The sequence below is a fragment of the Amblyraja radiata genome, chromosome 21 (genome assembly GCF_010909765.2).
Source record: "Amblyraja radiata isolate CabotCenter1 chromosome 21, sAmbRad1.1.pri, whole genome shotgun sequence".
Classification (NCBI taxonomy): domain Eukaryota; kingdom Metazoa; phylum Chordata; class Chondrichthyes; order Rajiformes; family Rajidae; genus Amblyraja; species Amblyraja radiata.
The window spans coordinates 30579471-30723649 of record NC_045976.1 but is presented as its reverse complement, the minus strand read 5'-3'; the positions used below and the strand labels follow the sequence as shown (position 1 = coordinate 30723649).

Sequence of the window (144179 nt, the reverse complement as noted above, 5' to 3'; positions counted from 1 at the left end):
CTGAACACTAATGCCCCTGTCCCACTTAGGAAACCTGAACGGTAACCTCTGGAGACTTTGCGCCCCACCCAAGGTTTCCGTGCGGTTCCCGGAGGTTTTTGTCAGTCTCACTACCTGCATCCTCTACCTGCAACCTCCGGCAACCACCTGCAACCTCCGGGAACCGCACGGAAACCTTGGGTGGGGCGCAAAGTCTCCAGAGGTTTCCGTTCAGGTTTAGGAATGGAAACTGTAGAAAGTGTTTATGGTCCCATTATGTGTTTATGGTATTAGAGTCTAATGAATATTATCAACAGGAACAATTAATATGTAACGTTCAGACAAATACTTCAACAAAAACATTATTGACCCAGAACACCTCACTCATTCCTCTACTCACTCTGGTCTGTTTCCTCTCCGTTTACAATCACGATTGGAAGATCCCCATCCGTCACTGACTCGGGAAAGTTTATAATCCATTTGTATGGAGCTGGTTCAATTTAGCATCTTGGCCACTATTCAACAAGGAACTGGAGTGAAGTCTGCTCAGAAGGAGCATGGAAGGATGGAGAGATCATGGACTGCTGGATGCTTGTTGCATTTACAGGCGCAGATGAGTGAGATCCCTGCAGGAACATGATGTGGGAAGGAATCCACAGGATCTCCAGTGGGGTGGGACTGATGGGCCAAATGGTCCTTTCTTTCTCTGGATTTTCCCTTGTTCCCCAAACACTTCATACTCTGAAGGCAGAGCAAGTGGTCTCTTGGACCCATTGTACTTTCAGCTTCATCGTCAACCTCTGGTAGAATCATAGAATAATACAAATCTACCCAGAAGGAGGCCATTTGCCCTGTAACCACACAAGATGTAACACCTGTCCCTAAACTTCCTAACTCAGTTCCATCCCGGAACTTCAGCAACCCTTCCAGGTAAATCAGAGATTAATATTCATATCCTACAATCTTGTCAATTGTATTTAGTGCTTGTGATGTGGCCCCCTTTACATCGGCAAGTTAAGAATAGACTAGGTGACTGTCTCAGCTAAACACACACCAACCATTTGAATACCCCTTCTCATTCATATACCCACATTTCTGTCCTTGGCGTCTAACAAACCCAATGCCATGAACAATGAATTCTCCAACTTTCAACTAATACCCACCTTCCCCTCCTCGCCCCTTCTTTCATAACTGGGAAAGAGAGAGCTGGGAATGGCAGCAGGATATGCCCACCTTCACTGTGAAACTTGACACTAATGATGAAAGTAAGCATGCAGGTACAGCAAGCACTGAAGAAAGCAAATGGTATGTTGTCCTTCTTAATAAGAGTAGTTGAGTATTGGAGCAAAGAGGTCCTTCTGCAGTTGTATAGGGCCCTACTAAGACCACACCTGGAGTATTGTGTGCAGTTTTGGTCCCCTAATTTGAGGAAGGACATTCTTGCTATTGAGGGAGTGCAGCATGGGTTTACAAGGTTAATTCCTGGGATGACGGGACTGTCATATGCTGAGAGAATGGAGCCGCTGGCTTGTGTTCTCTGGAGTTTAGAAGGATGAGAGGGCATCTTATTGAAACATATAAGATTATTAAGGGTTTGGACACGCTAGAGGCAGGAAACATGTTCCCGATGTTGGGGGAGTCTAGAACCAGGGGCACTGAATAAGGGGGAAGCCATTTAGAATGGAGACAAGGAAACACTTTTTCTCACACAGCATTGTGAGTCTGTGGAACTCTCTGCCTCAGAGGGCGGTTCTCTGAATACTTTCAAAAGAGAGCTAGATAGGGCTCTTAAAGAGAGCAGAGTCAGGAGATATGGTGAGGAGGCAGGAATGGGATATTGATTTGGGGATGATCAGCCATGATCACATTGAATGGCGGCACTGGCTCGAAGGGCCGAATAGCCTATTCCTGCACCTATTGTCTATTGTCTATTGTCCCTCTCAACCTAATGCTTCTACAGTTCTTCCACCATCTCCCACCACTTTGCTCCTTTCCCCTCCCATCCCTCCTGTGTGCTCCTCTCCCATCCCCTAGTCCCATGTTACTTTTATCATCATTCCTCTTCCACCGTATCCCTCCCTCTGGCTTTACATTTCACTCCTTCTCTTCTTTCTTTATCTGAGACCATCTGCCAATCACACCCTATCACATCTATCCACCTATCACTTGCCAGACATTTCCCCATGTCCGTCTCTCTTTTCCAGCTTTCTCCCCCGACTACAATCAGTCTGCACAAGGGTCCCATCCCGAACGTTGTCTGTCTGTTTCCTCCACAGGTGTTGCCCAAGTTTCTCCACCGCTTTCTGTTTTGTTCAAAGGTAAGTTCAAAAGGTAAATGTGTATAAAATGTGGGGTTAGAAAGGATAAAGAGAGAGAAGAGATACCAGGAGGGACAGCATTTGTCATGAACAGGACATGGTGGGAGGAAGTGTCCTGAACTACGGCACTCAGAGGGCGAGTCTCTGAGGTTTCAAGGAACAGACTGTGACTGTCATCTTTGCTACGTGTTGTTTCTTTGTATTGGATGCAACTTATATCATAAATCTTCTCCATGTAACCAATAGACCTGTACCCACAGTGATTGTTGTGGTCACAGACAAGTCTCCTGAATTAGGTTACAATGATTGTGTAAATGTTATACTTGGAGCGTACTGTAGGATAATGGGAGGTTGTGCTGTTTGATGGGAGAAATAGCAAAACAGAACATTTCACATGGTGAGAAGCTAGTAAATGTTGGTGTGTGGAGGGGTGCAGGCGTGTTGGTTCACCAGATGTAGAAAGTTAATCTGCAGCTGGAACATGCAATTATGAAGCCTGGTACTGGGATGGTGTCAACACTTGGCTTGTATGAGAAGAGAAACTTCCCTTTGCAGAAGGAGAATCTTCTAGATGTTCTCACTCAGAGGGGTGTGCATTGTCAGAATATACATGATGTTACTGTTCGTTTAAGATTTATTTTTAGACATACACACTGAAAACAGGACCATCGGCTCACTGACTCTACACTGACCATCAATATCCATTCACAATTGTTCCATGTTATCCCATTTTCTCATCCACTGACTGCAAATGATTTACGATTAACCTGCATATTCGCACAACTTTGGGATGTGAGAAGAAGCAGGAGCACGCGGAGGAAACGCACGTGATCACAGGGAGATTGTCCAAACTCATCACATACTGCTGCTGAGGTCAGGATCAAATGCAGGTGTGTGGCAGTGTGAGGACTGTGCTGCCAATATCGTATTCTGTGGGGAGTCCAGAGGTCATAGCATCAGAATTAAAGAATGTTCCTTTAGGAAGGAGATGAGGAAGAATTTCTTTAGTGAGAGTGTGGTGTATCTGTGAGATTCATTGCCACAGAAAGCTGTGGAGGTCAAGTCCATGGATATTTTTGAGGCAGAGATAGATAGATTCTTGATTAGTATGGGTGCCAGGTGTTATGGGGTGAAGGCAGTCGAATGAGGTTGTGAAGGAAAGATAGATCAGCCATGATTGAATGACAGAGTTGACTTGATGGGCAAAATGGCCTAATTCTGCTCCTATCACTTATGAACTCATGAAATTAGTGGTCACATGGATCAGCTAGTGAGTGTATTCAGTCAGTCTGAAGAATGGTCTTGACCATAAAAGTCCGACATTCCTTCGATCCAGAGATGCTGCTTGAAGTGTCAGAGACTCACCTCCTCAGTCTGGGAGCTGGAACATTTCAGTGCAGCCCCCAGTGCACCAACTGTGGTTCTACACAGTGCTGGGGGAGTGTGCAGGGCAGGGGGATTACTCTTGGATTGTTCTCAAGGGCTGGCACAGGCACAGAGGGGTGACTGACCTCCTTCTGCACTACCCACTTCGATGGTTGAACAGCACGTCCAGGAAAGGCCCAGTGTGGGGAGATACACACTCACCCTGCTTTATGTTCAACACATGAGAGCCACAACTCCTGGTGTATCCATCACTACACCAGAGGACATGTTCCAGCTGAACCACTCCCAGCATTTTCTGGATGAAGAGTGTATCAGTGTCCTCCAGGACTGAGACTGACAATGCCCAGGTGCGACCTCCTTGGCAGGTGAACAGTGAAGTATCATTAACCCCAGAGGATGGGACTGATTAAGGGGCCACAGGGTCCGGGGGAATGTGTAGGCAAGGGGAGAGAAATGGCTAACTGACGGAAAAGGGAATCAGGATAAAAGAACCAATTTTTGATTGGGATGAATGGACTGAATTAGAGTCATAGTCATAGAGTGAATCAGTGTGGAAACAGGCCCATCGGCCCAACTTGCCCACACTGACCAACATGTCCCAGCTACACTAGTCCCACCTGCCTGCGCTTGTTCCATATCCCTACAAATCTGTCCCATCCATGTACCTGTCTAACTGTTTCTTAAATGTTGGGATAGTCCCAGCCTCAACTACCTCCTCTGGTAGATTGTTCCATACACCTTTGTGTGAAAAAGTTACCCCTCAGTTTTCCATTAAATCAAAAACTGAGTGACTTGAGACAAATTTGTTGATGACATATAGATGTGGGTTGGCATCATTGAGGAGGATCAGTATGGCGACAAATACTCTCTTGAACATCTACAGGTGTATGTTGGGCATGGGGCGGTACAGCGGTAGTGTTGCTGAGTTACAGTGCTTGCAGCGCCAGAGACCCAGGTTCGATCCCGACTACCGCTGCTTGTCTGTACGGAGATTGTACGTTCTCCACGTGACTGCGTTGGCTTTCTCTGAGATCTTCGGTTTCCTCCAATGCTGCAAAAATATACAGGCTGTAATTAACTTGGTATAAGTGTAAATTGGACAGTGTGGGTAGAATACTGTTAATGTGCGGGGATCGCTGGGCGATGTGGTGTCAGTGGGCCGAAGGGCCTGTTTCCCTGCAAAATTAAACTAAACTAGTTATGAGTATTGTGTTAAAGCCTTGTTATGCTGCTGCAAGCCATTGTTCCGTTGTCGGTACATAAGACAATTAAACGCTCTTGAATCTTTATTTGGAAGGAAGAATTAAAAGTAAAATATCACTTAAACAGAGTGAAAGAACTGAATGTTTAAGAAGGAACTGCAGATGGTGGAAAATCGAAGGCAGACAAAAATGCTGGAGAAACTCAGCGGGTGAGGCAGCATCTATGGAGCGAAGGAAATAGGCAACATTTCGGTCTGAAACCCTTCTTCAGACCGAATGTTGAACCAACTATGAGATTAGAGAGTGGAGGACATGAACCACAGAGTAACATGCTGATACTGAAAGCAATTGGGAAGCTGATGAGATGTTGGCCTTTATTGTGATGGGGGGTAGTGTGTGTGTAGACATGTTACACTTCATCAGGGTGCTGGTCAATGAGCACCTGAAGTCCGTAGACAGATTTTAATTTGTCTTTTGAAAACGATAATTTTCCTTTATTCATACAAGGTACGTGGACTTTGCAGGTTGAGCTAGAATTTAGTTGCCCAACCAGAAGATTTCTGGATCCAGTTCGTCTTCTGCAGCTCACCCACAGGACTGTGAAAGCTCTCTCCCTGCAACTATTCCACTAACTCCCCATGTATCCTCTCCACAGCCTTTATTTCTCTCTCTGGTGCGGTGTCCGGGAATCGACGAACCAAGATTAGTTGATCAAGTGCTTGATTCAGTGGCTTTTGACTGAAACTAGACTAGGGGGAAAGTTTAGAATGAGCTATTTATACAAGTGTTGGTGAGGTCAGTGTTGACCCGGCTACATCCCCAAATCCCACACCTCATTAATCTTCTCTAAACAATGTAGCACCTCCTCCTTCTTGATATTAAACTGCACAAGCGTATCAGTATACCCCACACTGTTCTCCAGGACATTCTCCTTGGTTAATATTGGTGCAAACTCCTCATTTAGTTATTCACTTACATCTTCTAATTCCAAGCATTAAGTTCCCCCTTTATCCAAGTTTGGTCCTGCCTTCTTCTTAGTTACCCCCTTGTTTTTTAATGTAGGTCTAAAATGTAATGAAACAGGAAGCAAGAGTGAGTGGAGTGAATATACCAAGTGGGTGAGAGTGGTGCAATGTTGACTTTCTCCCACCATCTATCTGATTTATAAACATACATCAGTGGTTTTCTTACAGATGCGCTGAGGAATTTCTGGTCCCAGTTCATCTTCTGCATCCCACCCACAGGACTGTGAAAGCTCTCTCCCTGCAACTATTCCACTAACTCCCCATGTATCCTCTCCACAGTCTTTATTTCTCACCCAGGTGCGGTGTCCGGGACCCGACACACCAGGTGCGCATCATTGTGTAAAGTCTGTGCTGCCTTCTCCTCAGCGCAGCGCTGAGTGCAGAGGTGGGGAGGAAGCAACAGTGGGACAGGAAGGTGTCGTGGTTTAGAGACTTAAAGTTGGATAAGATGACACAGACACAGAGAATTCTTCAAGAAGACGAAAGCCTTTATTTGCAAACAAAACAGCTGGAACATTCAGAGATTACAGATCACCTGTCTGTTCTCTAACTGCTCTCCGATTCACAGAAACGAATAGCTTTTTCAGTTCTTTAGCCCTATCTCTGCTTGTTTATATTTCATGCTGTACTCCTTTGCATCAATCTGTCTTCAGTTCTAATATTTTCTGCCTCGCCACCATTAAATCCCGACCTTGGTTAAATCTTATTAAACTTACATTTCCCGTCCATATCTTTTCCTCTTTCACCACCCTTAAATTCCAACTGTTACTCTAAACTCCCAGCTGCGTTTACTTTGCTACCCTTATGTTTTAGCTACAGCCAAGGTTTTAGCTACAGCCAAGGTTACACACACCATATTATAATGTTACATATTAGTTTGTAAGTTTAGTACAAAGATACAAATGTATTTATTAAGAATACAGATACACTACACAAAAGTAAAATTAAGCTTAAGTAAAAGTAAATAACTTGTTTAGCGCCTTGATTACTAGATAAATGTTAAGTGCTGCAAAACTAACAATCACGTGAGTCTGAGTACAATAAGCTGATTACGTAAAATGGCTGACTTCTGCTGTGTATGATAGACGTCTTAATTAAGTCTTCTATAACCTCCATATAACTCCCCCATTTGAGACTCCGAGTCTCATCAGACAAAGAAAACCACACACACGTGGCCCAGGTCTAATCACCCATAGAGCCCTAAAATGTAGACTCGTGTAGTGTAGTGTTCTTTCTCTGGCTCCCTGAGAAACTGGCCAAAAACCCACCCCCATTACGTGAGGCAGGAAAAAAGACACAGCTTCCCTCACAGACTTCATTTAGCATTTTCCAAACACTTCTTCGCCATCGTAGTAGTATTCTATCACCGAGGTCCACTTTCCTTTAGGACCAGATTCGTCTGCACCCGTTATCATTGGCAGTTGTTTCACAGTATCTTTCACCAGGAGGGACTTAATACAGGGGAAAACACAGCACAACATTATTGCAATTAGTACGTATGAAGATGAAGCATTGTTCTCCAAACAAGACACATACACCCCTTATTCTGACCTTATTTACACCAGTCTCACAGTCACTAATAAAACTCACATTATCTTAACCATATAACAATTACAGCAATGAAACAGGCCAACTCAGCCCTTCTAGTTCGTGCCGAACACTTACTCTCACTTAGTCCCATCTACCTGCACTCAGACCATAATCCTTCATTCCTTTCCTGTCCATATACCTATCCAATTTATTTTTAAATGATAAAATCTAACCTGCCTCCACCACTTCCATTGGAAGCTCATTCCACACAGCTACCACTCTCTGAGTAAAGAAGTTCTCCCTCATGTTACCCCTAAACTTCTGTCCCTTAATTCTCAAATCATGCCCTCTTGTTTGAATCTTCCCTACTCTCATCGGAAAAAAAGCTTATCCACGTCAACTCTGTCTATCCCTCTCATCATTTTAAAGACCTCTATCAAGTCCCCCCCTAACCTTCTGCGCTCCAAAGAATAAAGACCTAACTTGTTCAACCTTTCTCTGTATCTTAGTTGCTGAAACTCAGGCAACATTCTAGTGAATCTCCTCTGTACTCTCTCTATTTGCTGACATCTTTCCTATAATTTGGCAACCAAAATTGTACACCATACTCCAGAATTGGCCTCACAAATGCCTTGTCCAATTTTAACATTACTTCCCAACTTCTATTCTCAATGCTCTGAATTATAAAGGCCAACACACCAAAACTTTCTTTACCACCCTATCTACATGAGATTCCACCTTCAGGGAACTATGCACAGTTATTCCTAGATCCCTCTGTTCAACGGCATTCCTCAATTTGCTACCATTTACCATGTACGTCCTATTTTGATTTGTCCTTCCAAGATGTAGCACCTCACACTTATCAACATTAAACCTATCTGCCATCTTTCAGCCCACTCTTCCAAATGACCTAAATCTCTCTGTAGACTTTGAAAATCTACTTCATTATTCACAATACCACCTATCTTAGTATCATCTGCATACTTATTAATCCAATTTACCACACCATCATCCAGATCATTGATGTACATGACAAACAACAGTGGACCCAACACAGATCCCTGAGGTACCCCTCTAGTCACTGACCTCCAACCTGACAAACAGCCATCCACCATTACTCTCTGGCATCTCCCATACAGCCACTGTTTAATCCATCTTGCTACTCCTTACTGAACCTTCTTAACCAACCTTACCTCCTTATTGAACCTTCTTAACCAACCTCCCATGTGGAACCTTGTCAAAGGCCTTACTGAAGTTAATCTAGCCAACATCCACCACTTTACTCTCATCAATTTCCCTAATAACCTCTTCAAGAAATTCAAGATTAGTCAAACATGACCTTCCAGTCACAAATCCATGTTAATTCTTCCTAATCCGATCCTATTTATCCAGATTCTTATATATATTATCTTTAAGTGTCCTTCCATAAATTTGCCCACCACTGATGTCAAACAACGTTCTTGTTAGAACTCTGCTCTTCTCTCACTTCTTTGTCCTCCTGTTCACTTACCTGTGCTATTATCTATTCGTACCTGCAGGATAGCCCTCATGTAAAGATTGAAATGGTACCAGGTAGATCAACCTTTTACCTGAACATCGGTGGGTGGTTCGGAAAGATCATACATACACCTAGTCTCCAGGTTTAAAGGGCCCTTCCTCCTTGTCCGCCTCCAACAGCTTTTACTTTGGCTGTACATAAATAGACTTGTATATCATAATTAACTGTTGCATATATTTCTTAAATTCTATATCTAACTTTTCCAAACTCAGTCCCTTGTAGGGACCTCTCCATTGTGCCACCTGCATAGGTTGGCCAGTAGACATCTCATGTGGTGTTATGTGGGTTATTCGGTTAGTTTGCATGCAACATCTCTTCAGTGCCAATGGCAGGGCATCGATCCAATTCAACTTTGTAATTACACAAATCTTATTTATATTAACCTTCAATATTCCATTTATTGTTTACACCATGCCTGTGACTGCAGGTGTTACACACCCAAATCTGTGTTTTACTCTAAGGGCCTGTATCGCCAACTTGACTACTCCCTGAATGAAAACAATCCGTTGTCAAAGCTGATTTCTGTAGGTCTACCAAACCTCTTAATTACCTTATTTATCATAAATGACACTACAGTGCTCATACCTAAATCTATTCAAACTTACCCTAGACGTAACAACAGCTTATCATCCTCCAGATGCTGTTCTGGCTGCTTTGTCAGCACTTTAATTTCCCTTCTTATGTGCTTGGCATTTAATGACAGCTAGTGCCCCTGACTTCAATATTGCTTTCATCAGGTCTAACTTTACTGCTACCTTTTCATGTGATCTCCGTTGCTTTTCTCAAAGCCTTTCTATTTCCCTACTTCTCCAAACATGTGACAGATTCCATGAACATATGCTTAGTCGGTATAAAGTTCATGTTTCTCACTTTCCCTCATGTCACATGCTGCTCTCAAAGCCTTAATTTCTGCCAACTGAGTTAAGCAAGATTACAGGCTTCCAATTTAATTACCTTAAAGTCTAATTCATCCTTATACACCATTTCAAACCTTACATACTTGCTATTATGATCCCTTTAAAAATAAACATTCAGAAACAAAACCTTTTTGTCTCCATCATTCAAAAGCTCTAACTGTAAAACATTCTTTAAGCTTGTTTGTCCTTCTTCCTTCATTATCTTTCTTAATGACGTCACAATTTCAACATATTTTCCAATCTAGTCTGAACTATATCCTGCCTTTCCCAAGGTCATCATCCTCTGTCCTACTTTCTGAGATTTTTAAACTTACAATGTCTCTCTCTCTCACATTGCTTCTCACTTGTGGAACAAACGAACAAATCATCCACATCCACATCATCAAATACTTTCTAAGGGTACACCTTCCAACTCTGCCTTTATCATCTGATTAAAACATGGGGCTAGTATTCAAAACCCTACCTCTTCCTAGCCTTTCTTGACATCCTCCTTTAAATCCCTCCCTCCCTTGGGGGCCCCAGTCCTGTTAGGGCTTATATCCGGATTAATTTCACTCCATATAGGACATTTTGAGGAAACGCTCCCCCAAAGACATTTATTATTGGCATGTAATTCTCTGGCCCCTGCTTGGTTTTGTCATCGGACCCACTTTGTGTCAGTGCTTCACTTATTTCAGTCTTTTCAACCAGGTCTGTTGTTATTGACAACATTGTCTTTCTTTTTTCACGCTCTTTCTTTCTGAGCTCTTCAAGTTACATTTGCATCATTTTTCTCTTCAGCTCTTCCTGTTGGTTTACGTCTTCTTCCTATCTTTCTGATATTTCTCGACCGCAGAGACCAACTGATCGCTGAATCGGGGGTGGGAAATAAATGACAATCCCACCACCTCCTCCAATCTAGGCTTGACTTTAGGAGGAATGACATCCACCACAGTGGTTCAGAATATAGTGTTCATTAACTGGTTGCCTTCTATTTCTTGTTCATTTTCAACTCTCCACCTTTTCAGCTGGTTTTCCAGATAGGCTGCTGGATCATTTGCCTCTCCTAGTGGATCTCCCCTTTATTCCTTGGTGTTCACCTTAAGTGGGTAACATTGTCTGAGGGCCTGCCATACCCTCTGCCTGACTGTGTCAAACAGCATGCCATTGTTTATTACATTGTTCACAGCATTTTTATTCCAGCCATCTTCAGTAGTTCTGTCAGTTTAGTGGTTCCTATCACTTTCACCAACAGTGCCTTCAAATCTCCCATAGCCAATAATCGTCCCACGTTCTCCTCCTCCAAAGCCATAATCCATTTCCTCCCCCATCAGGGATATAGGGTGGGGTATTTTTTAGCCCTCTCAGTTTATGGGTGCCCCAAGAGATAATCTGTGTCTGTCCTGCTCTTTTCTTTTTTAAAGCAGTCTCATCAATTTATCCCTATGCTTCCCACTTTAATCCTTTCTGGTGTGCCTTCTTTCTTATTCTAAACTCAATTTCTTGCTTCTCAAATATTCTAGCCTCCTTGCAAATTCATTCAACTTTCTTTTTAAATCTTCCACTGACTCCTCCTGCTTTATTACTTTCACATCTGTCATTTCCTACTTCTGTTATCTCCTAACTGCCTCTCTCTCCTTTCTTTCTAAACTGCCTAAGTGTATCTAATTCCTTTCCTTTCTGCTTTTCCCACGTTTCCAACTTATCTGTGGCTGTATAATTCATAATTAACACTTTCATCTTGTCACACATTTACCTTAAAAGTGCCTCCCTTAGGTCACTTCCTCAAATCTCAGCAAATTCTTAAAATCTCAGCAAACAATCATTACCCTTCTCCAACCAGAATGTTTACCATAAAACAACAAACCATAAAAGCTGGTCATGTTTCAGCAATTAACATATTTCCAATTATTTCAATCCATTCTCACCACTATTTTAAATGTCCAATTCCTAGCACTAGTAACAATTTTCCAAATTAACTTTACTGAAATTAAATCTAAAAGAAACATCAGAAAAAAGCAAGCAACCTACATTTTCCAACTTCCCCTTTTAGGTTACGAGGATACAAAGAGTTAATCGTTACCGAACAGCTGTTCGTAACCTTCCCCCATTGCTTACAACTTCTTAAAGGAACATACACCTACCCTTACAATGTGGTCTACAACAAACAAAAGAATTATCACATATATGAACTTCCTCATTCATTCAAAACCGTTTTTAACACACAAATCACATTCGTTCCATTCTTACTTCAAAGAAATTATGCAATTTTCTACATGGATTAAAGTTTCAAAATGAACATTTATATAATTCTTATCTCCTTTTAATTTAAAGTAGGATGGCCTAATCCCCTATCAGTCAGGTTCCTGAGTGCTGTGATTGGACATTGATTCAGATCGTGATTACTAGACTCACCGTCACTCAAACTCTAACCACACCCCACTAAGATCACAACCAATCAAAATCCTAGTCACTCAACATCTGACCACACGCCACTCCCATTAATTTCCAGACAAAGGAAACACATTTTTTTTCTGATCTCTCAGCTGAAAGAATGCTGCAAGCTTATCTCCACAAACAGTTAAGACACTCAGTCCTTAAACCATACACTGTTATTATTGCTATTCTACTTTCTGCTATTCTACAAATTAGGTGGCCACCTTTGTCCTGTTGTCCTTAAGAGTCACATTAGGGGATGGGAAGGCCCTGGGCTATTTGTCTTTTAATTAATGGTCTCTTACCGACCCTGCTCGCTGCGCCAATTTTGTCGTGGTTTTGAGACGTAAAGTTGGATAAGGTGACGCAGACACAGACAATTCTTCAAGAAGACGAAAGCCTTTATTTGCAAACAAAACAGCTGGAACACTCAGAGATTACAGATCACCTGTCTGTTCTCTAACTGCTCTCCGATTCACAGAAACGAGTAGCATTTATTTCAGTTCTTTAGCCCTATCTCTGCTTCTTTATCTTTCATGCTGTACTCCTTTGCATCAATCTGTCTTCAGTTCTAATATTTTCTGCCTCGCCACCATTAAATCCCGACCTTGGTTAAATCTTATTAAACTTACATTTCCCGTCCATATCTTTTCCTCTTTCACCACCCTTAAATTCCAACTGTTACTGTAATCTCCCAGCTGCGTCTATTTTGCTACCCTTATGTTTTAGCTACAGCCAAGGTTTTAGCTACAGCCAAGGTTACACACACCATATTATAATGTTACATATAATGTTAGAAGAGATTAATTAAGACGGGGAAAATAGACTATGAAAGGAATTTAGCAAACAACATAAAAACTAATAGTAAGAGTTTTTATAGCTATATAAAAAGAAAAAGGGTGGCTAAGGTGAACGTTGGTCCATTGGAGGGTGAGACTGGAGAGTTGTTGGTGGGGAACATGGAAATGGCAAAGGCATTAAACGAGTATTTTGTATCAGTCTTCACCATAGAAGACACAAAAAATATTCCAACGTTGGATAAACAGGGGGCGGTAGGAATGGAGGAGCTAAATACTATTAAGATCACCAAGGAGGTGGTATTAGGGAAATTAATGAGACTGAAGGAGGATAAATCCCCTGGGCCTGATGGATTACATCCAAGGGTCTTGAGGGAGATAGCGGTGGGGATTGTGGATGCATTGGTGATAATTTTCCAAAACTCCCTGGAGGCAGGAACGGTCCCAGTGGATTGGAAAATGGCCAATGTAACACCTATATTTAAAAAAGGAAGTAAACAGAAAGCGGGTAACTATAGACCGGTTAGTCTAACATCGGTGGTGGGTAAAATGTTAGAGACAATTATTAAAGAAACACTAACGGGGCACTTGGATAAACATGACTTCATCGGAAAGAACCAGCATGGTTTTGTGAAGGGGAAGTCCTGTTTAACGAATTTGCTCGAATTCTTTGAGGAAGTAACAACCCGGGTGGATAAAGGGGAACCGGTGGATGTGGTATACTTGGACTTCCAAAAGGCTTTTGACAAGGTGCCACATAAGAGACTATTGCTAAAAATAAAAAATTATGGAATTGGGGGTAATATATTAGCATGGGTAGAGGATTGGCTAACAAATAGGAAGCAGAGAGTGGGGATAAATGGTTCATACTCGGGATGGCAACCGGTAACTAGCGGGGTTCCGCAAGGGTCGGTGCTGGGACCCCAGTTGTTCACAATTTATATAAATGATTTGGAGGAGGGAACCAAGTGTAATATATCAAAATTTGCGGACGATACAAAAATGGGAGGAAAAGTAGGGGATGAGGAGGATAGGAAGAGTCTGCAAAAGGATATAGATAAGCTAGGTGAGTGGGCAACAACTTGGCAGATGAAGTTTAATACTAATAAATGTGAAGTCATTCACTTTGGGAAAAAAAATGATAGGGCAAGTTATTTTCTAAATGAGGAGGAGCTGCGTTGTAATGCAACGCAAAGGGATCTAGGGGTATTAGTACATGAATCACTAAAAGTTAGTATGCAGGTGCAGCAAGCAATCAGGAAGGCCAATGGAGTTTTGGCCTTTATTGCTAGGGGGATTGAGTATAAAAACACGGAGGTCTTGCTGCAGCTGTACACAGTATTAGTGAGACCACATTTGGAATACTGTGTACAGTTCTGGGGTCCATACTTAAGAAAGGATGTACTAGCCCTGGAGGCAGTGCAGCGAAGGTTTACAAGATTAATTCCTGCAATGAGGGGATTGACATATGAGGAAAGGTTAAGTAGGCTGGAACTCTACTCTTTGGAGTTTAGAAGAATGAGAGGCGATCTCATTGAAACATATAAGATCGTGAGGGGCCTTGATCGGGTGGATGCACCGAGGATGTTCCCAATGATCGGGGAAACTAGAACTAGGGGACATAGTTGCAGAATAAGGGGGGGCTCTTTTAAAACTGAGATGAGGAAGAACTTCTTCACCCAGAGGGTGGTTAATTTATGGAATTCACTGCCCCAGGGAGCAGTGGAAGCAGAAACTTTAAATATATTTAAGACTAAAATAGATGTTTTTTTAGCTGCCAAGGGGATAAGGGGCTACGGGGAGAGGGCAGGGATATGGACCTAGGTATGGTTAGTATAGTAAGACCTGAGTGATCTCCTGGACAAGTGTCGATCGCCTAGATTGGGGTCGGAGAGGAATTTCCCGGATTTTTTTCCCGAATTGGACCTGGGTTTTTATCCGGTTTTTTGCCTCCCCCAGGAGATCACGAGGTTTTTGGGGTGGAGAGGGGTGATAGCGGTATAAAGGGGAGGGTAGTGTCTTGTGTTCTGTGTCTTGTGTCTACTGTTTGTGGGTAAGTGTGTCTGTTTAGTGTTCAGCCATGAGCGAGTGGCGGTGCGGGCTCGACGGACCTGGTGGTCTACTCTCGCACCTACTTTCTATGTTTCTATGTTTCTATGTTTTATAAGTTTAGTACAAAGATACAAATGTATTTATTAAGAATACAGATACACTACACAAAAGTAAAATTAAGCTTAAGTAAAAGTAAATAACTTGTTTAGCGCCTTGATTACTAGATAAATGTTAAGTGCTGCAAAACTAACAATCACGTGAGTCTGAGTACAATAAGCTGATTACGTAAAATGGCTGACATCTACTGTGTATGATAGACGTCTTAATTAAGTCTTCTATAACTTTTATAAAGGCTGCAAGAAACTGGACACACACAGCACCAAACACACAGCTCATGATGCAGTTCTCTTTATTATTGGCTGAGAAGCTCAGTGAGTACAGTCACCACAGACAGTGAGAGCGGCTACAAAGAAATCAAAGCACTGGATCCACTGCTGGAAAGGATGAGTGGATCATTCTGGAGTCTTCTAACCGGAATAGAGACTATAGGAACAAATAAAACCAAATTTTATCTTGCAGTTGGAATCATTCCAAGTAAATCCACCTAGAAGAAGTGAAAAATAATTTAGCATTTGTTCGTCCACGAGCAAAATGCTGCAGATGCAGAAAATCTGGAATAAATCTTGAAAATACTTTGGAACATTTGTGGTGAGCAGATAGGAATGTACTTGTTGGAAATCTCTGTGCATCTCTCCACAGACGCTGCCTGATCTGCTGAGTGTTTCCAGCATTTTCTGTTTTCTATCTGGTCTAAATGTTTCATCTATTTGAGTCAGAGTCTGTGAGCCATTCATGTTCCCTGATCGGTGAGTTTGCCGTGTAAATAAAGGGAGTCACTTCCTGTAGAGGTGCCATGTGCAGCCAGAGTGTGTGTTGCTGAAACCTGAAGCCCCCAATATTCACGGGGGTTTGGACTGTCCCAGACTGAAGTGTCTGGGCTCACTCTGGGCTGGAACTCCCTGTGTGGGCTGGACAACACACCTGTGCAGTCAGAGATAAACCCAGCCCTCCCCATTCCAGGGACCTCACACAATGGGAGCAGAGTCTGGAATCTCTGGAGCTGGAACTTCTGCAACTGATGTCATGTCTAAATCTGGGGATTTTACACCAGTGCACATTCCAATATCTGTAGCGTTACACCCAGTGTTTGTAGAATTAGGGTGTTCCCTTGTATGTGGAGCACAGAAACAGACCACTCGGCCCATGGATCCGTGCTACTGTTGCTGCTCCACACCAGCCTCCCCCCTTCCTTGATGGGGTCAGATGCCACTGACCCCATCAACACATCCATCTGTTCCTTTCTCCATCCACCTCTGCCGTAAGTACATCTGTGCTCTCTGCTCCTGAGCTCCACCTACTGTGCACTCAAGGAACAACGAGCTTCATGACTTCTCTGCTCCACTGCCTCGCTGCAGTTTATTGAACAGTCACATGGCTGAGTTTAGTTCTTTCCATTAATGCAGTGTCACTCTGTACCTTCCTCTAACTCCAGCGTTACCCCCTTGTACATTCCTCCTGCACAGTTACACTCAGTGTCTGTTCCCCTGACTCCTGCATTACATCCCATATATCCTCCTTTCACTGCTGGGCAGTCAGTCCAGTTCTGCTGAACACAGGACCCATGGGGTTGGTTCACTCCCTCTGTATAACAGCAGGTCTATTCAGGTAACCTACTGTTCAATATTGTGTCTAAAATTAATGTCTGACAGAATACCACTTCTATCACTGTCGCACTCACAGTGGCAATATTGAGTGTACACACAATCTTCAACACGTCCAGCATTGTTGGGTGGTTGTTGTGCCCATTTATTGTAATGATATGGAAATCCATCAATCCATGTGAAATGATGTACCTGTGGGTATAAATCACTGGTCATTGCTGTTGGAATGCTGAGTAAGCTGCCACATAACAGTACAGGGAGGAGCTGTACCTGAGCTGGAGTGAGAGCAGAATACTAGCAGCCGAGACAAGTAGGGCAGTGGATGGGAGTTTAAACTATGGACTGGTAGGGTGCGGGAATCTCATGGACGTAACATAATCTTTGGGAAAGTGGCAGGATCTGAAAGGAAAGGTCAGAGAAGAGGAGCAATGGTAACTCAGAAAATGAGGAAAAGGTGAACATTGAACAAAACAACAAAGTAGGATCTCCCAGAGAAAGACGGTGAACAATGAAGAAAAGAACTGTAGACCCCTGCAGACCAATGAACACAGAATGCCAAACCCAACAGGAGATGGAGACAGTGAGTTGTAGCACGGAGTCTGTTGTGTGTGTGGAGGAGTGGAACACTGGGCACTTCACCCACTCCCGCGCCCCTCCAACCCACCGGCCCCATTCCTCCATTCAGTGGCTCTTTTGGTGAATTTCACATTTCCTTGCCCTTCAGGGACCAGCCCAGATCAGGAGGACATCTGGAATATTCACTGCCCAGCCAAGAACCCGAGGGCTTTGAATGCGTCTGAAGGTTTAGCTGATCCATTCCTCAAGGGGAGTGAATACCCCAAACAATTACTGACCTCCAGCAGGTTATTTAAATTCAATGATTCACTTCTTACTTCAGAGAGTGTGGAGAAAATGTTTGTACTGAGTGTTACAGGAAATCGCATGTCATGGTTGCAGACAATCTGTTCAAGAGACAACACAGTCAATAACTGGAGAGTTCTGACACATCCACCTTCTTGAGGTATAAAGGTGCTTTGTTTTTACTCAGCTGTTGACATCACATCACACCAAATTCTTAAAAGCATAAGATTATTATCTTATGTTCAATAAAAAAAAGCAAGGGTCATAAAGGTCAGAATCAACCACACAATGACATGAGGAAGTAACGCATGAATAATAATCAACAACAGTTCTCTTGGATTTCGCTTGGCCAAAGCCACAATTTGGAGCAGACCCATTCTCAGACAAACTGGCTTCCAGTTACCTGTGGACATCTGATTAACATTCACCCTATAATTGCCTGGCCATTTGCAATCTCACATTTAGGGAGAAGCCAGAGAAGCTGACGAAGGGAAAGGAAAGTCCCAGTGATGGTGTGAGATGAAGGAGGGTGAGAGGAGGCTCATGTGGAGCAGAAACAGACACATGAACATGTGGGATTTTATTTGTTCACAGGACGTGGTGACAGTGGCCGGACCTGCATTTATTGACATAGAGTCAAACAGGCCCATCAGCCCAATTTGCCCACACCGGCCAACATATCCCAGCTACACTAGTCCCACCTGCCCGTGTTTGGCCTACATCCCCCCACACCTGTCCGTTTTCATGTACCTGTCTAACTTGGGATAGTTTCTGCCTCAACTACCTCTGGCAACTTGTTCCATACACCCACCGGCCTTTGTGTGAAAAAGTTACATCTCAGATTCCTATTACATCTTTTCCCCTTTACCTCAACCTATCATACGTATACCAACGTACACCAGTCATTAAAAGTAGGCATGCAGGTGCAGCAAGCAGTTGAAGAAGGCGAATGGTATGTTATCATTCATAGCAAAAGGATTTGAGTATAGGAGCAGGGAAGTTCTACAGCAGTTGTACAGGGTCTTGGTGAGACCACACCTGGAGTATTGCGTACAGTTTTGGTCTCCTAATCTGAGGAAAGACATTCTTGCCATAGAGGGAGTACAGAGAAGGTTCACCAGACTGATTCCTGGGATGTCAGGACTTTCATATGAAGAAAGACTGGATAGACTCGGTTTATACTCTCTAGAATTTAGGAGATTGAGAGGGGATCTTATAGAAACGTACAAAATTCTTAAGGGGTTGGACAGGCTAGATGCAGGAAGATTGTTCCCGATGTTGGGGAAGTCCAGAGCAAGGGGTCACAGTTTAAGGATAAGGGGGAAATCTTTTAGGAACGAGATGAGGAAATCATTTTTCACACAGAGAGTGGTGAATCTCTGGAATTCTCTGCCACAGAAGGTAGTTGAGGCCAGTTCATTGGCTATATTTAAGAGGGAGTTAGATGTGGCCCTTGTGGCTAAAGGGATCAGGGGGTATAGAGAGAAGGCAGGTACAGGATACTGAGTTGGATGATCAGCCATGATCATATTGAATGGCGGTGCAGGCTCGAAGGGCCGAATGGCCTACTCCTGCACCTATTTTCTATGTTTCTATGTTTCTATGTTTCTATGTCCTCTGGTCCTCAATTCACCTACTCTGGGCAGGATACTATGTGCATCTACATGATCTACTCCTCTTTTTATATATCTCTATAAGATCATCCCTCATCTTCCTGCGCTCCAAGGAATAGAGTCGCTGCCTACTCAACCTCTCCCGATATCTCAGACCTAGTCCTGGCAACATCCTCGTAAATCTTTCTCCAGCAATTTTGTGTATCCTCGTAAATCTTCTCTTTACCCTTTCCAGCTTGACAACATCTTTCCTATTACATGGTGGCCAGAACTGAATCCAATACTCTAAAAGCGGCCTCATCAAAGTCTTATACTACTGCAGCATGACCACGAACGTCTATATTCTGTACTCTGACTGATGAAGGCCAATGTGCTAAAAGCCTTTTTGACCACCCTATCTACCCTGCGACTCCACCTTCAAGGAACCATGCACCTTCACTTTTAGATCCCTCTGCTCTACAACACTCCCCAGAGTGCGACCATTCACTGTGTAGGTCCTACCCATGTTACACGTCCCAAAATGCAACACCTCACACTTCTCTGTATTAAGTTCCAACATCCATTCCTCAGCCCACCTGGCCAAGAGCGGAACTCGCTATCAAAACATGGAGGGGACGGGGGGCACAATTTTTTGGCGGCCGCGCGCGCACGCGCACACTCATGCACACACGCGCGAGGCTTCGGAGGCTCAATCCAACGCTAAATGCAGCTCAACTCTGCCTGTCTCACCGGGTTAACTACAGCCCAGCCTGGATTGTCGGCATACCAGCGCTGCTTTTCCGCACTAGCCATATTTCCCGCAAGTCCAGGCAGGTTCACCTGGCGGGACAGGCACAGTTGAGCTGGGTTTAGGGCTGTTTCTCTGCGCTGGCTGTGGGCCTGGGGGCACAGCTCGCGTTTGACTCCCCTCTGGCCCCCCCGGGTTTTCCGCCCCTGCACCTGGCCAACCGATCAAGATCCTTCCGTGATCATCATCTGACCATTTCAGACGGCAGGTAAGGGTCAACACGTTGATGGATCTCTGCAGTTGTGGTGAGGCCAGACTGGGGAAGGAGGACAGATTTCTTACCCAGAAGAATAATAATGAACCAGATGCGTTTTTATAACAGTCCAGTAGTTTCAGTCTCCATTACTGACCCCATCACTTCTTTCTCCAGAGTGATTACAGTTTATTTACTTGGATCCAAATTCCCCGGTGTCTGGGATGGGATTCAAACTCATGTGCCTGGATCACCGGGATATCACAGAGTAACTTAACCATTACACTGCCGCACCCTGTTACTCTGCTGGGCCTCATGTGTAACTCTATCCCTGAACAACGATGTGACACCAGAGATCCATCAATGTGTTGACTGTAACCTGCCCTCTGAAAAGGGCAGTGGATGGTCAGGGAAGGACAATAAATGCAGGTCTGGCCAGTGTGGTGACGAGTGCAAGTGTGGATGGGTTTCTGGCTGTTTGGGCAGCCAGGGACTGCGGAGAGAGTGACAGCAGTCGGTACAACTCTGGTCACATTACGGTGAAGGAGCATGTGTGTGGCCTGGACATTGGACTGATGGCTGTGGGTCTCTGCTTATGCTGTGTGCTCTGGGGTTTCTCTCACACCACTGTGGTGGTGGTTGTTTAAATCTATGTTTAATCTTTATGTAGTTAAGTATCTTGTTGCTTTTTTGTATGAATGTATGGCAAAATCAAATTTCACTGGACCTCAGTACGTAACAACAACCTTTGAACCAGTAAACCGATGCCCTCTAGTGTTAGCCTTCCCTATGCTCCAAAAATGACTGTGACTAATCCGGAAATGCTCTTGTCAATTATAATTATACAAAGCTTGGTATGACTAGTGGTCATAGCCTCAGAATTACATGCCTTTCCTTTAGGAAGGAGATGGGGAGGAATTTATTTAGTCAGAGGATGGTGAAACTGTAGAATTCTTTGCTAAGTCACTGGATATTTTTAAGGCAGAGATAGATAGATTCTTAATTTATACGGGTGTCAGAAATTATGGGGAGAAGGCAGGGAAATGGGGGTAGCAGGGAGAGATAGATTAGCTATGATTCAATGGCTGAGTAGACGATGGCCTAAATGGCCTAATTCTGCTCCTAACACATATGACCTTATGGATGACAGTATGACAGTATGATGACCAGAACAACATACAATTTCTAGGTGTGATCTTGATGAGGGCTAGAATACCATACAACCTTCTTCATCACATTCTCCACCAATGTCATCTTTAATAGAACATAGAAGAATGCAGCAGAGGAACAAACCTTTCGGTCCATAACATTTGTGCCAAACATGATGGCAAGTTAAACTAATGTCCTGTGTCTACACATGAGCCCTATCTTCCATTCCCTGCATATCCAACTTCCTATCTAAAATGCTCTTCAATGCCAATCTCATATTTACTTCCACTAACACCACTGGCCACCACCCTCTGTGTAAAACCTTGCCTTGCACATCCCCTTTAAACTTTTCCCCTTGACCTTAAAGCTATGTCCTCTCGTCATTTACATTGACACCCGAGGAAAAAGGATTTGACAGTCTACCCTGTCTATGCCTCTCATTATTTTATATATTTTGTTCAGGACTCTACTCAATTTTCAATGCTGCAGAGTAAACAATCCAAGTTTTGCAACCTGTCCTTATAGCTAATACACTGTAATCGAAAGCTAATACCTTCTAATCCTAGGTATTTTCAGGGAACTGTCTATTTGTTCCCTGAGCTCTCTCTGTTGTCCAATAACCAGGGCCTTGTTTCTTCAGTAAAATTACTTTTCCACCTTGGTCACAGACCTGCAATCTGAAAAACTACCCTCCACAGTCACCCCCTGACTTCTTCCACCAAGCTGACTGTAGCCAATTGGCTAGGTCAGCCTGAATCTCATGTGATCCCACCTTTTGGACTAGCCTATGTCATGTTGGACAAGGTGATGGTGGAGAGAAGGTCCAAGTCAACAGGGTCCGCTGCACAAACTAACCATGGAGACAGACAGACTCACGCACGCGCACACACACACACACACATATACACACACAAACACACACACACACTCACTCTCGCACACACACACACTCACACATGCACACTCATGCACACACACACAGAGGATTAGAATAACTTTTTACTTTATTTTAGGGATACAATGTTGAAACAGGTCCTTTGGCCCTCAGAGAAGACACATGAAACTTCAAATAAATGGAGGACAACAGATGCAGCAAGAAGGAGAAGGTGAAGGAAATGAGCATCAGTTGGAGATATAATGGTGCTGAATGGCAATAAATCATCAGGAACTGATGAGCTGCATCCCAAGGTGTGGAGGGTAGTGACCATGAAGATACCAGATACAGTGGAGTGTGTCGCAGGGATAAGACCCATCAGTTTACAAACATCACAGGGCTCGAAATTAGCTGTTGCCCGGGTGCCACTGACCACTCAACGTGCCGCTGGGCAACCTAAATGGCGAGTCATTTTGCCCGGCTTGGCAACTTGGTTTATACCAAAGTTAGACACAAAATACTGGAGTAACTCGGCGGGTCCGGCAGCATCCCTGGAGAAAAGGAACGTGACGTTTTGTGTCGGCGATGGCTGTAATACGTGAGAAAGATGCTAAGTGTGGCGTGACGGAGGGTCGGAGCGAATGACACGGCACAGCAGAGGTGATAGCTCCTTCTCCTCCTCCTCCCGCACCCCGCCCGGCCTGATAATGTCCGCTGCTGCCACTCTGCCAACGGCGCTTCCAAAACAGACCTTTGGAGGTGTCGGTCAGAGGCAGAAGTAGAGTATGGGGGGGGGGGGGGTGAGGATAGAGCACGGTGATTGGAGGAGGGAGACGTGCCAAAACACTCTCGGTAGACCTACACCGCAGCCAGGACCGATCCCGGTCTCCGGCGCTGTAATCGCTGCCGAACCACCACTGGACCATCCCCGTCCCCACCCGAGAGCCCCCCCACCCCCCCCCCCGGGGGGTGGCCAGAGACATCGGGAGTCAGACGGGCGCGGTGCCCCTAGGCCCACAGCCAGCACAGAGAAGCAGCGCTGCTCAACTCTGCCTGTCCCTGTCTGGATTGAGACAGGGCTGGAGGCGAGACAGGCAGTTGAGATGCATTTAGTGCCGGATTGAAGCCTCGCGCATGTGTGTGTGTGTGTGTGTGTGTGTGTGTGTGTGTGTGTGTGTGTGTGTGTGTGTGCCAAGATATTCTGTCCGCGGTCCCCTCCATATTTTGATTGCGATTTCCGTGCTTGACAGGCGTTGTCCGAGGAGCGCTGGCCTTCCTTCCCACCTCCTCTGCCCCTTCCTCTCTCTCTTGTACGCCCCCCTCATCTCCCCTTATCCCCTCCCCTCCTCATCTACTCCCCCCCCCATTTATTCATCCTGCACTGATCTCCCTATCCACCTCGCATTGATTCTCCTGCCACTTCCCATCAATCCTACACTGGTCCCCCAATTCATCCTGTACTGACCCCCCTTCCCATCCATCCTGCACTGCTCCCCCCATCCATCCCCCATTCAACCCCACTGACATCGCCTGCGCTCTCCCCTCACAATTTTACCTACTCCAACCAACACGCACTAATTCCCCTGCCTCAATCCATCCAATCCACACAGATTGCCTTCTCAACACCCCCCCCCCCCCCCCCCCAACACCATCTATCCATCCAGCACTGATTCATACACCCCCCCCCCCCCCCTCCCGACCATATTGTGCTGGAAATGTCTTCAGAGCTAACATTGACTATGTTTGATAACGAAATGCAATCAAATATGTTTTAATTCCCAATGTTATTATTTGTTTTAATCCATAAAGATGGATTAATTAAATTGTGACCACGTGAAACATTAAAACCGCAGTGTTCAATTGTCACTGACACGTTATTACAGAATTTATTTTAACAGCAAATCAATGCTCTATATATGGCGTACTGTAGTTATTTAATGAGCAACATTCACAACTATATGTTGGATTTATCCAGGTTTTACTTCTACAGTCAGTCATATACATCACAAATTTGGTCAGGAAATATTTCAATTGAAATTTTAACGTTAATTCTGAAGTGGGAATGATGGAAAAAGTGTTTATCAACAATTTAAAAAAAATTGTTGCTTACAAACTGGATATCTTCATTGCTGTTCACAACACATACATCTAATCTGAATGTCCGGTAATGTGGCGCCTTGACACCTTTAAATATATTACCAAAAGAACATTTGCTGCATTTATGTCCTTTGGCCATCTCTTGCTAGTTAGTGTAATGTTTAACCTGTCAGATGGGTATAGTCAGTTTTAAAAGCTATTATCATAAAATACCTTTAGAAAATTCCTTGCAACCCGTATATTTTGTTGTGGATAAATTATGTGGGAAGCGAGAGTGTTTCTGTACCAATAGCAATAACGACCCATGCTATGGCCATGTCATAATAATTTTCGGTCCTTCACAGAAAACATGCTTGCATCAATCTGTAGTGTGCATGGTTAAGCATATATGTTATCAAGGTCCAGGATTTATTGACACAGGTTGATCATACGCTGAATAATCCAACCACATTTTTGTTTGGAAGTGGAAAGAAATAATAAAATTGCATTAATTGCAATGTGTAAAAAGAGTTGAGATACCGTATTATAATTTTGCTGCATGTCATTGTGGTATATATCATGTCTTGATTGGTGAATATGTTAGTTTGTGACTTTATGCTTCATTGAGCATAATTCCGACTGGTAACTACGCACTTCATCCGAGCATGCGTCATGCAAGCCATCTTAAATGACCACCTAAACTGTCATTTGGCAACCTAAAAAGCTGCCAAGGTTGCCCGGCTGGCAACAGGGACAAAAAAGTTAAGCGAGAGCCCTGCATCATCAGTGATTTGGATGAAGGGACTGGGAGACGTGCATCAAGACTGCTGCTGACACAAAGCTGGTGTCGGGGAGTTCTGAGGAAGATGCAAAGAGACCTTGAACTAATTTAAAGAAACTGTAGGAATGTGAAGATGGAATAATGAAGTAAAAAAATATGGAATCACCAAATTTTGAATTAAGAATATAAAATTATATTATCATTTTAAATGGCAAGAGATTGGAAACATTTGGAATTGAACAGGACTTGGATGTCCATGCACATTCAATAGTGAAAGTTAATCCGTAGCCTAACATGAAGCTGCAGACAAATAATATGTTCCCCTTTATTGGGTGGAGATTACACCTGGAATATCGGTCACTGGTCTGCACTCCCTGTCTCAAGAAGAATATCCGTGCTATAGAGGGATTGAAATGCTGCTTCACAGATTGATTCCTGAAATGGGGTATTGCTACATTTTAGGAGACATTATGTAAACAGTAGTTATACTCATTAATCTGTCCTAATGAAGATAGTATGTCACTGAAACAAACAAAATTATATCCCAATTTTTAAGTTTCTAGAATATGCAGTTTTTTTTTCCATTTCACAGTGGTGTGTCAGTCTAATTATCAAATCTCCAACCTTTCTCTGTCTCTTTCACTCTCCACCCCCAGGACTCACTCCCCCTGTATCATTGCCAGCACTCTGGCCATCCTCCCTCAAACCTCCATCCTCACCCTCACAGTGGGCAAGTACACTGCACCCGTTGCATTGGACCAGTGCCTGCAGAACCTTCTCCTCTGCATCCCCTGGGTTCCTGACAGAGAGTCACATATCACTCTTCCTGCAACTCTGTTTTCCTGTGAAGCGTCACCGTGGATAAATCTCTATCTCCTGATGTGGAGGAGAGTCTCCAACTCACCTTCCAACTCAGCAGCTCTGAGATGTGTATCCCAGACAAGAGATCTTTCCTACCACATCCCGACTAGTCCCAATGTCCTCAAATTCCCATGTTCCACAGTCCCAACACAATGCCTGTGAATTCATTCCTCACACCAATATATTTCTAAAGCTCCTGGAATCAATGGACCTTACCTGCCACATCACTGGCAAGCAGTGCGGTCAGCACCAAAACCCACACCAGCATCATGTTTCCTTCCTCGAACCTGAAACACAAGAAAACAATTCATCCTTAGTGTCAAGTTTCACAGTGAAGGTGGGCATATCCTGCTGCCGTTCCCACCTCTCTCTCTCCCAGCTCTCTGTGTCGATGAGGTTTCCAATGCTGTTGCATCCGTATATACGTGTAGTTCTGGCATCTTGGAGGCTTTTGGAACCATTGGAATCAAACTCAATTGGCTGCAGCAATCTACATAAAACTGCTGCTGACCAATCACTGACTGACAGATTCGAACAAGATGAACAGGAAGCCACAGAAATGTCTTGTGAGCTCCAAGTGTGACTGTAGAATGTGGCACTGTATCTGAACACTTCATGGTCCCATTATTTGTTTATAATATTAAAGTCAGGTGTCAAGAATGTTTTATTGCCATATGTCCCAGATAGTTCAATTAAATTCTTACTTGCAGCAGCACAATAGAATGGATTTAATGAATATTATCCATTTTGTGTATCACTTGCCCCACACTCCCACCTCATTCCTTCAACTCACTTCTCTTTAGCAGCATCCCAGTCCATCTGTCCATTTCCCTGTATAGATACTACCTGCCTTGCTGAGTTCCTCCACTGCTTTGTTTGCTTCTTCAGAATTCCACAATGTTCTTGATCTCACAACTTGTAGATGATGGGAAGAATTTGGCATCAAAGGTGAATCACTCGCTGAGGTATCCCCAGCCTCTGAGCTGCCCATACGGACGCAGAATCAATACAATACAATACAATACAATACAATACAATACAATACAATACAATACGGTTTTATTCATCACATTACACATAAAGTGCAAGTGAAATGAATTTGCCAGCAGCGGTACAATGATAAAGAACACACAATACACAATAAAAAATGTAACACAAACATCCACCACAGCATTCATCACGGTGGTGGAAGGCACAACATTTGACCAGTCCTTCTCTATTTTCCCCCCGTGCTCCGGACCTCAACCCTCCGCAGCCATCGCTGCGAGCGTCCAGATGTGCAGGCAGGTAAAAATCCAGGTAAGTCCAGAGTCGGCTCTTCCCCACCGGAGACCGCGGCTTTAGGTTGGTGTAGGCCGCAGGCCGGCCGTCGAAAATTTAAAGTTCCTGCCGCAGCCAGAAGCACCGCAGACCGCAAGGCCGGCGGTCGAAGCTCCCCTCCAGGGGTGATGGTAAGTCCACACCGGGTCCGCGGTAGAAGTTGGCCGCGGGCCGGCGGTGGTGGCTTCTCCTTCTCCCGGGTCCCCCACGAGGGATCCCGGGCTGCGGACACCGCGCCAGCTGGAACTCTGCAGACCGCGACTTCAGGCTGCTGCGGGCCAGCGAGACGGAGCGCTGCCCTCCGCCGAGCCCCAGCGAGGGCTCGCCCGCTCCGTGCCGAGAGTCCTCGCTGCGCCCGCCGCTGAAGCCCCGGGTGCGTTACCGGAAAAGGCCGCGCCGATCCTTGCTGTTAGGCCACAGGGGAGGCGACATGGAAAAAGTCGCCTCTCCATGGAGGAGGCGACCGAAACGGTTTCCCCCTTACCCCCCCCCCCCCCACACAAGACACACAGAGAGACATTAAAAACATACTTTAAAACATACTAAAAAAATTTAAAAAGATGAAAAAAGTTAACACGCTACTGACAGGGCGCCGGCTTGCAGCGCCCCCACCGGCAAGTCCTGTAGGTTTTCAAGTCAATGGTGGCCCCCAAGCTGTAAATGGTGGGGGAACTGGTGACATTAATGTAATTGGCTGGTACAGGTAGACCCTCACTTTTAGAGGTGGTCATTGCCTGACAATCATGCGGTGCAAATGCTACTGGCCATTTATTGGCCCAGAACTGAACGTTTTTGCTGGATGAACATTGTTGTGAATGGAACTGAATATTGTGCAATCACCAGGGAACATCCCCACTTCTGACCTTCTGATGGAAGGAAGGTCATTGATGAATCATCTGATGAGGGTTGTATCTGGGACACTGCCCTAAGGAACTCCTGCAGTGATGTTCTGTGGCTGGGGTGTTGAACCACGGCCATCGTACTTTATGTGGGGAATGTATCCAACCATTGACATATTCTCTCCTTGACGATCCTTGTGTCAGAATGACCAGGTCCCCTCGATGCTGCACTCAGTCAAATGCGGCCTTGTTTTCAAGGAGCCTCACTCTGGCCTCACCTCCAGAATGCAGCTCTTTGCTCCGTGTTTGGACCAAGTCTGTGATGCGGTTCAGAGCCGAGTGATCTTGGTGAAACCGACACTGAGCGTGGGCAAGTTGATTATTGGAGGGGAAGTGACACTTGCCCACACTGTGGACAACTCCTGATGATTGGGGGCAGCCTGGTTGTCTGGTCATTCGCTGGACTGGATTTGTCCAGCTTTATTGTGGGGTCCAATTGATGGGCCAATACCTGGTGAAGACTTTGGAGAGAAAGGGATGTTTGGAGACAGGGTGGTTGGAAGGAAGGTCAAGAAATTGTTCTTGATTGGAGGGGTACGTTTTTTCCACATGCTGCTGTTTGATGAAAATGGGAATTGGTCCTGTGTTTGTCCTCTGCAAAAAACTGTGTTTTTTTCAGCACTTAATACTTGAGCACTCACAATGGGGACACATCACAGAGTTAGGAATGTCCAGGAGAGTTTTTATTGTGAATAAACTAATACAAGCCTATTATTAATTAATTGGAAATTCTCACAGATGAAGGAATACCTAAATTAAATGTTGGTTGTACAGCAGGCCAGATACCATCTCCAGAAGAAGAAAGGGGAGTGTAATTACAGGTAGACATACTTTGGGACTGGGAAAAGATAGAGATGAAACAAGTATTACATTTGGGAGAAAGTGGGGTGGAGGGAGGAGAGAGTGAGTGAGACATGGGTGATGGAGAGGGGTGAAAGAATAGGATCATAGTTCGTGACTGGCTATGGTACATCCAGAGGAGGAGTGGTTGGGAAAACAGATATTTATTTTCCTCAACTTCAAGGTGTGTGTCCCTGAAATCGCCGACAATCCTTTCAATACTGAGGTGTGAATGGTTCAGGGTAGGAGCCTGTGGAAAGTGGTAAAGGACAGTTGGCAGTTGTTGATTATGCAGAAGCTGAGCGGTTGCAGTAAAACCACGGCTGATCTCAGATTGTTAAGGAGAGGAGAGTTACATAACATGTTTCTGATTAACAACTTCATTCTGCGGGGAGATTCGTTATTTTCCTTTGTAATTTTGAAATATGATCAATTTAATCTTGTGATGAGTGATTGTTGATAAAGCTGGAAATAACTGCCCAAATTAAATTGCTCAGAAATGCTCATCATGCAATGTTTTAAGATATCACTGTGTGTTTAACCCCTGAAGCATTTAACATGGGAGTAAGGACCTTAGTGGCACCATCTGGTGGCGCCATCGAGTGTGGCAGCTTCGCCAGCAGCTGTCCGTCCTTTCACCCTTTTTGTTATTTTTAGTGTGTCTAAAATTATGTTTTAATGGTTTATTTTTCATGTGGAGGGTGTGGGGAATCATTTCCCAGTCACTTAACTGGGTGGAGATGCGTCTTTTCTCTGAGTCGCATCTTCTTTCCCCACCCACCCCCCATTGCGGCCCACCAACTGGATTGACGCAACAATTGCTGTCGGAGACCGGCCAGGGCTTCAGCAGCGGCACAGCACTGAATTACCACTGCGGAGCAGGACAATGCCTTGCCAGGGATCACCACGTTAGACCTCCGGAGTGTTGGGCCTGCTGAGTTTAACATCGTGGAGCTGTGGCCTGCGGAGCTTCTAGATGCGGGCGAGATGCTGACTTTAACATCGCCGAGGTCTGGGACCCCTTGCCTGAGGTCGCCATTGTTGGATTTCCGTCCAGCTCGGCCTGTGGACTTCGGAAGCCGCGGACACCAGTAGAAAGGGGCCGATTCGGGAACACCAAGCCGCGAGTGTGTTCCGATCCATTCCGACGTTGGAGTTCCAATCATCCTGGCGAGAGGGCCTGAACATGGAGCCATCCATAGCCACTAATGCGGAGGGTTCAAATGCCCCGACCACGGGTTAACAAAGAGGAGGATAACTGAACTTTATTGCCTTCCCTCACAGTGGGAAATATTGATTCTGCTGTGGGGGAGGTTCATGTTAAACTCTATCGTGTATTGTGTTCTTTTTATTTGTTTGGCTGCATGGTAACTCAAATCTCACTGTACCAATTGGTGCATGTGACAATAAATGTAACTTGAACTTGAACTTAGTGGTCAGAGCAGCGATGGCCAGCAAGTTCCATCCAAAGGAGCTTCACTGAAGAGTTGGGTTTTTACAACATTCTGACATCTTCATTTACTGAGATGCTCCCACAATATAACAATGACAGTCTGTGCATTCTGAGCTCCACAGTTCTCTGAGGTAGAAGATGGAGTAAGGGGGAACAAAAGAGATGGATTGCATCTTAACAGGTGGGGGACCAACATTCTGGCAGGCAGGTTTGCCACTGCTACACGGGTGGTTTTAAACTGAATAAGGGGGGTGGGGTGTCAAATGGGATAGTCGAGGACGGAGTTAAAGGGAAAGAGAGTAAAGGAATGGTTAATGACCCCAGAATTAACGGGAAAGAAAGCTCACAAAGGGATAGGAGAGTATGGCCAAGTGTAATAGGGATCGATGTGAAAGGTGAGATGCGTAAGGAATTAAAACTATTGTATGTGAATGCGCGAAGTATAAGAAGTAAAGTAGATGAGCTTGAGGCTCAGTTAGAGGTTGGTAGATATGACATTGTGGGGATTACTGAGATGTTGCTGCAGGAGGATCAGGCCTGGGAACTTAATATTCAGGGTTATACATCCTATAGAAAGGACAAGCAGGTGGGCCAAGGAGGGGTTAGCGCTGCTGGTGAGGAATGGAATTCAGTCCCTTGTGAGGGAAGACATAGGGACTGGCGAGGTAGATTCACTGTGGATTGAGTTGAGGAATTGTAAAAGCAAGAAGACACTAATTGGTGTTATCTACAGACCCCCAAATAGTAGCCCGGATGTAGGGTGTAAGTTGCAGCAGGAGTTAAAACTGGCATGTAACAAAGGTAATGCCACTGTGGTGATGGAAGATTTCAATATGCAGGTAGACTGGGAAAATCAGGTTGGTTCAGGACGCCAAGAAAGAGAGTTTGTAGAATGCCTCCGAGATGGATTCTTAGAGCAGCTAGTAATGGAGCCGACCAGAGAAAAGGCAATTCTGGATTTAGTGTTGTCCAATGAACCAGATATGATAAGAGAACTCGAGGTAAAGGAACTGCTTGGAGGTAGTGATAATAATATGATCTGCAATTTGAGAAAGAGAAGATTAAATTGGAAGTGTCAGTGATGCAGTTGAACAAAGGGGACTATGAAGGCATGAGAGGGGAGCTGGCCAAGTTAGACTGGAAAAGGGATCCTAGCAGGAATGACGGTGGAACAGCAATGGCAGGAATTTCTGGGCATAATCCAGAAGACACAGGATCATTTCATTCCAAAAAGGAAGAAAGATTCTAAGGGGTGTAGCAGGCAATCGTGGCTGACAAGAGAAGTTAGGGATAGAATAAAACTTAAAGAAAAGATGTATAACACAGCAAAGAGTAGCCGGAAGCCGGAGGATTGGGAAACTTTCATAGGACAACAGAAGGAAACAAAACGGGCAATACGGGCTGAAAAGATGAAGTACGAAGGGAAGCTGGCCAGGAATATAAAGAAGGACAGTAAAAGCTTATTTAGATATGTTAAGGGAAAAAAGAGTAGCAAAGTCAAATGTGGGTCCCTTGAAGGCAGACACGGGTGAAATATTTATGGGCAACAAGGAAATGGCAGAAGAGTTGAATAGGTACTTTGGATCTGTCTTTACTAAGGAAGACACAAACAATCTCCCAGATATACTGGAGGACAGAGGATCTAAGGGGGTAGAGGAACTGAAAATTTTTTTCATTAGGCGAGAAATAGTATTGGGTAGGCTAATGGGACTGAAGGATGATAACTCCCCTGGACCTGATGGTCTGCATCCCAGGGTCCTCAGGGAGGTGGCTCTAGAAATAGTGGACACATTGGTGATCATTTTCCAATGTTCAATAGATTCAGGATCAGTTCCTGTGGATTGGAGGATAGCTAATGTTATCCCACTTTTCAAGAAAGGAGCGAGAGAGAAAACGGGGAATTACAGACCAGTTGGCCTGACTTCGGTAGTGGGAAAAATGCTGGAGACAATTATTAAAGAGGTAATAATGGGGCATTTGGATAGCAGTAAAAGGATTAGTCCAAGTCAACATGGATTTATGAAAGGGAAATAATGCTTGACTAATCTTCTGGAATTTTTTGAGGATGTGACAAGTAAAATGGATGAAGGGGTGCCAGTGGATGTAGTGTATCTAGACTTTCAGAAAGCCTTTGATAAGGTCCCGCACGGGAGACTGGTGACTAAAATTAGAGCACATGGTATTGGGGGTAGGGTGTTGATGTGGATAGAAAATTGCTTGGCGGACCGGAAGCAAAGAGTAGGAGTGAATGGGTCCTTTTCAGAATGGCAGGCAGTGGCGAGCGGAGTGCCGCAAGGCTCAGTGTTGGGAATGCAACTGTTTACCATATATATTAATGATTTGGAAGAGGGAATTAGGAGCAACATGAGCAAGTTTGCGGATGACACAAAGCTGGGTGGCAGTGTGAGCTGTGAAGAGGATGTTGGGAGGTTGCAGGGTGACCTGGACAGGTTGAGTGAGTGGGCAGATGCGTGGCAGATGCAGTATAATATAGATAAATGTGAGGTTATCCACTTTGGCGGCAAAAACAAGGGGGCCTTGTCTCAATGGGGTTAGGTTAGGTAAGGGGGAGGTGCAGCGAGACCTAGGTGTCCTTGTACGCCGGTCACTGAAAGTTGGCTTACAGGTCCAGCAGGCAGTGAAGAAAGCTAATGGAATGTTGGCCTTCATAACAAGGGGATTTCAGTATAGGAGGAAAGAGGTTCTTCTGCAGTTGTATAGGGCTCTGGTGAGACCACATCTGGAGTATTGTGTACAGTTTTGGTCTCCTAATTTTAGGAAGGACATCCTTGTGATTGAGGCAGTGCAGTGTAGGTTCAGGAGATTGATTCCTGGGATGGCGGGACTATCATATGAGGAAAGATTGAAAAAACTAGGCTTGTATTCACTGGAGTTTAGAAGGATGAGGGGGTTCTTATAGAAACATATAAAATTATAAAAGGACTGGTCAAGCTAGATGCAGGAAAAATGTTCCCAATGTTGGGCGTGTCCAGAACCAGGAGCCACAGTCTTAGAATAAAGGGGAGGTCATTTAAGACTGAGAAAAATCTTTTTCATCCAGAGAGTTGTGAATTTATGGAATTCCCTGCCACAGAGGGCAGTGGAGGCCAAGTCACTGGATGGATTTAAGAGAGAGTTAAATAAAGCACTAGGGGCTAGTGGAGTCAAGGGATATGGGGAGAAGGCAGGCACGGGTTATTGATAGGGGACAATCAGCCATAAACACAATGAATGGCGGTGCTGGATCGAAGGGCCAAATGGCCTCCTCCTGCACCTATTTTCTATGTTTCTATGTTTCTATTCAGAAGATTCCCAACCCTCTCCACAAGCAAATTTCTCTTCTTCCAAATGCTGAAAGTTGCCCCCACCCCAGTTCTAGACTCTTCAGATTAAGGAAACAGATTCCCATTATCCAAAATGATTGTATCCGACAATAGCCCGATATCCAGAATCTTAGAATTCACGGAGATGTGGAGAAAAATGGAATTAGGACTTGTTGTACGTTAGAGAACTGGAAAGACTTCGAAGCACCCCTGACAGCCAAAGCCATCGTTGAAGAAGGTGAACCAACAAATACAACACCAAGTGATGAAGGGCTTGCAAGTCTACAGACCTCTTCAGCAGGTGATCAAGAAGACACGACGATAATTACCTGTAGTAATACATTTGGGTTGACATATCTGCTTTGAGCTGCCAACCTCATTCAATTTCAATACTATTGCAAAAATGGACACAAAATGCTGGATTAACTCTGCGGGCCAGACAGCATCTTTGGAGAGACAAGACAGACGTGAAGCTCACCGTTTGACCTGTTTTTACAAAAGGGAAAATGGTCAGCTCGACATAGATTACAAGACCTACACCAAACCCAAACCAATTAGGAGCAGTCGAGGGCATTCGATCCAATTTGTGATCCCAGCTACAAAGACAGATGTGTACAGCAATTCGTTCTTCCCACGCACAATTAAAGCATGGAATAATCTCCACCCCACTATAGTTACCCAACCAGATGCATCTAAATTTAAAGTAGCTCTTTTTTTCCCCAATAACCCTTTCTGGCTTAATCCCTCCCTTCACCACCTCCAGTTTAAATTCCATTTGGAATATTTTGGAGGACCAAGAAACCAAGAACTAAGAACCAAGATAAAAGATGCTCCCCTGTGCCAGTCCACAAGGGTGTGTCGGCCGATCCACCGGGACCAGGCTATATCACAGCGCGAGTCCTTTCACTGTTTTTTTAAGTACAGTTGATTTTTATTTTCTCTTTTCCCTGTAATCTCATCCTAGGGGGTGGAGTGAAGTAGTATGTGGAGGTTGTGGGCGCCGTGGCCACGTACCCCGTGAAACACACATGCGCGCTAACCTGTCTGTTACTTCTCCGTCAGTATCGGGATCTGATCAGAGCGGGTCATTTACACGCCGCTCGCTCGGTGTCCACCCACACTCACGTCCATCCACGTCCGTCCACACTTCCCTTCACTTCCCCTTTTGTCCCCTGACTGAATAAACCCGCAGTTTTATACATGTTCTACCTTGGTCATTCTTTGCTCCGAGCACATGTAACAGTTGTATTAGTTAGTGTCACAGTCACAGAGTCACAGATTCGCAGAGTCACAGAGTCATGCAGCATGGGAACAGGCCCTTTGGCCCAACTTGTCATGCTGTTCAGGATGCCGCAACTAAACTAGTCCCATCTGCCTGTGTTTGATCCATTTCCCTCGAAACCTTTGCTATCCATGTACCTGTCCAAATGTTTTCTAATTGTTCTTATAGTGCCTGCCTCACCAACTCTCCTCAGGAATGTTGTTCCATTTATCATCCTCTATGTGAAATGTTTGCCTTTCTGGTTATTAAATCATTCGCCCCTCACCTTAAACATATGTACTCCATTTCTTGATTCCCTGACTCTTGATAAAAGTCTGTGTACATTCATCCTTTCTATTCCTCTCATGTTTTAATACACCTCTATAAGATCTCCCCTCAGCCCCTTGCACTCCATGGAATAAAGTCCAACCCTCCACAACCTTTCCCAATAGCTCAAGTCCCTGAGTCCCGGCAGCAACCTCGTACATCTTCTCTGCACTCTTTCCAGCTTAATGATAGCTTTCCTACAGCAGGGTTATATCCTAGGCTATACTCAATGCCCTGATTGATGAAGGCCAATGAACTGATAGCCCATCTTAACCACACCATTAACTATGACACCACTTTCGGGGAACAATGTACCTGTTATGCCAGCACTCCCCAGGGCTGTACCATTCACTGTAATGGCCGTCCTCTGGTTTAACTTCACAAAATACAACACCTTACATTTTTCTGCATTAAACCTCATTAGCTTTTACTCAGCCCACTTGCTCAGCTAATCAAAATCCTGCTGTAATTTTTGAAAGCCATCATCAGTATCTAAGATATTGCCCACTTTAGTATCATTTGCAAATTTACTAATGATGCTTGTACATTTTCATCCAAATTATTGATGTAAACTGCAAACAGCAATAGGCCCAGCAATGATCGAATATAGGAGCAAAGAGGTCCTTTTGCAGTTGTACAGAGCCCAAGTGAGACCACACCTGGAGTAATATGTGCAATTTTGGTCCCCTAGTTTGAGGAAGGACATTCTTGCTATTGAGGGAGTGCAGCGTAGGTTTACAAAGTTAATTCCTGGGATGACGGGACTGTCATATGCTGAGAGAATGGAGCAGCTGGGCTCGTACACTCTGGAGTTTAGAAGGATGAGAGGATATGTCATTGAAACATATACATTGAAACATATAAGATTGTTAAGGTTTTGGACAATCTAGAGGCAGGAAACGTGTTCCCGATGTTGGGGGAGTCCAGAATCAAGGGCCCCATTTTAAGAATAAGGAGTAAGCCATTTAGAACGATGAGGAAACACTTTTTCTCACAGAGAGTGGTGAGTCTGTGGAATTCTCTGCCTCAGAGGGCGGTAGAGGCAGGTTCTCTGGATGATTTCAAGATGGAGCTAGATAGGGCTCTTAAAATAGCGGAGTCAGAGGATATGGGGAGAAGGCAAGAACGGGGTATTGATTGGGGTTAATCAGCCATGATCACATTGAATGGTGGAGCTTGCTCGAAGGGCCGAATGGCCTACTCCTACACTTAACTGTTTTGGTTTCTGAGGCCCCCTATTCTCTCTCTAGATATACATTTGCCCTTAAAGTACTTATACAATCACTTTGTATTCACTTTAATATTATCTGACCGAGCTATCTCCTGCTGCCTTTTCCCCCCGACTGATATCCTTCTCAGGTAAGCTCCCCAGTCCCCAATGCTCCACCAGGGACAAACTTGATCCCAGCCTCCTATACCTGCACCATGCCTCCTGCTTTTACTGATTAAGGATCCTGATCCATAAATTAATGTTCTGGAGCAATGGATATATAGATAGGACCTTGAAAAAGTTGATAGATGGAGGTTGTTTGTGGGCCAATGAATGTTCAACAGGTTGGAAATTTTTCAAAGTAAGATGTCAAGAGCTCAACATTCTGTCAGAGTGAAGAGCAACTGTCTGCCTGTCGGCAGCGTGTCCGTCTTTTTTCAACTTTTTTTTTTTTTTAGTATGTTTAAAAGTGTGTTTTTAATGTTTCTTTGTGTGTTATGTGTGGGGGGTGGTGTGGGGGGGTAAGGGGGAAACCGTTTCGGCCGCCTCTTCCATGGAGAGGCGATTTTTCCAGGTCGCCTCCCCCGTGGCCTAACAGCAAGGATCGGCGCGGACTTTCCCGGAGACGCGCCCGGAGCTTCAGCGGCGGGCTCAGCGTGGACTCTCGGCGCGGAGCGGGTGAGACCTCGCTGGAGGGGAGCGCTCCGTTACGCTGGCCCGGCAGCTGGCAGCCTGAAGCCGCGCGCGGTCTGCAGAACTCCAGCTGGTGCGGCGTCTACAGCCCGGGATCTCACGTTGGGGACCCGGGGGGAAGAAGAAGCTTCCACCGCCGGCCCGCGGCCATCTTCTACCGCGGGCGTGGTATGGACTTATCATCTCCCCTGGAGGGGAGCTTCGACCGCCGGCCCTGCAGACTGCGGTGCTTCCGGCTGCGGCACGGCAGGTACTTTAAAACTTTGACCGCCGGCCTGCGGCCTACACCAGCCTGAAGCCGCGGTCTCTGGTTGGGAAGAGCCGATCCTGGACTCACCTTGACTTTGACTTTGTCCCTTACCATCTGGACGCCCGCAGCAACGGCTGTGGAGGGTGGAGGTCCCGACCACGGGGGAAAATGGAGGAGGACTGGCCAAGCTCTGTGCCTTCCACCACAGTGATGAATGCTGTGGTGGATGTTTGTGTAAAATTTTTATTGTGATTGTGTTCTTTATTACTGTACCGCTGCTGGCAACCCAAATACCACCGACCTTGGTTGTGTGGCAATTAAATTATATCAATCAATCAAAGCTGGCAGGAGTAGGGGATGGAAAGTGATATTGAGATGGAAAGTGATATTGAGACTTAGAAGAAAAGAAGGCATGGGTCAGGTACAAGCAGCTGGGCTCAAGTGAATCCTTGGAGCAGTATAAGGATGCAGGAATATACTTGAGAAGGAAGTCAGGAGTGGCAATAAAGGGGCCTTTTTCTGGTTGGCTGCCAGTAACTACCAGAGTTCCACTGGGGTCAGTGTTGGGGGCCGCTACTCTTTACGTTGTATATTAATGATTTGAATGAGTGGATTAAAGGTTTTGTGGCCAAGTTTGTAGATGATATGAAAATAGATGGAGGGGCAGGTAATGTAGAGAAGACAGGGATGCTGCAGAAGGACTTCAACAGGTTGGGAGAGTGGGCAGAGAATTGGCAGAAATATATTGTTGCAAAGTGTGGAGTCATGCATTTTGGTCGTAGCAATAAAGGTGTAGACTATTTTCAAAATGGGGAGATAATCCAGATATCGGAGGTGCAAAGGATTCTCAAAATGTTAATCTGCAAGTCGGATCGGTAGTATGGAGGGCAAAGTCATTGCTGGCATATATTTCAAGAGGAATAGATTACAAAAACAGGGATGTAATCCTAAGGCTCTATAAGGTGCTGGTCGGGCCACATTTGGAGCATTGTGAGCAATATTGGACACCATATCTGAGGAAGGGTGTACTGGCTCTGGAGAAGGTCCAGAGGAGGTTTACAAGAATAATCCCAAGAATGAGTGGGTTAACATACGATGAGCATTTTATAGCACTCAGCCTGTACTCGCTGGACTTTAGAAGGATGAATATATTATGTTTATTGTCATTGCACAATACTGTGCAACGAAATTCCATTGCATCTCCTTTGGTTTAAAAAGAACAAACACAACAGCCATTGACTCACATATACACATATCAGTAAAAAAATTAATAAATAGGTATTAAAAATATTTTAAAAGAATATCGCGCATTATCTAGCACCTCAAATTATATTGTGCTTCCCCAGTGTTCAATGAGGGGGGACCTCATTGAAACTTACCATATAGTGAAAGGCTTGGATAGAGTGCATGTGGGAAGGATGTTTCCACTAATGGGACGAGAGTTCATAGCCTCAGAATTAAAGAGCATTCCTTTACGAAGGAGATGAGGAGGATTTTCTTTAGTCAGAGGGTGGTGAATCTGTGGAATTCTATGCCACGCAAGGCTGTGGAGGCCAAGTCAAAGGATTTTTTTAAGGCAGAGGTAGATAGATTCTTGATTAGTATGGGTGTCAGTGGTTGCGTGGTGAAGGCAGGAGAATAGGTTTAGGAGGGAAAGATAGAACTACCATGATTGAATGGCGGTGTAGACTTGATGGGCCGAATGGCCTATTTCTGCACCTAACTCTTATGACCTTTTGACCTTATGATCTGATCAAGGGAGACGGCATGGCCCATCAAATACCAAAGTGAACATCTAATTGTGGAGCCGTAGGAGATGGGTGAGACCGACGATGAATATTTCTCCTCTATGTTTACTCTGGGAAAGACATGATGACTAGGGAACAAGAAAGTTAATGCGGGCCTCTTGATTATAGTATGCATTACAGAAGAGGAGCTGTTAACCATATAACCATATAACCATATAACAATTACAGCCGGAAACAGGCCATCTCGGCCCTACAAGTCCGTGCCGAACAATTATTTTCCCCTAGTCTCATCTGCCTGCACTCAGACCATAATCCTCCATTTCTTTCTCATCCATATACCTATCCAATTTATTTTTAAATGATAACATCAAACCTGCCTCCACCACTTCCACTGGAAGCTCATTCCACACAGCTACCACTCTCTGAGTAAAGAAGTTCCCCCTCATGTTACCCCTAAACTTTTGTCCCTTAAATCAGAAGTCATGTCCTCTTGTTTGAATCTTCCCTGCTCTCAATGGGAAAAGCTTGTCCACGTCAACTCTGTCTATCCCTCTCATCATTTTAACGACTTCTATCAAGTCCCCCCTTAACCTTCAGCGCTCCAGAGAATAAAGACCTAACTTATTCAACCTTTCTCTGTAACTTAGTCGCTGAAACCCAGGCAACATTCTAGTAAATCTCCTCTGTACTCTCTCCATTTTGTTGACATCCTTTCCTATAATTGGGCGACCAAAATTGTACACCATACTCCAGAATTGGTCTCACCAATGCCTTGTACAATTTTAACATTACATCCCAACTTCTATACTCAATGCTCTGATTTATAAAGGCTAGCATACCAAAAGCTTTCTTTACTACCCTATCTATATGAGATTCCATCTTCATGGAACTATGCACAGTCATTCCTAGATCCCTCTGTTCAACTGCATTCCTCAATTCGCTACCATTTACCACGTACGTCATATTTTGATTTGTTCTGCCAAGATGTAGCACCTCACACTTATCAGCATTAAACTCCATCTGCCATCTTTCAGCCCATTCTTCCAAATGGCCTAAATCTCTCTGTAGACTTTGGAAATTTACTTCATTATCCACAACACCCCCTATCTTAGTATCATCTGCATACTTACTAATCCAATTTACCACACCTTCATCCAGATCATTGATGTACATGACAAACAACAGTGGACCCAACACAAATCCCTGAGGCACCCCACTAGTCACCTGCCTCCAACCTGACAAACAGCCATCCACCATTACTCTCTGGCGTCTCCCATTCAGCCACTGTTGAATCCATCTTGCTACTCCTGCATTTATACCCAACAATTGAACCTTCTTAACCAACCTTCCATGAGGAACCTTGTCAAAGGCCTTACTAAAGTCCATATAGACAACATCCACTGCTTTACCCTCATCAATTTCCCTAGTAACCTCTTCAAAAAATTCAAGAAGATTAGTCAAACATGACCTTCCATGAACAAATCAATGTTGACTATTCCTAATCAGACCCTGTTTATCCAGATGCTTATATATATTATCTCTAAGTATCTTTTCCATTAATTTGCCCACCACTGAGGTCAAAATAACAGGTTTATAATTGCTAGGTTTACTCTTAGAACCCCCTTTAAACAATGGAACAACATGCATAGTACGCCAATCCTCGGTCACTATTCCCGTTTCTAATGACATTTGAAATATTTCTGACATAGCCCCTGCTATTTCTACACTAACTTCCCTCAATGTCCTAGGGAATATCCTGTCAGGACCTGGAGACTTATCCACTTTTATATTTTTCAAAAGTGTCAGTACTTCTTTTTCTTTGAATCTCATAGTATCCATAGCTACTCTACTCGTTTCCCTTACCTCACATAATTCAATATCCTTCTCCTTGGTTAATACCGAAGAAAAGAAATTATTTAATATCTCCCCCATCTCTTTTGGCTCTGCAGATAGCTGTCCACTCTGTCTCTCTAATGGACCAATTTTATCCCTCGTTATCCTTTTGCTATTAATATAGCTGTAGAAACCCTTTGGATTTACTTTCACCTTACTTGCCAAAGCAACCTCATATCTTCTTTTAGCTTTTCTAATTTATTTCTTAAGATTCTTTTTACATTCCTTATACTCCTCAAGCACCTCATTTACTCCATGCTGCCTATAATTATTGTAGATCTCTCTCTTTTTCCGAACCAAGTGTCCAATTTCCCTTGAAAACCAGGGCTCTTTCCAATTTTTACTATTTCCTTACAACCGAACAGGGACATAAAGATTCTGTACTCTTAAAATTTCCCCTTTAAATTTCCTGCATTTCTCTTCAACATCCTTCCCATAAAACAAAATGTCCCAATTCACTCCTTTTAATCATTTCGCATCTCATCAAAGTTAGCCTTTCTTCAATCAAAAATCTCAACCCTAGGTCCAGTTCTGACCCTCTCCATAATTATATTGAAATTAATGGTATTGTGATCACTGGACCCGAAGTGCTCCCCAACGCATTCCTCTGCCACCTGACCTGTCTCATTTCCTAACAGGAGGTCCAGCACTGCCCCTCCTCTAGTAGGTACCTTTATGTATTGCAGCAAAAAACTATCCTGCACACATTTTACAAACTCCAAACCATCCAGCCCATTTACAGAATGTGTTTCCCAGTCTATGTGTGGAAAATTGAAATCTCCCACAATCGCTACCTTGTGCTTACTACTAATATCTGCTATCTCCTTACATATTTGCTCTTCCAATTCTCGCTCCCCATTTGGCGGTCTATAATACACCCCTATAAGTGTTGCTACACCTTTCCCACTTCTCAGTTCCACCCAAATAGCCTCCCTAGACAAGCCCTGCAATCTATCCTGCCAAAGCACTGCTGTAATATCTTTCCTGACAAGCAATGCAACACCTCCACCTCTTGCCCCTCCAATTCTTTCACACCTGAAGCAACGAAATCCTGGAATATTTAGTTTCCAATCACAGTCCTCCTGCAACCATGTTTCACTGATCGCCACAACATCATACTTCCAGGTGTCTATCCAGGCTCTAAGCTCATCCACCTTTCTTACAATGCTCCTAGCATTAAAATATGCACATTTAAGAAACCCCCCGCCTCTTATTCTCGGTTTATTTCCTTTTTCTTCTTTCTCCCCTAGATTTTGGGTCCGAGTGCTTCCCCTCTCTGCTTCCTGCCTCACACTCTGTCTACTAGCTTTCTCAATTTGAGTCCCTCCCCCCAACCATTCTAGTTTAAAGTCTCCCCAGTAGTCTTTGCAAATCTCCCCGCCATGATATTGGCCCCCCTCGGGTTCCAGTGCAACCTGTTAAACGTCTTAAAGCACAAATCTCTGGAGCCTGATCCAAGAACAACGTGTGAAGCTACAGAATAAATTACAGTTGCCCTGGCTGATATATATGCATGATCGTTAGCCACTGCTGAAGTCCCACAAGACTGGAGTGTGGCTGATGTTTTGAATTTATTCAAGGAAGGCTCCAAAGATAAGCCGAGGTACTACAATCTAGTAAGAAAACCAGCTGTGGTATGTTTGTTTATGGCATGGATTTATGAGGATGTTGCCTGAACCGGAGGGATTGAGTTTAAAGGGAAAAATGTTTGGGCAGTCTATGGCTTTTTTCCTGAGAGAAAAGAAGATTGAGGTATAATCTTACTAATGATGTGTAAAATAATAAAGGGCATTAATAGGGTAAATGCACACAATCTATTTCCCAGGGTAGGGAAATCAAGACCTAACGGCATTGAGAGAGGTGAGAGGGGAAAGATTTAATTGAAATCGGATGAACAACTATTGCACAAAGAGAATTTAAATATAAAGAATGAATTGCCAGCCAAAATGGTTGTGGCAGATACAAGAACAAATTCAAAAGACATTTGGATCAGAAACCTTAAGTGGGATATGAGGCAAACTCAGACAAATCGATCTAACTTAAGCAGACACTTGGTTGGTGTCGATGAGTTGGGCTGAATATATTGTAATGATTTGGGAGAAATAGCAAAACAAAACTTTTTATGTGGTTAGAAACAATAAATGTTGGTGTGTGGAGAGGTGCAGGCATGTTGGTTTAGAAAGATGATCTGTAGCTGAAACAACCAATGATAAAGTCAAATAGCATGATATCTGTGATTTTAAGAGGACTAGGGGAAGAAAAGCAAAGACATTTCATTGAAATTCCACAGTGTTTCAGTGAGACCACATTTGCAGTTCAGGGTACTGTTTGGCCTCTGTTCCTAAGGCAGTGAATACTTGCCTTGGAGTCACTGCAGCATCGAATCGCCTGTTCGATGTTTGGAATGCGGGATGTGTTTATTGAAGAGGGATTGAGGAAATCGGACTAAACTCAGTGAAACTTAGAGCAAATGTATTAATGATTGAGAGAAGGGATTGAGGGTTGGGTAATGAGAGGCTGTTCCTCATTCTGGTAAATCTAGACTGGGGTGGGGTCATCATTTTGAACTTAGCAGAGATATGTTCTGGTGGAGCGGATTGGGAATATTCAAAATGTTCTACCTCAGAGGACTGTACAGTGTCATTATTATATTGTGGGAGCATCTCAGTAAATGAAGCTGTTGGAATGTTGTAAAAACCCAACTCTTCAGTGAAGCTCCTTTGGATGGAACCTGCTGGTCATCGCTGCTCTGACCACGATGTGACTCCAAACATTCATTAAGGTCCTTACTCCCACATTAGATGCTTCAGGGGTTAAACACACAATGATACCCCAAAACACTGTGTAATGAGCATTTTTGAGCAAATTGCTTTGGGCAGTTATTTACAGCTTTATCAACAATCACTCATCACAAGATTAAATTGATCATATATCAAAATTACAAAGGAAAATAACGAATCTGCCCTCAGAAAGAAGTGTTAATCAGAAACATGTTATGTAACTCTCCTCTCCTCAACAATCTGAGATCAGCCGCGGTTTTACTGCAACCGCTCAGCTTCTGCATAATCAACGACTGCCAACCGTCCTTTACCACTTTCCACAGGCTCCTACCCTGAACCATTCTGATTAAATAATGACCAGCTTGTGTTTTTCTTCGCAAAATAAACTCTCCAGGACATTCCTAAAGCCCAGTCCTAATATCCGACATCCAGAGGACAAACACAGGGCCAGTTCCCTTTTCATCAACCGGCATCGTCCTGTCCTCTCCAAAGTCTTCACCAGGTATTGGCACATTAATTGGATGCCACAATAAAGCTGGACTAATCCAGCCCAGATAAGGCAGAGATTCACTTGCACCTACTCCAACCTCATCTACCATATTCGTCGTTCTCTGTGTGGGCTCCTATATATCGGCGAGACCAAACTCAAACTGGGCGATCATATTGCTGAAACCCTATGCTCGATCCGCCTGAGCCAACATGATCTCCCGGTTGCCAAACATTTAAACTTCCCTTCCCATTCCCATACTGACCTTTCTGTCCTCGGCCTCCTCCACTGTCAGAGTGAGGCAACCTGTGAATTTAAGCTACAGCACCGTATATTTTGCTTGGGCACCTTACAGCCCTGCAGTATGAGCGTTAATTTCTCTCATTTCAAATAACCTTTGCATTCCCTCTTGCCCGACCCCTCCTACACCCTTGCCATCCTCCCAGTTCCACTGTTCGTATCCATCTATCCCTTTATTATCACCTCTTCCACAGCCAACAATGGCAGAGAATTCCACAGATTCGCCACTCTCTGTGTGAAAAATGTTTTTTCTCATCTCGGTCCTAAAAGATTTCCCCCTTATCCTTAAACTGTGACGCTGTGTTCTGGTCTTCCCCAACATCGGGAACAATTTTTCTGCATCTTGTCTGTCCAACCCCTTAAGAATTTTGTAAGTTTCTATAAGATCCCCCCTCAATCTTCTAATTTCTAGCGAGTACAAGCCGAGTTTATCCAGTCTTTCTTCATATGAAAGTCCTGCCATCCCAGGAATCAGTCTGGTGAACCATCTCTGTACTTCTTCACTATGACAAGAATGTATTTCCTCAGATTAGGAGACCAAAACTGTACACAATACTCCAGGTGTGGTCTCACCAATACCCTGTACAACTGCAGTAGAACCTCCCTGCTCCCTGCTGCCATCTGGGTGTACCTTGGCCTAGGGGGGTTTGTATTAAAAATACCTTTTATTAGTTTGGTCACCAGCAGATGTGATCCTATGGACTGTTGTCCTGGTGCCTGCCATAGATAGGCTGACAGCGCACTCCTAGCACAATTTATTTTGCTGTAACTCAGACCTTCATCGTAGTGAAGGCTGGACAGGAACTCCAGCACGTTCGTTATTGTTGCTGTTCTATATGTCGCCCCAGTTCTTGAACAGTACGCTTCCCACTTCCTGATGCTGGAGAGGTACTGTTTCTTGGTGGATTGTCGGTGAGATGCTGTCATCATGTCCATGGTCCTGTTTGATAGTCCCAGGTCCAATAATGGTCTTTTTAAATTCTGCAACCCAACAGATTTATTCTGTCATGCCACGGATGACTCTCGCCTGTGACAGGGTGGACCAACAGATCTGGTCTTCTGGGAATGGTCATGGGTGGTTCAGTGACCATGTTAAGGACCACAGGGAACCATGGCTGTGTAGGCCAGTCGGGTACTACCAAAATACTTGAAGCAGAGTCCATTTGTATTTTGCGTAGGACCCGACTGACGAGGCAGAAGGGGGGAAAAGCATAGAAAAACAATTTCCCCCAATTCAGTGAGAACGCGCCCATAGCTGCTGCCTCAGGGTCTGGTTCCCAAGCGACATATGTTGATAACTGGTGATTCAGTTGGGATGCGAACAGATCGATATCTGATGTTCCATATCGCTTTGTAATTTCAGCAAATACTTTGGGGTCCAACATCCATTCGGTGTTGTCTTCGAATTTTCGTGACCTGGTGTCTGCCACTGGCGCGAGGCTGAGACGGTAACGGTATTCACGTGAGGGCGATCCGGCTCGGGGCTGGAACGATGCTCCGGTGGCTGGGACGGTGTTCTGGCGGCGGTGGCCTGAGTCCGGGGTTCGGCCTCGGGCCAGCGGCTGCGTTAGCAGGACTGGTGGGCGGCAGCTTCGACTACCCCGGGCCGCGGTGTTTGAGCCGCGGGACAGTTGTAACATCGCCCGGTGGGGGATCGCCTCAGCGCAGAGGGAGAAGAGGAGGGAAGAGACTGGAGACCTAAGACTTTTGCCTCCATCACAGTGAGGAGATGTTGGGTGGACTCACTGTGGTGGATGTTAATATGTGTTTATTGTTGTTTTTTATTGTATTGTATTGTATGTATGACTGCTTCAATTTCGTTCAGACTTCGGTCTGAATGACAATAAAGGCTATCTAATCTAATCTAATCTAATTAAATTTACCTGGTAGGTAATTGCTGATAGCCAAATATGTCTGTCGACACACCATTGCCAGATTGTGTTGACCAGATTATCACATGATATCGAGTTTATCCCGCCCATATGGTTAATATAGGCCACCACTGTGGTATTGTCAATTTGCAGGCGGACATGCAAATGGTGCATAGCTGAACAGTAAGCTTTTAGCCCATAAAACGCACCCAACATTTCTAAATAATTTATACCCAGTGTCTGTAGTAGTGATGATTCTTGTATATTCCATCTACCACCCGTACTAGATATAGTGTTAGTTGATCCCCAGCCTTGAGCACTAGCGTCCGTTTGTATCGTGATTGTTGGGTTATTGATAATGATGGGGCTGGAACTATGCCAAAAGTTTACTTTCCACCATTGTAATTCTGATATTGCTTTAGCTGGTAATTTCATGGGTCGATCAAAATGACCTGCATGTTGTTTTAGCGCTTGCACCTTTGCTCTTTGTATGTTTTGGTAATGCAAAGGTCCAAGCTGGGTAGCTGGAAATGCTGCTACTAATTTCCCAATTATTCTTGCCACCTGTCGAATAGTTGGTTGATTGGTAATAGTAAGATTAAACGAGAACTTACCAGTTTGAAGTTTGATCTGTATTTTATGAGGAGTTACGATGAGGGATTACGTGAAGAACCCCCTCAGCGCGCATGCACGGCATATTTCAAAGCAGCGGTGTGGAATCACAGATAGACACAGTTATTGAAATAAACATAGTAAAGAAAAGGAGACATCAGTTATCAGTTTGACCCATATTATTGAGGGTGGGAGCGGAGGGCACGTAATCCCTCATCGTAACTCCTGATAAAATACAGCTCAAACTTCAAACTGGTAAGTTCTCGTTTAATCTTACTATTTTACTTCGGAGTCACGTGAGTGACTACGTGAAGATTTTAAAGCTCTGTGATTTCAAACCGTGTAACAGTTATTACTTCACTCACTGCCGAAGTCCTTGAGGGAGGAAGTGTGTTATCGTAATCAACCAATGAATCTGTTTGTAGAAAAACACAAAGGTATTTGTTAACAATAACAACAAGAATTAAACTGCTCCCCTGGGCTTAAATTAAATATTTGCAGTCTGTAAAATCTTTTCTGCAAATAAAACAGGTTTTGACAACGGCTTGTTATAAAAAGTTCTGAACGTTGTTTCCCTCGACCATCCTGCTGTAGCCAGGATGTGGTCTATCGGCACGTCCATTCTTTCGGCCGTTGATGTGGATGCTGCCCTGGTGGAGTGAGATTCGTACATGTTAGTGTCAATCCCGGCAGCTTTTAGTACCTGCTTGAGCCATCTCGAAATGGTTTGGCTCGTCACCCGAACCATTAGGTTTTTTATGACTGACCCATAAGGCTTTTCACTCCCTCGAATATTTTTGGTTGTGTCTATGTAGGACAGTAGGTGGGTCATGGCACATAACCATGGTTCTGGCGGGTAAGCCCGGAATTCCACGACTGGATTAGGTGTTCTTGGTCTGCTCTGTTTGATCAGTCCCTGGATAATGAAAGAGATCTGGTCTGGAGCTGTGATCATGTTTTCCAGTCACAATAGGTGTAGTGACTGGACCCTCTGTGCAGATACAAGTGCCATCAACATGATTGTTTTGAGCGTAGATTGTTCCAGGTTGAGGGATCTGGCTGGTGGTCATCCCCTGAGGTATGTCAGGACCACACTGACATCCCATATATGGGTGTACCTTGGTCTAGGGGGGTTAGAGTTGTAAATACCCTTCATTAGTTTGACCACCAGCGGGTGGGACCCCATGGCCTGTTGTCCTGTAGCTTGTTTTAAATAGACTGACAGGGCACTTCTAGCTGTGTTGATGGCACTGTAGCTGAGTCCTTCATCGTGGTGAAGGTTCGCCAGGAATTCCAGTACGTTGGTAACTGTAGCGGTTGAGTAGGTGGTCCCTGTATCCAAGCAGTACTTCTCCCACTTTTTGATGCTGGACAAGTACTGTTTTCTTGTGGATGTTCGGAGGGATGTCATGGAGTAATGGGAACCATGGCTGTGTAGGCCAGTCGGGTACTATCAAAATACCTGAGTCCATTTGTATTTTGCGTAGTACACGGCTGATGAGGCAGAAGGGAGGAAATGCATAGAAGAAGAAATTTCCCCAATCCAGCGCGAACGCATCTACCGCTGTTCCTCAGGGTCTGGTTCCCAAGCGACATACATAGGTACCTGGTGATTTAGCCTTGATGCAAATAAGTCGATATCTGGCGTGCCATATTGCTTAATAATCTTTGCAAACACTTTGGGGTTTAACATCCATTCGGTGTTGTCATTAAATTTGCGTGACCTGGTGTCTGCCACTGTATTTAGCTTACCTGGCAGATAAGTTGCTGATAGCCAAATATGTCTTTCGACACACCATTGCCAAATTGTGTTGACCAATTTGTTGCATGATATCGATTTTATGGCGCCCATATGGTTAATGTAGGCCACCACCGTATTAGTGTCTATTTGTAACCGTACATGCATGTGATGCATATTGGATGCATATGCTTTAAAACCATAAAAGGCACCCAACATCTCTAGATAGTTAATGCCCAGTGTAAGTAGTAATGATGACTCTAGGTTAGTCCATCTACCACCTGTGCTGGATATGGAGTTAGATTCAGATTCAGATTCAGAAAACTTTATTGTCTGTCGTAACAGAAAATCTTCTTTGACGTGGCTCAACATACAGACAGGACAATGTACTGATAAGCAGTCATACAACAGATTTCTGCGAGCACACACAGTGTGTATAGATCTTAAAAGCAAATATAAAGATTAAAAACTGTAAAAATAGACAAGATAAAAGTTGTGGATACGTGTAAAGTGACAGTGCGTCAGGGTTAATTTGTCCATTGTTCATTTTTTATTTAAGCTGTTTATGGCAATGGGTATAATGAGTTTTTGTGAATGTTTTTCTTGGATAGGGGGACTTTATATCGGCGGCCTGATGGCAGAAGTTGGAAGGACTTGTGCAGGGGGTGGGTGGGATCCTGTGTAATGAGGTTGGCTTTCCTTTTTACTGCCTGGGTGTGGAGTACTGATAATTGATTTTGAGTTTGGCCAGTTATTTTGCTTGCTTGATTGATGATCCGGGAAAGCTTTGATTTGTCTTTGACAGAGGTGAGTGTGAACCAGGATTAGTCGCTCCCCAGCCTTGAGCACTGGCATCTGTTTGGATAACTAAAGTAGGGTTAATGATGATGATAGGGCTGAAACTATGCCAAACGTTTTCTGCCCACCACTGTAGCTCTGATATTGCTTCAGTGGGTAATTTCATGATACGATCATAATGACCTGCATGTCGTTTTAGTGCCTGTACCTTTGCTCTTTGTAAGTTTTGATAGTGCAAAGGTCCAAATTGTGTAGCCGGAAATGCTGCTATTTTTTCCCCAATTACTCTTGCTACTTGTCGAATAGTTGGTCGTTCGTTGACCATTAAATTGTTGCATGATTGTGCCAATTCAGTTGTTTTGTCTTTTGGCAAAGTTACAGACATGTGGACTGAATTAATTGTAAAGCCCAAGTAGTCCATGGTTGTGGATGGCTTCAACTTAGATTTATCTGGATGTAAGACAAATCCCAGGGTTTCGAACAACTGTTTGGTAGCTGATACAGCTGATATAGCCAATTCCATGGTCTTGTCTACTATTAATATATCATCAAGATATGCCGTGACAATATGTTTTTGTCTTCTTAAAATTGCCAGGGCTGGTTTTAGTATCTTGGTGAATAATCTTGGGCTGATGTTAACCCGTAACGCTTTAAACTGCCATAGTTGCCCCATCCAGGTAAATTTCAGGTGTCTGCGATGATCCTTGTGAATGGGTACTGAATAGTAAGCATCTTTGAGGTCAATGCTTGCCATGAAGTATCCTTTGAAAATTAGTTGTTTGGCAGTAACAAGCGTTTCCATTTTGAAATGTACATACTTAACAAACTCATTTAGTGAAGTTAAGTCAATGATGATGCGACATCCACCATCTCTTTTGGTTTTTGTGAATATATTTGATACAAATTCCAAGTTCATTTTTTGTTTTTTCGATGATACCCTTTGTGATTAGTGTCACCAGTTCAACTTGTCCCTCTCGTTTTTATTTAACTGAGAGGGAAAAGACCCTCTGGGGTGAATGTTGAACTGGTGCCAATTTTTCTAGTATAAATTGTATTTTGTATACACTAATGCTATTGAGTATATACTTGTCACTCGTGATAGACTCCCATGCTCCCTTAAACAGGTGTAATCTCCCCCCTGTTAGTATTCAGCCCCTACTTTCTATATGCTGGTAGGAACCAGACCCACCTACCTCCATGGTTATGGGTATTTCTTCGGTCTCTTCCCAGACCAGCGAGTCTTGCGTGTTGTCTGACGTGGCGGTGATGTTGGGGGGTGGCACATTCTCCATGGGGTCCGATCTGGGCCTTGGTCTAAAAAATACTTCCGGTGATAAATGCGGACCCCGAGCTTTCACCAGTCCCATATGGTAGACGTCGACTGTTGGACGCGATGGGGTGCTGCTGCTTGGGTAATGTTGTTTTCTGTTTGCTCATCCCGGGGCCTGCCCTCATGAGACCGAAAGTCTTAGAGGCCTCTTCCATATCTTTTACTTTTTTCGTGAGGTCTTTGCCAAAGAGCAGTGTGTCTGGCTCAGTGACTGGAGTTTTGCACAACCCCGCGAATTTTGGATTTAGGGCAGGTCTTATGATTTCTTTACGGAGGTTATTTAACTCGAACTGCGTGTTGTACAACAGTGCGAGAGTGTTTTGTTGGTTTGTGGTCATCTCCGTATTGTCCACAGAACGAGCAATGATGTGATGGCTGACGTCAGGAGCCTGAGGATCCGCTGCAGTATCAGCTCCTAGTTCCGAATATTTGTCCCGACATGCCCCCAGATCTCGCTGTTGACAGCCGGCACTTTGAGGGACTCACAATTTTCTGGAGCTGTGTACATTTTTAAGGCCTCATTAACCACCTGCTCCTGTAAGGGCCTGTTGGAGAGGTGTCGATGCTGGCCGCTAGTTTAGGCTCTAATGGCCTTCCTGCACGTGGGGCTGCCATGTAGCGGTCCACCACACCCACAGCTCTTCCTGGTCCTGCACCCCTGGCATACTCCCGACTTCTTCAGCCAGCGTCCCCTCTTCCTGACCAGCCCAGTCCTGGTCACCAAAGCTACCCTCGGGTAAGGAGGAAGCGATGGGCAGTGCACAAAGGCACTGTTGAGGGAATGCTTGAACTCCCCCTGCTAGATCGCCCCTCACGCAGCGCGTCTCGCTGGAGCACCTGCTCCAGGAGCCGCTCTATGCGGCTCAGGTGGTTGTCTCTCCTCCGTGCGGGTGGAGAGACATCCCCGTCCGACAAGTCGGAAGCCACTGGCCAGATGCTTTTTCGGGTGGCTTTACATCCAGCCCGCTGCTCAGGCGCTAGCGGGACTGGGCTCGGCACAGTGTCTGGGATGGCGGAGCGCCAGGTAAGCGGTCCTCCCGCCTGTTGCTGCGCCCAACAGATGGAATGCTCCTCCGTTGGAGTCGAGCGGGGGACAGGTTTGTTCAAGAGACTTTTTGTTCTCTGCCTGTAAAACAAAGCAGAAGGCTCTCCTGTGAAAGAAACCCGACCTCAGTTTACCTACCTGACGGTCTGTCTTTCAATCTGTAGAGGGAGCGCCTGACTCCCGATGCGTCCGCTGTTGCACTGCTGAACGCAATGCCGCGCATGCACGCTGAGCGGGTTCTTCACGTAGTCACTCACGTGACTCCGAAGTAAAATCATTAATTTGTTGCAGGCTTTTGCCAATTCTGCTGTTTTTTTATTTGGCAATGTTACAGACATGTGGACTGAGTTAATTGTGAATCCCAGATAGTCCATAGTTGTGGATGGTGTCAACTTAGATTTATCTGGATGTATAACAAACCCCAGAGTTTTAAACAATTGTATAGTAGCTAATACTGCTGATTTAGCCAATTCCAGGGTTTTGCCCACTATTAAAATGTCATCAAGATATGCCATGACAATATGTTTTTGTTTTCTTAGTATTGCCAAGGCTGGTTTTAATATCTTGGTAAATAATCTTGGGGCTGATGTTATCACATTTGGCAACGCTTTATACTGCCATTGCTGCCCCATATAGTTAAACTTTAGGTATCTACGATGATCCATATGAATGGGTACTGAATAGTATGCATCTTTTAGATCGATGCATGCCATGAAGTATCCTCTGGAAATCAATTGTTTGGCAGTAACAAATGTTTCCATTTTGAAATGTATATACTGGACAAAAGTATTCAGTGTCGTCAAGTCAATGATGACGCGACATCCACCATCTCTCTTAGTTTTTGTAAAGATATTTGATACAAATTCCAAATGGTCATGCTCCGATTTCTCTATGACTCCTTTTGTATGTAATCTCACCAGTTCTGCCTGTCCCTCGCATTTTTCTTTTTGTGAGAGGGTAAACTCCCTGTGGGGTGCATGCTGTTAGTATAGGCCCTGCACCTTTTATGTTCTGAAAGGAACCAGACCCACCTACCTCCATGCTTACTGGTGGAATGTTAATTTCTTGGGTTTCCGGTTCTTCATCGATCGAGGTGTTGCTGTATGGGATTGGCGCATCGTCCATGGGGTCCGCTCTGGGCACTGGCCTAAAAACTACCTCTGGGGATGATATGCGGGCCCCATGCTTTCACCAGCACCATGATGTTGACTCCTGCTGGTGGATGCTTAGGGGTGCTGCCGTCTGGGTTGCTTGGCCTTGCTCGTTCCGAGGCCTGCCCTCATGAGTCCAAGCGCTTTCGACTCCTCATCCAGATCTTTTACCTGTTTCGATAGGTCCTTTCCAAATAGCAGGATTTGAGGTTGTGAGGTCGGAGATTTGCACAAACCTGCAAATTTGGGATTGAGGGCAGGTCTTATGGCCTCTTTCCGCAGGCTATTTATCTCGTACTGTGTGTTACACAGTAGAGCCAGGGTGGCCTGCTGGTTCTTGGTCATTTCGACACGATCCACGGAACGAGCGTATGATGTAATGGCTGACGTCAGGAGCTTCAGACTTTTTTGGAGTTTTATTTCTTGGGTTCGTATGCCCAACCCAATGTACCCCCAGATTTGGCTGTTGACAACCGGTACATTGAGTGAAATGCAATTCTCCGGGGGCGTGTATAATTGCAATGCCTCATTTACTACCTGTTCTTGTAGTGGGTTGAAGGACAGGTAGTCAATACTGGCCGCCAGTTTGGACTGCAACGGCTGTCCCGCTCGCGGTGTTACCCGATAGCGGTTTACCACTCCCAGCAGCTCTTCCTGTACCTGCACCCACAGCATACTGCTATCATCTACAGCCAAAGACCCCTCTTCTTGACCAGCCCAGCCCTGGTCACCAACGCTCCCCTCTGCTGAGGGAGATGCGATGGTCAGTGCTGGATATTGCACTGTTGCGGGTGTGCATGCACTCACTTGGCAGACTTGCCCCATCTCCAGGAGCAAGTCCCGCTGGAGCATTTGCTCCATCAACCTCTCCATGCGGGACAAATGGTCACCTTTGCCGCTCTCGGGCGGTGTGTCTTCCGTGCAGGACTCATCGGAGTCTACCGGCCAGACCGACTTCTGCTTTGCCTTGCCTCCAACCCGCTGCGGTGGTTTGAGCTGAGCAGCTTGCTGTACCCCATTAGTCACTGCCTGTCATTCTGAAAAGGACCCGTGCTACAACTCACTGTCTCCATCTCCTGTTGGGTTTGGCATTCTGTGTTCATTGGTCTGCAGGGGTCTACAGTTCTTTTCTTCATTGTTCACCGACTTTCTCTGGGAGATCCTACTTTGTATTTGTGTGGAATTACCATCTTTTCCTCATTTTCTGAGTTACCATTGCTCCTCTTCTCTGACCTTTACTCTCAGATCCTGTCACATTTCATCCCAAAGATTCTGTTACTTCCATGAGATTTCCCCACCCTGCCAGTCCATAGTTTAAACTCCCATCCACTGCCTTACTTGTCCCGGCTGCTCTTATTCTGCTCTCACTCCAGCTCAGGTACAGCTCCTCCCTGTACTGTTATGTGGCAGCTTACTCAGCATTCCAACAGCAATGACCATTGTTTATACCCACAGGAAGGTCATTACAAATGGATTGATGGATCTGCATACAGATACTCACGCTTTGCTTGTGGGGAACCTAATAACCTTCACAACGAAGATTGTGTGGAAACTAACTTTCGTCGTAAGTGTAACAATGACAGAAATATTGTTTTGTTGGAAGTTGATTTCAGATACTGTATTGAATAAGAGATTACCTCCACAGACCAGCAGTTACACAGAGGGAGTGAACCAACCTCATGGGTTCTGTACTCTGCAGAACTGGACTGACTGCCCAGCAGTGAGAGGAGGATATATGGGATGTAATGCAGGAGTCAGGGGAACAGGACACCGAGTGTAACTGTGCAGGAGGAATGTACAAGGGGGTAACACTGGAGTTAGAGGAAGATACAGTGGTGAATGATTTATAGGGGGATGTCAAGAGGATGTTTCCTCAAGTGTGAACCAGATTTACTGTGTGAATGTGAAATAGCCACCGATAAATCAAGCGAGAAGAGAGAAAATCTTCTTGACTTGGGCGTGGCGGGCAGGTGGGGATCAGGAGCATGTAATCGAAGGCAGAGAGCACAGATGTACTTAAGGGAGAGGTAGATGGAGAAAGGAACAGACGGATGTGTTGATGGGGTCGGATGCAGGGAGGGGGAAGGCTGGAAATACTCAGTGGGTCAGGCAGCATCTGTGGAGAGAGGAACAGGGATACTGTAACAGCTCCCTTAATGAACATTCTGTTTCCTCTCCACTTGCTAAGTGACCAATTGAATATTTCCAGTATTAGTTCAGATTTCTGGAATCTGCAGCATTTTGCTTGTGGACAAACCGGTAAATGCTTTCCTCTTTTCTTGCTTCTAGGTGCGGGATTATGGAATGATAAGTCATGTCGATCACGCAGGCGTTATGTTTGTTCCTACAGACTGTGATTAGAAGACTCCAGAATTATCCCCTCATCCTTTCCAGCAGTGGATCCAATGCTTTGATTTCTTTGTAGCCGCTCTCACTGTCTGTGGTGACTGTACTCACTTAGCTTCTTAGCCAATAATAAAGAGAACTGCATCATGAGCTGTGTGTTTGGTGCTGTGTGAGTCCAGTTTCTCGCAGCCTTCCTGTCCCACTGTTGCTTCCTCCCCACCTCTGCACTCAGTGCTGCGCTGAGGAGAAGGCGGCACAGACTTTACACAATGAACTCTTGTCCTTCGGCCGCACCTGGTGTGTTGGGTCCCGGACACCGCACCTGGGAGAGAAATAAAGGTTGTGGAGAGGATACATGGGGAGTTAGTGGAATAGTTGCAGGGAGAGAGCTTTCACAGTCCTGTGGGTGAGCTGCAGAAGATGAACTGGGACCAGAAATTCCTCAGCACAGGTGTCGGAACATGATGTGAAGGAAGTCAAGCCTTGCCCAACCCGCCAGTCAATGGCCTGAGGGAGAGTGAGAGAGATAGTGGGACTAACTCAACATTACACGGGGAGTATAGTTGGGACAGGGAACGCACCTTTGCGGGGCATCTTGCTGAGAATTATTGCACAGCAGGTGATGTCATCTATCCTCACTGAGTGTGGATGGTGGGTCAGAAAGTTGAGGATCCGAGAGACAAGAGAGGAGATTGTAGGGGCTTTGATGAAGATCTTAGTATCCTCGCTCACCACGGCTGAGGTCTCGGAGGACCAGCGAGTATTCACTATCATCCCATTATTAAAAGGAAGCAGAGATAATCGAGAAGTTTAGAAGATGGTGAGCCTCACACCTGTGGTAGAGAACTATTGGAGGGGATTCTTTGAGATAGGATTTACTCCCATTTGGAAGAGAATGGGATAAAATAATGACCGGTTGTGTTTTTCTTCACAAAATAAACTCTCCAGGACATTCCTAAAGCCCAGTCCTGATATCCGACATCCAGAGGACAAACACAGGACCAGTTCCCTTTTCATTAACCAGCATCGTCACCCGTCCAATCAACAACCATTCCTAGATCCTTCCTTCCATCCACCCTGTCTCCAAACTTCCTTTCCTCTCCAAATTCTTCACCAGGTATTGGCCCATAAATTGGACGCCACAATGAAGCTCGACCAATCCAGTCCAGGTGAGGCAGAGGTCCACTTGTACCTACTCCAACCTCATCTACCATATCCGTTGTTCTCTGTGTGGGCTCCTATATATCGGCGAGACCAAACCCAACTGGGCGATCATTTTGCTGAAACCCTAAGCTCAGTCTGCCTGAGCCGACACGATCTCCCGGTTGCCAAACATTTAAACTTCCCTTCACATTCCCTTACTGACCTTTCTGTCCTGGGCCTCCTCCACTGTCAGAGTGAGGCTACCTGTAAATTCGAGCAACAGCACCGTATATTTCACTTGGGAACTTTACAGCCCAGCGGTATGAACGTTAATTTCTTTCAAATAACCTTTGCTTTTCCCTCTCGCCCGACCCCTCCTACACCCTAACCACCTTACCAGTTCCACTGTTTGTATACATCTATCCCTTTATTATCACCTCTTCCACAGCCAACAATAGACCATTGTGGGCTCCATCTTTCCATAACCATCAGTGCTGTCTCTTATTTGTTTTGAACCTTTTTGTGCCTCTACTTTCTCTCTCCCTTGACTCTCAATCTGAAGAATGGTTTCGACCAAATGCGTTACCTATTCCCTTTCTCCTGAGATGCTTCCTAACCTGCTGAGTTAACCAAGCATGTTGTGTCTATCTCCAGCTAATGACCAGACAATCAGGCTGCTTCCAATCATCAGGAGTTGTCCACAGTGTGCGCAAGTGTCACTTCTCAAGTGATCAAGAAGACACGTAGATAGAAGATGCTCCCCATGTCGGTCCACAAGGGTGTGCACATTGGTCGTTCTTTGCTCCGAGCCTATGTAACAGGGACCAGCGACCACAGTTGTATTAGTTAGAGTCACAGAGTCATGCAGCATGGGAACAGGCCCTTTGTCCCAAACTGTCATGCTGTCCAAGTTGCCACAACTAAAATAGTCCCTCCCCCTGTGTTTGACCCATTTCCCTCAAAACCTTTGCTATCCATGTACCTGTCCAAATGTTTTCTAATTGTTCTTATAGTATCTGTCTCAACAACCTCCTCTGGTATGTCGTTCCATTTATCAACCTCTATGTGAAAAAGTTTCCTTTCAGGTTCCTATTAAATCGTACCCCCTCACCTCAAACATATGTACTCCATTTCTTGTTTCCCCTACTCTGGATAAAAGACTGTGTACATTCATCCTTTCTATTCCCCTCATGGTTTAATACACCTCTATAAGATCTCCCCTCAGCCTCCATGGAATAAAGTCAAATCTTCCTCAACCTTTCCCAATAGCTCAAGTCCCTGAGTCCTGGCTGCAATCTCATACATCTTCTCTGCACTCTTTCCAGCTTGATGATATCCATCCTACAGCAAGTCGTGAAGTCAAGTTTAGTTGTCACATACGCTTACGAGATGTGCACTGAAATGAAAAGTGGCAATGCCTGCGGAATTAGATTAGATTAGATTAGACTTTATTAATCCCCTTATTCAGGGTAAATTCAGATGTCCTTGCAGCACAATAATAAAAATACAACATAGCATTCAAGAAGAAGTTCAACACCAAAACACAAAAACATCCCCCACAGGGAACCCATAGTGCGTTCGGCCGAACGCACTACTCTCTGCAGAGCCTTCTTGTCCTGGGCAGAGCAGTTCCCAAACCAGATTGTGATGTTTCAGAAAAAGATGCTTTCTACAGCCGCTGAGTAGAACTGGAGGATCCTCAGAGAGAAACTGAATTTCCTCAGCTGCCTGAGGTGGTAAAGGCGCTGCCTTGCCTTACTCACCACTGTGGCAGCGAGTTATGTCCATGTCAGACCCTCAGTGATGTGGACTCACAGGTATTTAAAGCAGCCCACTCTATCCACAGTTTCCCCATTCACTTGTGAGTGTACGTCCTCTTCCCGGTAGGCCTACTCATTATTTTCGGTGATCAGGCCCACCACCACAGTGTCATCAGCAAACTAGTCATAACAGGATATAACCAGGGTTATATCTGGGCCATACAATGCCCTGACTGATGAAGGCCAATGAACTGATAGCCCATCTTAAACACACTATCTACTATGACCCCACTTTCAGGGAACAATGTATCTGTTCTGCCAGCACTCCCCAGGGCTGTACCATTCACTGTAACGGCCTTCCCCTGGTTTAACTTCACAAAATACAAAACCTTACACTTATCTGCATTAAACCTCATTAGTTTTTATTCTGCACACTTGCTCAGCTGATCAAAATCCTGCTGTAATTATTGAAAACCATCATCAGTATCTAAGATATTGTCCACTTTCGTATCATTTTCAAACTTACATTTTCATCCAAATTATTGATATAAACAGCAAACAGCAATAGGCCCAGCAATGATCTCTGAGGCACACTCCTAGTCACGGGGCTCCAGTCCTAAAAACAATCTTCCATCATCACCCTCTGCTTCCTTCCATGAAGTCAATTCTCTATCCAATCGGCTAGATCTCCCTGGATCTGACAGGATCTAACCTTCCAGAGCAGCCTACCATGCAGAACCATTACCAAATACCTTGCTGAAATCCATATAGGCAACGTCTATGGCTTTGCCCTCGTCAACCATTTTGGCTACTAGTTCAATAAACTCAATCAGATTTGTGAGACACAATATCACACATACAAAACCAAGCTGTTATACCTAATGCCTGCAGTCTGCCCTTTCACCCTTTTTAATTTTATTTTTTAGTCTTGTTCAAAAACAAAATGTTAGTTGGAGGTCTTTTATGTGGTGGGTGGGGGAGGGGAAGGGGGAAACTTTGTTTCCTAGTCCCTACCTGGTCGGAGAGGTGGCTTCCCTCTGAGCAGCTTCTTCGCCCCGTCCTCGCGGCCTACTATCGAGACTGGAGCGGCGTCTCCCGTCGGGACCGGCCAGGGCTGCAGCTTCGGCGGCGGCGCAGCGCTGCAACACTATCCTGGAGCGGGCGATGCCTTACCGGGTGGCCGTGCGGTAAGCTCCGGAGTGCTGTGACCACCGACTCCAACATCGGAGGAGCTGTGGCTGCGGGCGTCCAGCCGTGGGCGGCACTGGATTTGGAACACCGTGGAGCCTGGGATCGAGATCGCCGGGGTCGGAGCTCCAACCGGCGCGGCCTGAGGACTTCGGGAGCCGCGGTCTCCGGGGAGGGAGCGGCCGCTCCAGACATTTCCAAGCCGCTGAGGAATGTTCACGCCGGAGTTCCAGCTTCACGGCAAGAGGGCCTGAAAACATTGGACTAGCTGCAAGGCTACAAATAGGCCCCGACCTCGGGTGGTCACAGAGGAAGAGGACTAAACTTTCTGGTGCCTTTCCCCACAGTGGGAAATGTTGATTCTGTTGTGGGGGGACGTTTGTGTTGAACTCTATAATGTGTTGTGTCAATTTATCTTGTTTTAATCTTTTTCTATGGATGTACGGAAACTTATTATTTATTTTATGTAAAGCACATTGGTTTCAACGCGAGTTGATTTAAAACCTGCTATATAAATAAAACTTACTTATTTACTTATTAATCATCTTCTATCTATCTAAATCCATATATATCTTATGCCTCGAAATATTCTCCAGTAACTTGCCTACCAAATTATTTTAAGCCCACTGTCTATAGTTCCCAGGGTTTTCCTTGCAGCCCTTCTTTAAAAGTGTTCTCTAAGAACACTATTAGAAGGTAATACACATAAGAAGGAAAAATGTTCCCGATGATGGGAAGTCCAGAACCAGGGGTCACAGATTAAGTATAATGGGTAGGCCATTTAGGACTGATATGAAGAAAACCATTTTCACCCAGAGAGTTATGAATCTGTGGAATTCTCTGCCACAGAAGACAATGGAGGCCAATTCACTGGAGGTATTCAAGAGAGATAGATATAGCTCTGAGGCCTAACAGAATCAAGGGACAAAACAGGAACAGGGTACTGATTTTGGATGATCAGCCATGATCATATTGAATGGTCGAATGCTCGAATGGCTCGAAGGACCGAATGACCTATTCCTGCACCTATTTTCTATGTTACTATGTTTCTGTTTTTATGTTAAATTAAATAGAGACACAACAATAGCCACTCCCCATTTTGCTGACATCTTACCCGTGTCAAATGATGAATCATATATCTCAGCCAAAGCACTAGTAAATTCTTCTCTAGTTTCTCACAATATCTGAGAATAAATCTGATAAGGCCTGGGAAGTTGCTCTACCTTCACATGCCCAAGAATATCCAGAACCTCCTCGATTGTAAAACAGACGGTCCTCAAGGCATCTCCCTTAACCATCGTTCTCCTGTATTTCTGGCTTTCTCCATGGTAAAATGAGAGGAGAAATACACATTGAGGACCTTGAACATTTCCTGCAGCTCCACACAGAGATGAGTGATTTGGTTTCTGAGGGCCCCTATTCTCTCTCAAGATATACATTTGCCCTTAATGTACTTATAAAATAATTTGTATTCACTTTAATATTATCTGACCGAGCTGTCTCCTGCTCCCTTTTTGCCCTCCTGATCTCCTTCTTAAGTAAGCTCCCCAGTCCCAATGCTCCTCCAGGGATAAACTTGATCCCAGCCTCCTATACCTGCATCATGCCTCCTGCTTTTTCCTGATTAAGGAATGGGGCAGTCCTGATCCACAAATTAATGTTCTGGAGCAATGGATATATAGATAGGACCTTGCAAAAGTTGATAGATGCCGGTTGTTTGTGGGCCAATGGATGTTCAACAGGTTCAGAGGCTTTTGAAACTAAGATGTCAAGAGTTCAACATGTGCATGTTCCTGTCAGAGTGAAGAGCAAAGCTGGCAGGAGTAGGGGACATCAGATGAAAAGTGATATTGAGACAGAGAAGAAAATAAGGCATGGGTCAGGTACAAGCAGCTGGGCTCAAGTGAATCCCTAGAGCAGTATAAGGACGCAGGAATATACTTGAGAAGGAAGTCAGGAGGACAAAAAGGAACATGAGATATCATTGTCAAAAAAGACTAAGGCGAATCCAAAGAGATTTTGTAAATATTTAAAGGAAAGTAAGTAATTTAGAGTCCATTATAAAGGATGAGGTTATGAAGTACATCGAAGTTCATGATAAAATAGGCAGATGTCAGCATGATTTTGTGAAGGGGAGATCTTGCTTGATGAAACTGCTGGAATTCTTTGAAGAAGTAATTAGGAGGTCAGACAAAGGAGGGTCAGTGAATGTTGTTTACCTAGATTTTCTGAATACCTTTGATAGCGTGTCACATGTGAGGCTGCTAAGGAAGATGAGAGCCCACATTATCAAAGGGCAGATATTAGCATGGGTATCAGGTTGGCAGGATGGCAGAAGGCAAAGAGTGGCAATAAAGGGGGCTTTTGCTGGTTGGCAGCCAGTTACTACCAGAGTTCCACTGGGGTCAGTGTTGGGGGCCGCTACTCTTCACGTTGTATATTAATGATTTGGATGAGTGGATTAAAGGTTTTGTGGCCAGGTTTCTAGATGATATGAAAATAGATGTGGGGCAGGTAATGTAGAGAAGGCAGGGACACTTCAGAAGGGCTTCAACAGGTTGGGAGAGTTTGTGGAGCCGTAGGAGATGGGTGAGACCGCCGATGAATATTTCTCCTCAATTTTTACTCTGGGAAAGACATGATAACTAGGGAGCCCAAGAAAGTTAATGGGGGCCTCTTGGTTATAGTCTGCATTACAGCAGTGGAGCTGTTAGATGTCTTAAAGCACAAATCTCTGGAGCCTGATCCAAGAACAATGTGGGAAGCTACAGAAAAAATTACAGTTGCCCTGGCTGATATATATGCATGATCGTTAGCCACTGCTGAAGTCCCACAAGACTGGAGTGTGTCTGATGTTTTGTCTTTATTCAAGGAAGGCTCCAAAGATAAGCCTAGGAACTACAACCTAGTAAGAAAACCAGCTGTGGTATGTTTGTTTGTGACATGGATTTATGAGGATGTTGCCTGAACCGGAGGGATTGAGTTTAAAGGGAAAAATGTTTGGGCAGTCTATGGCTTTTTTCCTGAGAGAAAAGAAGATTGAGGTATAATCTTACTGATGATGTGTAAAATAATAAAGGGCATTAATAGGGTGAATGCACACAATCTATTTCCCAGGGTAGGGAAATCAAGACCTTAACGGCATTGAGAGAGGTGAGAGGGGAAAGATTTAATTGGAATCTGATGAGCAACTATTGCACAAAGAGAATTTAAATATAAAAATTGAATTGCCAGCCAAAATGGTTGTGGTAGATACAAGAACAAATTTAAAAGACATTTGGATCGGAAACCTTAAGTGGGATATGAGGCAAACTCAGACAAATCAGTTGGTATCGATGAGTTGTGAGAAATAGCAAAACAGAACATTTTATGTGGTTAGCAACATTATAAATGTTGGAGTGTGGAGAGGTGCAAGCATGTTGGTTTAGAAAGATGATCTGTAGCTGAAACAACCAATGATAAAGTCAAATAACATGATATCTGTATTTTAAGAGGGCTTGGGGAACAAAAGCAAAGACGTCTCAATGAAATTCCACAGTGTTTCAGTGAGACCACATTTGCAGTTCAGGGCACTGTTTTGGCCTCTGTTCCTAAGGCAGTGAATACTTGCCTTGGAGTCACTGCAGCATCGATTCACCTGATGGACGTTTGGAATGAAGGATATGTGTATTGAAGATGGATTGAGGAAATCAGGCTAAACTCAGTGAAACTTAGAGCAAATGTATTAATGATTGAGAGAAGGGATTGAGGGTTGGATAATGAGAGGCTGTTCCTCATTCTGGTAAATCTAGAACAGGGGTGGGGTCATCATGTTTAACTTAGCAGAGATATGTTCTGGTGGAGCGGATTGGGAATATTCAAAATGTTCTACCTCAGAGGACTGTACAGTGTCATTATTATATTGTTGGAGCATCTCAGTAAATGAAGCTGTTGGAATGTTGTAAAAACCTAACTCTTCAGTGAAGCTCCTTTGGATGGATCCTGCTGGTCATCGCTGCTCTGACCACGATGTGACTCCAAACATTCACTAAGGTCCTTACTCCCACATTAAATGCTTCAGGGGTTAAACACACAATGATACCCCCAAAACACTGTGTGATGAGCATTTTTGAGCAAATTGCTTTGGGCAGTTATTTACAGCTTTATCAACAATCACTCATCACAAGATTAAATTGATCATATTTCAAAATTACAAAGGAAAATAACGGTTCTGCCCTCAGAAAGAAGTGTTAATCAGAAACATGTTATGTAACTCTCCTCTCCTCAACAATCTGAGATCAGCCGCGGTTTTACTGCAACCGCTCAGCTTCTGCATAAGACTGCCAACCGTCCTTTACCACTTTCCACAGGCTCCTACCCTGAACCATTCTGATTAAATAATGACCAGCTTGTGATTTTCTTCACAAAATAAACTCTCCAGGACATTCCTAAAGCCCAGTCCTGATATCCGACATCCAGAGGACAAACACAGGACCAGTTCACTTTTCATCAACCGGCATTGTCACCCCTCCAATCAACAACCATTCCTAGAGCCTTCCTTCCATCCACCCTGTCTTCAAACTTCCTTTCCTCTCCAAAGTCTTCACCAGGTATTGGCACATAAATTGGATGCCACAATAAAGCTGGACTAATCCAGCCCAGATGAGGCAGAGATTCACTTGCACCTACTCCAACCTCATCTACCATATTCGTTGTTCTCTGTGTGGGATCCTATATATCGGCGAGACCAAACTCAAACTGGGCGATCATATTGCTGAAACCCTATGCTCGATCCGCCTGAGCCAACATGATCTCCCGGTTGCCAAACATTTAAACTTCCCTTCCCATTCCCATACTGACCTTTCTGTCCTCGGCCTCCTCCACTGTCAGAATGAGGCAACCTGTGAATTTAAGCTACAGCACCGTATATTTTGCTTGGGCACCTTACAGCCCTGCAGTATGAACGTTAATTTCTCTCATTTCAAATAACCTTTGCATTCCCTCTCGCCCGACCCCTCCTACACCCTTGCCATCCTCCCAGTTCCACTGTCCGTATCCATCTATCCCTTTATTATCACCTCTTCCACAGCCAACAATGGCAGAGAATTCCACAGATTCGCCACTCTCTGTGTGAAAAATGTTTTTTCTCATCTCGGTCCTAAAAGATTTCCCCCTTATCCTTAAACTGTGACGCTGTGTTCTGGTCTTCCCCAACATCGGGAACAATTTTTCTGCATCTTGTCTGTCCAACCCCTTAAGAATTTTGTAAGTTTCTATAAGATCCCCCCTCAATCTTCTAATTTCTAGCGAGTACAAGCCGAGTTTATCCAGTCTTTCTTCATATGAAAGTCCTGCCATCCCAGGAATCAGTCTGGTGAACCATCTCTGTACTTCTTCACTATGACAAGAATGTATTTCCTCAGATTAGGAGACCAAAACTGTACACAATACTCCAGGTGTGGTCTCACCAATACCCTGTACACCTGCAGTAGAACCTCCCTGCTCCCTGCTGCCATCTGGGTGTACCTTGGCCTAGGGGGGTTTGTATTAAAAATACCTTTCATTAGTTTGGTCACCAGCAGATGTGATCCTATGGACTGTTGTCCTGGTGCCTGCCATAGATAGGCTGACAGCGCACTCCTAGCACAATTTATTGTGCTGTAACTCAGACTTTCATCGTAGTGAAGGCTGGACAGGAACTCCAGCACGTTCATTATTGTTGCTGTTCTATATGTTGCCCCAGTTCTTGAACAGTATGCTTCCCACTTCCTGATGCTGGAGAGGTACTGTTTCTTGGTGGATTGTCGGTGAGATGCTGTCATCATGTCCATGGTCCTGTTTGATAGTCCCAGGTCCAATAATGGTCTTTTTAAATTCTGCAACCCAACAGATTTATTCTGTCATGCCACAGATGACTCTCGCCTGTGACAGGGTGGACCAACAGATCTGGTCTTCTGGGAATGGTCATGGGTGGTTCAGTGACCATGTTAAGGACCACAGGGAACCATGGCTGTGTAGGCCAGTCGGGTACTACCAAAATACTTGAAGCAGAGTCCATTTGTATTTTGCGTAGAACCCGACTGACGAGGCAGAAGGGGGGAAAAGCATAGAAAAACTATTTCCCCCAATTCAGTGAGAACGCGTCCATAGCTGCTGCCTCAGGGTCTGGTTCCCAAGCGACATATGTTGATAACTGGTGATTCAGTTGGGATGCGAACAGATCGATATCTGGTGTTCCATATCACTTTGTAATTTCAGCAAATACTTTGAGGTTCAACATCCATTCGGTGTTGTCTTCGAATTTTCGTGACCTGGTGTCTGCCACTGCATTAAGCTTACCTGCTAGGTAATTGCTGATAGCCAAATATGTCTGTCGACACACCATTGCCAGATTGTGTTGACCAGATTATCACATGATATCGATTTTATCCCGCCCATATGGTTAATATAGGCCACCACTGTGGTATTGTCAATTTGCAGGCGGACATGCAAATGGTGCATAGCTGAACAGTAAGCTTTTAGCCCATAAAACGCACCCAACATTTCTAAATAATTTATACCCAGTGTCTGTAGTAGTGATGATTCTTGTATATTCCATCTACCACCCGTACTAGATATAGTGTTAGTTGATCCCCAGCCTTGAGCACTAGCGTCCGTTTGTATCGTGATTGTTGGGTTATTGATAATGATGGGGCTGGAACTATGCCAAAAGTTTACTTTCCACCATTGTCATTCTGATATTGCTTTAGCTGGTAATTTCATGGGTCGATCAAAATGACCTGCATGTTGTTTTAGCGCTTGCACCTTTGCTCTTTGTAAGTTTTGGTAATGCAAAGGTCCAAGCTGGGTAGCTGGAAATGCTGCGACTAATTTCCCAATTATTCTTGCCACCTGTCGAATAGTTGGTTGATTGGTAATAGTAAGATTAAACGAGAACTTACCAGTTTGAAGTTTGATCTGTATTTTATGAGGAGTTACGATGAGGGATTACGTGAAGAACCCCCTCAGCGCGCATGCACGGCATACTTCAAAGCAGCGGTGTGGAATCACAGATAGACACAGTTATTGAAATAAACATAGTAAAGTAAAGGAGACATCAGTTTGACCCATATTATTGAGGGTGGGAGCGGAGGGCACGTAATCCCTCATCGTAACTCCTGATAAAATACAGCTCAAACTTCAAACTGGTAAGTTCTCGTTTAATCTTACTATTTTACTTCGGAGTCACGTGAGTGACTACGTGAAGATTTTAAAGCTCTGTGATTTCAAACCGTGTAACAGTTATTACTTCACTCACTGCCGAAGTCCTTGAGGGAGGAAGTGTGTTATCGTAATCAACCAATGAATCTGTTTGTAGAAAAACACAAAGGTATTTGTTAACAATAACAACAAGAATTAAACTGCTCCCCTGGGCTTAAATTAAATATTTGCAGTCTGTAAAATCTTTTCTGCAAATAAAACAGGTTTTGACAACGGCTTGTTATAAAAAGTTCTGAACGTTGTTTCCCTCGACCATCCTGCTGTAGCCAGGATGTGGTCTATCGGCACGTCCATTCTTTCGGCCGTTGATGTGGATGCTGCCCTGGTGGAGTGAGATTCGTACATGTTAGTGTCAATCCCGGCAGCTTTTAGTACCTGCTTGAGCCATCTCGAAATGGTTTGGCTCGTCACCCGAACCATTAGGTTTTTTATGACTGACCCATAAGGCTTTTCACTCCCTCGAATATTTTTGGTTGTGTCTATGTAGGACAGTAGGTGGGTCATGGCACATAACCATGGTTCTGGCGGGTAAGCCCGGAATTCCACGACTGGATTAGGTGTTCTTGGTCTGCTCTGTTTGATCAGTCCCTGGATAATGAAAGAGATCTGGTCTGGAGCTGTGATCATGTTTTCCAGTCACAATAGGTGTAGTGACTGGACCCTCTGTGCAGATACAAGTGCCATCAACATGATTGTTTTGAGCGTAGATTGTTCCAGGTTGAGGGATCTGGCTGGTGGTCATCCCCTGAGGTATGTCAGGACCACACTGACATCCCATATATGGGTGTACCTTGGTCTAGGGGGGTTAGAGTTGTAAATACCCTTCATTAGTTTGACCACCAGCGGGTGGGACCCCATGGCCTGTTGTCCTGTAGCTTGTTTTAAATAGACTGACAGGGCACTTCTAGCTGTGTTGATGGCACTGTAGCTGAGTCCTTCATCGTGGTGAAGGTTCGCCAGGAATTCCAGTACGTTGGTAACTGTAGCGGTTGAGTAGGTGGTCCCTGTATCCAAGCAGTACTTCTCCCACTTTTTGATGCTGGACAAGTACTGTTTTCTTGTGGATGTTCGGAGGGATGTCATGGAGTAATGGGAACCATGGCTGTGTAGGCCAGTCGGGTACTATCAAAATACCTGAGTCCATTTGTATTTTGCGTAGTACACGGCTGATGAGCCAGAAGGGAGGAAATGCATAGAAGAAGAAATTTCCCCAATCCAGCGCGAACGCATCTACCGCTGTTCCTCAGGGTCTGGTTCCCAAGCGACATACATAGGTACCTGGTGATTTAGCCTTGATGCAAATAAGTCGATATCTGGCGTGCCATATTGCTTAATAATCTTTGCAAACACTTTGGGGTTTAACATCCATTCGGTGTTGTCATTAAATTTGCGTGACCTGGTGTCTGCCACTGTATTTAGCTTACCTGGCAGATAAGTTGCTGATAGCCAAATATGTCTTTCGACACACCATTGCCAAATTGTGTTGACCAATTTGTTGCATGATATCGATTTTATGGCGCCCATATGGTTAATGTAGGCCACCACCGTAGTAGTGTCTATTTGTAACCGTACATGCAAGTGATGCATATTGGATGCGTGCGCTTTTAAACCATAAAAGGCCAACATCTCTAGATAGTTAATGCCCAGTGTAAGTAGTAATGATGACTCTAGGTTAGTCCATCTACCACCTGTGCTGGATATGGAGTTAGATTCAGATTCAGATTCAGAAAACTTTATTGTCTGTCGTAACAGAAAATCTTCTTTGACGTGGCTCAACATACAGACAGGACAATGTACTGATAAGCAGTCATACAACAGATTTCTGCGAGCACACACAGTGTGTATAGATCTTAAAAGCAAATATAAAGATTAAAAACTGTAAAAATAGACAAGATAAAAGTTGTGGATACGTGTAAAGTGACAGTGCGTCAGGGTTCATTTGTCCATTGTTCATTTTTTATTTAAGCTGTTTATGGCAATGGGTATGAATGAGTTTTAGTGAATGTTTTTCTTGGATAGGGGGACTTTATATCAGCGGCCTGATGGCAGAAGTTGGAAGGACTTGTGCAGGGGGTGGGTGGGATCCTGTGTAATGAGGTTGGCTTTCCTTTTTACTGCCTCGGTGTAGAGTACTGATAATTGATTTTGAGTTTTGCCAGTTATTTTGCTTGCTTGATTGATGATCCGGGAAAGCTTTGATTTGTCTTTGACAGAGGTGAGTGTGAACCAGGATTAGTCGCTCCCCAGCCTTGAGCACTGGCATCTGTTTGGATAACTAAAGTAGGGTTAATGATGATGATAGGGCTGAAACTATGCCAAACGTTTTCTGCCCACCACTGTAGCTCTGATATTGCTTCAGTGGGTAATTTCATGATACGATCATAATGACCTGCATGTCATTTTAATGCCTGTACCTTTGCTCTTTGTAAGTTTTGATAGTGCAAAGGTCCAAATTGTGTAGCCGGAAATGCTGCTATTTTTTCCCCAATTACTCTTGCTACTTGTCGAATAGTTGGTCGTTCGTTGACCATTAAATTGTTGCATGATTGTGCCAATTCAGTTGTTTTGTCTTTTGGCAAAGTTACAGACATGTGGACTGAATTAATTGTAAAGCCCAAGTAGTCCATGGTTGTGGATGGCTTCAACTTAGATTTTTCTGGATGTAAGACAAATCCCAGGGTTTCGAACAACTGTTTGGTAGCTGATACAGCTGATATAGCCAATTCCATGGTCTTGTCTACTATTAATATATCATCAAGATATGCCGTGACAATATGTTTTTGTCTTCTTAAAATTGCCAGGGCTGGTTTTAGTATCTTGGTGAATAATCTTGGGTTGATGTTAACCCGTAACGCTTTAAACTGCCATAGTTGCCCCATCCAGGTAAATTTCAGGTGTCTGCGATGATCCTTGTGAATGGGTACTGAATAGTAAGCATCTTTGAGGTAAATGCTTGCCATGAAGTATCCTTTGAAAATTAGTTGTTTGGCAGTAACAAGCGTTTCCATTTTGAAATGTACATACTTAACAAACTTATTTAGTGAAGTTAAGTCAATGATGATGCGACATCCACCATCTCTTTTGGTTTTTGTGAATATATTTGATACAAATTCCAAGTTCATTTTTTGTTTTTTCGATGATACCCTTTGTGATTAGTGTCACCAGTTCAACTTGTCCCTCTCGTTTTTATTTAACTGAGAGGGAAAAGACCCTCTGGGGTGAATGTTGAACTGGTGGCAATTTTTCTAGTATAAATTGTATTTTGTATACACTAATGCTATTGAGTATATACTTGTCACTCGTGATAGACTCCCATGCTCCCTTAAACAGGTGTAATCTCCCCCCTGTTAGTATTCAGCCCCTACTTTCTATATGCTGGTAGGAACCAGACCCACCTACCTCCATGGTTATGGATATTTCTTCGGTCTCTTCCCAGACCAGCGAGTCTTGCGCGTTGTCTGACGTGGCGGTGATGTTGGGGGGTGGCACATTCTCCATGGGGTCCGCTCTGGGCCTTGGTCTAAAAAAGACTTCCGGTGATAAATGCGGACCTGCCCTCATGAGACCGAAAGTTTTAGAGGCCTCTTCCATATCTTTTACTTTTTTCGTGAGGTCTTTGCCAAAGAGCAGTGTATCTGGCTCAGTGACTGGAGTTTTGTACAACCCCGCGAATTTTGGATTTAGGGCAGGTCTTATGATTTCTTTACGGAGGTTATTTATCTCGAACTGCGTGTTGTACAACAGTGCAAGAGTGTTTTGTTGGTTTGTGGTCATCTTCGTATTGTCCACAGAACGAGCAATGATGTGATGGCTGACGTCAGGAGCCTGAGGATCCGCTGCAGTATCAGCTCCTGGTTCCGAATATTTGTCCCGACATGCCCCCAGATTTGGCTGTTGACAGCCGGCACTTTGAGGGACTCACAATTTTCTGGAGCTGTGTACATTTTTAAGGCCTCATTAACCACCTGCTCCTGTAGGGGCCTGTTGGAGAGGTGTTGATGCTGGCCGCTAGTTTAGGCTCTAATGGCCTTCCTGCACGTGGGGCTGCCATGTAGCGGCCCACCACACCCAGCAGCTCTTCCTGGTCCTGCACCCCTGGCATACTCCCGACTTCTTCAGCCAGCGTCCCCTCTTCCTGACCAGCCCAGTCCTGGTCACCAAAGCTACCCTCGGGTAAGGAGGAAGCGATGGGCAGTGCACAAAGGCACTGTGGAGGGAATGCCTGAACTCCCCCTGCTAGATCGCCCCTCACGCAGCGCGTCTCGCTGGAGCACCTGCTCCAGGAGCCGCTCTATGCGGCTCAGGTGGCTGTCTCTCCTCCGTGCGGGTGGAGAGACGTCCCCGTCCGACAAGTCGGAAGCCACTGGCCAGATGCTTTTTCGGGTGGCTTTACATCCAGCCCGCTGCTCAGGCGCTAGCGGGACTGGGCTCGGCACAGTGTCTGGGATGGCGGAGCGCCAGGTAAGCGGTCCTCCCGCCTGTTGCTGCGCCCAACAGATGGAATGCTCCTCCGTTGGAGTCGAGCGGGGGACAGGTTTGTTCAAGAGCCTTTTTGTTCTCTGCCTGTAAAACAAAGCAGAAGGCTCTCCTGTGAAAGAAACCCGACCTCAGTTTACCTACCTGACGGTCTGTCTTTCAATCTGTAGAGGGAGCGCCTGACTCCCGATGCGGCCGCTGTTGCACTGCTGAACGCAATGCCGCGCATGCACGCTGAGCGGGTTCTTCACGTAGTCACTCACGTGACTCCGAAGTAAAATCATTAATTTGTTGCAGGCTTTTGCCAATTCTGCTGTTTTTTTATTTGGCAATGTTACAGACATGTGGACTGAGTTAATTGTGAATCCCAGATAGTCCATAGTTGTGGATGGTGTCAACTTAGATTTATCTGGATGTATAACAAACCCCAGAGTTTTAAACAATTGTATAGTAGCTAATACTGCTGATTTAGCCAATTCCAGGGTTTTGCCCACTATTAAAATGTCATCAAGATATGCCATGACAATATGTTTTTGTTTTCTTAGTATTGCCAAGGCTGGTTTTAATATCTTGGTAAATAATCTTGGGGCTGATGTTATCCCATTTGGCAACGCTTTATACTGCCATCGCTGCCCCATCCAGTTAAACTTTAGGTATCTACGATGATCCTTATGAATGGGTACTGAATAGTATGCATCTTTTAGATCGATGCATGCCATGAAGTATCCTCTGGAAATCAATTGTTTGGCAGTAACAAATGTTTCCATTTTGAAATGTATATACTGGACAAAAGTATTCAGTGTCGTCAAGTCAATGATGACGCGACATCCACCATCTCTCTTGGTTTTTGTAAAGATATTTGATACAAATTCCAAAGGGTCATGCGCCGATTTCTCTATGACTCCTTTTGTATGTAATCTCACCAGTTCTGCCTGTCCCTCGCATTTTTCTTTTTGTGAGAGGGTAAACTCCCTGTGGGGTGCATGCTGTTAGTATAGGCCCTGCACCTTTTATGTTCTGAAAGGAACCAGACCCACCTACCTCCATGCTTACTGGTGGAATGTTAGTTTCTTGGGTTTCCGGTTCTTCATCGATCGAGGTGTTGCTGTATGGGATTGGCGCATCGTCCATGGGGTCCGCTCTGGGCCCTGGCCTAAAAACTACCTCTGGGGATGATATGCGGGCCCCATGCTTTCACCAGCACCATGATGTTGACTCCTGCTGGTGGATGCTTAGGGGTGCTGCCGTCTGGGTTGCTTGGCCTTGCTCGTTCCGAGGCCTGCCCTCATGAGTCCAAGCACTTTCGACGTCATCCAGATCTTTTACCTGTTTCGACAGGTCCTTTCCAAATAGCAGGATTTGAGGTTGTGAGGTCGGAGATTTGCACAAACCTGCAAATTTGGGATTGAGGGCAGGTCTTATGGCCTCTTTCCGCAGGCTATTTATCTCGTACTGTGTGTTACACAGTAGAGCCAGGGTGGCCTGCTGGTTCTTGGTCATTTCGACACGATCCACGGAACGAGCGTATGATGTAATGGCTGACGTAAGGAGCTTCAGACTTTTTTGGAGTTTTATTTCTTGGGTTCGTATGCCCAACCCAATGTACCCCCAGATTTGGCTGTTGACAACCGGTACATTGAGTGAAATGCAATTCTCCGGGGGCGTGTATAATTGCAATGCCTCATTTACTACCTGTTCTTGTAGTGGGTTGAAGGACAGGTAGTCAATACTGGCCGCCAGTTTGGACTGCAACGGCTGTCCCGCTCGCGGTGTTACCCGATAGCGGTTTACCACTCCCAGCAGCTCTTCCTGTACCTGCACCCACAGCATACTGCTATCATCTACAGCCAAAGACCCCTCTTCTTGACCAGCCCAGCCCTGGTCACCAACGCTCCCCTCTGCTGAGGGAGATGCGATGGTCAGTGCTGGATATTGCACTGTTGCGGGTGTGCATGCACTCACTTGGCAGACTTGCCCCATCTCCAGGAGCAAGTCCCGCTGGAGCATTTGCTCCATCAACCTCTCCATGCGGGACAAACGGTCACCTTTGCCGCTCTCGGGCGGTGTGTCTTCCGTGCAGGACTCATCGGAGTCTACCGGCCAGACCGACTTCTGCTTTGCCTTGCCTCCAACCCGCTGCGGTGGTTTGAGCTGAGCAGCTTGCTGTACCCCATTAGTCACTGCCTGTCATTCTGAAAAGGACCCATTTGCTCCTACTCTTTGCATTGTGGGCTCCATCTTTCCATACCCATCAGTGCCAGCTCTTATTTGTTTTGAACCTTTTCATACCTCTATTTTCCATCTCCCTTGTCTCTCAATCTGAAGAAAGGTTTCGACCAAATACGTTACCTATTCTTTTTTTCCAGATATGCTTCCTAAACTGCTGAGTTAATCAAGCATTTTGTGTCCATCTCCAGCTAATGACCAGACAATCAAGCTGCTCCCAATCATCAGGAGTTGTCCACAGTGCGGGCAAGTGTCACATACCCTCCAAGATTAAACTTGCCCACGCTCAGTGCTGGTTTCACAAAGATCGCTTGGTTCTGAACCACATCACAGCCTTGGTCCAAACACGGAGCAAAGAGCTGCATTCTGGAAAGACCCATGAAACACCCAGGAAAGAGACTGAAGCACCCCTAACAGATGAAGCCATCGTTCAAGCCGGTGAACCAACAAATACAACACCACGTTGGTGGCATGGCCTATCAAATACCAAAGTGAACATCTATTTGTGGAGCCGTAGGGGATGGGTGAGACCTCCGATGAATATTTCTCCCCTATTTTTACTCTGGGCAAAGACATGATGACTAGGGAGCCCAAGAAAGTCAATGGGGGCCTCTTGGTTATAGTCAGCATTACAGCAGAGGAGCTGTTAGATGTCTTAAAGCACAAATCTCTGGAGCCTGATCCAAGAACAATGTCGGAGCTACAGAAAAACTGTGGAGCTCAGAATGCACAGACTGTCATTATTATATTGTAAGAACGTCTCAGTAAATGTTGTAAAAACCCAACTCTTCAACGAAGCTCCTTTGGATGGAACCTGCTGGTCATCGCTGCTCTGACCACGATGTGACTCCAAACATTCACTAAGGTCCTTACATTAAATGATTCAGGGGTTAAACACACAATGATATCCCAAAGCATTGCATGATGAGCATTTTTGAGCAAATTGCTTTGGGCAGTTATTTCCAGCTTTATCAACATTCACTCATCACAAGATTAAATTGATCATATTTTAAAATTACAAAGGAAAGTAACAAATCTGCCCTCAGTAAGAAGTGTTAATCAGAAACATGTTATGTAACTCTCCTCTCCTCAACAATCTGAGATCAGCTGTGGTTTTACTGCAACCGCTCAGCTTCTGCATAATCAACCGTCAAATTTCCAGTCTCCTACCCTGAACCATTCTAATTAAATAATGACCAGCTTGTGTTTTTCTTCACAAAATAAACTCTCCAGGCCATTCCTAATGCCCAGTCCTGATATCTGACAACCAGAGGACAAACACAGGACCAGTTCCCTTTTCATCCCTTGACTCTCAATTTGTAAAAAGGTTTCGACCCAAAATGTCACCTATTCCTTTACTCCAGAGATACTCCGCTGAGTTAATCAAACATTTTGTCTATCTCCAGCTAATGACCAGACAATCAGGCTGCTCCCAATCATCAGGAGTTGTCCACAGTGCGGGCAAGTGTCACTCCCCCCCCAATAATCGACTTGCCCACGCTCAGTGTGGGTTTCATCAAGATCACTCGGCTCTGAACCAAATCACAGCCTTGGTCCAAACACGGAGCAGAGAGCTGCATTCAGGAGGTGAGGTCAGAGTGAGGCTCCTTGAAAACAAGGCAGAGAATACGTCGAAGGTATGCGCACATGGTGGGGAGGGGAAAATTCAAGGGAAGAGAGAGTTTTTGTGTAATTGGAGAATTTCATGATCATTGGTCCTCACTGGTCCTCAATGCACCTACTCTGGGAAAGAGACTGTGCATCTACCCAATCTAATCCTCTCATGATTTTATACACTCCCATAAGATCACCCTTCATCCTCCTGAGCTTCAGTCTACTTAGTATCTCGTTATAGCTCAGACCCTCTAGTCCTGGCAACATCCTCATAAATTTTCAACTTGACAACATCTTTCCTGCCGAGAACTGAAAACAATACTTTAAATGTGACCTCACCAACCTCTTATACAACTGCAACATGACCTCCCAATGAAAGCCAAAGTGCCCAAAGGCTTTTTGTCCTCTCAATTTACCTGCATCTCCACCTTAAGGGAACCATACACCTGCACTCCCAGATCCCTCTACTCGGCCTCACTCCCTCAAACCCACTGTGGATTTGTTGGAGTAAATGATGAGAAACTGTTTCCGGTGTCTGTGATCGCAGAGACTACAGGAGAATGATGTTGTGGAAATCTGGGACCTTCACAAACTTCTCAATGTGTGGAAATAATGGTCTAATAAATCGGCGGTGAGGTGATGGTGATTTCCCTCAGCGAGTGTCTCCCAGCTGGCTGAGGTGATGAGGTAACAAATGCTGCAGCGCATCGCTCCGTGAATTCCAGTTACTGAGCTCTCTGCCAGGCAGCAGGAGCACGGACTAGAGGATGGAGATCTGAGGTCATTGGCAAATGGGGCAGGTGGGACAGGAGGAATCAGTTTTGTTCAGGAAGTTGGCATGATCTGAAACTCACGGACTGAAAGGCTGGTGGAAGCAGTCAAAAATAACTTTCAAAGGATTTGGCTGAATGTGTGAAGGAACAATTTCCTGTGGTTCGAGGAAAGAGTAGCAGAATTGTGCTAAATGGATCACACGATCAAAGAGATGACACAGATAGGATGGGGCAAATGGCCCCTGCTGTGCAGGATCATTGGTTCATTCTATGATTCTACCAGGGGTTGACGATGGAGCTGAAAGTACAATGGGTCCAAGAGACCACTTGATCTGCCTCTGGAGTGTGAAGTGATTGGGGAACAAGAGAAAATCCAGAGAAAGAAAGGGCCATTTGGCCCATCAATCCCACCCCACTGGAGATCCTGTGGATTCCTTCCCACATCATGTTCCTGCAGGCATCTCCCTCAGCTGTGCCTGGAAATGCAACAAGCATCAAGCAGTCCATTATCTCCCCATCTTTCCATGCTCCTTCTGGCCAGACTTCACTCCAGCTCCATGTTCAAAAGTGGCCAAGATGTTGAATTGAACCAATTCTTACAAATGGATTACAAACTTTCCTGAATCAGTGACGGAGGGGGACTTTCCACTGTGATGGGAAAAGGAGAGGAAATAGACCAGAGTGAGTAAAGGAATTAGTGAGGTGTTCTGGGTCAATAATAATGTATTTGTCTAAATGTTACATCTTAATTGTTCCTGTTGATAATATTCATTAGACCCTAATACCATAAACACATAACGGGACCATAAATACAATCTACAGTTTCCATCCCTCAGTGTTCAGATACAATGCCACATTCAACAGTCACACTGGGAGCTCACAAGACATTTCTGTGACTTCCTGTTCATCTTGTTCTAATCTGTCAGTCAGTGATTGGTCATCAGAAGTTTTACGTAGATTGCTGCAGCCAATTGAGTTTGATTCCAATGGTTCCAAAAGCCTCCAAGATGCCAGTACTACACGTATATAAGGATGCAACAGCATTGGAAACCTCATCGACACAGAGAGCTGGGAGAGAGAGAGGTGGGAATGGCAGCAGGATATGCCCACCTTCACTGTGAAACTTGACACTAATGATGAATTGTTTTCTTGTGTTTCAGGTTCGAGGAAGGAAACATGATGCTGGTGTGGGTTTTGGTGCTGACCGCACTGCTTGCCAGTGATGTGGCAGGTAAGGTCCATTGATTCCAGGAGCTTTAGAAATATATTGGTGTGAGGAATGAATGCACAGGCAGTGTGTTGGGACTGTGGAACATGGGAATTTGTGGTCATTGGGACTGGTCGGGATGTGGCAGGAAATGTTTCTTGTCTGGGATACTCATCTCAGAGCTGCTGAGTTGGAAGGTGAGTTGGAGACTCTCCTCCACATCAGGAGACAGAGATTTCTCCACGGTGACGCTTCACAGGAAGACAGAGTTGCAGGAAGCGGGATATGTGACTCTCTGTCGGGAACCCAAGGATTGCAGAGGAGAAGGTTCTGCAGGCACTGGTCCAATGCAATGGATGCATTGTACTTGCCCACTGTGAGGGTGAGGATGGAGGCTTGAGGGAGGATGACCAGAGTGCTGGCAATGGTACAATGGACAGAGACCGAGAATGGTTGTAGTTATGGTGGTCAATAGAAATGTAATTCCAATTCTCTGGCCACATCACTGGCCAGCATGGGTAGGGTAGAAGGGCACAGTGCAGAGTAATGTAAAATCAGAGGGCATAGGTTCAAGGTTCAAGTGGAACATTTTAAAGGTGCCAGAGGAAGCATTGCAGAGAGGTAGAATTACAGCATTTAAAAGGCACTTACACATGTCCATAGACATGAATGGATGAGAGATGGATGAGAGGATATGTGCCAAAAGAAGGCAATAGGTCTCACTCAGGACGACTCTTCAGTCGGCATGTTGGTTTAAAATCCTCATTCTCTTTATCTTCCAGGAGCAAACAATTCCACCGAACCAGAGGAGACTCTGCAGAACCTTGGATGTCATAGACGATGTCGTCCACATTGGTATTATTATCATCCTACAAGATCCTGTTACCGTTTTTTCCATCACAAATTGCAATGGGAACATGCTGAGGTAAGTCCCTGAAACCAGCGATTGCTAAGTTTAGAGATACAGCTTGGAAACAGGCCCTGCAGCAAACAGACTCCAGCGATCCCTCAACACTAGTTCTGTCCGACACACACTAGTGACAATTTACAGTTGTCCATTAACTGACAAACCTTCACATCATGGAATGTTGCACCGAAACTGGAGGGGGACCAACATCCTACTGGGAAGGTTTGCTCATGCTACACAGGAGGGTTTAAACTACAGTAGATTGACAGAGGGGTGGGATCTCGTGCAGGACAGAAGCACGGGAGAGGCTAGAAGTTGCTATGGAGGGTTATGTGAGAAAAGTTAGTGCACAGAATAAGCAGGGGAAAGGCAGAGAGTGAGGAAGGAGGGTTGGGTTAAACTGCACGTATTTTAATGCAAGGTGCCTGGCGTGTAAGACAGATGAGTTTAGGGAATGGATAGGTACGAGCGACTGGGACATTGTAGCCATGACTGAAACCTAGTTAAGGGAGGGGCAGGATTGGCAGCTCAATGTTCCAGGGTACAGGAGCTTCAGGAGAAACATGGGTGAGGGAAAAAGAAGAAGGGAGGTTGCATTGTTGGTTGAGGAGAATGTCACGGCAGTGATCAAAGGTGACATTACGGATGGTTGATATAATGAGGCTCTATGGGTGGAGCTGAGGAACAAGAAAGGGATGATCACCTTGCTGGGGGTGTACTACAGACCCCCGAATAGTCAAGGGGAATTAGAAGAACAAATGTGCCGGGAGATTGCCGACAGCTGCAGGACAAATAAGGTTGTTGTGGTAGGCAATTTTAACTTTCCTAAAATAGAATGGGAATATCATACTGTGAAGGGTTCAGATGGGGTGCAATTCCTCAAAAGTGTTCAGGAGAGTTTTCTTAAGCTGTATGTGGAGGCCCCCACATGTGAGAGGGCAACACTGGATCTAGTATTGGAAAATTGGGAAGGGAATGTTAATGAAGTGTGATTGGAGGAGCCTTTTGGGACCAGTGACCACAATTTAATTAGGTTTAAGATAGTTATGGATAGGGACGGAGAGAGTCCACGCGTTAAAATGCTCAACTGGGGTAAGGTCAACTTTGAGGGTATGAGAGAAGGTCTTGCTTAAGTTGACTGGAGCAGGTTGTTTGAGGGGAAAGGAACATCGGCCAAGTGGGATGTTTTAAAGTGTACTGAAGAAAGCTAATGACGTGTATGTCCCCGTTAGAGTGAAGGGCAAAGCCGGCAAACATAAGGAAGCTTGGCTGACGAGGGAAATTGAAACGTTAGTCATAAACAAGAAGAATGCATGGGGTAGGTGTAGGCCGCTGGGAACAAAGAAATAAACTACAAAAGGAAATCAGAAGGGCAAAAAGGGGCCAGGAGATAGCTCTGGTGGGTAGCATTAAGGACAATCCCAAAAGTTTCATAAATACATAAGGGGGAAAAGGGTAACTAGAGAGAGAGAGAGTGGGACCTCTCAAGAATCAAAGCCGTCACCATTGTGTGGAGCCACAGGAGATGAGCAAGGTCCTAAATGAGTATTTCTCCTCTGTATTTACAGAAGAGAAAGACAGTAGGATGGAGGAAATTGGAGCAGTCACTGGAATTGTCTTGAGAGCAGTCACTGGAATTGTCTTGAGAGCAGTCAGGGTTACTGTTGAAGAGGTACTGAAGGTACTGTCTTGTTTGAAGGTAGACAAATATACAGGGCCTGATCTGATATATCCGAGGACATTGTGGGAAACTAGAGAGGAAATTGCAGGAGCCCTAGTTGAAATTTGAGAGCCCTCCTTAAATGCAGGAGAGGTGCCGGAAGACTGGAGGGTGGCAAATGTTGTACCTCTTTACAAGAAGGGCTTCAGGGAAAATGCTGGGAACTATAGGCCAGTGTGCTTAACATCTGGAGTTAGACAAAAATGTTGGGCGAGGCCGCATATATGGAGCAAAGGAAATAGGTGACGTTTCGTGTTGATACCCTTCTTCAGGACCGGATAGACTCGGCTTGAACTCGCTAGAATTTAGAAGATTGAGGGGGGATCTTATAGAAACTTACAAAATTCTTAAGGGGTTAGACAGGCTAGATGCAGGAAGATTGTTCTTGGTGTTAGGGAAGGCCAGAACAAGGGGTCACAGTTTAAGGATAAGGGGGAAATCTTTTAGGACCGAGATACGAAAAACATTTTTGACACAGAGAGTGGTGAATCTCTGGAATTCTCAGCCACAGAAGGTAGTTGAGGCCAGTTCATTGGATATATTTAAGAGGGAGTTAGATGAGGCCCTTATGGATAAAGGGATCAGGGGGTATGGAGAAAAGGCAGGTACAGGATACTGAGTTTGATGATTAGCCATGATCATATTGAATGGCGGTGCAGGCTAGATGGCCGAATGGCCTACTCCTGCACCTAATTTCTATGTTTCTATGTTTTAGACATCTGTAGTTGGTAAGTTACTTGAGAGTAATCTAAGGGATAGGATATACAGGCATTTGGATGGGCAAAGCATAATTAGGGATAGTCAGCATGATTTTGTAAGTGGAAGGACGTGTCTTACAACTCTGATCGATTATTTTGAAGATGTGACCAAAAAGGTTGATGAGGGCAGAGCTGTAGATGGTGTGTACATGGACTTCAGTAAGGCGTTCAACAAGGTTCCACATGTTAGGCTGCTCTGGAAGGTTAGATCGCATGTGGTCCAAGGAGGGATACTATAGCAGAATGGTTAGCAAATTGGCTCCATGGAAGGAAGCAGAGGGTAATGGTGGAAGGTTGCTTCTCAGACTGGATGCCTGTGACTAGTGGTGTGCCTCTGGGTTCGATGCTGGGCCCATTACTGTTTGTCATTTACATCAATGATTTGGATGAGAACATACAGGGTAAGATTTGCAAGTTTGCTGATGAAACAAAAGCTAGTGGTTTTGCAGATAGTGAAGATGGTTGCGAACAATTGCAGCAGAATCTGGATCAATTGGCCAGGTGGGCGGAGGAATGGTTGATGGAATTTAATACAGAGAAGTGTGAGGTGTTGCATTTTGAGATGTTGGATAAGGGCAGAACCTACACAGTAAATGTAGGCCTCTGGGAAGTGTTGTAGAGTAGAGGGATCTAGTACAGGTGCATAGTTCCTTGAAGGTCGAGTCGCAGGAAGATAAGGTAGATAAGTTGGCACTTAGGCCATCAGTCAGAATATTGAGTATAAAAGTTGGGAGGTCATGTTGCAGTTGTAAAAGACTTTGGTGAGACCACATTTAGAATATTGTGTTCAGTTCTGGGCACCATGTTATCGGAAAGATATTGTCAAGCTTGAAATGGTTCAGAAAAGATTTACGAGGATGTTGCCAGGACCAGAGGGTGTGAGCTATAGGGAGAGGTTGTGTAGGCTAGAACTCTATTCCATGGAGCGCTGGAGGATGAGGAGATATCTTATCGGGGTATACAAAATCATGAGAGGATTAGACCAGGTAGATACACAGTCTTTTGCCCAGATAGGGGAATCAAGAACCAGAGGACATAGGTTCAAGGTGAAGGGGAAAAGATTTAATAGGAATCTGAGGGGCAACTTTTTCACACAAAAGGTGGTGCACGTATGGAACATGCTGCCAGAGGAGGTAGTTGAGGCTGGGACGGTCCCATTGTTTAAAAACAGGTACATGGATAGGTCAGGTTTTGGAGGGATATGGACCATGCACCGGCAAGTGGGACTGGTGTAGCTGGGACATTGTTGGCCAGTGTGGGCGAGTTGGGCCGAAGGGCCTGTTTCCAAACTGCATCACTCTCTGACTACAACCGGAGCACCTGGAAAAACAAACTTGTTTACAGGGAGAACATACAAACTCCTTAAGGAGAATGCCCATGATCCCGTGTCTCTGGCACAGTAAGGCAGCAGCTCTACCACTGCATCAGTGTGCGCTGGGACGCCTGGGGAACATTGCTCATGCTCGTTTAATCCCATGAACTCACAGCACAGCTTCTCATTGAATTGCCTGTGATGAGTCCCTGTGTTCCAGGGTGCGCTTCACTGCAGCCGTGGGCTCCGGTTTCTATCGCTCGGACCAGTGGGTGAAATATTGGGGATTTGAGGGGAAACTCCACATCCAGGAGTTAACACGGAGCTGGGGTTGACACCAAAGTGTTTAAAGAACTAGACCTCTATTTGAAGGGAACAAAGTTGCTGAATGTCCACTTCACTTTGGATGATTTACTGAATGACGAACAAGGGGATGAAGCACGGTGGTTGAAACAAGAGATAAAATACTTTGTTTGTTTCCAGCTTCACTGCAGATTCATGGCACATCATGCACATCATGGACGTCATGGACATCTGGCTTCTAGCAGGTCGTACTATGAAAACGCATTCATTTCCCGAGTGATCCGGCTTGGGCATGGAGGAACACAAGCCGTTTGGATTGGTCTCAACGACAAAAGCTGGGTAAGTTTATTGGTGACACGTTATCTTGCAGGACCTCGCGACACTGGGCAGACCTGCATTTGTTGTTCCCCCTGATCATCCTCTGACTATATCAGAGAGTAGGTTACAGTCAACACATTGATGGATCTCTGGGGTCACATCGTTGTTCATAGGTACGTAGTTTGGATCCAAGTAAATAAACTGCAATCACTCTGGAGAAACAAGTTACCATCAGTAATGGGGACTGAAACTACTGGACTGTTGTAAACACTCCTCTGGTTCCCTGTTATTCTTCAGGGTAAGAAATCTGCCCTCCTTCCCCAGTCTGGCCTCACCACGACTGCAGAGATCCATCAATGTGTTGACCCTTACCTGCCGTCTGACATGGTCAGAGGATGATCACGGAAGTACAATAAATGCAGGTCCGGTCACTGTCACCATGTCCTGTGAACAAATGAAATCCCTCATGTTCATATGTCTGTTTCTGCTCCACATGAGCCTCCTCTCACCCTCCTTCATCTCACACCGTCACTGGGACTTTCCTTTCCCCTCATCAGCTTCACTGTCTTCCACCTAAACGTGAGATTCTGATCGGTCTCAATGCCCCCTCACCACAGTCAGTCACATCACCAACACTCTGGGGAAAAGGGTATCTCTGGACGAGGCTTCTGGGTTGATCAGTGACTACTTTATATTTATTCACCCGGCTTTTCCACTGCACCACCAGTGGAAACATTTCTCCACGTCGACCCTATTCCATCGCCATAGTTTGAAGGTGGGTCCCAGTGACCCACTCAGCCACCCCACACACAGGCATCTGCCTTTAACATCCGTGTTAATTGTAGTTATGGCTCCACGGTTACAGCAGGTAGACACATTCAGAGAGAAAGAGGGAGAGGGAGATCACTCTCAGCCACTGGTGGATGAAATGGCTCTGGTTGGTCCAACCTTTGTTGGGAAGTACCATGTCTCAGTTCTGCAGCCTTCCCTGAAATATTTTCACCCTTCACTGGTGTACTTGTGCCTTTCCCATGTCATGGAACCACAACTGTGCTCCGTATCCAAGTGCGGTCTTACCAAGGTTCTATCCCAGTCCCACTCAACCTCTGCTTTTCAACTCTATCCCTCGAGAACTGGTCTCCACAGCTTTGAATAAATTATGTGAATTCCTGTACCACTGCATTTATTCACAAACCCTTTCTCCACACTCCCTGGTTCTGGTTAATCCGTCCAGTTAATCTTTCCCCTGAAACTCTCTGAAGGAAGAAATGAATCATTGAATTTAAATAACCTGCTGGAGGTCAGTAATAGTTTGGGGTATTCACTACCCCGAGGAATGGATCCGCTAAACCTTCAGACACATTCAAAGCCTCTCGAGTTCTTGGGCTGGGCAGTGAATATTCCAGATGTCCTCCTGATCTGGGCCGGTCCCTGAAGGGCAAGGAAATGTAAAATTCACCAAAGACCCACTGAATGGAGGAGCAGTGTTGGTGCCGGTGGGGGTGGAGGGGCGAGGGAGTGGGTGAAGTGCCCAGTGTTCCACTCCTCCACACACACAACAGGCTCCGTGCTACAACTCACTGTCTCCATCTCCTGTTGGGTTTGGCATTCTGTGTTCATTGGTCTGCAGGGGTCTACAGTTCTTTTCTTCATTGTTCACCGACTTTCTCTGGGAGATCCTACTTTGTATTTGTGTGGAATTACCATCTTTTCCTCATTTTCTGAGTTACCATTGCTCCTCTTCTCTGACCTTTACTCTCAGATCCTGTCACATTCATCCCAAAGATTCTGTTACTTCCATGAGATTTCCCCACCCTGCCAGTCCATAGTTTAAACTCCCATCCACTGCCTTACTTGTCCCGGCTGCTCGTATTCTGCTATCACTCCGGCTCAGGTACAGCTCATCCCTGTACTGTTATGTGGCAGCTTACTCAGCATTCCAACAGCAATGACCATTGTTTATACCCACAGGAAGGTCATTACAAATGGATTGATGGATCTGCATACAGATACTCACGCTTTGCTTGTGGGGAACCTAATAACCTTCGCAACGAAGATTGTGTGGAAACTAACTTTCGTCGTAAGTGTAACAATGACAGAAATATTGTTTTGTTGGAAGTTGATTTCAGATACTGTATTGAATAAGAGATTACCTCCACAGACCAGCAGTTACACAGAGGGAATGAACCAACCTCATGGGTTCTGTACTCTGCAGAACTGGACTGACTGCCCAGCAGTGAGAGGAGGATATATGGGATGTAATGCAGGAGTCAGGGGAACAGACACCGAGTGTAACTGTGCAGGAGGAATGTACAAGGGGGTAACACTGGAGTTAGAGGAATGATTTATAGGGGGATGTCAAGAGGATGTTTCCTCAAGTGTGAAACCAGATTTACTGGTCAAAATTGTGAAATAGCCACCGATAAATCAAAGCGAGAAGAGAGAAAATCTTCTTGACTTGGGCGTGGGGGGCAGGTGGGGATCAGGAGCATGTAATCGAGGCAGAGAGCACAGATGTACTTAAGGGAGAGGTAGATGGAGAAAGGAACAGACAGATGTGTTGATGGGGTCGGATGCAGGGAGGGGGAAGGCTGGAAATACTCAGTGGGTCAGGCAGCATCTGTGGAGAGAGGAACAGAGATACTGTAACAGCTCCCTTAATGAACATTCTGTTTCCTCTCCACTTGCTAAGTGACCAATTGAATATTTCCAGTATTAGTTCAGATTTCTGGAATCTGCAGCATTTTGCTTGTGGACAAACCGGTAAATGCTTTCCTCTTTTCTTGCTTCTAGGTGCGGGATTATGGAATGATATGTCATGTCAAGCACACAAGAGTTATGTTTGTTCCTACAGACTGTGATTAGAAGACTCCAGAATTATCCCCTCATCCTTTCCAGCAGTGGATCCAGTGCTTTGATTTCTTTGTAGCCGCTCTCACTGTCTGTGGTGACTGTACTCACTTAGCTTCTTAGCCAATAATAAAGAGAACTGCATCATGAGCTGTGTGTTTGGTGCTGTGTGAGTCCAGTTTCTCGCAGCCTTCCTGTCCCACTGTTGCTTCCTCCCCACCTCTGCACTCAGTGCTGCGCTGAGGAGAAGGCGGCACAGACTTTACACAATGAACTCTTGTCCTTCGGCCGCACCTGGTGTGTCGGGTCCCGGACACCGCACCTGGGAGAGAAATAAAGGCTGTGGAGAGGATACATGGGGAGTTAGTGGAATAGTTGCAGGGAGAGAGCTTTCACAGTCCTGTGGATGAGCTGCAGAAGATGAACTGGGACCAGAAATTCCTCAGCACAGGTGTCGGAACATGATGTGAAGGAAGTCAAGCCTTGCCCAACCCGCCAGTCAATGGCCTGAGGGAGAGTGAGAGAGATAGTGGGACTAACTCAACATTACACGGGGAGTATAGTTGGGACAGGGAACGCACCTTTGCGGGGCACCTTGCTGAGAATTATTGCACAGCAGGTGATGTCATCTATCCTCACTGAGTGTGGATGGTGGGTCAGAGAGTTGAGGATCCGAGAGACAAGAGAGGAGATTGTAGGGGCTTTGATGAAGATCTTAGTATCCTCGCTCACCACGGCTGAGGTCTCGGAGGACCAGCGAGTATTCACTATCATCCCATTATTAAAAGGAAGCAGAGATAATCGAGAAGTTTAGAAGATGGTGAGCCTCACACCTGTGGTAGAGAACTATTGGTGGGGATTCTTTGAGATAGGATTTACTCCCATTTGGAAGAGAATGGGATAAAATAATGACCGGTTGTGTTTTTCTTCACAAAATAAACTCTCCAGGACATTCCTAAAGCCCAGTCCTGATATCTGACATCCAGAGGACAAACACAGGACCAGTTCCCTTTTCATTAACCAGCATCGTCACCCGTCCAATCAACAACCATTCCTAGATCCTTCCTTCCATCCACCCTGTCTCCAAACTTCCTTTCCTCTCCAAATTCTTCACCAGGTATTGGCCCATAAATTGGACGCCACAATGAAGCTCGACCAATCCAGTCCAGGTGAGGCAGAGATTCACTTGTACCTACTCCAACCTCATCTACCATATCCGTTGTTCTCTGTGTGGGCTCCTATATATCGGCGAGACCAAACCCAACTGGGCGATCATATTGCTGAAACCCTATGCTCAGTCTGCCTGAGCCGACACGATCTCCCGGTTGCCAAACATTTAAACTTCCCTTCACATTCCCATACTGACCTTTCTGTCCTGGGCCTCCTCCACTGTCAGAGTGAGGCTACCTGTAAATTCGAGCAACAGCACCGTATATTTCACTTGGGAACTTTACAGCCCAGCGGTATGAACGTTAATTTCTTTCAAATAACCTTTGCATTCCCTCTCGCCCGACCCCTCCTACACCCTAACCACCCTACCAGTTCCACTGTTCGTATCCATCTATCCCTTTATTATCACCTCTTCCACAGCCAACAATAGACCATTGTGGGCTCCATCTTTCCATAACCATCAGTGCTGTCTCTTATTTGTTTTGAACCTTTTCGTGCCTCTACTTTCCCTCTCCCTTGACTCTCAATCTGAAGAACGGTTTCGACCAAATGCGTTACCTATTCCTTTTCCCCAGAGATGCTTCCTAACCTGCTGAGTTAACCAAGCATGTTGTGTCTATCTCCAGCTAATGACCAGACAATCAGGCTGCTTCCAATCATCAGGAGTTGTCCACAGTGTGGGCGTGTCACTTCTCAAGTGATCAAGAAGACACGTAGATAGAAGATGCTCCCCATGTCGGTCCACAAGGGTGTGCACATTGGTCGTTCTTTGCTCCGAGCCTATGTAACAGGGACCAGCGACCACAGCAGTTGTTGTATTAGTTAGAGTCACAGAGTCATGCAGCATGGGAACAGGCCCTTTGTCCCGAACTGTCATGCTGTCCAAGTTGCCACAACTAAAATAGTCCCTCCCCCTGTGTTTGACCCATTTCCCTCAAAACCTTTGCTATCCATGTACCTGTCCAAATGTTTTCTAATTGTTCTTATAGTATCTGTCTCAACAACCTCCTCTGGTATGTCGTTCCATTTATCAACCCCTATGTGAAAAAGTTTCCTTTCAGGTTCCTATTAAATCGTACCCCCTCACCTCAAACATATGTACTCCATTTCTTGATTCCCCTACTCTGGATAAAAGACTGTGTACATTCATCCTTTCTATTCCCCTCATGGTTTAATACACCTCTATAAGATCTCCCCTCAGCCTCCATGGAATAAAGTCAAATCTTCCTCAACCTTTCCCAATAGCTCAAGTCCCTGAGTCCTGGCAGCAATCTCATACATCTTCTCTGCACTCTTTCCAGCTTGATGATATCCATCCTACAGCAAGTCGTGAAGTCAAGTTTAGTTGTCACATACGCTTACGAGATGTGCACTGAAATGAAAAGTGGCAATGCCTGCGGAATTAGATTAGATTAGATTAGACTTTATTAATCCCCTTATTCAGGGTAAATTCAGATGTCCTTGCAGCACAATAATAAAAATACAACATAGCATTCAAGAAGAAGTTCAACACCAAAACACAAAAACATCCCCCCACAGGGAACCCATAGTGCGTTCGGCCGAACGCACTACTCTCTGCAGAGCCTTCTTGTCCTGGGCAGAGCAGTTCCCAAACCAGATTGTGATGTTTCAGAAAAAGATGCTTTCTACAGCCGCTGAGTAGAACTGGAGGATCCTCAGAGAGAAACTGAATTTCCTCAGCTGCCTGAGGTGGTAAAGGCGCTGCCTTGCCTTACTCACCACTGTGGCAGCGAGTTATGTCCATGTCAGACCCTCAGTGATGTGGACTCACAGGTATTTAAAGCAGCCCACTCTATCCACAGTTTCCCCATTCACTTGTGCGTGTACGTCCTCTTCCCGGTAGGCCTACTCATTATTTTCGGTGATCAGGCCCACCACCACAGTGTCATCAGCAAACTAGTCATAACAGGATATAACCAGGGTTATATCTGGGCCATACAATGCCCTGACTGATGAAGGCCAATGAACTGATAGCCCATCTTAAACACACTATCTACTATGACCCCACTTTCAGGGAACAATGTACCTGTTCTGCCAGCACTCCCCAGGGCTGTACCATTCACTGTAACGGCCTTCCCCTGGTTTAACTTCACAAAATACAACACCTTACACTTATCTGCATTAAACCTCATTAGTTTTTATTCTGCACACTTGCTCAGCTGATCAAAATCCTGCTGTAATTATTGAAAGCCATCATCAGTATCTAAGATATTGTCCACTTTCGTATCATTTGCAAACTTACATTTTCATCCAAATTATTGATATAAACAGCAAACAGCAATAGGCCCAGCAATGATCTCTGAGGCACACTCCCAGTCACGGGGCTCCAGTCCTAAAAACAATCTTCCATCATCACCCTCTGCTTCCTTCCATGAAGTTAATTCTCTATCCAATCGGCTAGATCACCCTGGATCTGACAGGATCTAACCTTCCAGAGCAGCCTACCATGCAGAACCATTACCAAATACCTTGCTGAAATCCATATAGGCAACGTCTATGGCTTTGCCCTCGTCAACCATTTTGGCTACTAGTTCAACAAACTCAATCAGATTTGTGAGACACAATATCACACATACAAAACCAAGCTGTTATACCTAATGCCTGCAGTCTGCCGTTTCACCCTTTTTAATTTTATTTTTTAATCTTGTTCAAAAACAAAATGTTAGTTGGAGGTCTTTTATGTGGTGGGTGGGGGAGGGGAAGGGGGAAACTTTGTTTCCTAGTCCCTACCTGGTCGGAGATGTGGCTTCCCTCCGAGCTGCATCTTCGCCCCGTCCTCGCGGCCTACTATCGAGACTGGAGCGGCGTCTCCCGTCGGGACCGGCCGGGGCTGCAGCTTCGGCGGCGGCGCAGCGCTGCAACACTATCCTGGAGCGGGCGATGCCTTACCGGGTGGCCGTGCGGTAAGCTCCGGAGTGCTGTGACCACCGACTCCAACATCAGAGGAGCTGTGGCTGCGGGCGTCCAGCCGTGGGCGGCACTGGATTTGGAACACCGCGGAGCCTGGGATCGAGATCGCCGGGGTCGGAGTTCCAACCGGCGCGGCCTGAGGACTTCGGGAGCCGCGGTCTCCGGGGAGGGAGCAGCCGCTCCAGACATTTCCAAGCCGCTGAGGAATGTTCACGCGACGCCGGAGTTCCAGCTTCACGGCAAGAGGGCCTGAAAACATTGGACTAGCTGCAAGGCCACAAATAGGCCCCGACCTCGGGTGGTCACAGAGGAAGAGGACTAAACTTTCTGGTGCCTTTCCCCACAGTGGGAAATGTTGATTCTGTTGTGGGGGGACGTTTGTGTTGAACTCTATAATGTGTTGTGTCAATTTATCTTGTTTTAATCTTTTTCTATGGATGTACGGAAACTTATTATTTATTTTATGTAAAGCACATTGGTTTCAACGCGAGTTGATTTAAAACCTGCTATATAAATAAAACTTACTTATTTACTTATTAATCATCTCCTATCTATCTAAATCCATATATATTTTATGCCTCGAAATATTCTCCAGTAACTTGCCTACCAAATTATTTTAAGCCCACTGTCTATAGATCCCAGGGTTTTCCTTGCAGCCCTTCTTTAAAAGTGTTCTCTAAGAACACTATAAGAAGGTAATACACATAAGAAGGAAAAATGTCCCCGATGATGGGAAGTCCAGAACCAGGGGTCACAGATTAAGTATAATGGGTAGGCCATTTAGGACTGATATGAAGAAAACCATTTTCACCCAGAGAGTTATGAATCTGTGGAATTCTCTGCCACAGAAGACAATGGAGGCCAATTCACTGGAGGTATTCAAGAGAGATAGATACAGCTCTGAGGCCTAACAGAATCAAGGGACAAAACAGGAACAGGGTACTGATTTTGGATGATCAGCCATGATCATATTGAATGATCGAATGCTCGAATGGCTCGAAGGACCGAATGACCTATTCCTGCACCTATTTTCTATGTTACTATGTTTCTGTTTTTATGTTAAATAGGGACACAACAATAGCCACTCCCCATTTTGCTGACATCTTACCCGTGTCAAATGATGAATCATATATCTCAGCCAGAGCACTAGTAAATTCTTCTCTAGTTTCTCACAATATCTGTGAATAAATCTGATCAGGCCTGGGAGGTTTCTCTACCTTCACATGCCCAAGAATATCCAGAACCTCCTCGATTGTAAAACAGACGGTCCTCAAGACATCTCCCTTAACCATCGTTCTCCTGTATTTCTGGCTTTCTCCATGGTAAAATGAGAGGAGAAATACACATTGAGGAACTTGAACATTTCCTGCAGCTCCACACAGAGATGAGTGATTTGGTTTCTGAGGGCCCCTATTCTCTCTCAAGATATACATTTGCCCTTAATGTACTTATAAAATAATTTGTATTCACTTTAATATTATCTGACCGAGCTGTCTCCTGCTCCCTTTTTGCCCTCCTGATCTCCTTCTTAAGTAAGCTCCCCAGTCCCAATGCTCCTCCAGGGATAAACTTGATCCCAGCCTCCTATACCTGCATCATGCCTCCTGCTTTTTCCTGATTAAGGAATGGGACAGTCCTGATCCACAAATTAATGTTCTGGAGCAATGGATATATAGATAGGACCTTGCAAAAGTTGATAGATGGAGGTTGTTTGTGGGCCAATGGATGTTCAACAGGTTCAGAGGCTTTTGAAACTAAGATGTCAAGAGTTCAACATGTGCATGTTCCTGTCAGAGTGAAGAGCAAAGCTGGCAGGAGTAGGGGACATCAGATGAAAAGTGATATTGAGACTTAGAAGAAAATAAGGCATGGGTCAGGTACAAGCAGCTGGGCTCAAGTGAATCCCTAGAGCAGTATAAGGACGCAGGAATATACTTGAGAAGGAAGTCAGGAGGACAAAAAGGAACATGAGATATCATTGTCAAAAAAGACTAAGGCGAATCCAAAGAGATTTTGTAAATATTTAAAGGAAAGTAAGTAATTTAGAGGTCATTATAAAGGATGAGGTTATGAAGTACATCGAAGTTCATGATAAAATAGGCAGATGTCAGCATGATTTTGTGAAGGGGAGATCTTGCTTGATGAAACTGTTGGAATTCTTTGAAGAAGTAATTAGGAGGCCAGACAAAGGAGGGTCAGTGGATGTTGTTTACCTAGATTTTCTGAATACCTTTGATAGCGTGTCACATGTGAGGCTGCTAACGAAGATGAGAGCCCACATTATCAAAGGGCAGATATTAGCATGGGTATCAGGTTGGCAGGATGGCAGAAGGCAAAAAGTGGCAATAAAGGGGGCTTTTTCTGGTTGGCTGCCAGTTACTACCAGAGTTCCACTGGGGTCAGTGTTGGGGGCCGCTACTCTTCACGTTGTATATTAATGATTTGGATGAGTGGATTAAAGGTTTTGTGGCCAGGTTTCTAGATGATATGAAAATAGATGTGGGGCAGGTAATGTAGAGAAGGCAGGGACACTTCAGAAGGGCTTCAACAGGTTGGGAGAGTGGGCAGAAAATTGGCAGAAATATATTGAAACTTGCCATATAGTGAAAGGCTTGGATAGAGTACATGTGGGAAGGATGTTTCCACTAATGGGACGAGAGTTCAGAGCCTCAGCATTAAAGAGCATTTCTTTACGAAGGAGATGAGGAGGATTTTCTTCACAGAAGTTGGTGAATCTGTAGAATTCTTTGCCACAGAAAGCTGTGGAGGCCAAGTCAATGGAAATTTTTAAGGCAGAGATAGATAGATTCTGATTAGTATAGGTGTCAATGGCTACGGTGAGAAGCAGGAGAATGAGTTTAGGAGGGAGAGATAGAACAGTCATGATTGAAGACTTGATGGGCCGAATGGCCTATTTCTGCTCCTAACTCTTATGACCTTTGACCTTATGATCTGATCAAGGGAAAAGGCATGGCCCATCAAATACCAAAGTGAACATCTATTTGTGGAGCCGTAGGAGATGGGTGAGACCGCCGATGAATATTTCTCCTCAATTTTTACTCTGGGAAAGACATGATAACTAGGGAGCCCAAGAAAGTTAATGGGGGCCTCTTGGTTATAGTCTGCATTACAGCAGTGGAGCTGTTAGATGTCTTAAAGCACAAATCTCTGGAGCCTGATCCAAGAACAATGTGGGAAGCTACAGAAAAAATTACAGTTGCCCTGGCTGATATATATGCATGATCGTTAGCCACTGCTGAAGTCCCACAGGACTGGAGTGTGGCTGATGTTTTGCCTTTATTCAAGGAAGGCTCCAAAGATAAGCCTAGGAACTACAAACTAGTAAGAAAACCAACCGGTGGTTTGTGGCATGGATTTATGAGGAGGTTGCCAGAACCGGAGGGATTGAGTTTAAAGGGAAAAATGGTTGGGCAGTCTATGGCTTTTTTACTGAGAGAAAAGAAGATTGAGGTATGATCTTACTGATCATGTGTAAAATAATAAAGGGCACTAATAGGGTGAATGCACACAATCTATTTCCCAGGATAGGGAAATCAAGACCTTAACGGCTTTGAGAGAGTTGAGAGGGGAAAGATTTAATTGGAATCTGATGAGCAACTATTGCGCTTGGGCACATTACAGCCCAGCGGTATGAACGTTAATTTCTCTCATTTCAAAGAACCTTTGCATTCCCTCTCGCTGACCCCTCCTACACCCTCACCATCCTCCCAGTTCCCCTGTTCGTATCTCTTTATTATCACATCTTCCACAGCCAACAATGGACCCATTGTGGGCTCCATCCTCCCTTAGCCATCGGTGCCAGCTCTTATTTGTTTTGAACCTTTTCATACCTCTACTTTCTCTCCCCCTTGACTCTCAATCTGAAGAAAGGTTTGACCAAATATGTGAGCTATTCCTTTTCTCCAGATGCTTCCTAACCTGCCGAGTTAATTTTTTGTCCATCTCCAGCTAATGACCAGACAACCAGGCTGCTCCCAATCATCAGGAGTTGTCCACAGTGCGGGCAAGTGTCACTTACCCTCCAATATTCAACTTGCCCACGCTCAGTGCCGGTTTCACAAAGATCGCTTGGTTCTGAAACACATCACAGCCTTGGTCCAAACACGGAGCAAAGAGCTGCATTCTGGAAAGACCCATGAAAGACCCAGGAAAGAGACTGAAGCACCCCTGACAGACAAAGCCATCGTTCAAGCCGGTGAACCAACAAACACAACACCACATGATGAAGGGCTTACTAGTCTACAGACCTCTTCAGCAGGTGATCAAGAAGACACGTAGATAGAAGATGCTCCCCTATGTTGGTCCACAAGGGTGTGTCAGCCAATCAACCGGGACCAGGCTATGTAACAGCGCAAGTCCTTTCACTGTTTTTTTAAGTACAGTTGATTTTTATTTTCTCTTTTCCCTGTAATCTCATCCTAGAGGGTGGAGTGAAGTACAATATGGAGATTGTGGGCACCGCAGCCCGCATAGCCCCGTGAAACACACATGCGCGCTAACCTGTCTGTTACTCTTCCATCAGTATCGGGGCCTGATCAGAGCGGGTCATTTACACGCCACTCGCTCGGTGTCCGTCCACTCCCACGTACGTATTTAATCCCCGCCGGTTCTCACTCCCTTCACTTCCCCTTTTGTCCCATGACTGAATGAACATTTTTATACATGTTGGTCGTTCTTTGTTCAGAACATATGTAACAGGGACCAGCGACCACACTTGTATTAGTTAGAGTCACAGATTCACAGAGTCATGCAGCATGGGAACAGGCCCTTTGTCCCAAACTGTCATGCTGTCAAGTTGCCACAACTAAACTAGTCCATCTGCCTGTTTTTGACCCATTTCCCTCGAAACCTTTGCTATCCATGTACCTGTCCAAATGTTTTCTTAGTGTTCTTATAGTATCTGCCTCAACATCCTCCTCTGGAATGTTGTTCCATTTGTCAATCTCTATGTGAAAAGGTTGCCTTTCAGGTTCCTATTAAATCTCACCCCCTCACAAACATATGTACTCCATTTCTTGATTCCCCTACTCTGGATAAAATACTGTGTACATTCATCCTTTCTATCCCCTCATGATTTAATACACCTCGAAAAGATCTCCCTTCAACCTCCATGGAATAAAGTCCAATCTTCTTCAACCTTTCCCAAAGCACAAATCCCCGAGTCCTGGCAGCAACTTTGTACATCTTCTCTACACTCTTTCCAGCTTAATGATGTCCTTCCTACAGCAGTGTTATACACTCGATGCCCTGATTGATGAAGGCCAATGAACTGATAGCCCATCTTAACCACACTATCTACTATGACACCACTTTCAGGGAACAATGTATCTGTTATGCCAGCACTCCTCAGGGCTATACCATTCACTGTAACGGCCTTCCCCTGCCTTAACCACAAAATACAACACCTAACAGTTACCTGTATTAAACCTCATTTGCTTTTATTCAGCCCACTTGCTCAGCTGATCAAAATCTTGCTGTAATGTCTGAAAGCCATCTTCAGTATTAAGATATCGCCCACTTCATTATTTTTGGCAAATTTACTAATGATGCTTGTACATTTTCATCCAAAATATTGATATATAAACGGCAGACAGCAATATGCCCAGCAATGATCTCTGAGGCACACTCCTAGTCAGGTACTTTGGATCTGTCTTCACTAAGGAGGACACAAACAATCTTCCTGATATTGTAGTGGCCAGAGGATCAGGGGTGACAGGAGGAACTGAAGAAAATCCACATTTGACAGGAAATGGTGTTGGATAGACTGATGGGACTGAAGGCTGATAAATCCTACGGGCCCGATGGTCTGCATCCCAGGGTACTTAAGGAAGTGGCTCTAGAAATCGTGGATGCATTGATGATAATTTTCCAAAGTTCTATTGACTCAGGATCAGTTCCTGTGGATTGGAAGGTAGCTAATGTTATCCCACTTTTTAAGAAAGGCAGGAGAGAGAAAACAGGGAATTATAGACGAGTTAGCCTGACATCGGTGGTGGGGGAGTTGCTGGAGTCGATTATAAAAGATGAGATAGCCAAACATTTGGATAGCAGTAACAGGATCGGTCCGAGTCAGCATGGATTTACGAAGGGGAAATCATGCTTGACTAATCTTCTGGAATTTTTTGAAGATGTAACTAGGAAAATGGACAAGGGAGAGCCAGTGGATGTAGTGTACCTGGACTTTCAGAAAGCATTTGATAAGGTCCCACATAGGAGATAAGTGGGCAAAATTAGGGCACATGGTATTGGGGGTAGAGTGCTGACATGGATAGAGAAGTGGTTGGCAGACAGTAAACAAAGAGTAGGGATTTCAGGCAAGTGACTATTGGGGTAGCGCAAGGTTCGGTGCTGGGACCGCAGCTATTTACAATATTCATCAATGATTTGGATGAAAGGATTCAAAGTAACATTAGCAAATTTGCAGATGGCACAAAACTGGGTGGCAGTGTGAAGTGTGAGGAGGATGCTATGAGGATGCAGGGTGACTTGGTCAGGTTGGGGGAGTGGGCAGATGCATGGCAGATGATGTTTAAAGCGGATAAATATGAGGTTATCCACTTCGGTAGCAAAAACAGGAAGGCAGATTACTATCTAAATGGCGTCAAGTTGGGGAAAAGGGGGAGCACAACGGGATCTGGGGGTCCTTGTACATCAGTCTATGAAAGTAAGCATGCAGGTACAGCAGGCAGTGAAGGAAAGCGAATGGCATGTTGGCCTTTATAACAAGAGGAATCGAATATAGGAGGAAAGATGTCATTCTGCATTTGTACAGAGCCCTAGTGAGACCACACCTGGAAAATTGAATGCAGTTTTGGTCCCCTAATTTGAGGAAGGACATTCTTGCTATTGAGGGAGTGCAGCGTAGGTTTACAAGGTTAATTCCTGGGATGGCGGGACTGTCATATGCTAAGATAATGGAGCAGCTGGGCTTGTGCACTATGGAGTTTAGAAGGATGAGAGGGGTTCACAGCTTTGAATAAATTATGTGAATTCCTGTACCACTGCATTTATTCACAAACCCTTTCTCCACAGTCCCTGGTTCTGGTTAATCCTTCCGGTTAATCTTTCCCCTGAAACTCTCTGAAGGAAGAAATGAATCATTGAATTTAAATAACCTGCTGGAGGTCAGTAATAGTTTGGGGTATTCACTCCCCCGAGGAATGGATCCGCTAAACCTTCAGACACATTCAAAGCCTCTCGAGTTCTTGGGCTGGGCAGTGAATATTCCAGATGTCCTCCTGATCTGGGCCGGTCCCTGAAGGGCAAAGAAATGTAAAATTCACCAAAGACCCACTGAATGGAGGAGCAGTGTTGGTGCCGGTGGGGGTGGAGGGGCGAGGGAGTGGGTGAAGTGCCCAGTGTTCCACTCCTCCACACACACAACAGGCTCCGTGCTACAACTCACTGTCTCCATCTCCTGTTGGGTTTGGCATTCTGTGTTCATTGGTCTGCAGGGGTCTACAGTTCTTTTCTTCATTGTTCACCGACTTTCTCTGGGAGATCCTACTTTGTATTTGTGTGGAATTACCATCTTTTCCTCATTTTATGAGTTACCATTGCTCCTCTTCTCTGACCTTTACTCTCAGATCCTGTCACATTCATCCCAAAGATTCTGTTACTTCCATGAGATTTCCCCACCCTGCCAGTCCATAGTTTAAACTCCCATCCACTGCCTTACTTGTCCCGGCTGCTAGTATTCTGCTCTCACTCCGGCTCAGGTACAGCTCATCCCTGTACTGTTATGTGGCAGCTTACTCAGCATTCCAACAGCAATGACCATTGTTTATACCCACAGGAAGGTCATTACAAATGGATTGATGGATCTGCATACAGATACTCACGCTTTGCTTGTGGGGAACCTAATAACCTTTACAACGAAGATTGTGTGGAAACTAACGATCGTCGTAAGTGTAACAATGACAGAAATATTGTTTTATTGGAAGTTGATTTCAGATACTGTATTGAATAAGAGATTACCTCCACAGACCAGCAGTTACACAGAGGGAGTGAACCAGCCTCATGGGTTCTGTACTCTGCAGAACTGGACTGACTGCCCAGCAGTGAGAGGAGGATATATGGGATGTAATGCAGGAGTCAGGGGAACAGACACCGAGTGTAACTGTGCAGGAGGAATGTACAAGGGGGTAACACTGGAGTTAGAGGAAGATACAGTGGTGAAGGATTTATAGGGGGATGTCAAGAGGATGTTTCCTCAAGTGTGAAACCAGATTTACTGCTCAAAAATGTGAAATAGCCACCGATAAATCAAAGCGAGAAGAGAGAAAATCTTCTTGACTTGGGCGCGGCGGGCAGGTGGGGATCAGGAGCACGTAATCGAGGCAGAGAGCACAGATGTACTTAAGGGAGAGGTAGATGGAGAAAGGAACAGACGGGACTTCCGGTTGGCGCCATGATGTGAGTGGAATCGCGCCATTACAGCTCCGCAAAAAACTGAATTAAAAACGGGGGTAAAAGGGTCAAACAAACGCACTTACCACAGGAGATCGATTGCAAACGGCTCCGGCAGCGTTTAAAAGGTGCGTGACGTCATCAGGCGCGCGATTTTAAGAAGAAATTATGACCCAGCGCTCCCCTCCCCCACCACTGGAAAAAAATCTATGAGAAGGGAAACAGGCCTAAGCTCGGGTGCTGCTGCTGCTTCTCAAGAAGATGTCTCACAGAGGAAAGCTGAAATGGAGGAACTCAAGACTACCATTCTAGGTGAGATAAAGAAGCAGAGGAAGGAGTATAAGGAGGAGATAAAAAGTTTAAAAGCGGATATGCTGGTGTCTCACGAGAAAATTAAAGATGACTTAATAAAACAAGTTATAATGACGGTAAGAAGTATGATGGATGAGTGGAAGGAAAAGGCTAATGCCGAGTTACAAACTCAAATCGAGGAGGTAAAGGATATAGCTGCTGGGATGGAAAGAAAGCTGGATGGCAAGATAGATCCTACTATAATTTCGCTAGACCAACAAGGCGAAGCAATTAAAGAGCTAACTAAGATTGCTGAACTGAATACTAAGGAGACCGAAAATCTCCGTGCCGAGAACAAACGCCTCTCAGAATTATTACGCAAAACAAACGAGAAATGTATTGATCTGGAGGGACGCCAACGCCGTAAAAATTTGCGTATAGTTGGTCTGAGCGAAGGTCGTGAGGGGAGTCAAGATCCTCGAAAATTTGTTGCAAAACTTTTAAAGGATATTCTGAATTTGGATCAAGAACCCCTGTTGAGCCGTGCACATAGGGCTCTAAGACGGGCCCCTGGGATAGGTTCATCGCCCAGACAAATGATGGTAAAAGTGGCCTTTGATCATGTCTTCGAAGAAATGATGAAGATAATAATAAAAAAGAGAAACCTGAAATACGAGGGAGACAACATCAGTATTTTTAGAGACTTCCCAGCAGAAGTGGCCAAGAAAAGATCACTATTTAGAGAAACAAGAGGTATCCTGAGGAATTTACAGAATACTAAGGATCGGAGATATGGCTTGATGTACCCAGCAACACTGAGAGTAACTTATGATGACAAGGAATATCGTTTCGTTAAGTATACTGAAGCATTGAAATTCGCCCGAGACATACAGCAGAAGCCAGAAGATGAAGAGAGAGAAGACGCGGAGGAAGGACCCGAGGGAGAAGGAGAGGACTGAACTTTTATCATCGACCTGTGGTTATGAAATACTCACTTAGAAGGAAGTGGAATAATGGACATTTAGTTGTAGTTCTGTATTAATTATTAGAAAATACTTAATTATTCCATGATAATAGTATTACATATTATAGTATTAAATACAATTGATATTAGTAATTAGCAAATAGTAATATGAATAATAGAAATAATCACTAAGTACTAAGTATATAAAGTTAGTACCCCACCCCAATATATATAGCATTTGAGATAGGAGCTGGTATAATTAACATCTTTTTTTTTTTCTTTAAAAAAACGGAAGTCTTTAGATTAATGGCCACGTTAATGTGGCTTTCACCTTCACATACTACACACTATACAAGTGTAGTTTCTTTTTTTTCTGAGCACCCTATTAACACCCTTTACTTTTTTTTTATTATTGATATTTCTTATTGTTTTTGTTTTTTATTGATCTTATATTATATATTATTTGAATGTAGATGTGAAGGATATTGTGTATTTAGTTTAAGAAGACATAGATGCGGATTAAGGTGGATAGAAATTCTCATTGGATCGATGTTCGGGCGCAACGGGGAGCTGGGGGAGTCAAGAAGGCTACTCCAAAAAGCCGCCCTAATAGTAAAATGCATGATATAAAGGTGAAGACTGGGGGTGATGGAGTAACCTTCTGCAGTTGGAATGTAAAAGGAATTAATGAACCAATTAAAAGGGGAAAGGTGTTAGCTCAGTTGAACAGATTGAAGACAGATGTCATTTTCCTTCAAGAGACTCATTTTAAAAAAGATGCTCAACATAGATTAACAGCTAAATGGATTTCTAAGGTGTATCATTCTACATTTATACATAAATCTAGAGGAGTTGCAATAATTATTCGCAAAGGTATACCTTTCATACAAAGTTCTATTATAGAGGATAAAGAAGGCAGATATGTAATAATTACAGGGGAATTATATTCAAAAAAGGTAATTTTAATGAATATATATGCCCCTAATTTTGATAATCCACTATTTTTTAAGAAAATATTTAATAATATTCCTATATCCACTCAACACAATTTAATAATTGGAGGTGATTTAAATTGTACTTTAGATAACTATCTAGATAGATCATCTGCAAAAAGGAAAGCTGCCTCGAAATCAAGTAAATTCATAAATGCTTTTATCAATACATCTAATATTAAAGACATCTGGAGGTTAGATAATCCATCCGGACGAGAATATTCTTTTTTCTCACCCGTACATGGAACCTATTCGAGGATAGATTATTTTTTAATAGATTCTAAATTACTTCCTTTTACGTATGACGCAAAATATCATAATATTATCATCTCGGATCATGCGCCATTAACATTTAAGATAAAATTAAAAGATATATCTAATAAAACTACTACCTGGAGATTTAACCCTCAGATATTAAAGGACAATGACTGTTGTAAATATGTGATGGATCAGATTAAATTATTTTTTGAAACTAATGATAATCCTGAAATTTCCCCATCACTATTTTGGGACACATTTAAGGCATTCATGCGTGGCGCAATAATATCCGCACAAGCACATCTCAATAAAGAAAATCGAAAAATAGAACAAAATTTAGAAAATGAGATAAAACGTCTAGATAAAGAAAATATAAAACAGCCTTCCAAAGAGTTAAGTAATAAAATTGCATCAGTAAAATATAGATTAAATAAAATATATTCTAATCAAGTTATTAAACTTTTTCAATAAACTAAACAAGTGTATTTTGAATTTGGAGATAAACCTCAAAAATTACTAGCACGACAGCTTAGAAAATTAGAAGATGAGAAGATGATACACGGAATTAGATCTGAGTATGGAAATATACTGACTACTCCAAAAGATATTAATGATAGATTTTTACAATATTATAAAAATCTTTATTTGTCAAAACTAACAGGACAAACAGATAGTATAGAAATATTTTTACAAGAATGTCAAATCAATAGCTTAGATCAGGAAGGTAGAGAATTGTTAAATGCTGAAATAACAGTAAAAGACATTATAGAATCAATTAGTTCGCTAAAGAACGGAAAAGCAGCGGGCCCGGATGGCCTGAGTGCAGAATTTTATAAAAAATTTCAAGATCTGATTTCTCCAAGATTACAAATAATGTATAGATATGCATATGACCAAGGAAAATTACCAGAATCTCTAAATGAATCCACAATTACACTCATCCCTAAAGTAGATAAGGATTTGGAAGATCCTGGATCATATAGAGCGATTGCCCTTTTAAATACAGACCAAAAAATATTAACTAAGGTCTTATCTAGGAGATTAAGTTTAGTGATCTCTAAATTAATACATTATGATCAAACAGGTTTTATCCCAAAACGTTATTCATCCCATAATCTCAGACGCTTGTTTAATATTATATATTCAAAAAGAATACGAGATACGGAACTAGCGGTTATATCATTAGATGCAGAAAAAGCGTTTGATCAGGTGGAATGGATGTATTTATTTAATATAATGGAAAAGTTTCAATTGGGGGATAGATTTTGTAAATGGGTAAGAATTTTATACTCGAATCCTATTGCAAGAATTTTGACTAACCAAATTTTATCAGCCAAATTCAAACTCTCTAGGGGATGCAGACAGGGATGTCCGTTATCACCCTTATTGTTCGCATTGGTGATAGAACCATTGGCGGAAAAAATTAGATCTGAACCTGAAATATATGGCTATAATACTGATACAACAATTAATAAAATTTCTTTATATGCAGATGATGTTTTGATTTATATTACAAAACCGGAAATTAGTATTCCCAACCTGCTAAACATTATAACTAAGTTTGGTGCATTTTCTGGGTATAGGATTAATTGGGATAAAAGCGAGATTATGCCAATAACAGGAATAAATCTAAATACATTACAACAATACCCATTAAAAGTAGTTACAGACAAACTTAAATATTTAGGGATTAACGTAACTAAAACTCATAACATTAATAAAATCCAACTATCCTCAACTATTAGATAAACTTAGAAAAAATATTTTATATTGGAAAACACTTCCTATATCCATGATTGGTAGAATAAGTGCCATAAAGATGGTATTTCTACCACAGTTGTTACATTTGTTTCAGGCTATTCCTTTTTTTCTTCCGAAAACTTTTTTTTTTTTTAATTGATAATATTGTTAATAGTTTTATTTGGGATTATAAAAATCACAGAATAAATAAAAAACATCTATGCAAAGCTAAGATAAATGGAGGATTAGCACTTCCAAACTTTTTATATTATTTTTGGGCTGTTCAGATTAAGAATATGAATTTCTGGTGGGTAAATATGGATCATGAACCGACATGGTTAAATATTGAAAAGGAAGACTGTCTACCTTTCAATGTGGGTTCGATAATTTTTGCACCAACGGAAGTACAAAAAAAAAATTATAAAGACAACCTAATAATATATAATAATAGACGTATTTGGAAACAAATAGTTAAGACTCTACATTTGGATAATCTCTCATTTAGATTACCAATTATGAATAACCCATTGTTTAAACCTGCTATATTAGATGGGGGGTTTAAACAATGGGATGATTTAGGAATTACAAGGATAGAACACCTTTATAGAAAAGGAAAATTTCTCTTATTCCAGGAGTTACAAGATATTTATGGATTGTCTCCACAACATTTGTTTAGGTATTTACAAATTAGAGATTATATTAAATCCAATACACAAGATTATAAAAATAAAGAAGCAGGACTGTTAGACGAACTGTTTAATTTATATCCAAATACAGAAAAATTAATAGCCTATATATATAACATCATTTTGGATAAGGAGAATCCAATAACGGAAATATATCGTCAAGCATGGGAAAATGAAATGGGATTGGCTATAACAAAAGAAAACTGGGAAGAAAGTCTACAACGAATACACCGGTGTTCATTAAACGCCAGACATATATTGATACAATTTAAAGTATTATATAGGTTACATTATTCGAAAACTAAATTAAATAGTATTTTTCCGAATCTCTCCGCTATTTGTGATAAGTGCAAGAAAGCAGAGGCAAATTTAATACATAGTTTCGTTACATGTCCTAAATTGAATTATTACTGGACAGAAATTTTTTAAGTTATTTCTGAAGTCATCAAAGTTAAATTGGACCCTAACCCAAAGCTAATAATATTTGGAATTCCGGATTTACATCTATCACTTACAGTAAATCAAAGAAATTTCTTTGATTACTGTTTGATAATTGGGAAAAAAATCATATTGAAATTTTGGAAGGGAACATTATCCCCCACAACCAAAATGTGGGCAGCAGAGATGATGGAGACGTTACATCTGGAAAGAATTAGATTTGTCCTATTGGACAAGTATAATTCTTTTGAACAGATATGGTCTCCATATATACAGTATTTAGAGAAGTAGCTGTTCTTGGCAACACAGCTCGGCGTGCGGGATTTGGTGAGAATAATTCATTTTTATATTGGAATTAACATATATGTCTTTATTGATACTATCACTTGTAGTAGTGTTATTAACAATACATATTGTGGTTTTTCATTTTTTTTTTTTTTTTTCGTTTCTCTTTTCTTTCTTATATATAATCAATTTATTATTTAATCACTTTCTTAATGATTTATAACTGTTCTATTCTTTTTCTATCATTATTTCTAAAAAAAAATAGTAGATAAGTATTATTAGTGTTTTACTTAATGCAAATTGAATTAATTTGATATAAAGTTGTTTGAAGCATTGTAATTGATTACCTTTAATAAAAAAATATTTAAAAAAAGAAAGGAACAGACGGGTGTGTTGATGGGGTCAGATGCAGGGAGGGCGAAGGCTGGAAATACTCAGTGGGTCAGGCAGCATCTGTGGAGAGAGGAACAGAGATACTGTAACAGCTCCCTTAATGAACATTCTGTTTCCTCTCCACTTGCTAAGTGACCAATTGAATATTTCCAGTATTAGTTCAGATTTCTGGAATCTGCAGCATTTTGCTTGTGGACAAACCGGTAAATGCTTTCCTCTTTTCTTGCTTCTAGATGCGGGATTATGGAATGATCTGTCATGTCAAGCACGCAGGAGTTTTGTTTGTTCCTACAGACTGTGATTAGAAGACTCCAGAATTATCCCCTCATCCTTTCCAGCAGTGGATCCAGTGCTTTGGTTTCTTTGTAGCCGCTCTCACTGTCTGTGGTGACTGTACTCACTTAGCTTCTTAGCCAATATTAAAGAGAACTGCATCATGAGCTGTGTGTTTGGTGCTGTGTGAGTCCAGTTTCTCGCAGCCTTCCTGTCCCACTGTTGCTTCCTCCCCACCTCTGCACTCAGTGCTGCGCTGAGGAGAAGGCGGCACAGACTTTACACAATGAACTCTTGTCCTTCGGCCGCACCTGGTGTGTCGGGTCCCGGACACCGCACCTGGGAGAGAAATAAAGGCTGTGGAGAGGATACATGGGGAGTTAGTGGAATAGTTGCAGGGAGAGAGCTTTCACAGTCCTGTGGATGAGCTGCAGAAGATGAACTGGGACCAGAAATTCCTCAGCACAGGTGTCGGGACATGATGTGAAGGAAGTCAAGCCTTGCCCAACCCGCCAGTCAATGGCCTGACGGAGAGTGAGAGAGATAGTGGGACTAACTCAACATTACACGGGGAGTATAGTTGTGACAGGGAACGCACCTTTGCGGGGCACCTTGCTGAGAATTATTGCACAGCAGGTGATGTCATCTATCCTCACTGAGTGTGGATTGTGGGTCAGAGAGTTGAGGATCCGAGAGACAAGAGAGGAGATTGTAGGGGCTTTGATGAAGATCTTAGTATCCTCGCTCACCACGGCTGAGGTCTCGGAGGACCAGCGAGTATTCACTATCATCCCATTATTAAAAGGAAGCAGAGATAATCGAGAAGTTTAGAAGATGGTGAGCCTCACACCTGTGGTAGAGAACTATTGGAGGGGATTCTTTGAGATAGGATTTACTCCCATTTGGAAGAGAATGGGATAAAATAATGACCGGTTGTGTTTTTCTTCACAAAATAAACTCTCCAGGACATTCCTAAAGCCCAGTCCTGATATCTGACATCCAGAGGACAAACACAGGACCAGTTCCCTTTTCATTAACCGGCATCGTCACCCGTCCAATCAACAACCATTCCTAGATCCTTCCTTCCATCCACCCTGTCTCCAAACTTCCTTTCCTCTCCAAATTCTTCACCATGTATTGGCCCATAAATTGGACGCCACAATGAAGCTCGACCAATCCAGTCCAGGTGAGGCAGAGGTCCACTTGTACCTACTCCAACCTCATCTACCATATCCGTTGTTCTGTGTGTGGGCTCCTATATATCGGCGAGACCAAACCCAACTGGGCGATCATTTTGCTGAAACCCTATGCTCAGTCTGCCTGAGCCGACACGATCTCCCGGTTGCCAAACATTTAAACTTCCCTTCACATTCCCTTACTGACCTTTCTGTCCTGGGCCTCCTCCACTGTCAGAGTGAGGCTACCTGTAAATTCGAGCAACAGCACCGTATATTTCACTTGGGAACTTTACAGCCCAGCGGTATGAACGTTAATTTCTTTCAAATAACCTTTGCATTCCCTCTCGCCCGACCCCTTCTACACCCTAACCACCCTACCAGTTTCACTGTTTGTATACATCTATCCCTTTATTATCACCTCTTCCACAGCCAACAATAGACCATTGTGGGCTCCATCTTTCCATAACCATCAATGCTGTCTCTTATTTGTTTAGAACCTTTTCGTGCCTCTACTTTCCCTCTCCCTTGACTCTCAATCTGAAGAATGGTTTCGACGAAATGCGTTACCTATTCCTTTTCTCCAGAGATGCTTCCTAACCTGCTGAGTTAACCAAGCATGTTGTGTCTATCTCCAGCTAATGACCAGACAATCAGGCTGCTTCCAATCATCAGGAGTTGTCCACAGTGTGCGCAAGTGTCACTTCTCAAGTGATCAAGAAGACACGTAGATAGAAGATGCTCCCCATGTCGGTCCACAAGGGTGTGCACATTGGTCGTTCTTTGCTCCGAGCCTATGTAACAGGGACCAGCGACCACAGTTGTATTAGTTAGAGTCACAGAGTCATGCAGCATGGGAACAGGCCCTTTGTCCCAAACTGTCATGCTGTCCAAGTTGCCACAACTAAAATAGTCCCTCCCCCTGTGTTTGACCCATTTCCCTCAAAACCTTTGCTATCCATGTACCTGTCCAAATGTTTTCTAATTGTTCTTATAGTATCTGTCTCAACAACCTCCTCTGGTATGTCGTTCCATTTATCAACCTCTATGTGAAAAAGTTTCCTTTCAGGTTCCTATTAAATCGTACCCCCTCACCTCAAACATATGTACTCCATTTCTTGATTCCCCTACTCTGGATAAAAGACTGTGTACATTCATCCTTTCTATTCCCCTCATGGTTTAATACACCTCTATAAGATCTCCCCTCAGCCTCCATGGAATAAAGTCAAATCTTCCTCAACCTTTCCCAATAGCTCACATCCCTGAGTCCTGGCTGCAATCTCTTACATCTTCTCTGCACTCTTTCCAGCTTGATGATATCCTTCCTACAGCAAGTCATGAAGTCAAGTTTATTTGTCACATACGCATACGAGATGTGCAGTGAAATGAAAAGTGGCAATGCCTGCGGAATGTGCAAAAAACTACAAAACAGAATAGAACAGAATCAGTAATTACATATTGGTGAGAAAGACAAAAAAAAAGCAATTTTAACAAGACCCAGCACAACAGTAGTTTGGTGCAGTAAGTTAGTCCCTGGTGAGATAAGAGTTTACAATGGCCTGTGGGAAGAACCTCCATCTCATCCTCTCTGTTTTCACAGCATGACAGTGGAGGCATTTGCTTGACCGTAGCAGCTGAAACAGTCCATTGCTGGGGTGGAAGAGGTCCCCCATAATGTCGCTGGCTCTCGATCTGCACCTTCTGATGTATAGTTTCTGCAGAGGGGCGAGTGTAGTTCCCATAGTGCGTTCGGCCGAACGCACTACTCTCTGCAGAGCCTTCTTGTCCTGGGCAGAGCAGTTCCCAAACCAGATTGTGATGTTTCAGAAAAAGATGCTTTCTACAGCCGCTGAGTAGAAGTACTGGGGGATCATCAGAGAGAAACTGAATTTCCTCAGCTGCCTGTGGTGGTAAAGGCGCTGCCTTGCCTTACTCAGTGTGGCAGCGAGTTATGTCCATGTCAGATCCTCAGTGATATGGACTCACAGGTATTTAAAGCAGCCCACTCTATCCACAGTTTCCCCATTCACTTCAGTGGAGTGCACGTCCTCTTCCCAGTAGGCCTTCTCATTATTTTCGGTGATCAGGCCCACCACCACAGTGTCATCAGCAAACTAGTCATAACAGGATATAACCAGGGTTATATCTGGGCCATACAATGCCCTGACTGATGAAGGCCAATGAACTGATAGCCCATCTTAAACACACTATCTACTATGACACCACTTTCAGGGAACAATGTACCTGTTCTGCCAGCACTCCCCAGGGCTGTACCATTCACTGTAACGGCCTTCCCCTGGTTTAACTTCACAAAATACAACACCTTACACTTATCTGCATTAAACCTCATTAGCTTTTATTCAGCACACTTGCTCAGCTGATCAAAATCCTGCTGTAATTATTGAAAGCCATCATCGGTATCTAAGATATTGCCCACTTTCGTATCATTTGCAAACTTACTAATGATGCTTGTGCATTTTCATCCAAATTATTGATATAAACTGCAAACAGCAATAGGCCCAGCAATGATCTCTGAGGCACACTCCTAGTCACGGGGCTCCAGTCCTAAAAACAATCTTCCATCATCACCCTCTGCTTCCTTCCATGAAGTCAATTCTCTATCCAATCGGCTAGATCACCCTGGATCTGACAGGATCTAACCTTCCAGAGCAGCCTACCATGCAGAACCATTACCAAATACCTTGCTGAAATCCATATAGGCAACGTCTATGGCTTTGCCCTCGTCAATCATTTTGGCTACTAGTTCAATAAACTCAATCAGATTTGTGAGACACAATATCACACATACAAAACCAAGCTGTTATACCTAATGCCTACAGTCTGCCCTTTCACCCTTTTTAATTTTATTTTTTAGTCTTGTTCAAAAACAAAATGTTAGTTGGAGGTCTTTTATGTGGTGGGTGGGGGAGGGGAAGGGGGAAACTTTGTTTCCTAGTCCCTACCTGGTCGGAGAGGTGGCTTCCCTCCGAGCTGCTTCTTCGCCCCGTCCTCGCGGCCTACTATCGAGACTGGAGCGGCGTCTCCCGTCGGGACCGGCCGGGGCTGCAGCTTCGGCGGCGGCGCAGCGCTGCAACAGTATCCTGGAGCGGGCGATGCCTTACCGGGTGGCCGTGCGGTAAGCTCCGGAGTGCTGTGACCACAGACTCCAACATCAGAGGAGCTGTGGCTGCGGGCGTCCAGCCGTGGGCGGCACTGGATTTGGAACACCGCGGAGCCTGGGATCGAGACCGCCTGGGTCGGAGCTCCAACCGACGCGGCCTGAGGACTTCGGGAGCCACGGTCTCCGGGGAGGGAGCGGCCGCTCCAGACATTTCCAAGCCGCTGAGGAATGTTCATGCGACGCCGGAGTTCCAGCTTCACGGCAAGAGGGCCTGAAAACATTGGACTAGCTGCAAGGCCACAAATAGGCCCCGACCTCGGGTGGTCACAGAGGAAGAGGACTAAACTTTCTGGTGCCTTTCCCCACAGTGGGAAATGTTGATTCTGTTGTGGGGGGACGTTTGTGTTGAACTCTATAATGTGTTGTGTCAATTTATCTTGTTTTAATCTTTTTCTATGGATGTACGGAAACTTATTATTTATTTTATGTAAAGCACATTGGTTTCAACGCGAGTTGATTTAAAACCTGCTATATAAATAAAACTTACTTATTTACTTACTAATCATCTCCTATCAATCCAAATCCATATATATCTTATGCCTCGAAATAATCTCCAGTAACTTGCCTACCAAATTATTTTAAGTCCACTGTCTATAGTTCCCAGGCTTTTCCTTGCAGCCCTTCTTTAAAAAAGCGTTCTAAGAACACCATAAAAGGTAATACACATAAGAAGGAAAAATGTTCCCGATGATGGGAAGTCCAGAACCAGGGGTCACAGATTAAGTATAATGGGTAGGTACACAAAATTGCTGGGGAAACTCAGCGGGTGCAGCAGCATCTATGGAGCGAAGGAAATAGGCGACGTTTCGGGCCGAAACCCTTCTTCAGACATAGTATAATGGGTAGGCCATTTAGGACTGATATGAAGAAAACCATTTTCACCCAGAGAGTTATGAATCTGTGGAATTCTCTGCCACAGAAGACAATGGAGGCCAATTCACTGGAGGTATTCAAGAGAGATAGATATAGCTCTGAGGCCTAACAGAATCAAGGGTCAAAACAGGAACAGGGTACTGATTTTGGATGATTAGCCATGATCATATTGAATGGTCGAATGCTCGAATGGCTCGAAGGACCGAATGACCTATTCCTGCACCTATTTTCTATGTTACTATGTTTCTGTTTTTATGTTAAATAGAGACACAACAATAGCCACTCCCCATTTTGCTGACATCTTACCCGTGTCAAATGATGAATCATATATCTCAGCCAGAGCACTAGTAAATTCTTCTCTAGTTTCTCACAATATCTGTGAATAAATCTGATCGGGCCTGGGAGGTTTCTCTACCTTCACATGCCCAAGAATATCCAGAACCTCCTCGATGGTAAAACAGACGGTCCTCAAGACATCTCCCTTAACCATCGTTCTCCTGTATTTCTGGCTTTCTCCATGGTAAAATGAGAGGAGAAATACACATTGAGGACCTTGAACATTTCCTGCAGCTCCACACAGAGATGAGTGATTTGGTTTCTGAGGGCCCCTATTCTCTCTCAAGATATACATTTGCCCTTAATGTACTTATAAAATAATTTGTATTCACTTTAATCTTATCTGACCGAGCTGTCTCCTGCTCCCTTTTTGCCCTCCTGATCTCCTTCTTAAGTAAGCTCCCCAGTCCCAATGCTCCTCCAGGGATAAACTTGATCCCAGCCTCCTATACCTGCATCATGCCTCCTGCTTTTTCCTGATTAAGGAATGGGACAGTCCTGATCCACAAATTAATGTTCTGGAGCAATGGATATATAGATAGGACCTTGCAAAAGTTGATAGATGCCGGTTGTTAGTGGGCCAATGGATGTTCAACAGGTTCAGAGGCTTTTGAAACTAAGATGTCAAGAGTTCAACATGTGCATGTTCCTGTCAGAGTGAAGAGCAAAGCTGGCAGGAGTAGGGGACATCAGATGAAAAGTGATATTGAGACTTAGAAGAAAATAAGGCATGGGTCAGGTACAAGCAGCTGGGCTCAAGTGAATCCCTAGAGCAGTATAAGGACGCAGGAATATACTTGAGAAGGAAGTCAGGAGGACAAAAAGGAACATGAGATATCATTGTCAAAAAAGACTAAGGCGAATCCAAAGAGATTTTGTAAATATTTAAAGGAAAGTAAGTAATTTAGAGTCCATTATGAGGTTATGAAGTACATCGAAGTTCATGATAAAATAGGCAGATGTCAGCATGATTTTGTGAAGGGGAGATCTTGCTTGATGAAACTGTTGGAATTCTTTGAAGAAGTAATTAGGAGGCCAGACAAAGGAGGGTCAGTGAATGTTGTTTACCTAGATTTTCTGAATACCTTTGATAGCGTGTCACATGTGAGGCTGCTAAGGAAGATGAGAGCCCACATTATCAAAGGGCAGATATTAGCATGGGTATCAGGTTGGCAGGATGGCAGAAGGCAAAGAGTGGCAATAAAGGGGGCTTTTTCTGGTTGGCTGCCAGTTACTACCAGAGTTCCACTGGGGTCAGTGTTGGGGGCCGCTACTCTTCACGTTGTATATTAATGATTTGGATGAGTGGATTAAAGGTTTTGTGGCCAGGTTTCTAGATGATATGAAAATAGATGTGGGGCAGGTAATGTAGAGAAGGCAGGGACACTTCAGAAGGGCTTCAACAGGTTGGGAGAGTGGGCAGAAAATCGGCAGAAATATATTGAAACTTGCCATATAGTGAAAGGCTTGGATAGAGTACATGTGGGAAGGATGTTTCCACTAATGGGACGAGAGTTCAGAGCCTCAGCATTAAAGAGCATTTCTTTACGAAGGAGATGAGGAGGATTTTCTTCAGTCAGAAGTTGGTGAATCTGTAGAATTCTTTGCCACAGAAGGCTATGGAGGCCAAGTCAATGGAAATTTTTAAGGCAGAGATAGATAGATTCTGATTAGTATAGGTGTCAATGGCTACGGTGAGAAGCAGGAGAATGAGTTTAGTAGGGAGCGATAGTTCAAGTTCAAGTGAGTTTATTGTCATGTGTCCCTGTATAGGACAATGAAATTCTTGCTTTGCTTAAGCACACAGAAAATAGTAGACATTTACTACAAAGCAGATAAATGTGTCCATATACCATGATATAAATATATACACACATGAATAAATAAACTGATAGTGCAAATAACAGAAAGTGGTTGGTAATAATCACAGTTTTGGCCGAGCCAGGTTTAATAGCCTGATGGCTGAGGGGAAGTAACTATTCCTGAACCTGATTGTTGCAGTCTTCAGGCTCCTGTACCTTCTACCTGAAGGTAGCAGGGAGATGAGTGTGTGGCCAGGATGGTGTGGGTCTTTGATGATACTGCCAGCCTTTTTGAGGCAGCGACTGCGATAAATCCCCTTGATGGAAGGAAGGTCAGAGCCGATGATGGACTGGGCAGTGTTTACTACTTTTTGTAGTCTTTTCCTTTCCAGGGCGCTCAAATTGCCGAACCAAGCCACGATGCAACCGGTCAGCATGCTCTCGACTGTGCACCTGTAGATGTTAGAGAGAGTCTTCCTTGACAATCCGACTCTCCGTAATCTTCTCAGGAAGTAGAGGCGCTGATGTGCTTTTTTGATGATTGCATTAGTGTTCTCGGACCAGGAAAGATCTTCAGAGATGTGCACGCCCAGGAATTTGAAGCTCTTGACCCTTTCAGCCATCGACCCGTTGATATAAATGGGGCTGTGGGTCCCCCTCCTACTCCTTCCAAAGTCCACAATCAGTTCCTTGGTTTTGCTGGTGTTGAGGGCCAGGTTATTGCGCTGGCACCATATGGACAGTTGCTCGATATCTCTTCTGTACTCTGACTCATCCCCATCAGTGATACGCCCCACAATAGTGGTGTCGTCAGCGAACTTGATGATGGAGTTCGCACTGTGGTTCGCTACGCAGTCATGGGTATAGAGTGAGTACAGCAGGGGGCTGAGCACGCAGCCTTGAGGTGCTCCCGTGCTGATTGTTATTGAGGCTGACACATTTCCACCAATTCGAACAGACTGTGGTCTGTGGACGAGGAAGTCAAGGATCCAGTTGCAGAGGGATGCGCAGAGACCCAGTTCTGCGAGTTTGGTAACCAGTTTGGAGGGGATGATTGTGTTAAATGCCGAGCTGTAATCAATGAATAGCAGCCTGACATATGAGTTTTTGTTGTCCAAGTGGTCCAGTGCGGAGTGGAGGGCCAGCGAGATCGCATCCACCGTTGATCTGTTGTGGCGGTACGCGAACTGCAGTGGGTCCAGGTTTTTGTCGATGTAGGAGTTGATTTGCTCCATGATCAACCTCTCAAAGCACTTCATCACCACCGGCGTTAGTGCCACTGGTCGATAGTCATTGAGGCATGTCACCTTACTCATCTTGGGCACCGGTATAATTGATGCCCTTTTAAAGCAGGTGGGGACCTCAGACCTCAGAAGTGAGAGGTTGAAAATGTCCGTAATAACTCCCGCCAGTTGGTCCGCACAGGTTTTTAGAACACGACCGGGTATACCATCAGGACCAGGTGCTTTTCGGGGGTTCAGCCCTCTGAAGGATTTCCTGACATCGGCCTCTGTGACTGAGACTGAAATGCCATCGCAGCGAATGGGGGATGATTGAAGACTTGATGGGCCAAATGGCCTTTTTCTGCTCCTAACTCTTATGACCTTTTAACCTTATGATCTGATCAAGGGAAAAGGCATGGCCCATCAAATACCAAAGTGAACATCTATTTGTGGAGCCGTAGGAGATGGGTGAGACCGCCGATGAATATTTCTCCTCAATTTTTACTCTGGGAAAGACATGATAACTAGGGAGCCCAAGAAAGTTAATGGGGGCCTCTTGGTTATAGTCTGCATTACAGCAGTGGAGCTGTTAGATGTCTTAAAGCACAAATCTCTGGAGCCTGATCCAAGAACAATGTGGGAAGCTACAGAAAAAATTACAGTTGCCCTGGCTGATATATATGCATGATCGTTAGCCACTGCTGAAGTCCCACAAGACTGGAGTGTGGCTGATGTTTTGTCTTTATTCAAGGAAGGCTCCAAAGATAAGCCTAGGAACTACAAACTAGTAAGAAAACCAGCTGGTGGTTTGTGGCATGGATTTATGAGGAGGTTGCCAGAACCGGAGGGATTGAGTTTAAAGGGAAAAATGGTTGGGCAGTCTATGGCTTTTTTACTGAGAGAAAAGAAGATTGAGGTATGATCTTACTGATGATGTGTAAAATAATAAAGGGCATTAATAGCGTGAATGCACACAATCTATTTCCCAGGATAGGGAAATCAAGACCTTAATGGCTTTGAGAGAGTTGAGAGGGGAAAGATTTAATTGGAATCTGATGAGCAACTATTGCGCTTGGGCACATTACAGCCCAGCGGTATGAACGTTAATTTCTCTCATTTCAAAGAACCTTTGCATTCCCTCTCGCCGACCACTCCTACACACTAATCATCCTCCCAGTTCCCCTGTTCGTATCTCTTTATTATCACATCTTCCACAGCCAACAATGGACCCATTGTGGGCTCCATCCTCCCTTAGCCATCAGTGCCAGCTCTTATTTGTTTTGAACCTTTTCATACCTCTACTTTCTCTCCCCCTTGACTCTCAATCTGAAGAAAGGTTTGACCAAATATGTGAGCTATTCCTTTTCTCCAGATGCTTCCTAACCTGCCGAGTTAATTTTTTGTCCATCTCCAGCTAATGACCAGACAATCAGGCTGCTCCCAATCATCAGGAGTTGTCCACAGTGCGGGCAAGTGTCACTTACCCTCCAATATTCAACTTGCCCACGCTCAGTGCCGGTTTCACAAAGATCGCTTGGTTCTGAACCACATCACAGCCTTGGTCCAAACACGGAGCAAAGAGCTGCATTCTGGAAAGACCCATGAAAGACCCAGGAAAGAGACTGAAGCACCCCTAACAGACAAAGCCATCGTTCAAGCCAGTGAACCAACAAACACAACACCACATGATGAAGGGCTTACTAGTCTACAGACCTCTTCAGCAGGTGATCAAGAAGACACGTAGATAGAAGATGCTCCCCAATGTTGATCCACAAGGGTGTGTCGGCCAATCAACCGGGATCAGGCTGTATCACAGCGCAAGTCCTTTCACTGTTTTTTTAAGTACAGTTGATTTTTATTTTCTCTTTTCCCTGTAATCTCATCCTAGAGGGTGGAGTGAAGTACAATATGGAGATTGTGGGCACCGCAGCCCGCATAGCCCCGTGAAACACACATGCGCGCTAACCTGTCTGTTACTCTTCCATCAGTATCGGGATCTGATCAGAGCGGGTCATTTACACGCCACTCGCACGGTGTCCGTCCACACCCACGTACGTATTTAATCCCCGCCGGTTCTCACTCCCTTCACTTCCCCTTTTGTCCCATGACTGAATAAACATTTTTATACATGTTGGTCGTTCTTTGTTCAGAACATATGTAACAGGGACCAGCGACCACAGTTGTTGTATTAGTTAGAGTCACAGATTCACAGAGTCATGCAGCATGGGAACAGGCCCTTTGTCCCAACCTCTCATGCTGTCAAGTTGCCACAACTAAACTAGTCCCATCTGCCTGTTTTTGACCCATTTCCCTCGAAACCTTTGCTATCCATGTACCTGTCCAAATGTTTTCTAATTGTTCTTATAGTATCTGCCTCAACATCCTCCTCTGGAATGTCATTCCATTTAACAATCTCTATGTGAAAAGGTTGCCTTTCAGGTTCCTATTAAATCTCACCCCCTCACAAACATATGTACTCCATTTCTTGATTCCCCTACTCTGGATAAAATACTGTGTACATTCATCCTTTCTATCCCCTCATGATTTAATACACCTCGAAAAGATCTCCCTTCAACCTCCATGGAATAAAGTCCAATCTTCTTCAACCTTTCCCAAAGCACAAATCCCCGAGTCCTGGCAGCAACTTTGTACATCTTCTCTGCACTCTTTCCAGCTTAATGATATCCTTCCTACAGCAGTGTTATACACTCAATGCCCTGATTGATGAAGGCCAATGAACTGATAGCCCATCTTAACCACACTATCTACTATGACACCACTTTCAGGGAACAATGTATCTGTTATGCCAGCACTCCTCAGGGCTATACCATTCACTGTAACGGCCTTCCCCTGGCCTTAACCACAAAATACAACACCTTACAGTTACCTGTATTAAACCTCATTTGCTTTTATTCAGCCCACTTGCTCAGCTGATCAAAATCTTGCTGTAATGTCTGAAAGCCATCTTCAGTATTAAGATATCGCCCACTTCATTATTTTTGGCAAATTTACTAATGATGCTTGTACATTTTCATCCAAAATATTGATATATAAACGGCAGACAGCAATATGCCCAGCAATGATCTCTGAGGCACACTCCTAGTCAGGTACTTTGGATCTGTCTTCACTAAGGAGGACACAAACAATCTTCCTGATATTGTAGTGGCCAGAGGATCAGGGGTGACGGAGGAACTGAAGAAAATCCACATTTGGCAGGAAATGGTGTTGGATAGACTGATGGGACTGAAGGCTGATAAATCCCCAGGGCCCGATGGTCTGCATCCCAGGGTACTTAAGGAAGTGGCTCTAGAAATCGTGGATGCATTGATGATAATTTTCCAAAGTTCTATTGACTCAGGATCAGTTCCTGTGGATTGGAAGGTAGCTAATGTTATCCCACTTTTTAAGAAGGACAGGAGAGAGAAAACAGGGAATTATAGACGAGTTAGCCTGACATCGGTGGTGGGGGAGTTGCTGGAGTCGATTATAAAAGATGAGATAGCCAAACATTTGGATAGCAGTAACAGGATCGGTCCGAGTCAGCATGGATTTACGAAGGGGAAATCATGCTTGACTAATCTTCTGGAATTTTTTGAAGATGTAACTAGGAAAATGGACAAGGGAGAGCCAGTGGATGTAGTGTACCTGGACTTTCAGAAAGCATTTGATAAGGTCCCACATAGGAGATAAGTGGGCAAAATTAGGGCACATGGTATTGGGGGTAGAGTGCTGACATGGATAGAGAAGTGGTTGGCAGACAGTAAACAAAGAGTAGGGATTTCAGGCAGTGACTATTGGGGTAGCGCAAGGTTCGGTGCTGGGATCGCAGCTATTTACAATATTCATCAATGATTTGGATGAAAGGATTCAAAGTAACATTAGCAAATTTGCAGATGGCACAAAACTGGGTGGCAGTGTGAAGTGTGAGGAGGATGCTATGAGGATGCAGGGTGACTTGGTCAGGTTGGGGGAGTGGGCAGATGCATGGCAGATGAAGTTTAAAGCGGATAAATATGAGGTTATCCACTTCGGTAGCAAAAACAGCAAGGCAGATTACTATCTAAATGGCGTCAAGTTGGGAAAAGGGGGAGCACAACGGGATCTGGGGGTCCTTGTACTTCAGTCTATGAAAGTAAGCATGCAGGTACAGCAGGCAGTGAAGAAAGCGAATGGCATGTTGGCCTTTATAACAAGATGAATCGAATATAGGAGGAAAGATGTCATTCTGCATTTGTACAGAGCCCTAGTGAGACCACACCTGGAAAATTGAATGCAGTTTTGGTCCCCTAATTTGAGGAAGGACATTCTTGCTATTGAGGGAGTGCAGCGTAGGTTTACAAGGTTAATTCCTGGGATGGCGGGACTGTCATATGCTGAGAAAATGGAGCAGCTGGGCTTGTGCACTATGGAGTTTAGAAGGATGAGAGGGGTTCAAATTAAAACATATAAGATTGTTAAGGGCTTGGACACGCTAGAGGGAGGAAACATGTTCCCGATGTTGGGGGAGTCCAGAATCAGGGGCCCCAGTTTAAGAATAAGGAGTAAGCCATTTAGAACAGAGATGAGGAAACACTTTTTCTCACAGAGAGTGGTGAGTCTGTGGAATTCTCTGCCTCAGAGGGCGGTGGAGGCCGGTTCTCTGGATGTTTTCAAGATAGAGCTAGATAGGGCTCTTAAAAATAGCGGAGTCAGGGGATATGGGGAGAAGGTAGGAACGGGGTATTGATTGGGGGTGATCAGCCATGGTCATATTGAATGGTGGTGCTGGCTCGAATGGCCTACTCCTGCACCTATTGTTTATTTTGGTTTCTATTTTGTTTGTTTTAGTTTCTGAGGCCCCCTATTCTCTCTCTAGATACACATTTGCCCTTAATGTACTTATACAATCACTTTGTATTCACTTTAATATTATCTGACCGAGCTATCTCCTGCTCCCTTTTTGCCCTCCTGATATCCTTCTTAAGTAAGCTCCCCAGCCCCAATGCTCCTCCAGGGATAAACTTGATCCCAGCCTCCTATACCTGCACCATGCCTCCTGCTTTTTCCTGATTAAGGAATGGGACAGTCCTGATCCACAAATTAATGTTCTGGAGCAATGGATATATAGATAGGACCTTGCAAAAGTTGATAGATGGAGGTTGTTTGTGGGCCAATGGATGTTCAACAGGTGGGAGGCTTTTCAAACTAAGATGTCAAGAGTTCAACATTCTGTCAGAGTGAAGAGCAAAGCTGGCAGGAGTAGGGGATGGTAAGCAATATTGAGATGGAAAGTGATATTGAGACTTAGAAGAAAAGAAGGCATGGGTCAGGTACAAGCAGCTGGGCTCAAGTGAATCCCTGGAGCAGTATAAGGACGCAGGAATATACTTGAGAGGAAGTCAGGAGGACAAAAAGGGACATGAGATATCATTGTCAAAAAAGACTAAGGAGAATCCAAAGAGATTTTGTAAATATTTTAAGGAAAGTACGTAAATTAGAGTCCATTATAAAGGATGAGGTTATGAAGTACATAGAAGTTCATGATAAAATAGGCAGATGTCAGCATGATTTTGTGAAGGGGAGATCTTGCTTGATGAAACTGCTGGAATTCTTTGAAGAAGTAATTAGGAGGCCAGACAAAGGAGGGTCAGTGAATGTTGTTTACCTAGATTTTCTGAATACCTTTGATAGCGTGTCACATGTGAGGCTGCTGAGGAAGATGAGAGCCCACATTATCAAAGGGCAGATATTAGCATGGGTATCAGGTTGGCAGGATGGCAGAAGGCAAAGAGTGGCAATAAAGGAGGCTTTTTCTGGTTGGCTGCCAGTTACTACCAGAGTTCCACTGGGGTCAGTGTTGGGGGCCGCTACTCTTTACGTTGTATATTAATGATTTGGATGAGTGGATTAAAGGTTTTGTGGCCAAGTTTGTAGATGATATGAAAATAGATGTGGGGCAGGTAATGTAGAGAAGGCAGGGACACTTCAGAAGGGCTTCAACAGGTTGGGAGAGTGGGCAGAGAATTGGCAGAAATATATTGTTGCAAAGTGTGGAGTCATGCATTTTGGTCGTAGCAATAAAGGTGTAGACTATTTTCAAAATGGGGAGATAATCCAGAAATCGGAGGTGCAAAGGGACTTGGGAATGCTGGTGCAGGATTCTCAAAAGGTTAATCTGCAAGTCGAATCGGTAGTATGGAAGGCAAAGGCATTGCTGGCATATATTTCAAGAGGGATAGATTACAAAAACAGGAATGTAATCCTGAGGCTCTATAAGGTGCTGGTCGGGACGCATTTGGAGCAATGTGAGCTATGTAGGGCACCATATCTGAGGAAGGGTGTACTGGCTCTGGAGAAGGTCCAGAGGAGGTTTACAAGAAATAATCCCAAGAATGAGTGGGTTAACATACGATGAACATTTTATAGCACTCAGCCTGTACTCGCTGGACTTTAGAAGGATGAGGGGGCACCTCATTAAAACTTACTATATAGTGTAAGACTTGGATAGAGTGCAGGCTTGGATAGAAGTATGTTTCCACTAATGGGACGAGAGTTAATAGCCTCAGAATTAAAGAGCATTCCTTTACGAAGGAGATGAGGAGGATTTTCTTTAGTCAGAGGGTGGTGAATCTGTGTAATTCTTTGCCACAGAAGGCTGTGGAGGCCAAGTCAATGGATTTTTTTAAGGCAGAGATAGATAGATTCTTGATTAGTATGGGTGTCAGTGGTTACGGGGAGAAGGCAGGAGAATGGGTTTAGGAGGGAGAGATAGAATAGCCATTATTGATGGCATAGACTTGATGGGCCGAATGGCCTATTCCTGCTCCTAACTCTTATGGCCTTATGATCTGATCAAGGGAGATGGCATGGCCCATCAAATACTAAAGTGAACATCTATTTGTGGAGCCGTAGGAGATGGGTGAGACCGCCGATGAATATTTCTCCCCTATTTTTACTCTGGGAAAGACATGATAACTAGGGAACAAGAAAGTTAATGGGGGCCTCTGGGTTATAGTCTGCATTACAGCAGAGGAGCTGTTAAATGGCTTAAAGCACAAATCTCTGGAGCCTGATCCAAGAACAATGTGGGAAGCTACGGAAAAAATCACAGTTGCCCTGGCTGATATATATGCATGATCGTTAGCCACTGCTGAAGTCCCACAAGACTGGAGTGTGGCTGATGTTTTGTCTTTATTCAAGGAAGGCTCCAAAGATAAGCCTAGGAACTACAATCTAGTAAGAAAACCAGCTGTGGTATGTTTGTTTGTGACATGGATTTATGAGGATATTGCCTGAACCGGAGGGATTGAGTTTAAAGGGAAAAATGTTTGGGCAGTCTATGGCTTTTTTCCTGAGAGAAAAGAAGATTGAGGTATAATCTTACTGATGATGTGTAAAATAATAAAGGGCATTAATAGGGTGAATGCACACAATCTATTTCCCAGGGTAGGGATATCAATACCTTAACGGCATTGAGGGAGGTGAGAGGGGAAAGATTAAATTGGCATCTGATGAGCAACTATTGCACAAAGAGAATTTAAATATAAAGATTGAATTGCCAGCCAAAATGGTTGTGGTAGATACAAGAACAAATTCAAAAGACATTTGGATCGGAAACCTTAAGTGGGATATGAGGCAAACTCAGACAAATCAGTTGGTATCGATGAGTTGTGAGAAATAGCAAAACAGAACATTTTATGTGGTTAGCAACATTATAAATGTTGGTGTGTGGAGAGGTGCAGGCATGTTGGTTTAGAAAGATGATCTGTAGCTGAAACAACCAATGATAAAGTCAAATAACATGATATCTGTATTTTAAGAGGGCTTGGGGAACAAAAGCAAAGACGTCTCAATGAAATTCCAGTGTTTCAGTGAGACCACATTTGCAGTTCAGGGCACTGTTTTGGCCTCTGTTCCTAAGGCAGTGAATACTTGCCTTGGAGTCACTGCAGCATCAATTCACCTGATGGATGTTTGGAATGAAGGATATGTGTATTGAAGAGGGATTGAGGAAATCAGGCTAAACTCAGTGAAACTTAGAGCAAATGTATTAATGATTGAGAGAAGGGATTGAGGGTTGGATAATGAGAGGCTGTTCCTCATTCTGGGAAATCTAGAACAGGGGTGGGGTCATCATGTATTACTTAGCAGAGATATGTTCTGGTGGAGCGGATTGGGAATATTCAAAATGTTCTACCTCAGAGGACTGTACAGTGTCATTATTATATTGTGGGAGCATCTCAGTAAATGAAGCTGTTGGAATGTTGTAAAAACCCAACTCTTCAGTGAAGCTCCTTTGGATGGATCCTGCTGGTCATCGCTGCTCTGACCACGATGTGACTCCAAACATTCACTAAGGTCCTTACTCCCACATTAAATGCTTCAGGGGTTAAACACACAATTATACCCCCAAAACACTGTGTGATGAGCATTTTTGAGCAAATTGCTTTGGGCAGTTATTTACAGCTCTATCAACAATCACTCATCACAAGATTAAATTGATCATATTTCAAAATTACAAAGGAAAATAACGGATCTGCCCTCAGAAAGAAGTGTTAATCAGAAACATGTTATGTAACTCTCCTCTCCTCAACAATCTGAGATCAGCCGCGGTTTTACTGCAACCGCTCAGCTTCTGCATACGACTGGCAACCGTCTTTTACCACTTTCCACAGGCTCCTACCCTGAACCATTCTGATTAAATAATGACCAGCTTGTGTTTTTCTTCACAAAATAAACACTCCAGGACATTCCTAAAACCCAGTCCTGATATCCGACATCCAGAGGACAAACACAGGGCCAGTTCCCTTTTCATCAACTGGCACCATCACCCCTCCAATCAACAACCATTCCTAGAGCCTTCCTTCCATCCACCCTGTCTCCAAACTTCTTTTCCTCTCCAAAGTCTTCACCAGGTATTGGCCCATAAATTGGATGCCACAATAAAGCTGGACTAATCCAGCCCAGATGAGGCAGAGATTCACTTGCACCTACTCCAACCTCATCTACCATATTCTTTGTTCTCTGTGTGGGCTCCTATATATCGGCGAGACCAAACTCAAACTGGGCGATCATATTGCTGAAACCCTATGCTCGATCCGCCTGAGCCAACATGATCTCCCGGTTGCCAAATGTTTAAACTTCCCTTCCCATTCCCATACTGACCTTTCTGTCCTGGGCCTCCTCCACTGTCAGAGTGAGGCAACCTGTGAATTTAAGCAACAGCACCGTATATTTTGCTTGGGCACCTTACAGCCCTGCAGTATGAGTGTTAATTTCTCTCATTTCAAATAACCTTTGCATTCCCTCTCGCCCGACCCCTCCTACACCCTAGCCATCCTCCCAGTTCCACTGTCCGTATCCATCTATCCCTTTATTATCACCTCTTCCACAACCAACAATGGCAGAGAATTCCACAGATTCGCCACTCTCTGTGTGAAAAATGTTTTTCTCATCTCGGTCCTAAAAGATTACCCCCTCATCCTTAAACTGTGACGCTGTGTTCTGGTCTTCCCCAACATCGGGAACAATTTTTCTGCATCTTGTCTGTCCAACCCCTTAAGAATTTTGTAAGTTTCTATAGGATCCCCCCTCAATCTTCTAATTTCTAGCGAGTACAAGCCGAGTTTACCCAGTCTTTCTTCATATGAATGTCCTGCCATCCCAGGAATCAGTCTGGTGAACCATATCTGTACTTCTTCACTATGACAAGAATGTATTTCCTCAGATTAGGAGACCAAAACTGTACACAATACTCCAGGTGTGGTCTCACCATTACCCTGTACAACTGCAGTAGAACCTCCCTGCTCCCTGCTGCCATCTGGGTGTACCTTGGCCTAGAGGGGTTTGTATTAAAAATACCTTTCATTAGTTTGGTCACCAGCAGATGTGATCCTATGGACTGTTGTCCTGGTGCCTGCCATAGATAGGCTGACAGCGCACTCCTAGCACAATTTATTGTGCTGTAACTCAGACTTTCATCGTAGTGAAGGCTGGACAGGAACTCCAGCACGTTCGTTATTGTTGCTGTTCTATATGTCGCCCCAGTTCTTGAACAGTACGCTTCCCACTTCCTGATGCTGGAGAGGTACTGTTTCTTGGTGGATTGTCGGTGAGATGCTGTCATCATGTCCATGGTCCTGTTTGATAGTCCCAGGTCCAATAATGGTCTTTTTAAATTCTGCAACCCAACAGATTTATTCTGTCATGCCACGGATGACTCTCGCCTGTGACAGGGTGGAGCAACAGATCTGGTCTTCTGGGAATGGTCATGGGTGGTTCAGTGACCATGTTAAGGACCACAGGGAACCATGGCTGTGTAGGCCAGTCGGGTACTACCAAAATACTTGAAGCAGAGTCCATTTGTATTTTGCGTAGAACCCGACTGACGAGGCAGAAGGGGGGAAAAGCATAGAAAAACAATTTTCCCCAATTCAGTGAGAACGCGTCCATAGCTGCTGCCTCAGGGTCTGGTTCCCAAGCGACATATGTTGATAACTGGTGATTCAGTTGGGATGCGAACAGATCGATATCTGGTGTTCCATATCGCTTTGTAATTTCAGCAAATACTTTGGGGTTCAACATCCATTCGGTGTTGTCTTCGAATTTTCGTGACCTGGTGTCTGCCACTGCATTAAGCTTACCTGGTAGGTAATTGCTGATAGCCAAATATGTCTGTCGACACACCATTGCCAGATTGTGTTGACCAGATTATCACATGATATCGAGTTTATCCCGCCCATATGGTTAATATAGGCCACCACTGTGGTATTGTCAATTTGCAGGCGGACATGCAAATGGTGCATAGCTGAACAGTAAGCTTTTAGCCCATAAAACGTACCCAACATTTCTAAATAATTTATACCCAGTGTCTGTAGTAGTGATGATTCTTGTATATTCCATCTACCACCCGTACTAGATATAGTGTTAGTTGATCCCCAGCCTTGAGCACTAGCGTCCGTTTGTATCGTGATTGTTGGGTTATTGATAATGATGGGGCTGGAACTATGCCAAAAGTTTACTTTCCACCATTGTAATTCTGATATTGCTTTAGCTGATAATTTCATGGGTCGATCAAAATGACCTGCATGTTGTTTTAGCGCTTGCACCTTTGCTCTTTGTAAGTTTTGGTAATGCAAAGGTCCAAGCTGGGTAGCTGGAAATGCTGCGACTAATTTCCCAATTATTCTTGCCACCTGTCGAATAGTTGGTTGATTGGTAATAGTAAGATTAAACGAGAACTTACCAGTTTGAAGTTTGATCTGTATTTTATGAGGAGTTACGATGAGGGATTACGTGAAGAACCCCCTCAGCGTGCATGCACGGCATACTTCAAAGCAGCGGTGTGGAATCACAGATAGACACAGTTATTGAAATAAACATAGTAAAGAAAAGGAGACATCAGTTTGACCCATATTATTGAGGGTGGGAGCGGAGGGCACGTAATCCCTCATCGTAACTCCTGATAAAATACAGCTCAAACTTCAAACTGGTAAGTTCTCGTTTAATCTTACTATTTTACTTCGGAGTCACGTGAGTGACTACGTGAAGATTTTAAAGCTCTGTGATTTCAAACCGTGTAACAGTTATTACTTCACTCACTGCCGAAGTCCTTGAGGGAGGAAGTGTGTTATCGTAATCAACCAATGAATCTGTTTGTAGAAAAACACAAAGGTATTTGTTAACAATAACAACAAGAATTAAACTGCTCCCCTGGGCTTAAATTAAATATTTGCAGTCTGTAAAATCTTTTCTGCAAATAAAACAGGTTTTGACAACGGCTTGTTATAAAAAGTTCTGAACGTTGTTTCCCTCGACCATCCTGCTGTAGCCAGGATGTGGTCTATCGGCACGTCCATTCTTTCGGCCGTTGATGTGGATGCTGCCCTGGTGGAGTGAGATTTGTACATGTTAGTGTCAATCCCGGCAGCTTTTAGTACCTGCTTGAGCCATCTCGAAATGGTTTGGCTCGTCACCCGAACCATTAGGTTTTTTATGACTGACCCATAAGGCTTTTTCACTCCCTCGAATATTTTTGGTTGCGTCTATGTAGGACAGTAGGTGGGTCATGGCACATAACCATGGTTCTGGCGGGTAAGCCCGGAATTCCACGACTGGATTAGGTGTTCTTGGTCTGCTCTGTTTGATCAGTCCCTGGATAATGAAAGAGATCTGGTCTGGAGCTGTGATCATGTTTTCCAATCACAATAGGTGTAGTGACTGGACCCTCTGTGCAGATACAAGTGCCATCAACATGATTGTTTTGAGCGTAGATTGTTCCAGGTTGAGGGATCTGGCTGGTGGCCATCCCCTGAGGTATGTCAGGACCACACTGACATCCCATATATGGGTGTACCTTGGTCTAGGGGGGTTAGAGTTGTAAATACCCTTCATTAGTTTGACCACCAGCGGGTGGGACCCCATGGCTTGTTGTCCTGGAGCTTGTTTTAAATAGACTGACAGGGCACTTCTAGCTGTGTTGATGGCACTGTAGCTGAGTCCTTCATCGTGGTGAAGGTTCGCCAGGAATTCCAGTACGTTGGTAACTGTAGCGGTTGAGTAGGTGGTCCCTGTATCCAAGCAGTACTTCTCCCACTTTTTGATGCTGGACAAGTACTGTTTTCTTGTGGATGTTCGGAGGGATGTCGTGGAGTAATAGGAACCATGGCTGTGTAGGCCAGTCGGGTACTATCAAAATACCCGAGTCCATTTGTATTTTGCGTAGTACACGGCTGATGAGGCAGAAGGGAGGAAATGCATAGAAGAAGAAATTTCCCCAATCCAGCGCGAACGCATCTACCGCTGTTCCTCAGGGTCTGGTGCCCAAGCGACATACATAGGTACCTGGTGATTTAGCCTTGATGCAAATAAGTCGATATCTGGCGTGCCATATTGCTTAATAATCTTTGCAAACACTTTGGGGTTTAACATCCATTCGGTGTTGTCATTAAATTTGCGTGACCTGGTGTCTGCCACTGTATTTAGCTTACCTGGCAGGTAAGTTGCTGATAGCCAAATAAGTCTTTTGACACACCATTGCCAAATTGTGTTGACCAATTTGTTGCATGATATCGATTTTATGCCGCCCATATGGTTAATGTAGGCCACCACCGTAGTAGTGTCTATTTGTAACCGTACATGCAAGTGATGCATATTGGATGCATACGCTTTTAATCCATAAAAGGCACCCAACATCTCTAGATAGTTAATGCCCAGTGTAAGTAGTAATGATGACTCTAGGTTAGTCCATCTACCACCTGTGCTGGATATGGAGTTAGATTCAGATTCAGATTCAGAAAACTTTATTGTCTGTCGTAACAGAAAATCTTCTTTGACGTGGCTCAACATACAGACAGGACAATGTACTGATAAGCAGTCATACAACAGATTTCTGCGAGCACACACAGTGTGTATAGATCTTAAAAGCAAATATAAAGATTAAAAACTGTAAAAATAGACAAGATAAAAGTTGTGGATATGTGTAAAGTGACAGTGCGTCAGGGTTAATTTGTCCATTGTTCATTTTTTATTCAAGCTGTTTATGGCAATGGGTATGAATGAGTTTTAGTGAATGTTTTTCTTGGATAGGGGGACTTTATATCAGCGGCCTGATGGCAGAAGTTGGAAGGACTTGTGCAGGGGGTGGGTGGGATCCTGTGTAATGAGGTTGGCTTTCCTTTTTACTGCCTCGGTGTGGAGTACTGATAATTGATTTTGAGTTTTGCCAGTTATTTTGCTTGCTTGATTGATGATCCGGGAAAGCTTTGATTTGTCTTTGACAGAGGTGAGTGTGAACCAGGATTAGTCGCTCCCCAGCCTTGAGCACTGGCATCTGTTTGGATAACTAAAGTAGGGTTAATGATGATGATAGGGCTGAAACTATGCCAAACGTTTTCTGCCCACCACTGTAGCTCTGATATTGCTTCAGTGGGTAATTTCATGATACGATCATAATGACCTGCATGTCATTTTAATGCCTGTACCTTTGCTCTTTGTAAGTTTTGATAGTGCAAAGGTCCAAATTGTGTAGCCGGAAATGCTGCTATTTTTTCCCCAATTACTCTTGCTACTTGTCGAATAGTTGGTCGTTCGTTGACCATTAAATTGTTGCATGATTGTGCCAATTCAGTTGTTTTGTCTTTTGGCAAAGTTACAGACATGTGGACTGAATTAATTGTAAAGCCCAAGTAGTCCATGGTTGCGGATGGCTTCAACTTAGATTTTTCTGGATGTAAGACAAATCCCAGGGTTTCGAACAACTGTTTGGTAGCTGATACAGCTGATATAGCCAATTCCATGGTCTTGTCTACTATTAATATATCATCAAGATATGCCGTGACAATATGTTTTTGTCTTCTTAAAATTGCCAGGGTTGGTTTTAGTATCTTGGTGAATAATCTTGGGCTGATGTTAACCCGTAATGCTTTAAACTGCCATAGTTGCCCCATCCAGGTAAATTTCAGGTGTCTGCGATGATCCTTGTGAATGGGTACTGAATAGTAAGCATCTTTGAGGTCAATGCTTGCCATGAAGTATCCTTTGAAAATTAGTTGTTTGGCAGTAACAAGCGTTTCCATTTTGAAATGTACATACTTAACAAACTCATTTAGTGAAGTTAAGTCAATGATGATGCGACATCCACCATCTCTTTTGGTTTTTGTGAATATATTTGATACAAATTCCAAGTTCATTTTTTGTTTTTTCGATGATACCCTTTGTGATTAGTGTCACCAGTTCAACTTGTCCCTCTCGTTTTTATTTAACTGAGAGGGAAAAGACCCTCTGGGGTGAATGTTGAACTGGTGGCAATTGTATTTTGTATACACTAATGCTATTGAGTATATACTTGTCACTCGTGATAGACTCCCATGCTCCCTTAAACAGGTGTAATCTCCCCCCTGTTAGTATTCAGCCCCTACTTTCTATATGCTGGTAGGAACCAGACCCACCTACCTCCATGGTTATGGGTATTTCTTCGGTCTCTTCCCAGACCAGCGAGTCTTGCGCGTTGTCTGACGTGGCGGTGATGTTGGGGGGTGGCACATTCTCCATGGGGTCCGCTCTGGGCCTTGGTCTAAAAAAGACTTCCGGTGATAAATGCGGACCCCGAGCTTTCACCAGTCCCATATGGTAGACGTCGACTGTTGGACGCGATGGGGTGCTGCCGCTTGGGTATTGTTGTTTTGTGTTTGCTCATCCCGGGGCCTGCCCTCATGAGACCGAAAGTTTTAGAGGCCTCTTCCATATCTTTTACTTTTTTCGTGAGGTCTTTGCCAAAGAGCAGTGTGTCTGGCTCAGTGACTGGAGTTTTGCACAACCCCGCGAATTTTGGATTTAGGGCAGGTCTTATGATTTCTTTACGGAGGTTATTTATCTCGAACTGCGTGTTGTACAACAGTGCAAGAGTGTTTTGTTGGTTTGTGGTCATCTCCGTATTGTCCACAGAACGAGCAATGATGTGATGGCTGACGTCAGGAGCCTGAGGATCCGCTGCAGTATCAGCTCCTGGTTCTGAATATTTGTCCCGACATGCCCCCAGATCTCGCTGTTGACAGCCGGCACTTTGAGGGACTCACAATTTTCTGGAGCTGTGTACATTTTTAAGGCCTCATTAACCACCTGCTCCTGTAGGGGCCTGTTGGAGAGGTGTCGATGCTGGCCGCTAGTTTAGGCTCTAATGGCCTTCCTGCACGTGGGGCTGCCATGTAGCGGTCCACCACACCCAGCAGCTCTTCCTGGTCCTGCACCCCTGGCATACTCCCGACTTCTTCAGCCAGCGTCCCCTCTTCCTGACCAGCCCAGTCCTGGTCACCAAAGCTACCCTCGGGTAAGGAGGAAGCGATGGGCAGTGCACAAAGGCACTGTGGAGGGAATGCCTGAAATCCCCCTGCTAGATCGCCCCTCACGCAGCGCGTCTCGCTGGAGCACCTGCTCCAGGAGCCGCTCTATGCAGCTCAGGTGGTTGTCTCTCCTCCGTGCGGGTGGAGAGACGTCCCCGTCCGACAAGTTCGGAAGCCACTGGCCAGATGCTTTTTCGGGTGGTTTTACATCCAGCCCGCTGCTCAGGCGCTAGCGGGACTGGGCTCGGCACAGTGTCTGGGATGGCGGAGCACCAGGTAAGCGGTCCTCCCGCCTGTTGCTGCGCCCAACAGATGGAATGCTCCTCCGTTGGAGTCGAGCGGGGGACAGGTTTGTTCAAGAGCCTTTTTGTTCTCTGCCTGTAAAACAAAGCAGAAGGCTCTCCTGTGAAAGAAACCCGACCTCAGTTTACCTACCTGACGGTCTGTCTTTCAATCTGTAGAGGGAGCGCCTGACTCCCGATGCGGCCGCTGTTGCACTGCTGAACGCAATGCCGCGCATGCACGGTGAGCGGGTTCTTCACGTAGTCACTCACGTGACTCCGAAGTAAAATCATTAATTTGTTGCAGGCTTTTGCCAATTCTGCTGTTTTTTTATTTGGCAATGTTACAGACATGTGGACTGAGTTAATTGTGAATCCCAGATAGTCCATAGTTGTGGATGGTGTCAACTTAGATGTATCTGGATGTATAACAAACCCCAGAGTTTTAAACAATTGTATAGTAGCTAATACTGCTGATTTAGCCAATTCCAGGGTTTTGCCCACTATTAAAATGTCATCAAGATATGCCATGACAATATGTTTTTGTTTTCTTAGTATTGCCAAGGCTGGTTTTAATATCTAGGTAAATAATCTTGGGGCTGATGTTATCCCATTTGGCAACGCTTTATACTGCCATGGCTGCCCCATCCAGTTAAACTTTAGGTATCTACGATGATCCTTATGAATGGGTACTGAATAGTATGCATCTTTTAGATCGATGCATGCCATGAAGTATCCTCTGGAAATCAATTGTTTGGCAGTAACAAATGTTTCCATTTTGAAATGTATATACTGGACAAAAGTATTCAGTGTCGTCAAGTCAATGATGAAGCGACATCCTCCACCATCTCTCTTGGTTTTTGTAAATATATTTGATACAAATTCCAAAGGGTCATGCTCCGATTTCTCTATGACTCCTTTTGTATGTAATCTCACCAGTTCTGCCTGTCCCTCGCATTTTTCTTTTTGTGAGAGGGTAAACTCCCTGTGGGGTGCATGCTGTTAGTAGAGGCCCTGAACCTTTTATGTTCTGAAAGGAACCAGACCCACCTACCTCCATGCTTACTGGTGGAATGTTAATTTCTTGGGTTTCCGGTTCTTCATCGATCGAGGTGTTGCTGTATGGGATTGGCGCATCGCCCATGGGGTCCGCTCTGGGCACTGGCCTAAAAACTACCTCTGGGGATGATATGCGGGCCCCACGCTTTCACCAGCACCATGATGTTGACTCCTGCTGGTGGATGCTTAGGGGTGCTGCCGTCTGGGTTGCTTGGCCTTGCTCGTTCCGAGGCCTGCCCTCATGAGTCCAAGCGCTTTCGACTCCTCATCCAGATCTTTTACCTGTTTCGACAGGTCCTTTCCAAATAGCAGGATTTGAGGTTGTGAGGTCGGAGATTTGCACAAACCTGCAAATTTGGAATTGAGGGCAGGTCTTATGGCCTCTTTCCGCAGGCTATTTATCTTGTACTGTGTGTTACACAGTAGAGCCAGGGTGGCCTGCTGGTTCTTGGTCATTTCGACACGATCCACGGAACGAGCGTATGATGTAATGGCTGACGTCAGGAGCTTCAGACTTTTTTGGAGTTTTATTTCTTGGGTTCGTATGCCCAACCCAATGTACCCCCAGATTTGGCTGTTGACAACCGGTACATTGAGTGAAATGCAATTCTCCGGGGGCGTGTATAATTGCAATGCCTCATTTACTACCTGTTCTTGTAGTGGTTTGAAGGACAGGTAGTCAATACTGGCCGCCAATTTGGACTGCAACGTCTGTCCCGCTCGCGGTGTTACCCGCGTAGCGGTTTACCACTCCCAGCAGCTCTTCCTGTACCTGCATCCACAGCATACTGCTATCATCTACAGCCAAAGACCCCTCTTCTTGACCAGCCCAGCCCTGGTCACCAACGCTCCCCTCTGCTGAGGGAGATGCGATGGTCAGTGCTGGATATTGCACTGTTGCGGGTGTGCATGCACTCACTTGGCAGACTTGCCCCATCTCCAGGAGCAAGTCCCGCTGGAGCATTTGCTCCATCAACCTCTCCATGCGGGACAAATGGTCACCTTTGCCGCTCTCGGGCGGTGTGTCTTCCGTGCAGGACTCATCGGAGTCTACCGGCCGGACCGACTTCTGCTTTGCCTAGCCTCCAACCTGCTGCGGTGGTTTGAGCTGAGCAGCTTGCTGTACCCCATTAGTCACTGCCTGTCATTCTGAAAAGGACCCATTTGCTCCTACTCTTTGCATTGTGGGCTCCATCTTTCCATACCCATCAGTGCCAGCTCTTATTTGTTTTGAACCTTTTCATACCTCTACTTTCCATCTCCCTTGTCTCTCAATCTGAAGAAAGGTTTCGACCAAATACGTTACCTATTCTTTTTTTCCAGATATGCTTCCTAAACTGCTGAGTTAATCAAGCATCTCCAGCTAATGACCAGACAATCAAGCTGCTCCCAATCATGAGGAGTTGTCCACAGTGCGGGCAAGTGTCACATACCCTCCAAGATTAAACTTGCCCATGCTCAGTGCTGGTTTCACAAAGATCGCTTGGTTCTGAACCACATCACAGCCTTGGTCCAAACACGGAGCAAAGAACTGCATTCTGGAAAGACCCATGAAACACCCAGGAAAGAGACTGAAGCACCCCTAACAGATGAAGCCATCGTTCAAGCCGGTGAACCAACAAATACAACACCACGTTGGTGGCATGGCCCATCAAATACCAAAGTGAACATCTATTTGTGGAGCCGTAGGGGATGGGTGAGGTCTCCGGTGAATATTTCTCCCCTATTTTTACTCTGGGCAAAGACATGATGACTAGGGAGCCCAAGAAAGTCAATGGGGGCCTCTTGGTTATAGTCAGCATTACAGCAGAGGAGCTGTTAGATGTCTTAAAGCACAAATCTCTGGAGCCTGATCCAAGAACAATGTGGGAGCTACAGAAAAACTGTGGAGCTCAGAATGCACAGACTGTCATTATTATATTGTAAGAACGTCTCAGTAAATGTTGTAAAAACCCAACTCTTCAACGAAGCTCCTTTGGATGGAACCTGCTGGTCATCGCTGCTCTGACCACGATGTGACTCCAAACATTCACTAAGGTCCTTACATTAAATGCTTCAGGGGTTAAACACACAATGATATCCCAAAGCATTGCATGATGAGCATTTTTGAGCAAATTGCTTTGGGCAGTTATTTCCAGTTTTATCAACATTCACTCATCACAAGATTAAATTGATCATATTTTAAAATTACAAAGGAAAGTAACGAATCTGCCCTCAGTAAGAAGTGTTAATCAGAAACATGTTATGTAACTCTCCTCTCCTAAACAATCTGAGATCAGCTGTGGTTTTACTGCAACCGCTCAGCTTCTGCATAATCAACCGTCAAATTTCCACAGGCTCCTACCGTGAACCATTCTAATTAAATAATGACCAGCTTGTGTTTTTCTTCACAAAATAAACTCTCCAGGCCATTCCTAATGCCCAGTCCTGATATCTGACAACCGGAGGACAAACACAGGACCAGTTCCCTTTTCATCCCTTGACTCTCAATTTGTAAAAAGGTTTCGACCCAAAATGTCACCTATTCCTTTTCTCCAGAGGAGAACATTTTGTCTATCTCCAGCTAATGACCAGACAATCAGGCTGCTCCCAATCATCAGGAGTTGTCCACAGTGCGGGCAAGTGTCACTCCCCCCCCAATAATCGACTTGCCCACGCTCAGTGTGGGTTTCATCAAGATCACTCGGCTCTGAACCAAATCACAGCCTTGGTCCAAACACGGAGCAGAGAGCTGCATTCAGGAGGTGAGGCCAGAGTGAGGCTCCTTGAAAACAAGGCAGAGAATACGTCGAAGGTATGCGCACATGGTGGGGAGGGGAAAATTCAAGGGAAGAGAGAGTTTTTGTGTAATTGGAGAATTTCATGATCATTGGTCCTCACTGGTCCTCAATGCACCTACTCTGGGAAAGAGACTGTGCATCTACCCAATCTAATCCTCTCATGATTTTATACACTCCCATAAGATCACCCTTCATCCTCCTGAGCTTCAGTCTACTTAGTATCTCGTTATAGCTCAGACCCTCTAGTCCTGGCAACATCCTCATAAATTTTCAACTTGACAACATCTTTCCTGCCGAGAACTGAAAACAATACTTTAAATGTGACCTCACCAACCTCTTATACAACTGCAACATGACCTCCCAATGAAAGCCAAAGTGCCCAAAGGCTTTTTGTCCACTCAATTTACCTGCATCTCCACCTTAAGGGAACCATACACCTGCACTCCCAGATCCCTCTACTCTGCCTCACTCCCTCAAACCCACTGTGGATTTGTTGGAGTAAATGATGAGAAACTGTTTCCGGTGTCTGTGATCGCAGAGACTACAGGAGAATGATGTTGTGGAAATCTGGGACCTTCACAAACTTCTCAATGTGTGGAAATAATGGTCTAATAAATCGGCGGTGAGGTGATGGTGATTTCCCTCAGCGAGTGGCTCCCAGCTGGCTGAGGTGATGAGGTAACAAATGCTGCAGCGCATCGCTCCGTGAATTCCAGTTACTGAGCTCTCTGCCAGGCAGCAGGAGCACGGACTAGAGGATGGAGATCTGAGGTCATTGGCAAATGGGGCAGATGGGACAGGAGGAATCAGTTTTGTTCAGGAAGTTGGCATGATCTGAAACTCACGGACTGAAAGGCTGGTGGAAGCAGTCAAAAATAACTTTCAAAGGATTTGGCTGAATGTGTGAAGGAACAATTTCCTGTGGTTCGAGGAAAGAGTAGCAGAATTGTGCTAAATGGATCACACGATCAAAGAGATGACACAGATAGGATGGGGCAAATGGCCCCCTGCTGTGCAGGATCATTGGTTCATTCTATGATTCTACCAGGGGTTGACGATGGAGCTGAGAGTACAATGGGTCCAAGAGACCACTTGATCTGCCTCTGGAGTGTGAAGTGATTGGGGAACAAGAGAAAATCCAGAGAAAGAAAGGGCCATTTGGCCCATCAATCCCACCCCACTGGAGATCCTGTGGATTCCTTCCCACATCATGTTCCTGCAGGCATCTCCCTCAGCTGTGCCTGGAAATGCAACAAGCATCAAGCAGTCCATTATCTCCCCATCTTTCCATGCTCCTTCTGGCCAGACTTCACTCCAGCTCCATGTTCAAAAGTGGCCAAGATGTTGAATTGAACCAATTCTTACAAATGGATTACAAACTTTCCTGAATCAGTGACGGAGGGGGACTTTCCACTGTGATGGGAAAAGGAGAGGAAATAGACCAGAGTGAGTAAAGGAATTAGTGAGGTGTTCTGGGTCAATAATAATGTATTTGTCTAAATGTTACATCTTAATTGTTCCTGTTGATAATATTCATTAGATCCTAATACCATAAACACATAATGGGACCATAAATACAATCTACAGTTTCCATCCCTCAGTGTTCAGATACAGTGCCACATTCTACAGTCACACTTGGAGCTCACAAGACATTTCCGTGGCTTCCTGTTCATCTTGTTCTAATCTGTCAGTCAGTGATTGGTCATCAGAAGTTTTACGTAGATTGCTGCAGCCAATTGAGTTTGATTCCAATGGTTCCAAAAGCCTCCAAGATGCCAGTACTACACGTATATAAGGATGCAACAGCATTGGAAACCTCATCGACACAGCGAGCTGGGAGACAGAGAGGTGGGAATGGCAGCAGGATATGCCCACCTTCACTGTGAAACTTGACACTAATGATGAATTGTTTTCTTGTGTTTCAGGTTCGAGGAAGGAAACATGATGCTGGTGTGGGTTTTGGTGCTGACCGCACTGCTTGCCAGTGATGTGGCAGGTAAGGTCCATTGATTCCAGGAGCTTTAGAAATATATTGGTGTGAGGAATGAATGCACAGGCACTGTGTTGGGACTGTGGAACATGGGAATTTGTGGTCATTGGGACTGGTCGGGATGTGGCAGGAAATGTTTCTTGTCTGGGATACTCATCTCAGAGCTGCTGAGTTGGAAGGTGAGTTGGAGACTCTCCTCCACATCAGGAGACAGAGATTTATCCACGGTGACGCTTCACAGGAAGACAGAGTTGCAGGAAGAGGGATATGTGACTCTCTGTCAGGAACCCAAGGATTGCAGAGGAGAAGGTTCTGCAGGCACTGGTCCAATGTAATGGATGCATTGTACTTACCCACTGTGAGGGTGAGGATGGAGGCTTGAGGGAGGATGGCCAGAGTGCTGACAATGGTACAATGGACAGAGACAGAGGATGGTTGTAGTTATGGTGGTCAATAGAAATGTAATTCCAATTCTCTGGCCACATCACTGGCCAGCATGGGTAGGGTAGAAGGGCACAGTGCAGAGGAATGTAAAATCAGAGGGCATAGGTTCAAGGTTCAAGTGGAACATTTTAAAGGTGCCAGAGGAAGCATTGCAGAGAGGTAGAATTACAGCATTTAAAAGGCACTTACACATGTCCATAGACATGAATGGTTTAGAGATGTATGAGAGGATATGTGCCAAAAGAAGGCAATAGGTCTCACTCAGGACGACTCTTCAGTCGGCATGTTGGTTTAAAATCCTCATTCTCTTTATCTTCCAGGAGCAAACAATTCCACCGAACCAGAGGAGACTCTGCAGAACCTTGGATGTTATAGACGATGTCGTTCACATTGGCATTATTATCATCCTACAAGATCCTGTTACCGTTTTTTCCATCAGAAATTGCGATGGGGATGTGCTGAGGTAAGTCCCTGAAACCAGCGATTGCTAAGTTTAGAGATACAGCTTGGAAACAGGCCCTGCAGCACACAGACTCCAGCGATCCCTCAACACTAGTTCTGTCCGACACACACTAGTGACAATTTACAGTTGTCCATTAACTGACAAACCTTCACATCATGGAATGTTGCACCGAAACTGGAGAGGGACCAACATCCTACTGGGAAGGTTTGCTCATGCTACACAGGAGGGTTTAAACTACAGTAGATTGACAGAGGGGTGGGATCTCGTGCAGGACAGAAGCACAGGAGAGGCTAGAAGTTGCTATGGAGGGTTATGTGAGAAAAGTTAGTGCACAGAATAAGCAGGGGAAAGGCGGAGAGTGAGGAAGGAGGGTTGGGTTAAACTGCACGTATTTTAATGCAAGGTGCCTGGCGTGTAAGACAGATGAGTTTAGGGCATGGATAGGTACGAGCGACTGGGACATTGTAGCCATGACTGAAACCTAGTTAAGGGAGGGGCAGGATTGGCAGCTCAATGTTCCAGGGTACAGGAGCTTCAGGAGAAACATGGGTGAGGGAAAAAGAAGAAGGGAGGTTGCATTGTTGGTTGAGGAGAATGTCACGGCAGTGATCAAAGGTGACATTACGGATGGTTGATATAATGAGGCTCTATGGGTGGAGCTGAGGAACAAGAAAGGGATGATCACCTTGCTGGGGGTGTACTACAGACCCCCGAATAGTCAAGGGGAATTAGAAGAACAAATGTGCCGGGAGATTGCCGACAGCTGCAGGACAAATAAGGTTGTTGTGGTAGGCAATTTTAACTTTCCTAAAATAGAATGGGAATATCATAGTGTGAAGGGTTCAGATGGGGTGTAATTCCTCAAAAGTGTTCAGGAGAGTTTTCTTAAGCTGTATGTGGAGGCCCCCACATGTGAGAGGGCAACACTGGATCTAGTATTGGGAAATTGGGAAGGGAAAGTTAATGCAGTGTGATTGGAGGAGCCTTTTGGGACCAGTGACCACAATTTAATTAGGTTTAAGATAGTTATGGATAGGGACGGAGAGAGTCCACGCGTTAAAATGCTCAACTGGGGTAAGGCCAACTTTAAGGGTATGAGAGAAGGTCTTGCTCAAGTTGACTGGAGCAGGTTATTTGAGGGGAAAGGAACATCGGCCAAGTGGGATGTTTTAAAGTGTACTGAAGAAAGCTAATGACGTGTATGTCCCCGTTAGAGTGAAGGGCAAAGCCGGCAAACATAAGGAAGCTTGGCTGACGAGGGAAATTGAAACATTAGTCAAAAACAAGAAGGATGCATGGGGCAGGTATAGGCCGCTGGGAACAAAGAAATAAACTACAAAAGGAAATCAGAAGGGCAAAAAGGGGCCAGGAGATAGCTCTGGTGGGTAGCATTAAGGACAATCCCAAAAGTTTCATAAATACATAAGGGGGAAAAGGGTAACTAGAGAGAGAGAGAGTGGGACCTCTCAAGAATCAAAGCCGTCACCATTGTGTGGAGCCACAGGAGATGAGCAAGGTCCTAAATGAGTATTTCTCCTCTGTATTTACAGAAGAGAAAGACAGTAGGATGGAGGAAATTGGAGCAGTCACTGGAATTGTCTTGAGAGCAGTCACTGGAATTGTCTTGAGAGCAGTCAGGGTTACTGTTGAAGAGGTACTGAAGGTACTGTCCTGTTTGAAGGTAGACAAATCTCCAGGGCCTGATCTGATATATCCGAGGACATTGTGGGAAACTAGAGAGGAAATTGCAGGAGCCCTGGTTGAAATTTCAGAGTCCTCCTTAAATGCAGGAGAGGTGCCGGAAGACTGGAGGGTGGCAAATGTTGTACCCCTTTACAAGAAGGGCTTCAGGGGAAATGCTGGGAACTATAGGCCAGTGTGCTTAACATCTGGAGTTAGACAAAAATGCTGGGCGAGGCCGCATCTATGGAGCAAAGGAAATAGGTGACGTTTCGTGTTGATACCCTTCTTCAGGACTGGATAGACTCGGCTTGAACTCGCTAGAATTTAGAAGATTGAGGGGGGATCTTATAGAAACTTACAAAATTCTTAAGGGGTTGGACAGGCAGGAAGATTGTTGCAGGAAGATGCAGGAAGATTGTTCCTGATGTTGGGGAAGTCCAGAACAAGGGGTCACAGTTAAAGGATAAGGGGGAAATCTTTTAGGACCGAGATAAGAAAAACATTTTTGACACAGAGAGTGGTGAATCTCTGAAATTCCCTGCCACAGAAGGTAGTTGAGGCCAGTTCATTGGATATATTTAAGAGGGAGTTAGATGAGGCCCTTATGGATAAAGGGATCAGGGGGTATGGAGAGAAGGCAGGTACAGGATACTGAGTTTGATGATTAGCCATGATCATATTGAATGGCGGTGCAGGCTAGATGGCCGAATGGCCTACTCCTGCACCTAATTTCTATGTTTCTATGTTTCAGACATCTGTAGTTGGTAAGTTACTTGAGAATAATCTAAGGGATAGGATATACAGGCATTTGGATGGGCAAAGCATAATTAGGGATAGTCAGCATGATTTTGTAAGTGGAAGGACGTGTCTTACAACTCTGATCGATTATTTTGAAGATGTGACCAAAAAGGTTGATGAGGGCAGAGCTGTAGATGGTGTGTACATGGACTTCAGTAAGGCGTTCAACAAGGTTCCACATGTTAGGCTGCTCTGGAAGGTTAGATCGCATGTGGTCCAAGGAGGGATACTATAGCAGAATGGTTAGCAAATTGGCTCCATGGAAGGAAGCAGAGGGTAATGGTGGAAGGTTGCTTCTCACACTGGATGCCTGTGACTAGTGGTGTGCCTCTGGGTTCGATGCTGGGCCCATTACTGTTTGTCATTTACATCAATGATTTGGATGAGAACATACAGGGTAAGATTTGCAAGTTTGCTGATGAAACAAAAGTTAGTGGTTTTGCAGATAGTGAAGATGGTTGCGAACAATTGCAGCAGAATCTGGATCAATTGGCCAGGTGGGCGGAGGAATGGTTGATGGAATTTAATACAGAGAAGTGTGAGGTGTTGCATTTTGAGATGTTGGATAAGGGCAGAACCTACACAGTAAATGTAGGCCTCTGGGTAGTGTTGTAGAGTAGAGGGATCTAGTACAGGTGCATAGTTCCTTGAAGGTCGAGTCGCAGGAAGATAAGGTAGATAAGTTGGCACTTAGGCCATCAGTCAGATTATTGAGTATAGAAGTTGGGAGGTCATGTTGCAGTTGTAAAAGACTTTGGTGAGACCACATTTAGAATATTTGGTTCAGTTCTGGGCACCATGTTATCGGAAAGATATTGTCAAGCTTGAAATGGTTCAGAAAAGATTTACGAGGATGTTGCCAGGACCAGAGGGTGTGAGCTATAGGGAGAGGTTGTGTAGGCTGGATCTCTATTCCATGGAGTGCATGAGAATGAGGAGAGATCTTATCGGGGTATACAAAATCATGAGAGGATTAAACCAGGTAGATACACAGTCTTTTGCCCAGATAGGGGAATCAAGAACCAGAGGACATAGGTTCAAGGTGTAGGGGAAAAGATTTAATAGGAATCTGAGGGGTAACTTTTTCACACAAAAGGTGGTGAACGTATGGAACAAGCTGCCAGAGGAGGTAGTTCAGATTCAGATTCAGATTCAATTTTAATTGCCATTGTCAGTGTACAGTACAGAGACAATGAAATGCATTTAGCATCTCCCTGGAAGAGCGACATAGCAAATGATTTGAATAAATAATAATAAGTGTCCGGGGGGGGGGGGGGGGGGGGGTGATTGGCAGTCACCGAGGTACGTTGTTGAGTAGAGTGACAGCCGCCAGGAAGAAGCTGTTCCTGGACCTGCTGGTTCGGCAACGGAGAGACCTGTAGCGCCTCCCGGATGGTAGGAGGGTAAACAGTCCATGGTTGGGGTGAGAGCAGTCCTTGGCGATGCTGAGCGCCCTCCGCAGACAACGCTTGCTTTGGACAGACTCAATGGAGGGGAGCGAGGAACCGGTGATGCGTTGGGCAATTTTCACCACCCTCTGCAATGCCTTCCGGTCGGAGACAGAGCAGTTGCCATACCATACTGTGATGTAGTTGAGGCTGGGACGGTCCCATTGTTTAAAAAAAGTTAGACAGGTACATGGATAGGACAGGTTTTGGAGGGATATGGACCATGCACCGGCAAGTGGGACTGGTGTAGCTGGGACATTGTTGGCCAGTGTGGGCGAGGTGGGCCGAAGGGCCTGTTTCCAAACTGCATCACTCTCTGACTACAACCGGAGCACCAGGAAAAACAAACTTGTTTACAGGGAGAACATACAAACTCCATAAGGAGAATGCCCATGATCCCGTGTCACTGGCACAGTAAGGCAGCAGCTCTATCACTGCATCAGTGTGCGCTGGGACGCCTGGGGAACATTGGCCATGCTGGTTTAATCCCATGAACTCACAGCACAGCTTCTCGTTGAATTGCCTGCGATGAGTCCCTGTGTTCCAGGGTGCGCTTCACTGCAGCCGTGGGCTCCGGTTTCTATCACTCGGACCAGTGGGTGAAATATTGGGGATTTGAGGGGAAACTCCACATCCAGGAGTTAACACGGAGCTGGGGTTGACACCAAAGTGTTTAAAGAACTAGACCTCTATTTGAAGGGAACAAAGTTGCTGAATGTCCACTTCACTTTGGATGATTTACTGAATGACGAACAAGGGGATGAAACACGGTGGTTGAAACAAGAGATAAAATACTTTGTTTGTTTTCAGCATCACTGCAGATGCGTAGGACGTCATGGACATCTGGCTTCTAGCAGGTCGTACTGTGAAAACGCATTCATTTCCCGAGTGATCTGGCTTGGGCATGGAGGAAGACAAACCGCTTGGATTGGTCTCAACGACAAATGCTGTGTAAGTTTATTAGTGACACGTTATCTTGCAGGACCTCATGACACTGGGCAGACCTGCATTTGTTGTTCCCCCTTGATCATCCTCTGACTATATCAGAGAGTAGGTTACAGTCAACACATTGATGGATCTCTGGGGTCACATCGTTGTTCATAGGTACGTAGTTTGGATCCAAGTAAATAAACTGCAATCACTCTGGAGAAACAAGTTACCATCAGTAATGGGGACTGAAACTACTGGACTGTTGTAAACACTCGTCTGGTTCACTGTTGTCCTTCAGGGTAAGAAATCTGCCCTCCTTCCCCAGTCTGGCCTCACCACGACTCCAGAGATCCATCAATGTGTTGACCCTTACCTGCCGTCTGACATGGTCAGAGGATGATCACGGAAGTACAATAAATGCAGGTCCGGTCACTGTCACCATGTCCTGTGAACAAATGAAATCCCTCATGTTCATATGTCTGTTTCTGCTCCACATGAGCCTCCTCTCACCCTCCTTCATCTCACACCGTCACTGGGACTTTCCTTCCCCCTCATCAGCTTCACTGTCTTCCACCTAAACGTGAGATTCTGATCGGTCTCAATGCCCCCTCACCGCAGTCAGTCACATCACCAACACTCTGGGGAAAAGGGTTTCTCTGGATGAGGCTTCTGGGTTGATCAGTGACTACTTTATATTTATTCACCCGGCTTTTCCACTGCACCACCAGTGGAAACATTTCTCCACGTCGACCCTATTCCATCGCCATAGTTTGAAGGTGGGTCCCAGTGACCCACTCAGCCACCCCACACACAGGCATCTGCCTTTAATATCCGTGTTAATTGTAGTTATGGCTCCACGGTTACAGCAGGTAGACACATTCAGAGAGAAAGAGGGAGAGGGAGATCACCCTCAGCCACTGGTGGATGAAAGGGCAATGGTTGGTCCAACCTTTGTTGGGAAGTACCATGTCTCAGTTCTGCAGCCTTCCCTGAAATATGTTTTCACCTTCACTGGTGTACTTGTGCCTTTCCCATGTCATGGAAACCACAACTGTGCTCAGTATCCAAGTGTGGTCTTACCAAGGTTCTATCCCAGTCCCACTCAACCTCTGCTTTTCAACTCTATCCCTCGAGAACTGGTCTCCACAGCTTTGAATAAATTATGTGAATTCCTGTACCACTGCATTTATTCACAAACCCTTTCTCCACAGTCCCTGGTTCTGGTTAATCCTTCCGGTTAATCTTTCCCCTGAAACTCTCTGAAGGAAGAAATGAATCATTGAATTTAAATAACCTGCTGGAGGTCAGTAATAGTTTGGGGTATTCACTCCCCCGAGGAATGGATCCGCTAAACCTTCAGACACATTCAAAGCCTCTCGAGTTCTTGGGCTGGGCAGTGAATATTCCAGATGTCCTCCTGATCTGGGCTGGTCCCTGAAGGTCAAAGAAATGTAAAATTCACCAAAGACCCACTGAATGGAGGAGCAGTGTTGGTGCCGGTGGGGGTGGAGGGGCGAGGGAGTGGGTGAAGTGCCCAGTGTTCCACTCCTCCACACACACAACAGGCTCCGTGCTACAACTCACTGTCTCCATCTCCTGTTGGGTTTGGCATTGTGTTCATTGGTCTGCAGGGGTCTACAGTTCTTTTCTTCATTGTTCACCGACTTTCTCTGGGAGATCCTACTTTGTATTTGTGTGGAATTACCATCTTTTCCTCATTTTCTGAGTTACCATTGCTCCTCTTCTCTGACCTTTACTCTCAGATCCTGTCACATTCATCCCAAAGATTCTGTTACTTACATGAGATTTCCCCACCCTGCCAGTCCATAGTTTAAACTCCCATCCACTGCCCTACTTGTCCCGGCTGCTCTTATTCTGCTCTCACTCCAGCTCAGGTACAGCTCATCCCTGTACTGTTATGTGGCAGCTTACTCAGCATTCCAACAGCAATGACCATTGTTTATACCCACAGGAAGGTCATTACAAATGGATTGATGGATCTGCATACAGATACTCACGCTTTGCTTGTGGGGAACCTAATAACCTTTGGAACGAAGATTGTGTGGAAACTAACTTTCGTCGTAAGTGTAACAATGACAGAAATATTGTTTTGTTGGAAGTTGATTTCAGATACTGTATTGAATAAGAGATTACCTCCACAGACCAGCAGTTACACAGAGGGAGTGAACCAACCTCATGGGTTCTGTACTCTGCAGAACTGGACTGACTGCCCAGCAGTGAGAGGAGGATATATGGGATGTAATGCAGGAGTCAGGGGAACAGACACCGAGTGTAACTGTGCAGGAGGAATGTACAAGGGGGTAACACTGGAGTTAGAGGAAGATACAGTGGTGAATGATTTATAGGGGGATGTCAAGAGGATGTTTCCTCAAGTGTGAAACCAGATTTACTGTGTGAATGTGAAATAGCCACCGATAAATCAAAGCGAGAAGAGAGAAAATCTTCTTGACTTGGGTGTGGGGAGCAGGTGGGGATCAGGAGCATGTAATCGAGGCAGAGAGCACAGATGTACTTAAGGGAGAGGTAGATGGAGAAAGGAACAGACAGATGTGTTGATGGGGTCGGATGCAGGGAGGGGGAAGGCTGGAAATACTCAGTGGGTCAGGCAGCATCTGTGGAGAGAGGAACAGAGATACTGTAACAGCTCCCTTAATGAACATTCTGTTTCCTCTCCACTTGCTAAGTGACCAATTGAATATTTCCAGTATTAGTTCAGATTTCTGGAATCTGCAGCATTTTGCTTGTGGACAAACCGGTAAATGCTTTCCTCTTTTCTTGCTTCTAGGTGCGGGATTATGGAATGATAAGTCATGTCGATCACGCAGGCGTTATGTTTGTTCCTACAGACTGTGATTAGAAGACTCCAGAATTATCCCCTCATCCTTTCCAGCAGTGGATCCAATGCTTTGATTTCTTTGTAGCCGCTCTCACTGTCTGTGGTGACTGTACTCACTTAGCTTCTTAGCCAATAATAAAGAGAACTGCATCATGAGCTGTGTGTTTGGTGTTGTGTGAGTCCAGTTTCTCGCAGCCTTCCTGTCCCACTGTTGCTTCCTCCCCACCTCTGCACTCAGTGCTGCGCTGAGGAGAAGGCGGCACAGACTTTACACAATGAACTCTTGTCCTTCGGCCGCACCTGGTGTGTCGGGTCCCGGACACCGCACCTGGGAGAGAAATAAAGGCTGTGGAGAGGATACATGGGGAGTTAGTGGAATAGTTGCAGGGAGAGAGCTTTCACAGTCCTGTGGGTGAGCTGCAGAAGATGAACTGGGACCAGAAATTCCTCAGCACAGGTGTCGGAACATGATGTGAAGGAAGTCAAGCCTTGCCCAACCCGCCAGTCAATGGCCTGAGGGAGAGTGAGAGAGATAGTGGGACTAACTCAACATTACACGGGGAGTATAGTTGTGACAGGGAACGCACCTTTGCGGGGCACCTTGCTGAGAATTATTGCACAGC

The 144179-nt window shown here is 44.6% G+C and overlaps 1 protein-coding gene and 1 long non-coding RNA gene across 2 annotated transcripts; one reads left to right on the top strand and one right to left on the bottom strand.

Moving 5' to 3' along the window:
- Positions 1 to 15571: 15571 nt before the first annotated feature.
- On the bottom strand, positions 15572 to 17080 carry LOC116984942. Its single transcript, XR_004415182.1, has 2 exons — positions 16978 to 17080; positions 15572 to 15783 (listed from the first exon to the last, which is right to left on the bottom strand). It is a non-coding gene; the product is annotated as an uncharacterized LOC116984942 (long non-coding RNA).
- Positions 17081 to 77205: 60125 nt separating this feature from the next.
- LOC116984991 (C-type lectin lectoxin-Lio2-like) lies at positions 77206 to 143573 on the top strand. The gene is made up of 6 exons (XM_033039352.1): positions 77206 to 77272; positions 77350 to 77420; positions 78179 to 78321; positions 140580 to 140720; positions 142672 to 142780; positions 143506 to 143573. Exons 2-6 carry the CDS (start codon positions 77366 to 77368, stop codon positions 143571 to 143573), a joined length of 516 nt encoding a protein of 171 aa, XP_032895243.1. The 5' UTR covers positions 77206 to 77272; positions 77350 to 77365.
- The last annotated feature ends 606 nt before the right edge of the window (positions 143574 to 144179 follow it).

Coding starts and splice junctions, on each gene's coding strand:
- LOC116984991 (XM_033039352.1), top strand. CDS start 77,366: ATGATGCTGGTGTGGGTTTTGGTGCTGACCGCACTGCTTGCCAGTGAT. Junction 77,421..78,178: donor GCTTGCCAGTGATGTGGCAG/GTAAGGTCCATT, acceptor TTTATCTTCCAG/GAGCAAACAATTCCACCGAA. Junction 142,781..143,505: donor TGTGGAAACTAACTTTCGTC/GTAAGTGTAACA, acceptor TCTTGCTTCTAG/GTGCGGGATTATGGAATGAT.